This window comes from Tiliqua scincoides, chromosome 4 (assembly GCF_035046505.1).
Source record: "Tiliqua scincoides isolate rTilSci1 chromosome 4, rTilSci1.hap2, whole genome shotgun sequence".
Taxonomy (NCBI): Eukaryota; Metazoa; Chordata; class Lepidosauria; order Squamata; family Scincidae; genus Tiliqua; species Tiliqua scincoides.
The window spans coordinates 130,561,332-130,703,905 of NC_089824.1; the positions used below are offsets into that span (position 1 = coordinate 130,561,332).

The 142,574-nt window shown below is 43.3% G+C and overlaps 3 protein-coding genes across 8 annotated transcripts; 2 read left to right on the plus strand and 1 right to left on the minus strand.

Annotated features, from left to right (window-relative positions):
• Positions 1-31,793: 31,793 nt before the first annotated feature.
• Positions 31,794-64,090, plus strand: DPH5 (diphthamide biosynthesis 5). Of its 5 annotated transcripts, none has more exons than XM_066624024.1 (8): positions 31,794-31,836; positions 37,574-37,767; positions 39,216-39,340; positions 45,918-46,026; positions 54,139-54,259; positions 58,669-58,708; positions 61,034-61,137; positions 63,863-64,090. In XM_066624024.1, exons 2-8 carry the CDS (start codon positions 37,633-37,635, stop codon positions 64,063-64,065), a joined length of 837 nt encoding a protein of 278 aa, XP_066480121.1. In that variant the 5' UTR covers positions 31,794-31,836; positions 37,574-37,632; the 3' UTR covers positions 64,066-64,090. The 5 variants fall into 5 exon arrangements, with proteins under 5 accessions (XP_066480121.1, XP_066480120.1, XP_066480122.1 ...); XM_066624023.1 differs by having other exon boundaries at positions 31,809-31,984; XM_066624025.1 differs by having other exon boundaries at positions 31,809-31,946.
• Positions 64,091-68,602: 4,512 nt separating this feature from the next.
• On the minus strand, positions 68,603-112,567 carry SLC30A7 (solute carrier family 30 member 7). The gene is made up of 11 exons (XM_066624022.1): positions 112,379-112,567; positions 111,430-111,531; positions 105,857-105,970; positions 100,271-100,358; positions 93,315-93,441; positions 91,884-92,039; positions 87,834-87,884; positions 84,901-85,036; positions 72,641-72,731; positions 70,728-70,877; positions 68,603-69,439 (listed from the first exon to the last, which is right to left on the minus strand). Exons 1-11 carry the CDS (start codon positions 112,456-112,458, stop codon positions 69,392-69,394), a joined length of 1,143 nt encoding a protein of 380 aa, XP_066480119.1. The 5' UTR covers positions 112,459-112,567; the 3' UTR covers positions 68,603-69,391.
• A 5,711-nt stretch (positions 112,568-118,278) lies between these two features.
• EXTL2 (exostosin like glycosyltransferase 2) lies at positions 118,279-129,316 on the plus strand. Of its 2 annotated transcripts, none has more exons than XM_066624271.1 (5): positions 118,279-118,453; positions 119,855-119,918; positions 123,594-124,021; positions 125,131-125,201; positions 126,770-129,316. In XM_066624271.1, exons 2-5 carry the CDS (start codon positions 119,914-119,916, stop codon positions 127,259-127,261), a joined length of 996 nt encoding a protein of 331 aa, XP_066480368.1. In that variant the 5' UTR covers positions 118,279-118,453; positions 119,855-119,913; the 3' UTR covers positions 127,262-129,316. The 2 variants fall into 2 exon arrangements, with proteins under 2 accessions (XP_066480368.1, XP_066480367.1); XM_066624270.1 differs by having other exon boundaries at positions 118,279-118,445.
• Positions 129,317-142,574: the final 13,258 nt, after the last annotated feature.

Sequence of the window (142,574 nt, forward strand, 5' to 3'; positions counted from 1 at the left end):
GCGCTGACTGGCACTGGGTCAACACTGGTGCTCCCTCTTCTCCAGGTATCATGGACATGCCTTATGGCACAATTGCAACACCCAGCGCCAACATTGGAGCTCTGCGTCAGCACTCAGAGCCCATAGGATTGGTCTCTAAGTCTCCTTTTTAGAACAGGACCGGTGGGATATAAATAAATAAATAAATAAAGCTAGCAAGCAAGTAATCAGAATTCCCCTCCACACAGTTTTCATTTTTCAGTAGGGCCCTTATGCCAAAACATTTGACCTGCTCTAAGTACATGAGGGTGAGCTACTGAAAAAAGGTATTGTGACTACCCTGACATTCACTAGATGTTTAACCCAAGTACAATACATACGGCAAGAGGAGAGGAAGTGGTAGGGCCGGAAAAGCAATTAGCAGGAGGAATGCAAGATTTTTTTTTTTAAGTGTTTGTGTGTGTATGAAGGGGGGCTGCTTTTATCTTACACTTTTCTGTAGCTGCTTTTTCCTGCCAGCAACCCATTTGTCTACCCACACAAGGGCTCAGCTCTTTGTACTGTGGACCCTTTTCCTGGCAGATACATCACTCATATGTCTGGTTTAGGGACATGCCCTTTCATCTCTTAACCTTGACTTAGAGAGACACTGCATTTCCAAGGTCAACTATTGGCTATACAAAAACCAGTTCTCTTCGCCTTAACAGTGGCGCTTCAGGAGCCTGTATGTGCTAAAGCCGAGGTATACATTTCTGAATTTCTATGTGCAATCACGGTTATGTGCATTAAAATTAAGAAAACTACCACCCACATGGCTGACAAAGATTGTGAGCTAACAACCACCGGTGCGATTGCTCTTACACTCTTTGCAACAGCTGCAATCTTGCCTTTGGCTGTCAGCTCACAATGTGAACCACCCAGCTTGTACAACTCTTCCTCCCTACAGCCATGTACCGCATACACAATCACAATGGAGATATTTTCTGCAGCGTGACCCGCCCCGCGAGATGCTCATTTGTGTAGACTTGTTTTTTCCCAGCATTAACCTAACGCTACTGAATGTCATTCTGTTACCCCAGTTCCTTAGATTGTTCACATACAGTCTGCAGTTTCCTGATCTGTCCATGAATTAACAATACCTCCTGGCCTGGTGTCATCTGCAGTTTTCATCTACTTTTCTCCTACAGACCACAAAATAAAACACTGGAAGGGGGGGAAAGAGCCCTGAGATTGACCTATGCTGGTTACTGGTCTTCAGCTAGAACATTTATCTTTCTGTAAATCCATTTGTCTTTGTTCCAGCACTGTCTTCCTCATCTTAGAACACATGCAGCAAAATGCATTTTTTAGCTTAATTATTACATGGTTCTGCCTCAAGTGTTTTCCTAAAGGCCAAACAAATTTTGACACACCCTACTGCCTTTGTCAAGAACAGGCATCTCTAAACTATGGCCCGGGGGCCACATCTGCCCCCCCCACAAGATTTTATCTGGCCCACAGCAACTTAAAATATTTCATTGCTCATTTTGTTTTTGCTAACATTGACATTTTTACGCATTGTTTCTTGCAATTGTCGCATTTATCTTTTGTTCAGAATCATATCATGCTGATTACAAAAAAGATCCAAGTAAAATGTATCCATTCATTTAAATTTCATTCATTCATTTATAAAACTTTTTTTTTTTTTGTCCACAAAAATGTGTAAAATATACTATGTGGCCCTCATATTGAAAATTTGGGGACCCCTGGTCTAGAAAGTGTGCTTCACCAAGAAGAGCACCAGATCAGTCAGGCAGGACTGATCTTTACCAGACCCTTTCTGTTTAGCATCACACATGCTGTCTTCTTCCATATCTTTAAGGATTATTTCTGCTAGGGTGATGCCTGCTAAATCATGCTAACAGGACTATAGGTAGAGGTGGGCAAAAATGGTGATAAAATAAAAGCACATACCACCATAATGTACTCATTTCTGGGGGGGGGAACCAAAATTGAGAAAAAATAAAAACATTTTATTTAGTTTTTATTTATTATTTTATGGGAGCGCATGTGGGACTGTATCTGCATCTGTTTGACAATATACCAACTATATCACCTACCTAGTACACTTTTAAAGCGATTTATAATTATAATCTAAATTTTGAACACATAACATAGTTCACATAGCACTTCATGACATAGCACTTCTAACTTTGGAAAACCCTGAAATCCACAAAAAATAAAACTGTTTTTCCCACCTCTAACTATAGGTTATAGGGTAGCTTTTATTACTTTCTTGAAACTAGTTACAATTACAAATATTTCTTATTCACCAGTCATCATCAGCTCCTTACTTCCCAGAACCTGGTGCTAATTGCTATACAGTACTAGCATTATCATTAGCAGGCCTGCTATACAATCGTGGGACCAACTGTTTTATTATTTCAGGCTAGGGCCAATGATCTACTGTCACAATTCTTGATCTGATTAGATAAGCAAATTTAGGTTGCTTCTCCACATCATTTCTAGTACCCCACACCACTCCCACTGCTCTCAGCAGTCTCCTGCTTTATTAGATCACCTGCTTTACTAGAACTCAGCCAAAGACACTGGTATACACAGGCCATCTAAACTCCTTCCCAGTCTTAGGGTGCAATCCTAACCCCTTATGTCAGTGCTTTCCAGCACTGACATAAGGGCAATGTAGCTCTGAGGCAAGGGAACAAACATTCCCTTCCTTTGAGGAGGCCTCCTAAAGCCTCCCTTTGAGTGACACCCAACTACAGGATGCAGCACATGTCCCATTGGCACCGCTATGCCAGTGCTGGAAAGCACTGACATAAGGGGTTAAGGACTGCACTCTTAATGTTGGATCAAAGACTGTCTTGCACTCATGGAAAGGTTATTCTACAGCTCACACTACAGCACTGTATGAGAAAAGTGAAAATATCCAAAGGAGTTCTTGCCCTTTGCCCAAGGGGAAGCATGAAGCTATGGAATCTGTTACAGTATGGCACACTTCATGCTTGCGTTTGCTGAATGGTCTTGCCACTATGTTCCTTACACTCACGGTTATTCAGATTCAACTATAGACATCAAGTGTGCCCACTTGATGTCTTCATGTCCACTTTGGTAACTCTAATCTTTTTAGTTGGCCTTTGCCCTCTGTACAAGATTGAGTTAAAGCTACTTTTTAAGCACTCTTTGCTCTTCTCCTATATTCTCTGAGGCCCAGTTCAAACATAAAGCCACCAACATAGATGGCTGCTTGCACAACGAGTGCATGAAGCAGCTCCCCATGAAATCTTGGCAATTTGCATCATCCTATTAGGCATTCTCAGAGGCCACCTGCGTGGAGGGCCTGCATGTATGAATTGAACTTAACCTCTTACACAGATTATCTTGATAGTCACACCCCTTTCTTTGCTTATACAGGTGTTTTCCCCAAATACCCTGCATGACTCATTCAGGGAAGTCTGGAGCTTTTGATAGTGAGATTTCTACCTTGCTTGGTATTCATCAAAATGATGATATAAACCATGCATCACTGATTAAAAGAATCCCCAAGTATCTTCTACATTCTGTAGCAGCGCAAGACTCTTAGTTCAAGCAATCAAGTCACTCTTTGCCTCTTTAGCTTTTTAAAAAAATTGTCCTTCCGTATCTATTTGGCACCTACACTATTTGTACAGTATAAGTACTGCACCTGCAGTCACAGCTCCAGCAGTCATCAATTTAATTACAGAGGGCTAATCAACTATGGTTAACATGCATGCGCCTATGGTTGCCACCTAGTGGCCATTTGTTCATTAAGACAGAGCATGCTCAGTCTTCTGTGTGTTTGTAAACCATAGTTCCAAGATGGACATCAGGCTCAGGTCTGTATAATTAAATAGAATAAACTACTTTTACCATTATTTTAGCTTTCATATGTTACAGCTACTTCTCAATCTCAGGTTTATCTTATCTGTACAACTACCCAGCACTAAATCCAAGCTAACATTTCTTCTTAATGATTAAGCAATCAGCTTGATGAAGAAATACATGCTCTAGACCAGTGGTTCCCAAACTTTTTAGAGACCCTAGAGCAGCTGCCAATGGTCCCCAGGTGTGCAGCAGGAGTTTGGTGGAGGTTCATTTATTAATAGGACCACTGGGGATATGAGCCCCCCACCAACAGCAAGGTGTGCCTTGTCAATTGTCCAGAAACTAATGGTGTGCCTTAACAATTTTACACACACACAATTGACATTTATTAGGCATAAAACTTTACAGTTGCCTGAGCAGCTTACACAAGAAGTTGCATTCAAGCAGGTCACCATAACAGAAATAAACGTAGATTATATAGCATTTCCCTCCATTTTACATTTGGTTAAAATCTCATAAAAAATCTGCCATTGGTTTTACCATTTTTCCATTTGTAAGTAGTATCTGTAGTTTCAATTCATCATGACAGTCGGAGTGATTGGCAAAAAACAGGTCCAAATGCATAGATCTAGACTTCTTGTAAAGCAGGCAATGGAGCACTCTGTGGGTCAGAGATTCCCTCTATCCAAGCTCACAGGGACATGTCAATTGCTGTTGCATGGTTTTATTAAATTTCAGATCCAGTTCCTGAGAAGGGAACACATTGCATCTGGCGAGCGTGAAAACACGACGGAGTAAAGGATTATCTAAAGTACATAAAAATCTAGAACACTGGCCAGGAGAGGGAAAAATCTGAAAAAACAAAAGGTGAGTGGGTTTTGTTTGCCTTAGCAAGGAGCCCCTGGTATTCAATAATCTAGAAATAATGGTCTTTCAAGGAATCATTACCCACCAGGTCCACCGTTATACCAATCGATCGTAGCTTACTAAAAAGGCGAATATAGCCCAAGTAAGTTCAAGAATCAGAAAGCAAGTCCTGAATCAGTGAGTTATTCCCCCTGTTAAAACAGACACTTAACCAAAAACTAAATGAATCTGCACCAGGCTATACATTCAAGTCTTTGTAATCCTACTTCTAAGCAAAGTGCGGTGTAAGGGACACAATGGGGTAAACCAAAAATCTTATAAAGAAAAATTGAGAGTACTCTTTCCATTTCCTTATTAAAAGCGGCAATCCAGATTGGCATCCCATAATTGGGCCAAGACTTTGTTTTTGAAGATACGCAGGGCTGCAGGAATATAGGAATCTTGACAATTTTAGTATCTTGTCAGTGTGCCAGGAGATGAAAAAGGTTGAAAATCACTGCCCTCGAGACTGCTGCCCGATTTATAAATGCCAAAGCATGTGGCTATAATAGTGATTGGGCAGTAGTGCTCCCCCTCCCACAAGTATCACCTTGTTTAACCTTGATGCACATAGCCTAATTTGTCCTCTCAGTTTCATGAACTGGACCACCAAAAATTGGGTCATGACCCACTGGTGGGTCCCAGACCCAGGGTTTGGGAACCACTGCTGTAGAACACCCAGAAATAGCTATTCTTCACTGGCGTATGAAACATTTATTTTCCACCTTGTTTTCCCTTAAAGTCTCCCATAATTATGCACTTCTTGTTGCCATCACTGTTTCTAATTGTGTTAGAAATATTCTCTTCCCCCCCCCCCTTATTTCAAGGTCTTAGCATAAAGTTCTACTTTCCTACCATCCATCCTAAAATGAGTCTCGGCCACTGATTTTCATTACCTCATTCTTTTGTCCATCTTTTGTGACTGAATGCTTGGTGTATCATGTAGTTCCGCCCACCTTTGCCATGAATTCTGCCTTCTTTATACAGCACCTAACCAGTGATGCAAGCACTTCCTTCACAGTTACTATTTTCTGCAAATGGATGGGGGAAGCCTAACCAACTATGAAACCCAGTCAATAGTAAAATGCTGAAAAGGAGATGTGAATAGAAAACACAGTCACAAATCAAACACTGGAAATGTAGGCTAGTCACAAAAAAAAAGTACAAGGAAGATCAGTAATACTGGCTGTTCCACACCATCTAGCAGTAAGGTTAAATTCAAGAATCTAATCCCTCTGGTCAATCAATTATCTTTTGTATTCAACAAGGCTATTGGTTTTAATTCTCAAGTGCTACTTTTTGGAAGTAGGATCATGGCAAAAAAGTGTTGAGATAAAGAAAACTGCTCATCCACACTGTTTCTTCTGCCTTAAAAAAAAAATTTGTGAAACAGTTTCAAGTATAATACGCTGACTGATAAATGATATAACTGCATGCAGCAGAGAAACATCAAAGGAAGCCTTGATTCCTGGAGCAACCACGTAATCAGGCTTTTCTCCTGCCTACTCCATAACTTCAATGGCCACATAGTGCCACTCTCAACACTGGTTAATGCAGCGGTTCTCAAAGTTACCAAGCCGCAACCCAGCTTGGTGTCCGACGCTGCCATTGCTATTCACCACGGGCCTCAGAAACTACTCCAGTGCAACTGGGAAGTCACTTCCAGAGGTGTTCCAAGGCCCAGTGTGATGTAGGAGAGGCATCTGGAGATGGGTAGCAACCCAGAAGTGTTCTCCAATTGCATCCATTTGGCGCCGAACAGAGACAAGGGCAGGAAGGCCCAACTCATGATCCACCTGGCTTGGGCCATGACCCACAGTTTGAGAAGCTCTGAGTTAATAGAAAAGTCCTCATAAGAGCAAGAGCTCTCTGACTGGCAGCCCAATCCTCACCTGTGCTGGCCCAGCCAGGCTGCATGGCCTGCACTGTATCCAGTGCTGGTTAGGAGGAAGCTGGAGGGCAAGGGGATTCTTTCCTCTTACCCCAAGTAATGGCGCAGCCAGGCCTACGGGACTACTTGGATCTCTGCCATCTATATAGCTGGTGGAAGTCTAAGCAGCTCAGTGAAACACCAGCAGGCTAATGAGGGGGGTTAGTATATGGCTAAAGAGGCCTCTGCCAATTCCACCTCCTACTGGGTCAAATCCACCTTGTGTTCCAGTGTTCCACCCAGAAATGCCCCCTCCCCACCTCCAAAACACCATCCTGCCACCCTATCCCAGCCCACCTCTGGCAGCCAGAGGTGTATTACTATATGCCCTTGCTATCCCAACACTAAATATTTGAGCTAGCATAACTTCCTGTAATGCCAACATCACTGTCGTAAGTCCTTGTTTAAGTTTTTAAGCCCCAACTGAGATATTTCACCTGAGTAATTATATAGCTTTACAAGAATGTGTATGTTTGGGTCTATAGTAGTAATAAAGGTTTTATTACATTCACAATAATCTAACAAAGTGTGCCTTTATGTCATTCATTGTACAAGCTAAACATGCAAGGAAGCTGGTTAACTGAATTTTTAAAAGAAATGCAAGTTTCATATTAAAATACACATAATATCTATTTGCTATATGTTACAAAAGTCTCATATCAATGTTGTTTAAGATGTCTGAAAGAATTCAGACTCAAGCAACACACTACAGGCCTATGACAAAACAAATGTGCTTATATAATTAGACCAAAGAGATATTAAAGGAATGCTGAATTATATAACCACTAGGGGAAAGTTACTACATTTTTTCATAACAAACTCCTTTTAATAAGCTGGTGTGGGCGCCAAGGAAATTAGGTTGTAACTGTTGTGTGTTTGTGACTGAATGACCATTTCCAAGCACAGAATGAATGGAGTTCATTCAGAGGTCTTGCAAATGGGCTCAGACCCTTTTTATGCACAATAGATTCCAGCAAGAACATTTAGGACATACAGAACTTCTGCTTTGAAAAAAAGCCAACTTCTTTATGCAAAGGAACCTGGACCATTTGTTAGTTACTCTTGCCCTTTTAGCATGCAATGTATGAGCAAACACAATGGCTAGCAAGTCCAAGATCAAATTTAAAGTTAGTCATGCTGCAGTAAATTTAATGAAGCGGGCATGCAAAACTGTGTCAGACAATGTGAGTTACACCTAACAAAAATTATGAACCCCATAATTGTACTTTATGTTACAATGTTCTTCGCCATGCCTACAAAGTCAATAATTCCACGGGGTCAGTTGTTCCATTCAGTCATGTTGTCAAGCACATCTGGGTGGAACAGGTGCTGAATGCACCCTTCAGAGAAGGTAAAGTACCAGCTGCTTTAAAGAAGTCTGTAATATAGCTTTTACCCCCTGGCCCCTCCATCCTGAAAGTTACATACTAACCTCTTCTTGAGCAAGGTAACTATGTATTGATGACTCAGCTTTCAAGGAATTTGGATGAAACTGGTTTTCTTGACTTGCTTGATTTCTGGAAAGATGTTAACTTCCCCCCCCCCCCCGGTTTATGATCTATTGCTGGGATCTGAACAGGGGACATATGATCCTGTTGGTTCTGCTTGACTTCTCAGCAGTGTTTGATATTATTTGCCCTGATATCCTTCTGGACTGCCTGACCCAATGTTTCCTTGGTGCCTACAGTGCAGGATGTGGCCAGGAGTGCCTATTGGCAGCTTTGGTTGATTCCCCAGCTGCAATTTCTTTGGAGAGAAAGCAGATCAGACCACTATCACTCATTCCTCGGTCACATCTTGGCTTGATTACTGCCATGTGCTTTATGTGGGATTGCCCTTGAAAAGCATTCATGAACCTTAACTGCTATAAAATGCAACAGTCAAACTTTTACATGGAACACATTGCTCTCAGCCTGATGTGTCTGAACTGGCTTCCAGTTTGATTCCGACTGTAGTTCTGAGGTGCTGGTTGTTACCTCTGAAGTCCTAAACGGCCTAGGGCATATTAAGGACTGCTTGCCCACATATGAATATCAACCCAGTAACAACCTCAGGAGAGGCAGTACTTTGCTTGCTGACTGTCCCATCTCTCTTAAATGGAACTGCTGACTGACATGTTGAACTGCTTCATCAGCCAGGCACTTGGAGTTGAGAGTTCTTAGACTGATCTCTGCATTTCTGTTGACAGCTAATATTTTTATTGCTTCTATGCTTGTTATCCGGCGTACTGCACTTTGAGACTTCATGAAAAGCAGTGAAATAAATCAAAATAAATGAAGTCAGAGGGATAAGAAGGATAAATCCTGGTCTATAGCAACAGCACATCATACAGTAAAACTGTACCACTTTTGCAGTTTGTACTTCCCATTTGGCCACATATTATACCTAACAGTAACATACAAGTTCTTAATGCTTTCTCTGAAATCGTTGAGCAATACAGGATGCTTGTCTAGTTACCAAATAAGCACAGGCTTGATTTTCCCTACCCAGATTTACAATTAATATCCCAGCCACCAAAATTACACAAATTGTACAGTACATATGTACCGATTTCTGTATGCGGACATGTGTTGTGTGAATTACTGCATATCTATCCTTTAAAAAAATTAATATGGGAACTGGACCCTTCAAAAACGAAGTAAAGATCATGTGTACTCTGTATGCATGCTAGATTATGTGTACAGATTAATTGTGGATTACATGTACAGATTAATTATGTGTACAGTGTACACATATTATATGTGGGTTGCATGTTGTCACCACCATACTCATTGTAAAGTGATAGCAACAGCAGAATAACATGGCCACAGCATTCTTGTACTCTCAGCATCTGACTTTTGAGAGTTGAATTCTGCCTGTAAGCTACCAATCTCCAGTCCCCAGTCAAGACTGAACTTGAGGTTACAATACAGCTTTAATTCTGACGTCCTTTGCGTTTCATGTTTTCTGATAGCTTGGTACACAGGTAGCCAGCCTCTCAACTTTAGAGCTCCTGGACCTTTAACAATTGTGTAGTGGAGGGAATTTTAGCAGGTGCAGCTTGTCATCTAAAAACCTGCACCTGCTGAAATTCCCTCTTCTATACAATGGTTAAAGGTCCAGGAGTCCTACAGTTGGAAAGTTGGCCACCTCTGGCTTAATACATACATTTTAAAGTTCTCTGTGAGCAAAAATTTGTTTTTAAGAGTTATGCAAATAACTGCTAATATGCATACATATTGTTGGATCAGAGCTTAACTTTTTCCTTTTTCAAACAATTATAAAACTAAATATAATAATGGCAGTTTGAGAAGATAGCTGTTCTCCTACCTCTTACCTTTTCTTCAAAATGTGGTTATACAATGTTTTGTCTTGTGGGAGTGAATAGCACTGGATGGAAACCAGACCTGTTGGGGGGGGGGGGGGAAGACATGGTAAAGTACTTTGAATGTTGAACAAGTGATATAGAGTTGATAAACAATAAAGTCATAGGCTATCAGGTCTTATAGCTGGTTGTACACTAATCTTATCATCATAGTGTATAAACCAAACTGGCTTTCCGTTCAGCTTTTCAGAGTTCCATAAATCTAATTCATGCACTTGGCCTTTGCTGTGAATATCCTATTACGGTATTTTTCAGTTGTCAGAATTAATTTCCTGCCTAAATAGCTTAGAATGTTCAACTCTTGAGTTTTGTACAGTGAATTCAGAATCACAGCACAAGTATTTACAAGCTTTATCTATATCCTCCACAATTTCTTTGCTTCTATAAAAACAGGATGTATGCTAAGGAAGCCCATGGCTAGTTATCCGGGATTCATTAACCTTGAGCAAAACTATGTGATCTTGAGCATGTAGCATTAATTGAAAACTAAGAGAAGTCTTTGCAGGACCGAACCCTAAAGCCAAAAACAAAGTTGCAATGGCAGACACATACTAATGTATTTGAGACAGTCTCATTTCTATTGACTTAATCCTTGGACTACATCACAAACATTTTTAAAAATTAAACATGGACAGGACTTCCATTAATTTGCACCAAAAGGACAAAAAAAAGTTATTTCTAAAGCAACAGCATAACATGAAAAAGAATCAGTTTCATGTTAATGTTTTGATAACACAATTAAAGCACAATGATTTATGCTGTGCAACTTGCATCTCAATAACATAGTAATTTAACCACAACAAAAATTGCATTTGGCATTCCACTATGAAATGTTCATTGTGTCTTTTCTGCTTTGAAACAGTACACAGGCTCTCTCTATAGCAAACCAAAATAAAGGAAGTGGGTTTGTTTGGAAATTGTAACAGTGATTTTTTTTTAATAGCATCTAGAAATTAATTATAGTTCAGAGTGATACCATTCACAGTCATATAATGTTCTCCTGAGTTATACTCTACAGTCAGTCCTCATCACTCACACACTCTATTCCCACAGATTTGCTTATCCGCAGAGAACAACATTCCTTGCACTATCCACTGCCTGTTCTCAGCTCTGCACAACATCTGCAGCCACCTTGCAGCTCTTAATGGTGGCCATCATGAATCTGTGGCAGCCCTTTTGAATCTAACCCAGTCAGCCATTCTGAAGCTATTTGCACCATTCTGAAGCTATCCACTGATGATCCCATACTATCAACGATTCCAGGCCAAATCCTATCCAATTTTCCAGTGCCAGTGCAGCTGTGCCAATGGGGAATGCACTGCATCCTGTGGTGGGGAGGCAGTCCCAGAAGCCTTCTTAAGGTATGGAAACATTTGTTCCCTTACCTTGGGGCTGCATTGCTGCTGCACCAGTGCTGGAAAACTGGATAGGATTGGGCCCTCAGTATCCAGATTCAGTACCTGCAAGGGTTTCCAGGAACCTAACTCCAGCAGATAATGAGAATTGATTGTTCATTGTTTGAATATTAACTCACCAAAGGACAAAGCTCATCTCTACATGTGCAATTAGTCCTCAAAATATTTGCCTTAAACACTCAGGCTGCAATCAACACCTACCACACCTATCCACACCTACCAGAGAGTAAGCCCCATTGACTATAATGGGGCTTACTTCTGAGTAGACATGCACAGGATTGGGCCCTCAATCAACACACCCCACACAAACAAGCCTAGTACGATGAATTATACTACAGTGGTTACAGTTTTGCTTATATTTTTGGGAAAGTGCTGCCCATAGCAGTGCTTTGTGATAAGTGTTTCAGACCACGATCTGGCAATCCTGGGGTTCCTTTGAAGCTCAATGGCAAGAATATCACAATTCCCCGAAAGACAATTTGCTCATTGCTACTCATCCTCCTTGATGATGCACAGACTCAAGACAGCATACAGTCTGTCCTAAGAGTTGGTAAGCATTCAGCATGACCATAAGCCTGCTCTGCACCCACAGCAAGACAGATCAGTCCTGTTGAACACTGCAGTTCTGAGTTGTCTAGCCATAGATCTGGAACCATCAATAGCTATGCAAGATCAGGGTGAACCAATAAGGAATTTGCAGGGTGGCGCCAGGGAGGACAAACATCTACTTTGCAAATACAGGCCCAGCCTTGTTATATACTGATTTGATTCAACACAAATGGCCCCTGCAAATGAGAAGGAATGTGCTGATCCCTGGAGAAGGGGAAAAATGCACCCCTTTAAAATTACAGTTTAAAAAACTGCTTTTTACTGTTGCAGAGAGACAGTCATGCAAGTGATTACAGGTATAACCTAATTATCCACAGATTTTTCCATCTCAAAGCTGATGAGAAGGGCCCTTTAAATTAAAGGAAAACAGTCAATAATGCCAGAGAGGGCAGCCAGCTGACAATCCATCAATCATTCTCTCTGCAGGTTTCACTCCTCCTTTCCCCCTGAGCACATGAGAAAAGACTAAATGGCAGCAATCATCACCTTCTCCAGTCTTTCCCCCTCACTGCTGCTTCTGGTGAAGGGAGGGATTGCTGCCTCCTAGTGAAGCCTAAGCTCCTGGAGAAAGACAGAATGCCTCTGTGTGCATTTCAAAAGGTCAGCAAGGCTGTTTTTAAATCACCGGAGGAAACAGACTGTTTTTAAAATTGATTTGCTTTAGTGTATTTTTTGCCATCCACTGAGTTCTTGGAACAGAACCCTGGCGAATAATGAGACTCAACCTGTAGTTCATTTCAAAAGGCTACTATGAGCAGACAAGCAGGCTCATGATTTGAACACCTGACTGATCTTGACTGATAGCACAGAGCTTCCTTAGTTAAACTATTAACTGTCCAGCAGGAGAGCGACATTTTGCAGCAGTATCATAGAATAGCTTCTTTACACTGACAATTTTCAAGTCTCAGATACTACATGTTTATAAAGCATTGCTATCTCGCTGTAGCTTGCTGTTCCTTTAAAAGTGTTACTCTGCTGGAAGAGAAGAAGTAGTGAAATCAGAGCATAGACCTCTGAAAGGCAGGTGATGAGGGCCCACTCCATGCCGAAATTTCATACGCTGTGCTGCAGCACACTTTTATTTCAATGTCTTTATGGAGAAACTGCCAAACCTCAGAGCCTTTTCTTTCACTCAACACTTTCCCACCATTGTGAGAACTATTTCTCATTAACAACCAAATTGTTTTCAGATGCTCTGCTATAAGATGTTTCCTTAGAAACCATTTGGTAAAAGACTGTGGCTTTCTTCCATAGAAAATCTCAAGCAGTGAAAAGGCAGATTTTCTGGCATAAATCAAATCCAATTTCTAGGGTTCACTAAACCTTTTCTCCTCAGAATAATGTTTTGTGACTAGATCTGAACAGTTAATAGTGCACGAAGAATTGCTGGTGTGAACCAGTTTTAAATGATTTCCACTCTACCCCTTTTGTTACAGCCAATTGAAATCACTTCCAGTACTTATTATACCTGGATGGATCCTTAACTTCCCTAGCTTCCCTTTTATTCCTTACATGAGATAGAGAGAAACCTGTCAAGACCATTGTGGTGCCTATAATCTTTGTGTGAGGCTCCTTTTGCAAATGAGAGGGATCAAAAGAATGTACTGATTTATAATTGTCAACACAAGACTACATTCTTTCCCTTTCAAGAGGCTAATAACACAGGCTGCAGTCCTATAGACCAGGGGTGTCCAAAGTTTTTGGCAGGAGGGCCACATCATCTCTCTGACACTGTGTCGGGGGCCGGGAAAAAAAGAATTAATTCACATTTAAAATTTGCACAAATTTACATCATTTTACATAAATGAATATATTAGAGATGAAGTGATATGAATCTATGAAGGTCTTGCAATAGCTCAAGGACAATAAAAGGCCTTGCACAAAGCAAGGCTGGCCTTTCTTTTGCTGCCGCTGCTGCATCACAGACATGAAACAGCAAGCAGTGGGGGAAGCCCTCATCCCACAGCTCATGTGAGAGGTCAAACAGGGCCCCAGGGCCGGGGTTTGGGCACCCCTGCTATAGACACTTACCTGGGAGTTAGTTCCATTGAACTCAATGGGACTTACATTTGAGTAGATATGCTTAGGCTTGCACTGTCTGTGTTTTACTTTTGCGGTCCGCTTAGAACATATACAATTTTAACACGTACCATTATCACCTCAGTTGTAGAGTTTGGGGTAGCTTTTTTAAACCTATAGCAATGACATTACACCCCTCCAACATCAACGTAGTGGGTTGTAATTCTGCACACTGAAAACTAGAGATTTCAAATAGGATTCTCAGTACCCAAGCAAGCCACAGCATATCACTCACACTCACAGAGAGAGAGAGACATGGTGAATCTGATCTTGGACCCCTATGGATACCAAAAACCAAAGACAAGCAAATTCGCTATTTTAGCTCTTTAAACCCTCCCAAGGCAACTTGAGAGCTTTCCCTCAGGAAACTGGAAGTGACATTTTTATGCTTTTTAAGGCATTGCAAGATCCAAGGAGGCTGGAAGTAGCTTTTTTGTTGTTGGTTTTTTTCCCCTCCATAATGGCCATTCTGAAGCCAAAAGAGGAGACAGGGCAGGCACGGGTGGCTTCTGTGGGCTTCAGAAAGCCCTCTGAGGTGACCGGAGCTCAGCTCTGGTTGTCTTTGGAGGGTTCAGATTGGGTCAAGCAGGGCCTCTGAGAGGAATTTTATCAGGGGGACAAAGTTTCTTTTGGGCCCCTTTGCAAATGGGGAGGGGTGAAACAGAGCAGGGGAGGGTGATGACAGGCAAGCAGAATGGGCGGGGGGGGGTGAAACAGGATGGTAGGAGGATGAAGACAGCTGGAAATGTCTTGGGAGCCCATCTGTTCCCCCCCCCCATGTGGCATTGGCAGTTAGATATAGTAATACAGAAAACCAAACACACTCCTCTCTAAAATCTTTTAAATATGAAAATCATTGCAGAAAATTAGCATCATATTTAGGCTCACACTAGAATGGAAAGTGTCCTGTGAGTACCAAAACTTGCTTCTGCAGCAGCTGCAGTCCCACAGCTGTGTCCCTGAGCTCCTATACAGTCCTTCACGGTAAGCAGATCCACAAGCCAAAGAGCTACTGTAGCAGGCCAGTTTCCTCCCAGATTTGACACTGTGTAAAGGAGGGCAATGTATGCATTCCTCAGCCGAGCATACACGGCTTGCCAGTAGCTGCAGCCACATGCTCATGGTAGTGTTCTCAGGACCCCATGCGGGCAGCAAGTCTGAATAGATAGGAAAACATAAGAGTCCAGATAATTTCTGGGCCCTCTCCTTTGGCTCCTGGGCTCCCTTTTTGACCCTGGGCCCACATAACCTTCTCTCCCAGGCTCTGGGGCCAAGTCTGGCTCAACGCGGGTCCAGGGGACCCGCGTTGAGCCAGATCTACAGATAGATAACCCACAGATACCGAGGCCCCAGTGGTACAATATTTTCACCTGATATTCATTTCTATACTTTTGGTTACTGGTAAAAAAGCTTTGATAAGTTTGCATTTTGAATTTTATTACTGTCGGTTTTGAATTTTCTGTTTAGCTTAATTGTAATTGATTGTTTCTTGGACTGCTATTTTTTCTGTGGTCTTAATTATTTTAAATCTTATGTGTTTCCACCAGCTTCTGTGTTGCTTTTAGTTGTCTTACAATGCAAACCTAGGCACACTCACTCAGAATTAAGTCCCATCATATTCAATGGGGCTTATTCCCAGAAATAAGGAATGGGGATAAGAATAGGCCCTCAGTTTGGCTGTACTTGTCGTAAGAGGCGACTAAACAGCCACCGGGTAGATGGGACTCGTCAGCCTAGGAAGGCAGCTCATCTAAGAGAAGGAAACTCTGACCTCAAACCTCCACTGCCTTGTGGCTACATCCAGTTCTGGAAAAGGCTTCAGGAGTCAACCTCGAGGCAAAATCAGGAGCCGGAGTCCCTTAGGCAGTTCATGGCTGAACACAGTCACGTTCTGGCAACTCCTGCGACGCCGCTGGAACCAACCGTATTGGCTTCTGCCTTTCCATTGAACCATTCCAGCGACGTGGAGAGGGGGGATTTGCTGCATGGGTAACAGCCTATCCTCCATACCTTCTTTACCCAGGCTTCGTGCACTGGAGAGGACACTCCAACTTCGCCATACGGCGTCGGCACAACACGGGAAGCAGCAGTTTACCGGTTATAAGTCTTTGCTCAATTGGCGTAGAGCATGACGCCAGGGGCTGCTTCCGACGGTGGGAGAGATCATTGCATCTCATTGGGCAGCTACCGCCCGCCTTAAGCTGGGCAGTCCCCAGCCAGTAAGGTGTTGCCTCGCCACGGTCCGTTAACCTCATGGGGTGCGTGGGGTTTAGGGTGAAAACCGACAAGCGGATCGACAACTCTGCACCATGCAACAGAAAACAGAAAACTACTGCCCTAAAGCTGGGCACCTGGAACGTTAGGACAATGACACCTGGCTTCTCTGATGACCTGCAAGAAATAGACGACGCACGCAAAACAGCTGTCATCGACATGGAGCTGAGCAGACTGCAGATGGACATCGTCGCCCTTCAAGAGACTAGGCTGCCAGATTCCGGATCTGTCAAGGAGAGAAATTTCTCATTTTTCTGGCAGGGAAAACCACCAAACGAAACCAGGGAACATGGCGTTGGCTTTGCGGTCAGAAATACCCTGCTGAAATCCATCATCCCACCTACTGTGGGAAGTGAAAGAATTTTGTCCCTGCAGCTCCAGTCATCAGCAGGACCTATCACTCTCATCAGTGCTTATGCACCGACTCTGTCGTCTCCAGCAGAAGCCAAAGACAAATTCTATGATGACCTGGCCACCACTGTCAAGAAAATCCCTGTAAAAGAGCCATTGTTCATCCTCGGCGATTTCAATGCTAGAGTTGGTGCTGATAACAGTTCATGGCCCACTTGCTTAGGTCAGTTTGGCACTGGGAGGATGAACGAAAATGGCCAACGCCTGCTAGAGTTTTGCTGTCATCACGGTCTCTGTGTCAGCAACACGTTTTTCAACACAAAGCCCCAACATAGAGTCTCTTGGAGACATCCAAGATCAAAGCACTGGCACCAGCTCGACCTGATCCTCACCAGACGCTCCAGCCTTCCCAGCATCAAGATCACACGCAGTTATCATGGTGCTGCCTGCGACACTGACCACTCCCTGGTGTGCAGCAGAGTGAAACTGCAAACAAAGCGACTGTATCACACGAAAAAGGAAGGAAGACCTCGCATTGATACCAGCAAGACCCGGGATCAGAGAAAAGTGGAGGAATTTGCACAAGCGCTTGAGGAATCTCTTCCAGGCCCGGCTGACGCAAACGCATCCAACAGATGGGAACATTTCAAGAATACCGTTTACAACACCGCCTTGTCCATATTCGGCAAAAAGACCAACAAGGCGGCAGACTGGTTTGAAGCCCACTCTGAGGAGCTGACACCAGTCATTGAGGAAAAGAGGAGAGCTCAAGCAGCATACAAGGCCTGTCCCAGTGAGCGCAACCTGCAGGTCCTCCGAATTGCTCGCAGCAAAGTCCAACAGACTGCCAGGAGATGTGCTAACGACTACTGGCTCCAGCTCTGTTCCGAGATACAGATAGCAGCTGACACGAGCAACATCAAGGGGATGTATGATGGTATCAAGCAGGCCCTAGGTCCAACACAGAAGAAAATTGCCCCTCTGAAGTCTGCCACAGGCGAGGTCATCCAGGATCGGGCGCAGCAGATGGAACGCTGGGTGCAGCACTACTCTGAGCTATATTCCAGAGAAAATGTAGTCACCGAAGAAGCACTGAACAACATTGAGTGCCTGCCTGTGCTGGAAGAGCTTGACAGTGAACCAACCCTAGAAGAACTTCACGTGGCCCTGGACTCCCTTGCCTTTGGCAAGGCACCTGGAAAAGACAGCATCTCTGCTGAAGTCCTAAAATGCTGCAAAGAGATCATCGTCACTGAGCTGCATGAAATCCTCTGTCTCTGCTGGAGAGAAGGTGGAGTACCTCAAGACATGAGGGATGCAAACATCATCACGCTGTACAAGAACAAAGGTGACAGGGGTGACTGCAACAACTACCGCGGCATCTCTCTCCTTAGCGTTGTAGGAAAGCTGTTTGCCCGAGTTGTACTAAAGAGGCTCCAGGTACTTGCAGAGAGCGTCTATCCAGAATCGCAGTGTGGATTCCGAGCCAACAGGTCCACCACTGATATGGTATTCTCCCTTAGACAACTGCAGGAGAAATGCAGGGAACAACGACAGCCACTCTTTATAGCCTTCATAGATCTCACAAAGGCTTTCGACCTGGTCAGCAGAGACGGCCTCTTCAAGATTCTCCCCAAGATTGGATGTCCACCCAGGCTCCTCAGCATCATCAGATCTTTCCACAAGGACATGAAGGGCACTGTTGTCTTCGATGGCTCCACATCAGACCCTTTTGACATCCGAAGCGGAGTGAAGCAGGGCTGTGTTCTTGCACCAACCTTGTTTGGGATTTTCTTCGCTGTCCTGCTGAAGCAGGCCTTTGGAACTGCAACAGAAGGCATCTATCTCCGGACCAGATCAGACGGAAAGCTCTTCAACCTCTCCAGACTGAGAGCAAAATCCAAAGTCCAGCTGAAATGTCTGCGTGACTTCCTCTTTGCCGACGATGCAGCTGTCACTACCCACTCTGCCAAAGATCTCCAGCAGCTCATGGATCGTTTTAGCAAGGCCTGCCAAGATTTTGGACTGACAATCAGCCTGAAGAAAACACAGGTCATGGTTCAGGATGTGGACTCACCTCCCTGCATTACAATCTCTGAGCATGAACTGGAGGTTGTCCATGACTTTGTGTACCTTGGCTCAACGATCTCCGACACTCATTCTCTCGATACCGAGCTAAACAAGCGCATCGGTAAAGCAGCTACCACGTTTTCCAGACTCACAAAGAGAGTCTGGTCCAACAAGAAGCTGACGGAACATACCAAGATCCAGGTCTACAGAGCTTGCGTCCTGAGTACACTTCTGTACTGCAGCGAGTCATGGACTCTTCGCTCACAACAGGAGAGAAAACTGAGCGCTTTCCACATGCGCTGCCTCCGACGCATCCTCGGCATCACCTGGCAGGACAAAGTTCCAAACAACACAGTCCTGGAACGTGCTGGAATCCCTAGCATCTATTCACTGCTGAAACAGAGACGCCTGCGTTGGCTTGGTCATGTCGTGAGAATGGATGATGGCCGGATCCCAAAGGATCTCCTCTATGGAGAACTTGTGCAAGGAAAGCGCCCTACAGGTAGACCACAGCTGCGATACAAGGACATCTGCAAGAGGGATCTGAAGGCCTTAGGGATGGACCTCAACAAGTGGGAAACCCTGGCCTCTGAGCGGCCCGCTTGGAGGCAGGCTGTGCAGCATGGCCTTTCCCAGTTTGAAGAGACACTTTGCCAACAGTCTGAGGCTAAGAGGCAAAGAAGGAAGGCCCATAGCCAGGGAGACAGACCAGGGACAGACTGCACTTGCTCCCGGTGTGGAAGGGATTGTCACTCCCGGATTGGCCTTTTCAGCCACACTAGACGCTGTGCCAGAACCACCTTTCAGAGCGCGATACCATAGTCTTTCGAGACTGAAGGTTGCCAATACAAAATTCCCAGAAAAGTGTGTGTAAGATTACAGCCTTGGCTATGTCTATTTTATTCACTTATTCGTTCAATGAGTAATTGTTATGCAATCATTGTAAGTGGCCTTGACCTATACAGGAAAGGTGAGATACAAATGGATTAAATAAAAATAAATTACTACTTTACTAATACAGTGTCCATAGTTTGGGCAAGGGCACAGAACAAGTACAAAATCAGAGGAATCCACAGGGATTCAAACTTACACAAATATGTAGAGCTTCTCACACTTACACATGGGGTCCCATTCAACAATGGGCAGGTTTTACCCAGCATCAGAACAACCTCTCCAAATGCAGTGGTAGTGTAGCTAGGAGGGCAGAGGGGTACATTGCCCTGGGTAACATACATTAAGAGGGTGCCAACCTGCACTCCCAACAGCAGATCCCAAGCTAGAGTCGGCCCATCTACCACATCTCTCTGCCCATGGCATGGGGGATACAGGAGAAGATACTGTGGCAGTGAAGACAACTCCTCACTACCACAGTCCCTTCTCCTGCACCCCTACCTTGTGTGCTTGGAGCAGTTGCAAGTTGCTCTGGGCAGCCAATGGCTTTTTTAGCTTTTTCTTCCAGCAAGAAAAGTGCAAAAGAGCAACCACTTCAAGTATGATGTAAACCCAGAAGTAATTGGCAGGCATTACAGCAATTACTTCTGGGACGGTGTCCCGTCCAAATATTCCAACTCCCTTCTAATGCCCACTTTTGGCTAATTAACAGCCTTCTTTTCCAAGAACAACAGCTGTGGTGTGCAAAGAAATGAGCATAACTCCTTATCAGTTGAGCAACTAACAAGAATTTATTGCTACAAACACAGACACTCCCTGCAAGTCCTCTTGTCCACAGGCTTTCCCTCCCTAAAACTCCACTTAACTCAGTGGCTAAAGGTCTAAAGCCTCCAGTCCAATGTTCCCAGTCCAGTCTTCCTAGTAGCAGTCCACTGCAGCAGAGTCCCTCCTCTGTGTTCTCTCCAGCAGTCCTGGCAGTCCCTTTCTCCCATAGGTATGGATTAGGTAGCTCTTGGTCAGGGTAGCTCTGTCTCCTTCTGAAGCTGCCTTTTATCCTTGGATGTCTCATAATCCAAAATGCAGCTCAGCTGTGAGCTACCTTGTTAGCCCTTGTTAAGTCCAAATTAGGCTCAGGTGAGCCATCTGTTCAGTCCATGTCCATTAAAGTCCCATCAAGGTCAAATGAAGCTCAGGTGTCCATCAGAGTCTCCATTGGCCTTGATTGATTACAGCTGTGGAGCCAGCCCTGCCCTTCCCAGAGCTGTCAAACAGCTGTCAAAACATGGAATTGCTGTCAACACCACATCATGCACCTGATGATCTTCTGATCTTCCGTTACAGATGGGTACTTCCAGGGGATTATGTCCAATGGTACAGCCCCAGGTTCCAAAAGCTATGCCACTTTTTTGCCCCTCAGAGAAGTGAATGGCAGCTATTAGCTTAAATGGGAAAGGGCTACATAGCAATTACAGCCACTGCCAAGATGGGAATTAAACCGGCTTCTGGTAACTCAGTGTGTGACAGGGAACAGCATCTTGCCCTCACCTTCTCAGTCTTCAACTTGACTTCAACCACTTACTTCGAGCTATAGAACTTAATGGAAACAACTGAGAATCAAATCTTTCCTGTTAAATTTGTGAAGCCAAGTTAGAATTGGGGGTGAATTGAAGCATCACCTTCAGCTAGGGGGGGTGATGATAGTAGGGAAATACAGTTGAGGCTCAAGCTCCTCACAGCCCAGTTCACCATTTCTGATTTCATATTTATGTAGATAAAGAACAAAGTAACATATGAAAAAACAAAGAATTTGCTGTGGTATATTAAACTCAAGAAAGCATGAAGAATGATTGCATGTTTTATTAATATTCTTGGGACCCAAGAGTGAACTGCAAGGTAAGTTATATTGAGTTATATTTAAAATGTCTAAAAAGCTGCCATCTCATTAACACAAGACACTTGAAAGTAGTTGTGCTTTCTATTTTTTCTTTCTTTTGTCAAACTGACAGGCAAGACCTTGGTTATTCCTCAGTGTTTTTTGGGTTTGTTTGTTTTTTTTGCAGCACAACCTGTGAATGGGTTTTTTTGGGGGGGGGGGGGTGTCTAAACACATGTTATTCACTGGGGGAAGTTTTTCAATCCAGTAACCTAAGTAGCTGCCTCTGCTGAAGGCCTTGATAAAATACACCACACAAACCCAAGGGGAGTGCAAAATCAGCATTCTCCCCGTCTCAACTCAGAGCATAATGGCCACAACCCAAGTTGCAGTCTCACGTGACGCAGCTATTCAATCTCTTCCAGACCTTGCCAGGGGCCTCTGGCTAAGAAAGAAAACTTGGGATTTCAAAGGCAGTGTGCAAAAGGTGAAAAGAAATGTTGCAGGCCACCTTCGTAGTTTTGAGAAGTAGGGGAGGAAGAACCCCACACACAGAAAAATTGATCAAGTTTAAGAACTGTATAATAAATACTGATAAGTAATTCTCTATAGCAGGATAATTTATAAGGAAACCACACACAGTACTGGAATCATTCACCTATTTCAGTTGTTCTTGGGCTATGAATCATGGTCAACCTGTGGCTCAAGCAGTGGGAATTCACAGCACTTCTGGATGAGAGCATGAGCAGCCACAGGCATGGCTATGGCATAGAATCGGCTTGGTACTCTGTCCTGCCTTTCCAAGGCTGCACTGCTGTCTGTTTCCCAGCTCAGAAGACTAGAGGCAATACTGTGGGACACAATTTTTACTTACCTTTTTGAAGTATCTATAATCCATTTCTTAACCACAAGCGTTTACAAAGCCCCCCCCCCAAAAAAAAACAACAACCACAACACCACCTTTAAAACACCAACAAATCAAACAATCAACAAAACCAAATGTAAACATCAAGACATGTTTAAAGCATGAGGAGGAATATTTCCATATTTCTTACAGTCCATTCCTAAGCTGGCAGCCAGCAGTACAATGGCATCAAAATGGCTGCCGCTGTACCCTGTGGGGCCAGGGAAGCTGCCAGAGATCTTTTTAGGGTAAGGAAACATCAGTTCCCTTACCCCATGCAGAGCCCCAATGGGCCTCTTCAGAGCTGCACCAGTAAGCTGGCGCAGAATCAAAAAGACCCACATTAAGTCTCTGCAGCTCAGGAGGGGGGATAGGATTTGGCAACAGCTTTTGCCACCATCCACCCCTTTTGGGCCCAATCTGCCCTCCAGCCCATCCTCCCTCTGCACAGATCCATCCTCTTCCTGCCTTCCCCCCAACCTGGCAGTCTTCCTAGGCATCCTGCCAGCACTGAGGCCCACGCCAACTGGCACCAGCCTCTCCACCAGCACTGGGTATCTTTAGCTGGCAGGAAAGTTGGCACTTTTATGACACCCAGCACTGGCACTGGACAGCATAAGATTGGGCTATTATTCACATCAACTGGTAGGGAAACTGGACACTGAGAGTAGTTGCATTGGGCCAGCATGGGCTCCAGCAAGTCTATGGGGGATCAGAGGCACACTGGGGACTAGGGGCTCCCCACGGGCCAGATTGGGAGTCCTTGAGGGCCACAAATGGCCCCTCGGCCAGGGATTGGGCACCCCATTCTAGAATGAAGAAGAAAGTAGGTTGTTATGCCAGTCCTGGGACATTTCATCCAGCTCTGATGAGCCTACCATCTTAAGATCAGATTTATGTTTTTAAAATTATATTTAAAATTTATTTTTGTATGATTTATGTTAGTAGATCAGTTCTCCTATATGCTGAATAATTAAATACTTGTCATGGAGGTGTGTGGAATCACTCCACCATATGCTATTTTACTGCCCATTGTATCAAAACTTACAGTCATGCTGTTTAATCCCAATCCTGGTCACTCGTTCAGGCTAGAATGACCTGGTTAAAACCTGAAATATTCTTAGAGGTGTGGATGTGGGGTTATCAGAGGTGGTGGCCAAGTATATAAAGCTGATTATAAAGAGATGCAACTCAATGATGGTTTCTGAATGTTGAATTTCTGTTACAATATCTGACTTTAATATATGATGGGGTGGACCAGGATAGCTAATTGTGGAATATATGCTGTGTATTGTATGTAAATTTATTATGCCAATAAAGGTTCTGATGGATGGATGGATGGATGGATGGATGGATGGATGGATGGATGGATTGAAATACTTGTCATATAAGTGAAACAGTTTTCCATTTGAGATCAAAAGTATCTTCCCTCTTATTTTTTGAGTTGACGCAATTTATGTTTGCATCAAACTGGACAGTTACGCAAGCAAAACTTTCACAAAGCAGAAGGAACTTTGTTCTTCCCTCAAGTTCAGACTCCTTTGCATAGGTGTGGGAGGAAAAGGACAGCGGGATGGACAAGATACAAAATGTACAATACTTATACCCAAATTGCTGCCCTTCTTCTCTCCTGTGTCCCACAGAATTGATTTGACAAATTTGACTGAACCATACCTACTAGGAAAATACATTGAAAATTGGAGAGTTAAAAAAATCAACATATCAACTCCAGGGGAGATCATAAAGGCTGAAATATCATAAGAAACAGTTATGCTTTCCAATAATAATGAATTTGTATATGAAACTTTTTGTTAGGAGCTCTGATACGGAAGCTGCAATCCTAACCTCACTTTCTTGGGAGCAAGTCCCATTGAACACAATAGGATTTACTTCTGAGTAGACCTGCTTAGGCTTGTGCCCTAAGTTAATAACAGTTAGGCTTGTGAATGTATATATTTATTTATAAAGGGGTCTTATTTTAATAAAACATATACAGTACATGAGGTATACGGTAAGCTACAGTTGAGCGAATTGCTCAGTTAACCACAAATTCTTGGCTTGAGAAAGCAGCCTGGACAAAATGCTTGGACATCTGTTTCTTATACTGTAAAATCCCCTAAATTTCTTTCTGTCATATCCCCATGTTTTTCACAACTCTATGCTAAGTCCCATCATCTGATCCTCTTCCATCATGGAGAAAAGAACAGTATGACTAAAAGTTATTTCATATTAAATACATATAGGCTGTTTTTCTGCCTGAAAGAACCACCAAAGTGGCATACAAAACACACACACACACACAAAATATAACAAAAGATCAAAACAAAAAACAGTGAATTTTAAAACCATTAACAGCACAATCCTATCTTGCGCTGGAACAGGCAAGCCAGGAGGCCTGTGCTGTATGCAGCACAAGATAGGGCCTCAAAGTGACTCAGCCGGAGTCAAGAGAAAACTCTTCCCCTGACCCACTGCAGTCCCAATGGGTCTCCTTAGACTTGCGCCACCTCTGGAGGTAGCATAAGTCTGAGGAGAGTGGAGAGGCTTGAGGCCACTCCACGCTGCTTGGGAAACGGGGTTGGGATCTGACATAAATGCTGGGTCCCAGCCCCACCTCCTGCTCCCAGCCCACTCCCAGGAACACCCTCTCCCTACCCTCCCTGTGCCCTGGAACACCTCCCTCCCATCTCCTTCCTGCTCACCTCAAAGTCTTGCATCAGCTGAGCTCGGCCAATGCACGGCTCCCTGTCAAAGTCGGTGCGGAGGCTTTTGCGACCGTCCTGGGCCGGCTTAAGGGACTTGTGCTGGCTCCAGGGCGCCATAGGATTGTGCCCTAAATAATAAAATAGAATCTTAAGCAGAAAAAATCATGAGAAAAATCAGTGACACAACTGAGGGAAAAACTTCACTGATACTGAAGCATGTCAAAAGAAAGAAGGTAGGCCATATTTATGTCCCCATCTGCAATACTTAGTAAAGTGATTAAAATACAAGCTTGAATCCCTCACCTCTTTGTTAAAGAGAAGAAGAAAATGCAAAATGCAATGCAATGAACATATCCCTTGAAGACTGAGAGACCCCAATGAGACATGGCACATATCTCTCTGATACAGTTATCTGTTTGAAGGTTGAACAAACAGTTCTTATTTTCTAAAGGGAAGGCAAAATACAAAATGTACTATTGTGCAAAAAATAGGTCTCAGGTACTGAGATATCAGAATGAAAATTTGTGTGGATGTTCAAGGTGCAATTCTACATTTCATGTTTAAACCCAAATCCAATCCCCACATCATCTTCAAGACATCCAGGAGTGAATGAGGCCGCTCAGACGCTGTGTTTCATTCATCAGCTAAATGTGGAAAATAGCTTGATTACCAAAAACAAATAATAAAATGCATTAGAATGGTACATGATCTCTTTATGTTTCAGCCTAGCCTAATTTGATAGTTGTCATTAGGCTTGGTTCCAGCATCACTGAGAAAATACTGAACTGTTTCACTTCTCAGTTGTGGTAAAACTATAATATTTAACTGAATTTAGAACCAACACTTTTGTTTTGTTTGGAATTGTTCGGATGTAGTATTTGGATGTTACAGCTTAGGGTGACATCAAAGAGCCATTTAGAAAAGCCACAAAATAACAGGGGATATGATTAAACAATACAAAGTAGCCCACTTTTCACATAACACTTCTGCAGATGAGTCATCTGCATCTTTACTCAGAATAAATTCCTCTGAGTTCAGTGGGACTTTTGTACCAAGTCAGTGTGCATTAACTGCATCTTTCCAATCGTTGAAGAGTCCTAATTAGGTTTGTACACTTGCCTTCTAGTGCAAGGGTGCCCAAACCCCAGCCCTGGGGCCATTTGCAGCCCTCGGGGGCTCCCAATCAATCTCCAATGAGCCTCCCCCAGTCTCCAATGAGTCTTGCTGGAGCTCATGCGGGCCCGATGCAACTGCTTTCAGCATGAGGGCGCCTGTTTGACCTCATGCATGAGCTGCAGGCCGAGGGCTCCCTCCACTGCTTTCTGTTTCACGTCTGTGAAGCAGCGGCAGTGAAGGAAAAGCCGGCTTGCTTTACACAAGGTCTTTTATAGGCCTTGAGCTATCACGAGTCCTTCATTCCTTCATATAAGTTCCACCTCTAATATAGTCATTTATGTAAATTTATTCAAATTTGAAATGGGAATTATTTTTTCTCCAGCCCCCGACTCAGTGTCAGATAGATGATGTGGCCCTCCTGCCAAAAAGTTTGGACATCCCTGTAATCTAGTGAAAGGAAGAAAAAACTGCAAAAGGCACACTTAAAGCAGTTTATAGAGGTAACGGGTTTTGAGCTAGATTCCTCTTCTTCAGGGACAGCTATCTTCATCAAGTCTAACAAATTCATTTCTCTCTCTTTCAGTTGCCTTGATGAAACTAGTTCTATTGTTCCTGAAGAGCCATCAGAGTTGAAGTATATACTGAGCCTTCACAAGTTCTTTTTTCCTCACCTTACACCCACCTAACAGAGGTCCAGTTTTCCATGTAGAATAGTCAGGGTTTCCTGTATCACAGGCACACATAAAACCACAATTCTGCACAAAGTAACCCAAATTCCTCAACAAGATAAAACCAAATTCTCTGACCTGCATAAATTATGCAACTTAAACAAATGTGCAGGGTTGAACTTATTTTGCATGTGTTCTACTTCTCCTTGGGAGAGGCAGGAGATTACATAGGCAGGAGGTGTGGTCTAGAGTTTGCCTGGAAAAGCTAAGCAGAATTGGTTGCTTGGATGGGAGGCTGAGGGCCTGATCCTGAACCCTTAGCGCTGGCCTTCCAAACGTGCCGTAAGGCATGCCTGCAACACTCAGCACTGGGTCAGCACTGGCATCTGCTCAGTACCAGTTCATGCGGAGCCATTACCAGCTGGAGGTCTGCCACACGCTGACTGGAGCAAGGGCCAAGCTCAGGTAGCAGAGAGGTGAGTCAGGTGGGGGGAGGTGTTCCAGGATGGAGGGAGGGTGCAGGAAGGCGAGATGGGGGAGGAGCAGGATGGAGGAGGGGCGGGAACACTGGAGCTCTGCTCCTCTGGATCCAGAACCCCATGTTGGGCCTCCCAGCCCAAAATGGGGCCTCTCAACTCTGCACTGGCTAAAATGGCTCCCTTACCAGGGATGATGCTCCCATTGCGGGACCTGCTCCCTCACCCGGGATGATGCCCGGCAGATGATGCCCTTACCTGGCAGATGCCCAGGATGCAGCGGTCACCATTTTGGTGCCGTTGCACCTCTTGGCACTGGGCAGCTCGGGATTGGTCTGTGGGGCAGCTGGTGTGCCTGTATGGAGAGGTGAAGTGTAGAGGAGTCAGCTGGCAAAAAAAAAAGGGTTATAATATCCATCTTGAGAAATCTGTCTGGAGCTTGGTTGCAGCTCCCTGTGAGAGCTTGGAAAGTGCAAGAGCCGGTAGCCAGGATGAGCCTGGCTGACGCAAGACTCTAGGATGGATGGGGAGGAGGCAGGAGGGAGGTGTTCTGGGATGGGCAGTCCCAGGGGCAGGCGGGCGGGGAGCGGGAGGTTGGGCTGGGACCCGGCTCTTATGCCAGATCCCAATTCCCATTCCCCAGCAATGTGGAGCAACTTCAAGCCATTCTACTCTCCTCAGACTTGTGCCATCTTCTGAGGCCCATAGGGGCTGCAGTGGCTTACCCAGGGGTAAGGGGAAGAGTTGCCCCTTACCTTCGGTTGAGTCACTTTGGAGCCCTATCTTGCGCTGGATACAGAGTAGGCCTCCTGGCCTGCCTGTTCCAGTGCAAGGTAGGATTGCGCTGTTAGAGTACAACCATCCATTCGCAGAATTATACAAGGGAATTGAACACACCAGTTTCAATACCACTAGGAAACATTCTCACAGGGTTGACACAACATTTTTTGTTGATCTTCTCTGTTCCTGCCACTCTGTATCCCTGATGTTTATCTGCCTTCAGACTCTATTTCTTAATGGCCAAACAAAGAAACATATTATGCATTTAAAGTTTCCTACTTGCCTTAAAGCCTGATGTACTCCGTTTTTTCCACAGCCCTGACTGTACCAAAATCCTCATAATTCCTTCCTACCGGTTCCACGGATTGCTTAGACAACATTGCTTTCTGGGATTTTTTCTTTTAAGAACCTTCACAAGGAGCTTGTTATTATCAGTAGTTTTTCTGCTGACTTCAGTGGACACAGGGCAAGCTCTTATTGCTTGGGCTCCGATGAGCAGTCAACCAAAGTGCCAGTTTTGATGGCTGCATACAGTAGGAGAGAAAAGGTATTAAAACAAAAAAGGAACAGCAAGATCAATTCCAGAGACAACCAAAAGAAGTGCCCTAATCCAAGAAAACACTTTTTCACAATATCAGCTGCAGCTCAGTGAACAAAATAATCCCTTTCTCCAATTCTCAAAGTGCTGCAAAAAGGGAAGGAACATTTATTTGCTCTGCTCTGCTGATAAGAGGCAAAACTTTTCCAAGTTTCATCATGAAAAATCAAATGTCTGAGCATCAAGGGACAGCAGCCTTCTGCTTATTTTATGCTGCTTGCCTATACTGTTGTTGAATTCATGATCCTAGAAAGGTTGCCAAGGGCTGATGTGGTACAGTGGCTAAGGGCTGGTGCAGGCATAACATTTAAGCAGTGTGAACACTTGGCCTTTCTTTCCCTAGGTAAAGGAGGGACAGCATTTGGCATGGTGCATCAGTTGCCAGCAGGACTTGAGCTGGACCTGACCACAACTTTCCCCAGAATTGCGTCTCTCTGTTGAAAATAGGCCTGTCACATCCATGTGAAAAGTCTGCAGACGGTTAGGGCCCACCACCACCTGTTATATTAATAAGGATTACTTATCCCAGATTAAGCGAAGAATTTTGCTTTGTAACATCTTTCATTAGATTTTGTATGTCTTTTTGTTACTATTTGGGAGGAACAAAGAGAGTTTACCAGGGAACGAGGCTGCCTGGCTAGAGGAATATCTTTGCAACTGCAATTTCCAAACTGTGAGCTAACAAAGACACTTTGTGAGTGCCGAAGCATCCATACATAGAAGTGGTATCCACTGTACAGCTGGAGGTGGGGAGAGGGGCTTCTTCCATTCAGCCAATTCTGGGATTGGATCTACTGCATCCCTGCACTAAATGTGATAGGTTCATTCACAGCCCAATCCTATGCTTTCCTAGTGTATAGGGCTGCAGCAGTACTGAATGGTGACCACTGCACTCAGTAGGGCAGGGAAGCAGCACCAGGTCTCCTCAGGGAATGTTTGTTCCCTTACCCGTACAATCCGGCTCGTCCTCTCAGGTCATCAGAGAAGGCCTTTTTACAAGTGCCGCCGCCTAAGGAGGTACGTGGGGCGGCGGCAAGAAATAGGGCCTTCTCAGTAGTGGCACCAACGTTGTGGAACTCCCTTCCCCTTGACTTGAGAATGGCTCCCTCTCTTGAGACCTTTCGGCGAGGCCTGAAGACCTTGTTGTTTAACCAAGCCTTCTGATGTTATGGCCTTTTTAACATCTTTTATATATCTTTTAGTTGCTTTTTTACAGGCCCGATTCCTCTAAGAACTGCTGTTTTATGCTCTTTTATTCCGACTCTTCTGACTACTGTTTTTATGGGTTCTGCTAATGTGTTTTTTAATATGTTTTTATCTGTTTGTGAAATTATGTTTTAATCTGTTTTATATGTTCTTAGCTGCCCTGGGTCCCTTTTTGGGAGAAGGGCGGGATAAAAATAAAGTTTTATTATTATTATTATTATTACCCTGTAGCGGGATAGCGGCCGGGTAACCCCAATGGGTCTCCTCAGTTCTGTGCCCGCTATTGAGCGAGCTTAGAACTGAGACCCATGTTGGGTTTCTAGACTTGGAAGGGGGGTTAGGATTGGATGGCAGAGACTGCCACCGTCTCCACCCCTCCCCTGGGCTTGCTCCTTCCCTCCCCCTGCCCACTTTTGCCCTCCCCTGCCCCAAAAAGGCCTGCTGGCAGCTGGTGGTAGAACTTACCGCTGGGAGTCCTCGTTTTTCATCCTCCAGCACCATGGCCCCGTGCTGACTGATGCTGGACCCAATGCTGGTGGTGCGCCAGCAGTTCTGGTGTGGCACATTTTGCAACATTTGGGCCAGCAGAGCGCCAGCGCCACAGCCTATAGGATTGGCCCTCAGTTTTTTTCCAGGTAGATTTTTTTCCTCCTCTGTTTTGGAGCTGTCACCTGGTTTTTGTACATTGCATGTTCTATGGTTGTTTGCCACTGTGAGCACAGGAAAGCAACTCAAGAATGATTTCAGTGAGTAAATATGAACGCACACATACAGACAGTGCAAATACAGAAGAATTATCTGCCATCAGAGGTGGCTACTCGGAGACTCTCTGCCTGACAGGGCAAGATGCCCAGATCAGTGACTTGTGCAGAAATGCTGAAGGTGTGTGCCTGCAACTTTAATTTGAAAAGAAATAAAATTTGAAAAGAAAAAATAAAACACCTTGTAGCCCAATCCTGTGTGTGTCTATTCAGAAGTAGGTCCCATTGAGTTCAATGGGGCTGACTCCCAGGGAAGTGTGGATAGGATGGCAGCCTCAGTTATCAGTGCGGGGGAAACTCAGCTTTGCACAGCAGGCATCAGTGCAGGAAGAGGGGCCGGAGGGCACTGAAGGAAATGGAAAAAAGAAAAGAAAGGCATGCACTTGGGTGATCATTTCTCAACGTATTTACTACCATGAAAGAGATGATGATGATGATGATGATGATTGCTGGCTTTTACAGTAGTGTCAACCAAGGCGAGCTGCAGCCTCTTGTATGTGCAATTCTTAACAGCCTAATCCTTTCCACACTTTCCTGGGAGTAAGCCCCATTGACTGCAATGGGACTTACTTCTGAGTAGATGTGCATTACGGGATTGGGCTCTAAGCTACTGAAAAAGGGAACCCGCGTGGGCAACCCTGGCGCTTTCTCAGGCTGCAATCCTATGCACCCTTTCCTGGAAGTAAGCCTCACTGAACACAATGGGACTTACTTCTGAGAAGACATGCACAGGCTCATGCTGTCAGGCTCCCAGGTGCTCCTGCGGAGCCTCCTCCAGCCGAGCAACCGAGATTCCAATCCTACCCACACTTTCCTGAGTGTAAGCCCCATTGACTATAATGGGGTTTACTTCTGAGTAGCCATGCAGAGGCACCACTGTGCGCCTGCCTCCCTGATCTCCAGCCCTGCAGCATGAGCAGAGAGCGAAACTCCCTCTCCCCTTGCAGTTTGCAGGCGTAAAAAGTCGCAAAGAGAGAGCCTTGACGCAAGCGCTGAGATCTCCAGGAAGCCGAAGCGAAAGCAGGGACGTGCTGGGTCAGTAGCAGCGGCGGCGCGTGAGTGTGAACGGGAGGCGGCCCGGGTGCCGAAAGCTCGTGCGGCTGCTGGCGCCGATTGGCATGTGCCCGGGACGCGCGGCTTCATCGGTGGGCATGAATGAATGAACGGAGAGGGGAGAACGCCAGTAAGGCTGCAATCCTCTCCAGACTTACGTGGGAGTAAACCTCATTGACTCTAACGGGGCTTCCTTCTGAGTAGACATGCACAGGCTTGGGCGCTCAGGCTGCAGCCCTAGCCACACTTACCTGGAAGTAAGCCCCACTGACTCTAATGGGATTTACTTCTGAGTAGACATGCATGGGAGTGGGCTCCAAGGCTACGGTCCTGGGTGGGTGGAAGGAGCTCTGCCGAACTCATTTTCGAGTCTAAAGGTGTGATGAGTATCATGGCATCATCTTGCCCAAGGAGTACCAATGTCTGTGCGGGGGTTCCCTCTCCCCTTTTAGCTCCCCAGCAATCTTGTAAGGGAGGTGACCATGAGAGGTGCTTTTGGGCTGAGTGGCAGGGCTGGCTTCAAAGCTGTTCCTGCCCAACGTTGCATATATGCAACAGGGACCAAATGTGTACACCTGTGGACCCAGCAAATATCCCTGGTGCTTGAGGTGGTGTGCCAAATATTACCCCACCTTACCTGATTATGTGCCAGCTTCTGCTCTTCCTGTCCCTGGATTAGAAAAGAAAGATGCTCTAGTCTAGTCCAGCCTTTCTCAATCCCCTTCCTTTTTTTGCTGTGACCCCTTAGGAGCTTATTTCAGGTTCCAGGGCCCCTTGTCAAGCAAAGAAACAACAGCTAAACATAAAATCAGATAAACTCCCCTTCTCACACTTTTCAGTCTGGTCCCCTTCAAATCTGCCAGGGCTCCCCAAGGGGCAAAGTGACCAGGCGCCCTCTTTTTCTAGGACATGTCCTCTTTTTAGTCTCTTGTCCCTGGAAAAGAACTTAAATGTCCTCCTGTTCTCTGTGAGTCTGCCCCTGGTTGCAGCCACATAGCCTTCTTAAAATTAATAATTATATGTAATAAATTTTATGTAATATAGTTTTAAATTTAATGTCATATAGTGTTTAAATTAAGCACATGAAATAAATATATGAGTGTTTTTAGCTTTTATTTTGTCATGTCCTACATTTTTCTTGAATGACCTACATTTTGGGGTGCCTTTGCATTATGACATGGTGGTCAACCTGCCAAGGGAACCCTATGGCTCCTGCTGAGAGTGGCTGCTCCACTCTTTTCTTGCACCCTTCCTCTTCTACCTTGTGCCCCTTTTCCTTTTCAAATCCAAAGAGGAACAGTAGCTGTAGTGGTAGCAGAGGTGAGTGGGCAGACAGGTGGGGCACCTCCTGCCAGTCTTCTGCCTGAGGTAATTACTTAAGTAAGTATCATAGATGGGCCAGCCCTGCCAAGGGGGAAGTAGAGTTGTAAACAGTTGTATAGCTAACATCTTTTGGTGCTTCCTTGCACCAAAGCAACCAAGTGAATTTACTCTCAAGTAAGTGTAGTTATACTTGCAGTCTTACTTGGAAAAGCATTCTATTGAAATAAGTGGGACTGACTTCTAAGAAAGCATAGGGAGGACCAGGCTGCAATTTCATGCATACTAGTTTGGGACTATGCTGCTTTGGACTAGGATGGACTTACTTCTAAGGGAATATCCTTCATTCAGCCTGGAGGAGTATGTGCTAGAGCAATGGTTCTCAAACTTTTTGGTACTGGGACCCACATTTTTAGAATGAAAATCTGTTGGGACCCACTGGAAGTGATCCCATTAACCTGGAAGTGATGACCTAGATGGAAGTGACATTATCAAGCAGGAGTATTTTTAACACCCCCACCATATGACCAAATGAAATCAATTAAGTAAATTAAAAGTTTTAATAAGTAGAAATTAAAAATAAAGAAGAACCCTCCTAACCTTCCCAAGCAGTTGCTGATCTGTTTAAAAAAAAAATTCCCCAAACATCCCAAAGGCTGCAATCCTATCCACACTTACCTGGGAGTAAGTCCCATTAACTATCATTGTTAAAAGCATATACATAGAGCCTGTTAAAAGAACAAATCTGTAATATTTTCCCAAATGAAGTCACATATCATAGTAGCATCAAGTCTAATGTATTAAAAATAAAATACACATTGAAATGAATGGGGACCCACCTGAAATTGACTTGTGACCCACCTAGTGGATCGTGACCCACAGTTAGAGAAATACTGTGCTAGAGGGAAAACCAAGTTGGGGTTTGGAGTGTTGAAGAGAGAGGAACACATGGTCTAGACGAGCCTACAATTTTTTTGCTGTTCTTTTCCTCTATCATGTTTGCCAGGCTTTTAATGGCTGTTATGGCAGAAATTCAACATTTTCCCCATCACTGTACCTTGGGGTAAAAGAGTTGTACCTGTTAATAATCATGCGGAGGAAAAATGGGATTTCATCAAATGAAGCTTTTCTTGTAGGTTTAAGAAAAAATGCACTTGTTGAAATCCCTTTTTCTGCATAATTACCAAGGAAAAGCTCTGGTTTCTTTTGCGTCTCATCAACTGACTGTATGTTCTGGAAAGAGCTGCCTTGGGGAAATTCAATAACTATTTAAAAGGTACACACACTCTGCCAGAAAAAGAGTACCTCAGACTTGGATGAACTTGGGAGAGAAGGACAGAGGATACAAGATCTAGTATGATGTGAGTGGTGAGACTAGGGATACATTTGTGCTTCTAGTGCAGGGGTTGGCAACCTACGGCCCAGTCTGCCACCCAAAATCATCCATTCCAGGGGTCCCATTCATGGATGTGGGTAGAGGCAGGGAAGGGGTGAGAGTTGGGCTGCTGCACTGTGTGGGGTGCAAGTTGGGAACCGCCAGCATTTGGCCTTGCTCAGCGGTCAAAGGTTGTCTCTGACAACCCAGCCTCATAAGCTCCACTCTGGAGAGTTTTGGTCTCCTGTATGTGTGTGTGTGTTGGGGGGGGGGGGGAGAACAATGGGCTTATTGGAGAGGAGGAAGAAGTGGACTGAGCAGGATGTACAGGGACTGGACCCTGCAGTGCAGGACACTCACCCATCAGGGTATTGAGTAGCTGACACCTGTCTCATGCCCAGCTGGCAGGGGCAGCAGAGAGGGAGATGGAGGAACCCCCACTTAAGCCAGTACTCTGCTTAGAGTCTTGCCACTATTGTGAGGGAAAAACAGGAAATAAGAAGCAGCGACACTTCTGCCTATTGGGCCGCCCTTCTTTCTCCTCCTCCACCTCATTGCTGCTTTGAGCTCTGTCTCCCTCCCTCTTGGGAGTGGCTCAGGTGACAAAGGCCCAGTGTCCTGGGTGGCTGCAACAGTGGGACTGCTGCTGCTTTGGTTGCACCATCATCCCCACATCCTGGCTCCTGCTTCTCTTTTTTTGCCCCAAAGCCTCACCTCCTTCCCCGCTGACACCTCCTCATTGGTGCTGCCTGTGAGGAAGGTGGGGAGGGAGGGGACTTGGCCTTGGGGCCCAGGGCCCAGCTGATGCCACTTGGAGCATGCCCTGGCACTTCCTTGGCTTCCCCACCACTGGTGAGAACAAAATTATATCATTACCTCAGACACAAACCCTGAAAAAGAGTAACACAGACATGAACATGCACACAGAAGGACGTCAGAGTCACTCACAAAAGAAAGCACCTCAAACATACACAGAAAGAGAAACCCCCGCCCCCCCCACAAGCATCTCACTAACAGGCACGTATGCAAAGAAGCAACACACACACAGAAAGGGATGTATTTCCTGCACATACAGAAGCAAACAGCCTTGACACAGCTGCTCGGCTAGCACATTGATACCAGTACTGCACTCAAGGTGGAGGCCAGGTCTACCCATGGCTTTGGTAGCCCTGGCCTCCATTGGGGGATCTCAAGGTGAAGACCAGATCTACCCATGGCTTTGGGCAGTCCACCCTGGATGTCAATTGTCCTAGGTATGCCACTGACACACTGCAGTTTCTCTGAAAACAGGTCATATCACACTTTTCACATTACCATGGTGGTCACGCTGTTGTGAAATGAATGTAGTTACCATGAGATGAATGTAGCTATAGAGATGCTCCATTCACTCAGACATGGCCTCTGGCCCTTACGCAGAGGACGGTTATCTACCCCTGATTGAGTGATTAATTTCTCAAAAATAAGATGCCTGGTATCAAGTTTCTCTGGAAGTCTTGCTCCTTACCTTGCAAACCAGGCTTCAAAGACACAACCAAGCCCAGGTTGTTGCTGGGAAAATGGCATTCATCTACTGTTTTAACAAGGGGTTGCCGCTGTTGCTTTAAGAACTGCTTGTTGTGCACTTCCTACTAGGTAACGTTTGTTTCTGTGCTGTGGAAAGCTTCACTTGCTGAGTTCTGCGCATCAAGCGTCCTACTCAGATGTTCTGTAAATATGGGAACCTGTCATGTTTACAGAATGCTTGGAGCATACCAACGATTCCCACTGCTTATGGGCTCTGAAGCTCCACCCTCTTCCCATGGCTAGTGTTTGTCTGCACATGCAAACGTTGTCTGTGGGGAAAGATCCCTGCAGTGATTGTGAACACTGAATCATAGGCATTCCCTATGGATAGCATTATGGATAGCTATCCCTATGGATAGCATTGTACTTGTCGTAAGAGGCAACTAAACAGCCACCGGGTAGATGGGACTCGTCAGCCTGGGAAGGCAGCTCATCTGAGAGAAGGAAAATTCTGATCCCAAAACTCCACTGCCTTGTGGCTACATCCAGTTATGGAAAAGGCTTCAGGAGTCAACCTCGAGGCAAAATCCGGAGCCGGAGTCCCTGAGGCAGTTCATGGCTGAACACAGTCACGTTCTGGCAACTCCTGCGATGCCGCTGGAACCAACCGTATTGGCCTCTGCCTTTCCATTGGACAATTTCAGCGACGTGGAGAGGGGGGATTTGCTGCATGGGTAACAGTCTATCCTCCATACCTACTTTACCCAGGCTTCGCGCACTGGAGTGGACACTCTGTTCCAGAACCACCATTCAGAGTGCGACACCATAGTCTTCCGAGACTGAAGGATTCCAACATGAAGCATTTGCTGAGGGGGGAGGTGGGGCTACAGGGAAAGGGCTTGCTGGAGAGGAAACCTATGAATAGGGTTAAGCTGTTGTTAGGCACAGGAGCAGTCAGCGTGTGCCCTGTGATTGTGTAGACCTTATGATACTTATTGAACAGTGCCTGTGAAATGTCAGTAATGGATCATGTAGCTTCCTTTTCTGTGTTAAGAATTTTTTAAAATTTTAAAATATTTGACTTTCTGAGATTATAGAAATAAACAGAAAAGGGGCTGCATTATTCATGATGTTAGAATTTTGGAACATGAGATATAAGTGAATAAAAGTCTGCTTCTTTATTTTTGAATTACCTCTGGTAACTCCCCCTCCTCCCATCCTAACCCATCACATGAAGTCACATCCAGTGCTGGTTTGAAAGACGAGTTTAAAGCAGTCTACACTCTGCACTGCCAAGCAAATTTCAAGACTACAGGAACTCTTTGAGCAAGGATCTTACAATATGTGTGTGGTTTTGGTTTTTTTTATTGTTTTTTTGTGTTTTGTTTTGTTTTTGCATGTAGAAAACTAGTATTGGAGGAACTATTTTCTGTAGGGGGAACTGTTGCATGCAATATTCTGTTGTCTAGGGAAAAATTCCATGATGTATTGATTTTCTCCCCCCCCCCCCCAATTTTTTAGGTTTCAAAATCCCCAGTCTAGAGCTCAAATTTATTCCACTTCTTGAATATTTAAGAAAGATGCTTTATCTAGTTGGACTTGGACTTGGAGATGCCAAAGATATTACTGTAAAAGGACTGGAAGTGGTAAAACAGTGCAGCCGTGTATACTTGGAGGCCTACACATCAATCCTCACTGTTGGGAAGGAAGCACTGGTACGTGGTCTTGGGCTGTCTTTGGAGAAATGTGTCTTTGTATAGTCCCCACATTATTAAAACAGCAGAATAGCATGAGCTCATGCTGCAAATCTGTAGAAAGTGTGTACACATGGTACACTTTTTTTTGTTGGTAGATCTAAAATCAGCTGGAAAATGGGCACACCAAATAAACCGATAAACCAAGTAAGAAGCAGGTGGAGTATTTAGCATGCACTGAAGATGTGAGCAGCCAACTTCATGCATGTTATTAAAATAGTAATAAGGACTCGTAGGAATGACAATTGCGAGTGTTGCATTTGAGCATACTTATTAGCCAGATTGTCAACTGGGGATGGACTGGAACGATCTGAGCCTTGTGCTCTTTAAGATATTTGAATAATCCCATTTAAATTTCAAGATTGCGTCTCTGATGCGTTGCTTAAGAGAGTATGAAAAATTATACCCTGGATATATTTCCATGTTAATGCTGTGCAGAATTAGAGGCCCTGCTAAAATGCAAAAGAAAGAAGCACCAGGCTCTCTCACCCCCTCCCACCCAGCATAGTAATTAAGAATGATTTTGAAATGATGATTAAGCATGGTGTTAAGAGCAGCTTACTGTTTAGCTGCTGTAGAGACCATCAACACAATTTGCACACCTGCCATTGATTTACTTGGATTTTAAATTAAGATAGTCCTTGAACCCCAGTACTCTGGTGTAGGTTGGTTGATTGGGCTGTGATTGTGGTAGAAGATGAATGATGAAAAAAGGAAGTAATTATGTAGTGTCATGGATGGACTTGGCCTGGAAGGTAGAAAGCTGCTTTATACCGAGTCCAGGGCTGGCCAATACATACGGCTGATAGAGGTGATTCCCTCAAGGAGTGCATTGGAGGGAGGAGGCACCTGCTTAGATCTGTTCTCTGGGTTGGAAAACGACACATGAAATGTAGCAGAAGAGGAAGTGTGGAGGAAAGGAGACTGGTGGGCTAGAGTATCTCTGGTACTCCAGCGCTCCACTCTATCCCACCTTTCCTTTGAATCCAGGGGATGTGAAGAAGAGGAGTAGTGACAGCAGCTTGCAGGCCACTAAGTAACAAAAGCAGCCTTTGGCATCCTACATCAGGTGCCTGGAGACCTGGGACTAGCCCTGACTGAATCAGACCGTTGCTCCATCTAGCGCAGTATTGCAGCAGCTCATCATGGTTTCAGACAGGAATATTTCTGTTTCCTATCTAGAGGTGCCAGGAATTGAACCTGGGACCTACATACAAAGCGTGTAGTATAGTCCTCCCCAAATTCAGATGCTTGCTCAGCTTTTAAACTTGTTGAATGATCTTCGGTCTCTCAGTCTAACCTACCTCACAAGGTTGTTTTGAGAATATTAACATAAGAAAAAAAAAACCTGAAGGAAGGTTGGGATGTAGATCTGTAGTTAATAACATTATCCTTTTCTTTTTTCCTAGGAGGAGTTCTATGGCAAAGAACTTATTCTTGCTGACAGAGAAACTGTAGAACAAGAAGCAGATACCATTTTGAAGGATGCCCATCTCTGTGACGTGGCTTTCCTTGTAGTTGGAGATCCTTTTGGGTAACAAGAGGCAACCCTTCTAAATAGTATAGTACTGTCATTGGTGCACTTAAACCACAATCTCAAGTTTGATTATATGGAAAGGATTGATTTCTCAGTTGCAATATTTTTGTTGCGAGTGTCCAAGATGTTGAAGATGTGGTTGTCTACACAGGGTTGAAACTCTGTGCTTGTTTAAATTCCTCACCATTGCCCTGTGCAGACCCAGCAATCTTGATCAAGGCTTCTACAGAGTAGTGCTCCTTGCTCCCCATTTCCTGTGCAAGTTCCTCTCTCTTCTCCCCAGTTTGCTTTAACCATGCTGTAATTGGGTTTCCATTGATGCTAACAAACAATTCATTAATGCTAATCAGAATTCTCCTCTTAACCTGAGACTGAAACCAGGGTTTGAAGTGGGTTTTCAACCTCTTGTTATAAGAGAATCTGGTTAGCCTTAATTGTAGTTAGTGTTAACACAGATATACAATTGCACCATTTTTAAAGCACATCACAGTGGAAGAGGGAATAGGGAAGATGGAGAGAATATGAACATGCTAGCTGCAGAATGTACCCAATCTCCTGCTATGGTTAGGCGATGCAGACTGTTCACTCAGGAGGGATTAAGCTGGCTCATCAACAGTCAACTGAGCACTCAAATAAATTCTCATTGTCAAAACTATGGGGGGGGGGAGAGAATGTGTTTTTTATTCCTACATGGCATTTCTTATTTGCAGCCTCTGACTCTTGATTACACTTCTTCAAAGACCATTCTGTTACATCAGTGATTCTCAAACTTTTTGGGAGCTTTACTTCCAAAGGAAGGCTTTGAGGGGGAGGACAGTAACGCAATCCCCAGGATTGCTTCACTAAGGGGCTAAAGAGGGGTGCTTTTACTTCCTGTGTGTTAGGGCAAGCAGCAGGAGGTGCGGGGAGCTCTGTGAGGCTTGGAATCTTTAAAAATAGCAAGCACAAGCCACTTCATAAGTGGCTTGTGGTTTGTGAATACAGCCAGGAGGTGAATTGCGCTTGCTATTTCTGAAGATTCCAAGCCTTCGGCCTTGGAGAGCCCTGTGCAGAGCTGTGTGGTGCTCCAAGCACCTCCTGCTGTTTGCCCTGCACACAGTAAGTAAAAGTACCCCCTTGCCCCCCTTAGCGACGTGATCCTGGGGATCATGTTGCTGCCTACCCCTTCCCCCGCCCCTTAAAGGAACGGGGGACGCGTTGCACAAACTAGTGGGTCACAACCCACCCATTTGAGAACCACTGTTACATTTTGTATCTGTAAGCTGTGTGATGGATGTGCATTAGTTGTAAGCTTCCTGTAGGCTTCATGGTTTCTGGTCTTCTGAGGACATCTGGGGTCATTACAAATGTCTTATCAATTTGATTAAGCCTCTTAGTTTCATTTTCTATTCCCGCTGGAAGTCGCAGCCCTTTCTTTCGCCAGAAGGCCATCCTTCTGCCCTAGCTAGTCAAGCATCATCAATCTGTAATGTCAAGCTGCAGAGAAAGAGAGCTTTTGTCTCCAGCTGGTGATTCAAAATTAATATTGCAGTGCAGGGGGGTGCTAGGAAAGTGTAATCACCAAGCATAACATGCAAAAGGTTCTTCCTTATAAAGGAAAGTATGTATATATAAAAAAGAGTAATTTATGTAAATATACCTCCTAGGAAACATTAAGCGACCATTTCCTTTCTCTTTTAACTAGAACTTAATGACAGATGATGCCAGCCTTTGAGGATTAAAGTTATTACACCGTTCATGCATGTGATAATGTTGTTCGAACCTGGGTGAAAGATGTCTTCCTTTCCACCCTCCATTCTTTCTGGGATGACGAGAATCGATTGTTGCCCATAGACCATTTATCTTCCCTTCGAAGATCATTCCCCAAAATTCTGTGGAGTTATCGCTTAATTTAAAAATGCTAGTAAATAATTCTAATGAGCAAGAATTTATATACCACCACTCTCTTTGTCAGCCAGTAGATATTTTGAATAGTGTAGCCTGCTGGCAAGTCATGTTGCTACCTCTCTTGCCTCTGTGGGAGAATGAATGGGCCAAGCACTACCCTTCAGGAGACCAGATTTCCACCCTGATCTGTAATTTGCCCCAACTTTTCCTTTTGAACTTTGAACTTTCCTTGGCCACTTTGAGGACAGAGAACTTTCTTTTTAGGATATCTGAGATTCAGAAGGCTGAATTCTTGTTAGTCACCACAAGGCACATCAAGCCAGGGAAGAGAGCATCAAGCATGGTCCCACCAGTCAGCTGGGCAGCAGAGCGATGGCCATTGACATCATCAGCTGCCGCATTCCCAGCTGTTCGCTGGCTGGCCGGATGAACAGCAGCTGAGTGTAGGAAGGTGGGGCTAAGTCTGGCCCACCGAAGGGATCTCCCAGCAGCAGAAGAGTGAAGAAGAAAGTGAGAGAAGAGAGAAAGGGAGGAAGTGATATGCCTGGAGAGACCTAGGAGGACATGAGAGGAGAGAACGTGGGAGAAAGATACAAGAAATGAGGAAGAGGATAAGAGGAGGAAGCAGGATTTCCAGAGGGAGCCCGATGCAGTGTGGAGGAGTTGCGACTTCCTGAGCCCAAGGAGGGGAGGAAGAGAAAGTTGTGTGGAAAAACCTAGAGGTGGAGGTGGCCTGACCATAGGCGTCTGGCCAGAGGCTTACCAGAGGAGCATATCCAGCTTGGCTTGGCCTGCATCCATCCTGGAGGAGGACCAAAGTAGTCTGCCGAGTTAGTCAGAAATCATCCCAAGGAGAGACTAGACCAAGTTAGTAACTCAGCAGGTGCCATAGGGTGTAAGATGCCTGTGGTTAGGCTACCCAGGGTTACATTATAGAATGAAAGCCTCCACATGGACATTCAGGCAAGCCATGCTAAAGAGGAAGGGGTGAAGTTAACCCAGTTGGGGAGAGCAATCCTTCCCTTTTTTCTGCTCTTTTCTTGTTGGGCCCCAAAAAGAAACTACCTGTGCAGTGAGTGTCCAGACAGGTATGTCGGTGAGTTTCACTAGCCCCTGGAAGTGGCACCCTTACCGGGCCGTACTGGGCCACATCATCAGTGGACCTGCCATGCTTTTGGCTCGCATTGTTTTCCAAATATAAATTGCCTCAACCCGAGATAGCACAAACCCAATGGGAGAAATTCCCCTTCCTAATGACACAAAGGAGATCAAATGCCCAGGTCAGATTCAGAACCCCCCTCCCCAGCTGCATTGGGACAAGCTTCAGGAGATCCTTTGTTTTGTTCATTCGTTCAAACATGTAGTTTGGCTCTTAAACACCCTATTTGAACTCCAAAATAAGGCTGCATGTCATCTGTATGTTTTTTGTCATAGTATGTATTTTGCTGTCCCTTGTCATATGATTTTTGGGATGAGAAAAGTTTTCCTACTCTTCTGAGCTTAGTTACGGTTTATGCAGACCTTTTCCCCTGCTGCTATTTGAAAACTATAGGTTTATTCCTAACCATGTTCCTTATTCTAGTTTTATTTTCTCCCTGCTAGTTTCTGTCTGTCCTCACTTACAAAAGCGGGCTACAAATAAGTTGAGTATTCAGATGTTTTTAGTACAAGCGGAGCCTTGGTATCTGTAGGGGATCCGTTCTCAGACCTCTCGCATATACCAAAAATAGTGACTAATCAAATCCGCAATCTTTGGCCCCCTTAAACCCTCCGAAGGGGACCGGAACTCTGGAGGACCCAGGTGTGGCCAGGTCTGGCTCAACACAGGTCTGGGGGAACCCGCATTGAACCAGATCCACTGATAGGCAATCCCTGGATATATAGGCCCTACAATTTGCAGTTAGTGCTTTTCTAAAGAGTGCCTGAACTTTCAAGTGACAGTGAAGGAACAATGTCTAGCTAGAGAGAGAGGGGAAACTATGGAAACTGAGTTTCAGTGCCAAAACAGGGCTGTTTAATCACCCTCCCCAGCCAGATGCTGCTCCTGTTCCCTGCTCACCTTCATGGAGTGAGCAGCATTGAGCTAAGGCACCCTGGGGAAAAGAGGGCAGCTGAAGCCATTTGTGTTTCTTATTTCAGTCATTTTCCATACTTGTCAACATAATGCAGTTGGTATAATGGCTGTATGCATGAATAGCAATCTATACCAAAACCCCAGATCAATCATTATAGCTTCAAGAGCACAGACTCTTCCGTGATGCTTGTCTTTGAAACTGTGTGTTTTTTAAATTCTTGGATCCCTCATATTACTTGCAAAAAAACCCCACAATATTGTGTAAATCGCAGGCCATGTGCATTTAGATGAGCCAAAGCTAGCTCTTCAAACAATTTTAAGGAGGACGGTGCCTCCTTAACTCAAACATCTGAGTCTTAATTTGCATGCTTGTTGTACTCCCTAGTCATTCCCTTGACTTCTTACAGGCTTTTGTTTCAAAAGTCCCTCAGAAGACAATTTTTTTTTAAAAAGCTGAATGTTTGGTACACGCAATGGAGCTCTAATGCTGGTGAGAGATAGGGAGCACCTTCTCTGAAATCCTGAATAACACATCTTGAATGTAACCAAAAGCAACCCTTTTGCCTACTGGTACAAATGGAGTTCCTGCATGTAAAGTTTCTCATTTACAATTGCATGAAGGCTTGTTTGTGGAGTAATTAAGGGGAGGGTTGGAGGTGTGCCAAGATTGCTCTGTGCCCTAAGCAAGGCTAATGTTTGCCAGTCAGTGGATGTTCTGCAGTCTTCCAGAAGAGACAAAGAAGCCTCTTGGTTGGAATGCAAAATACTGTATTACTTTTGTGAAAGTTACAATGCAAACTGCTGTGGTTTGGGGGTTGTAGTTTTGGGGTTTAAAGCAGCCAAGGAATAGCGGTGCACTTGTTATCTTGTGTTCAGATTTAGCTGGTTAAATATAGAAACCGTTTGGGAGGTTTATGTACCATATGCTTAAAACTGGCAACCACATCATAATTTTACATCTTTCGGGGCCCAGTTTGTACAATTGTCTGAATGAAGTCACAAAATGTTCCTGGCCTGTGCCCCTTCGCGCTGTGGGTGGCGGTGACAATGGAGGTGCAGTCCGTCCGCCCCCAGGAATAAAAAGCACAAAGAAAACCAGCATGTCAGGAAGAAGGGTTCTGTTGCCTCGTGCAATAGCCAACACAACAGGGTGAGAGTCTAAGACACGTTTATTGCTTTAAAACACAGCTGCAAGTGAGAGAGTTTGGAAGCTGCAAGGCAGTCAAGCTCTGCCTTCCAAAATGGCAGGGTACAACTTTTTAACAGCAAGTTGCTTATCTCAGGATCAAGGCAGAATTCTACCAGAGAAGGCTGTTTTCATCCTGGTAACGAGTGTTTCAACTTGAGTTTCTGTCGTGGTTCCACCTGAACCAGTTCTTATCAGTTTTATAACAGCCAGAATTTCCCTCTTTGGCTACCTTTCAGCTACAGAGATCATTTTGGCTAGTTATTCTACATCAGCACAACAATAAAAACAGTAAAACTGTTTGTTCTTACTACTTGGTAGATTTTCTTTCTTTTCTTGCTACTACTTCTAGATGGGCCTTTGGTTTTCAAGCAATGGACATAGTTGCTGGCTTGTTCAGGGGAAAAAAGGATAACAGCTTAATTGAGTAACAGGCACAAGTTGCATAGAAATCTTTGAGTCTAAGTACTTCATTTCTTGACTTGTGCGTACAATATTTAAGTTTCTCTGGATGACTACACTAACTCCATTTGTTCTCCAGTGCATGTATGGAGAACAGCCTGCTGGCTGGCTGTCTGTCTGTTCCTGTCTCCCATTTATTTAAAAGGAGGCAGCCCCTTTGGGTGTGCACTGCCATCACTTGCACTGAAGCAGAGGAGAGAGAATTCAGAGTATACTTATAAACGCAGGCATAAAGAATTGTAAGAATCTTCCATGGGTTGTGGTGATACTATTACCACCACAATCACATCTGCAGGGATAATGACAGAACCCAGTCCAGTCCAGCAGTTGTAATGCTGCATATCTGTTCTGGGGAAGTAGCACAGAATTGCAACCTACATACAAGGAGTGTTGTAGGACAAACTGGTGCATTTTTACATGGCATATGTTATTGCAGTGGGTGCACCAGTAGTACATTGGTGGTCCTCATATCAAATGTGGATGGCATCTCTCTTAAACACCCATGTATGTTTACAAGCCGTGATGGGAATGTGCAACCTCCTGATTATAGAAGTAGGCTACCTCAGAATGCCAAATGCAAAGGGCACCAGGATGCAGGTCTCTTGTTGTCTTGTGTGCTCCGTGAGGCATTTGGTGGGCCACTGTGAGTTACAGGAAGCTGGACTAGATAGGCCTATGACCTGATCCAGCAGGGCTTTCCTTATGTTCTTGTATGTTTGCAGTGGGGAAACACTGGGGAACACCAATGTACTCACAGCAGTTTTTTTTTATTCACACAAAGCCTGTGGCCACCCTCGGAGTGCTGTCTTTACAGCAGAAACATTTGATGTGTGTTATTTGCGTTGCTATATATCAATTGTTATCTGTTTTGCATCTGGAAGCTAAATGGGGTAGAAATATTCTAAATAAAATGATTTGAAATGCAAGCTCTGAGTGTCTCATAACCCATTGCATCATCCCCACAGGGCAACTACACACAGCGATCTTGTTCTCCGTGCAGTGAAGCTGGGAATTCCCTACAGAGTGATACACAATGCCTCCATCCTGAATGCCGTTGGCTGCTGTGGTTTACAGGTATTGTTGTTTTGGACATAATGGCATTTCAGAAACACTCCCGAAGCAGGTTGCCTATCTTTCTTACGTATGTGTGGTGCTCTGCCAGCAAGAATCTGCTGGGGAGAAGCTGCACTCGGTTTCCTTCCCTCACAAAGTTTCTGCAGAATGCAGGCAATGACCGCGTTATTGGAAGGAAACAGCTGTGACAGTTGTGCACTTTCTGACAGAACTTTCAGCATCTGGTTGATGCTTCCTTTTTCTTTTCCTCACAGAAAATTAATTATGGTGATGTAACTGCAAAGTCGAAGCTTTCTCTTTCTGCCAATTAATGTGTAAACTAGGAATGAGCAACATTGTCCTTTATCCTCCAGTAATGAAACTTGTAACCTAAGAGGCATTCCCCATCAGTGGGTGGGGACTGACGCAGAGATGAGATTCAATCCTTGGCTCAGCCCAGCCATGAACTTGCTTGTTTATCTTAAGAAGCCATGATATCTCTGCCTTGGCCAACTGCAGTGTTCATTATTAATACTGACTTGTCTTCTAGGGCTGTTGTAAGGACTGTATGCAAAGACTGAGGGCCCAATCTTGTCCTAGTTTCCAGCACCAATTCAGCAGCAATGCAGCTCCGAGGTAAGGGAACAAATATTCCCTTACTTTGAGGAGGCCTCTGTGGCTGCCCCCCACCCCGGATGCTATGCGCACCCCATTGGCACGGCTGTATCAGTGCTGGAAGTTTGGACAGGATTGGGCCCTCAATCCAATTGAAACAAATCAAACTTACAGCACATTCCTGTGCATGTCTGCTTACATTCCTGTGCATGCCTGCTTACTTACTCTCAGGTAAGTGTGCTTAGGATTGAAGTTAGTCACAACTGACTTGCTTTATTGATTTCAGTGGTGTGTCGTCCAGTAACGGACCTGGCCATATGTCACCCCGGGGCCAGGTGCACATTGCGCCGCCCCTCCCCCCCAGGGATGCTCACCAAACCGCATGGAGCCTTGTGTGAAGCTTATAGACTTGAGACACCTTCTGCGGTTTATCGCATGCTCTTAATGAGTTCTTCCAGTTTCCCAGTGAAACCAGAAGTACTCTTTAGGGGCGCACTAGAAGCTTCAGAAAGTTTTTTGTGCACTTCGGAACTTAACAAGGGGCTTTGCCTGCCTGTGGAATGGCTCTGACGGGGAGGCGAAAGCAGCAAAGAAGAAGCAGTGGTGGGGGCACAGCAGGGGCATGGTACCTGGGACTTTTGTCCCCCTGCCCCCCTCTAGGTTCACCACTGGTATCGTCACAATATTTTTTTAATAGGGCCCATTGTGTGTGAAATTCTGTGAACACCCAAAGAGCATTATATAAATCTTAATATTGTGAGCTTTGCTCATGTGCAGGGTCTCAATGTGTTTTGGGTTGGGCAGCAGCTTTCCTTGCTCTTGGACTTGGAGATAATCCTGAGCCTTCTTCCCACCCTGTCCTCTTTAAGCTTATCCAGGTCAAGTATGGAGAGAAAAGATCTGTTAGGTCAGTGCGAAGCTTGGCATTTGACATCAAGAGCACAAGCCTATGCAGGTTTACTCAGACATAAGTTACATCATACTTACCCTCAGGACCGCAGCCTGAGTCTCAAATACATGTGGGCTTTGAACAGAGGGGTTTTAGCTACATTTAGCTACGCTCACTGACATTGATGGGCAATAGGGCCAGGTCAAAGAAAAGTAGATATTTCTTCAATGCCTTTTAACTTATGGAAACTGCTGCCACAAGACGCAACAACATACATCAACTCTGAATAGTTTTGTGAAAAGGATTAGGTAAATTCGTGGAGGATAAACGTATCATCAGCCATTAAAACTGATGTGTTTGAAAACAGTGTTGCTTATTTTATTCAGAAAACTTGTGTATTCAATTAGACTTGGGCTGCAATCCTACCTTACTCACTGGAAGCAAACACCTCTACTGATAACTAAATGGAACATCCATGATTGGAGGCAAGTGTTGAATGCGGATGACAAACAGGAAGTGCCTGTTTCTTTTGTAATTGGACTTGTATTCCAAACAAAAATCAGGGTTCTCTCTTGAATGGAATGGATTCCTTTTCTATCCAGTTCACCAAAGAAAGGGGGGTGACCCTCTTTTCTTGCGCGTGCTTTTAAAAGAGAGACAGAGAAATATCTTGATACACAGCTTCATACTGGTAGCGAAAAACAGGAAACACCTTTGTAGATTTTTTAGAAAACATACATAGGGCAGGCTGAAGCGAGTGGTTTACTTCTGTCTGGAAAGACAGCAGCTGGGTGTCTCTCCTCTGCTTATCATGATAATTTTTATCACAGTCTGGCCAGGGTAAATAATAGCAGTAGTGGGACACAGCAGAAGCCGTCTCTGGTCTTGAGCTGCTTTCATAGAGACTGGAGGTGAAAATAAAACTCGTGATGCCTATACATTTTCGAGTGGCAATAATTAGATACAGCGTGGGAGATGAATGTTCTGGGATGACAAGTTTTATACACAGTGTGTATTGTGAACTGGAGTTGTTTTCTGTGTCTGTTTAAATCTGCAATTGAAGAACACGTTGGTGCTGCACTGCTTAGGTTGGTGAACCCACCTTGTTCACTGATCCAGATGAGGCCATCTGCAGCTTTAGTGCTAATGAGGAGGCACGTTAGAAGTTTTTACTGAATAAATAGTAAAGGAATAAATATGTAAATAAATTTCCACCTTGCACGTATCACTGGCTGGACTGGGAACACAGTTGGAATTGATCTGCATGTTATGCAGAATGAACATAAATAAGAACATAAGACCCCTCTAGATCAGGCCAAAGACCCACCTGCATCTTGGTGCCCTCCCTTGCACCTGTCAATGAGATGGTAGGCTGCAAACGGTGGGACATGTTCACAGCAGCTATATGAATTAAAAACAATACAACTAGATCTTCAAAAATAAAAAAACTCTGTAAACAGACTAGACAAAAAAGCAATAGCATAGAATTAAACAGTGCCAACTAAAATCATAAAACCTCAGTAAATACAACTGCCAAAATAAAAAATGACGCAGAGTAAAAATGTTTTTAGGGCCCATATAAAAACAGTTGCTGGGAAGTAGAGCCTGACAGACTTTCTCAGATCGTGTATTCTGTAAACTGTAGCGCCACAACACACCTGCTCTCTGTGCGGGAGAGCAGGGCCTGAGAAGGGTTTGCTTAGGGCTTGGGTAGGTTCATATAGGTGCAAGTGATCTTTGAGTTACACTAGCATTATCAGCAAAAATGTACATGAGATAAGAGCTGAAGCACTTGCAACAGTTTTTTTCCTCTGGTTAGAGTGCTTCCTTTTTAATCTCTTCTGATCAGATATGGAGAAGGGAAGACTTTAGTGTGTGTTGAAAGCCAAATGAATGATTCAGTCTGGTTACAAAAGTCTTTGTTGAAAGTTCTGTGGGTTCTGCTCTTGCCCGTTTCTATGAATGCTGGAGGAAGTAATGGACATCCATTGCATTATTGCACATCCAAGGAAGGGATAGCTGCGGACGCTGTACTGTGGCAAACTCAGATTAAGTCTGTGCTTCTGCATTATTGCTCTTGTATCTGCTTGGTCTTGCTTTAGGCATGAGATTGTCTTATTACTGTTTCTCTCTTCAGTCTGTAGTTCTACATATGTATTGACCTTTGACACCGGAGCCAGGAGAGGCAGTGGAAGTGCTGAACTGGTTGCCTAGAATCATTAATTGGCTGGATATGGGAAGAACATAAGAGCAGCCCCACTGGATCAGGCCATAGGCCCATCTAGTGCAGCTTCCTGTATCTCACAGCGGCCCACCAAATGCCCCAGGGAGCACACCTGATAACAAGAGACCTGCATCCAGGTGCCCTCCCTTGCACCTGGCATTCTGACATAGCCCATTTCTAAAATCAGGAGGTTGCACATACACATCATGGCTTGTAAGCTTTACTGAAGCTTTACTGAAAGTTGAAATTAGAGGTGTTGCTCAACCCATATTTGATGTGGCTGCATTCCAGGCCTTACTCTTGATGCCCAAGTGGCATCTGTGGCACTAAGCACCTTCTGTCAGCTCAGGCTCCTCCTGGACAGGTGTCCTGACCACTGTCACCCATTTTTGGTTGCATCCAGGTAGGCGGCCGCAATGTGCTGTATGTGGGGCTGCCTTTAAAGAGAACTCAAAATTCAAATGCTTTTGAATGCAATGCCTCGGATAGTTAACTAGACTTGCCAGTTTGAACATATCTCAATAGTATTTAAAAAATCTGCGCTATCGACTGATTCAGAGTGCTGGTTTTGATCTTCAAAGCTTTAAACAGTTGGGACTTGGAGGACTGCCTTCCCCCATATGCAACTTAATGAAGGTGTTTGACTTGAGATTCTGGGGCAGCAGTGAACTAGTTCATTATGCGCTGAACTAGTGAACTAGTGGGGCAGCAGTGAACTAGTGAAGCGCTGTTTGCAGTGGCACAGCAGAAACCATTTGTGGGCTTCATCCTGCATGAGCCGGAGGCCATATTCCAGGTGGATGACTTAGCATAGCTGCAATGTACTGACGGAACTAGTGTTATGTACAATGTGGAGCTGACATGGAGTGTACCCCCTCCTGCTCTGTAATTTGTAACTGGTTTTCTGGCATCTTCAAATTGTGCATTTCCCCAAACCACTTTCCCATCAGCAAGCGATCAACGGCAGCCTCACAAAGTATATGATTCGGTTTCTACCTTTGGATCATTGTATTACTGTGGTGGTTTGGTGAGCAGTGGTCACCAAAAACTGTTTTCCCTGCCCTATTGTCATGAGTGACCTCTACATTACATGGTGTTTCCCAAATATGTAATTTTCACAATTTTATACCACCCTTCCTCCTAGGAACTCAGGATGGTATACGTAGTTCCTTTTGTCCTCACAACAACCCTGTGAGGCAGGTGAGACTGAGAGAGAATGACTGGCCCAATGTCACCCAGGGAGCTTCATGGTTGAGCGGGGATTTGAATCTGGGTCTTTCAGATCTAAGTCCAATTCCTGAACTACTACACCATCCTGGCCTTCGGCCACAATCCTAACCAACTTTCCAGCACTGACTTAAGGGCAATGCAACTCCGAGGTAAGGAAACAAACATTGCCTTACTTTGAGGAGGCCTCCATGACTGCCCCCCAAGTGCAGGATGAAGTAGTGCCCGAGTGGTACAGCTATGCCAGTGCTGGAAAGTTGGTTAGGATTGTGCCCTTAATCACATAGTCTCTGCCTGTGCCAGTTCCTCCCAGCCATTGAGGCTGGGGACACTGGATCATCCTGGTATTGCATGTTCACAGAAACTGAAACACAGGGAACTGGCTGGTGGCAGCTACCATTCTGCCTCAATGATATGTTTCCAATTTTTCTAAGGTATTCAGGGTAGCATACATAGGATTCTCATCTTTTTTGTCACCACACCCATGTACGATGGGCTGTACTTTCGCCTCACCTAAGATCAGATAGTGATCTGAAAGACTTGGACCTGTGCTCAGATCACTGCTCAGTCAAACACTGCAATGCTATGCATGTCTACTCAGAAGTCAACCCCACTTAGTTCAGTCAGACTTTTAGTCCCATGTAAATGTATTCAGGATTGCGGCCTAAGGCTTATAATTATGGCACCACTCTGGCTCTCAGTTCCACAATGATATATTCAGTGGTCTCCAGGCCAAACGCAGTTATGATGGCAGCCCTATATGCACAATTGCGTTTGCCTGAAAAGCAGAGGAAAAATGAAGGGGTCATTTTAGTATGCAGTATTGGCAGGAGCAGAGAGTGGTATTATCCTCCCACCAGCCTCCCCCATCCAACTGCATTTTTTAAGGTTTTTTCCTCCCTGTGGGGCTCTGAGGCTGTAAGTAATCCCAGCTGCAAGAAAACTTTTTTTTTTTTTAAGTCGTTATTGGATGGAAAGTTATGGGCAGAGCCCCCCTTCTCTCCTTCTGATTCCATGCTTTCAGTTTCCAGGTGGTTCACAGGCAATTGGCAGGAGCTGGGTTGAGGTGGTTGCAGCCACCATCCTGTCTGGTTGCACACTTAGTCATGCCTGTAGTCCATATTCTGCATCATGATGGTGTTTTGATAACAGGACTACACCAGTGTATTCCTTAAGACAGGACCCAAACACCTATCAAGGTATTGAACTAAATTCCCACCACTTTCCACAAACCAGAGGCAGATAATAATGTCTGTAAAGGGGAGAAGTGCAATTCTGATCAAATCGGAGCATTAAAACCCCACTGCCCCAACCTCAACCACAGAAAAGCAAAACCATGTGCAAATGCCATAAAGTGTTCTGAGAGATACTCCAGTTTAGGTAAGCTTCAAGCGGAAGAAAGTTCCACATGGGTAGCCAGCAAGAACGACTTTTTGTGGGTTGATTCTCAGATAACATTTGACACAGTAAAGAGACCACAAGGGCTTCACTTTTTTTTATTTGCTCGCCTGAATGAGTTGTTCAAACGTGTCCCACGCATGGTGTTACATGCACCAAACACATAGCCTGTGGCTATTATCCAATCATGTTCACACATCTCTAAACAACAGCTTGCATGTCCAGGAAACCTGATGAGACCAGTGGGCCCAAATACATATACATGGGTTGCGTCCAAAAGCTTTCTTCCTCCAGAGGCCATTTCACATGTTACGCAGCAGCAAGTCAAGAGGGAGCTGAATGTCATTCTGGTTCCTCAATGAGCATACTTGTATGTAAACCCGTTGGTGCTGGTCTGAGTTTGGCTGCAGGTCTACATCCCGTGTGCACTCTGTAGCAAACCCGGGTTTGCTGTTGTGCGATACATGAAACATCCCTGAGAAAAGCTTGGAAATGATAGGCCTCCTCCTGCCGAATTAGTCATGTATCACCCCAAAACAAAGAGTGTTTTCATGCTTTTATAAATATGGCTTGGGTTCTTTTTCACATGGTCAGGTATCATTTTCTAGACTGTGCCTACAGAGGTCATTTGGGCCACACTTTCTTACAAGTCACTCTGCAGAAAGGACACTCTGCATCCATTATTGTTTTCAATTTCTAACATTTCTCTTTGCACTGTACTAGTTTGGTACTGTCTTTCTGAGCAGTTCTAGTTTGCTGATTTTATTTGGTCTTTTTAATGCATTTGGTTTGGGCTGTGTCTATCTTTACTGGATTGTGCTTTTTATTATTTGAACATGATGAATTTTTGCAACAAAAATGGCTAAGCAGGATGCTCTTGGTGCAGGCTGAAAAACGGTGAGCAAACAACTTAAAAGGAACTTCAAAGCCATAGGTGGAGTCAGCCCCAAATATATAGATTTTGTGCTGTGGAGAGCTGCAATTTTACTACCCATATATATTATATGGAAATGTTCTTCCTTTAACATCACATGTTCTGCTTTTGTTTTTCATAAAAAAGAGATCAGGGTTACTGCAGGACAGTGAAGTTCCACCCTCTAACCACTGAAAATTTTACTCATAGAGCCTCCCCCTCCCTCGGCCTTTGTGATATCATAATTATCATCAGGCATGGCTTGCGCACTTTCAATCTTGTCTTTGAAGTCACAAGGGCTATGAAGTTTGGGTTGTTGTTTTTTTTTAAAGAAAAGTACTTCTGAGAGATTCTGCAAGGGTGTTGGATCCTATGCACAAGATAAAGTATTATGCATTTTGTGTTGTACTGTACATAAGACACTCATGTGTGTGGACAGACAAGAATTTTGGCTCACAACCCCCGTAATTTCCTAAGTATGCACTTTTGTTTGAAAGATGAAGCGCTGATAGCAACCCTCTTCTTCCACTGAACAGGAAAACATGGGCTTTTCAACTGTGGTTTTAAAATACTTGGTAAAGGAGATGAGACTGGATTCAGGCATTTCTGGCAATAATGGAAGACCAGCATTCAAAAAACTTGAGTATAGGCTGGAAACTGTCAAAGAGAGTATTAGTTTATCGAGATGTTGTCTTGGATTGTGCAGAAATAAATTGTCTTGGATTGTGCAGTTCAGTACTTTGGGCTTCATCTCAAAATAAGTCAATGCGCTTTGTTTTATAAAACAGATTTTTGTATTGCTTTGACTGCTATGTTCTCATGTTGATTTCAAACCTTCCTTTGCATTTTGTCCCCCCTTCTTGGCAGCTCTACAACTTTGGAGAAACCGTTTCTATAGTTTTCTGGGCAGACACATGGAAGCCGGAGAGTTTTTTTGATAAAATCGCAAAAAACAGAAAAAATGGGATGCACACCCTCTGTTTACTTGGTAAGGAGCCTCTGTGTATGTGCTCAGCTATTACCCAACTAGTGTTATCTAGAATACCAGGTGCTGTGTTGGGGGAGGGGGAGGATCTGGATCTATGGTCTATGGATCTATGACTGGTCTGTAGTCTGTGACTGTGGTGACTGGATAAGTATGGGCTGCAGCTCCATCCTTCAGTCAGAAGCACTATGGCCATGTTGGAGGGAAGAGCTGAGGAATCAAGTGACCTTGGCCTCCTGATCTGCCTTTTGTTATTTTGAAATGAGTTTCAATTGAGCAGGCACTGACCTTCTGTGTTGCTGTTGGTATCAGTTTGTGTTTCTCAACATTTGTCCCCCACTGTACCATTTTGCATGGTTCTCCTATTGGAAGTACCACTGGAAGTAACTGGTGATTTTGTCATCGTCAGTTACTTCTGGACTGGGAGGCCAGACGTGACAAACGCCAGTAAAAGGCTCTAGGTAGATGGAGGGCTTTTTCGAGTGTGTGAAAAGTGTATGCTGAAGCTCTGCCTGTTGAGCTTCTACTGCTGCTTGTCATGTTGCACTGCTGGTCTTGCTGCAAGGCAAAAGAGGTCCACGAGTACCACCGGACAACACCACCTCAAGCACCACTTGTGGTACAAATACCACTGGTTGAGTAACACTGGTTTAGACCAGTGGTGTCAAACATAAGACCCATGGGCTGTATCCGGCTCATGGAAACTCTGTATCCAGCCCATGTGATAATTGAGTTATCCCAGCATTGCCCTTCCAGCAGTGTCACTTCTGGAAGAGAGAGAAGGAGGCCTCAGAAGGCAAAGAACACTACAGGAGAAGGGACAGACCAAGGGAGTGAGAATAGGGAGGTGCTGGGAGAGCCCAATTATCACATGGGCCATGCTTTCAGCAGCACTGCTTCTGCCAAGGTGTCACTCCGCAGACCACCTCTCAGCTGCTGAGTTGCTAAGTGATGCCTTGGCAGAAGGATTGGGCTCTCCCATATCAAGAAAATATGATCAAGATTTGCAAATCTTCTCTCATTAGCAGCTAATGAGTTCCTACTTGAGAACAAAGTGTGTATTTCTAGCCATTGTTGGCATCCTTCAGTCTTGGAAGACTATGGTGTCACTCTCTGAATGGTGGTTCTGGAACAGAGTGTCCTCTCCAGTGCGCAAAGCCTGGGTAAAGCAGGTATGGAGGATAGGCTGTTACCCATGCAGCAAATCCCCCCTAGCCATCTTCTAGTTAATTATATCACTTCTGGCCCTCAGTCTGTACCATGAATGCTGTTCAGTCCATTGTATGAAATGTGTTTGACTCCCCTGGTTTAGATGCTCAACAAAATTGTGGCAACATTTTCCGAAACTAGTTTACTTCAAGCTGCAAGTGGGAGGGTTGAAGATGGAATACTCCATCATCTCAAAGCCCCCTGCACAAAGCAAAATATAGATCAGAGTTCAGCATATCCTTCTTGTTTTTTTGTATATGTAGTGAGTTTTTTTTTGTTTTGCAAGGGGTTTTTTTGCATGCATGCATGCATTCAAGCATGCAACCTCCTCCACCTCCACAGTAGCACAGTTTAGGACAGGGGTGCTCAAACTTTCAACTTTAGGGATGCTGGACCTTTAACAAGTGTATAGAAGAGAGGATTTCAGCAGGTGCAGCTTGTCATCTGTGGGATGACAAGTTGCACCTGCTGCAATTCTTGCTTCTATACACTTGTTAAAGGTCCAGCATCCCTAAAGTTGAAAGTTTGAGCACCCCTGGTTTAGGAGATGCTGCCTCACTTGAATCTGTGAAACTTATAGCCTGACCCTTGGTCCATAGTTGGCATGTGAAATTGCAACTGCCTCTTAACTCTGGGGGGGGGGGGGAGAGAACTGAGCTCTATTGGGCCAGAGAAGGTTCAATCCACTGAACCTTCCTACCACTTCCGACCACTGAAAGTCTAAGGGCACAATCCTAAGCAGGTCTACTCAGAAGTAAGTCCTATTGTGTTCAATGGGACTTACTCTCAGGAAAGTGAGGTTAGGATTGTAGTCTTAAGTTGTGGTTAAGAGAGCAACAATTGTGATACTTACAGAATGAAGAATGAATCAGCCTATGGCTGAAAAGACTCACGTTTCAGCTGGTTCATTCCTCGGCTAGGATTGCCAACTCTTTTTTTTTTTAGACCCTGCTCCTGTGCTTTTAAAAGCAGTTTGGCACACAGAAATTAAGCAGAAGCATTTCCTGGTGGTGGGGAAAGCCTTGTCTGCTGAATGTTTGGTTCAGGTTGCTCTTAAGAGCATCAAAGTTGACTCATAGAAAAAACCGGCTCTTTTCAGAATTCATCTTAAGTGTACAGATCTCTTCAGACAAAAACCCAGCTTGGATGAAATCCTCTAGTGAGCATGGACACATACATTTCTTATCATGATGGAAAAGAAGCAAGCTACTGGTTCACTCAGTACTGCTGAGACCATGAGGCATAGCATAGCAAGTCATTGGTTCACTCAGTACTGTTAAAACCATGAGGTTGATCTGTGCAAATGAGTTTGTTCTGATTGGCAAAATGCTTGATTGCAGACTAAATGGATTTATTTTCCTAAAACGAAGTAGGATTAAATCCTGTGCACTCATAGGAAGCCTAAAGTGCAAGCATTTGGAGCCCTCTAAATTTCTTGGATTACTTGCCAGAAGTTTTAGGATTGTGCCCCAAAACCTCTTAAGTCAAAAGACAATTTCCTTGTGTGTTTTGGAAATGGCTGCATTTTTCCAGCAGATTGTAAATGTATGTCAGTCAGAACAAGCTCGCATAATTGCTGTAGGAATTGAAGTCTGGAAGCAATTTATCCATCAAGACTTTACTGCAGATATTCTCCCAACTATTCGAGTTGAAAAGCAATACCGCTCTTGAAACTGCTGGATTTTTGGAGTGAGTGCTAGAGAGACAGGGATTTAAAAACACATTAAATGCTTCCTGCCATCAGTTGTGCAATGTCATTCTACCTTCTCCATGCAGCTTAATCCTTTCATTTTGCCATTTGCAAGATGTGTTTTATAAGAACTACAGGAAGGAAAGCACAATTTTTCCTTGAGTTTTTGAAAATAGTTGTTGAATGTTTCAGATAAATGGCTCAAAACAAAAATTGGGGAACATGAAAGTATAGGCTTTCCGTAGTAGGAACCATTGGTTAAAAATGTAACACATATTTCCCAAATAGAGGACTGAAGATGTATTTGCTAGGTGCAGGCAATAATTAGGCCAAAACCTTGATCCGCTAAGTAAAATTAAATTTCAACGGTATATAAATTGGCATTGAAAAGATGAATGATGTGGGTTCAATTGCTACAGAGATAAAGGATGAACTATGTCTAAAGTTCTGTTGATATTAGCAGTTTTAAATTGGTCATGTGCTTTCCAACTGGGTAGCACCCAGAGTAGCACTTCTGCAAATCTTAGCACAAGCTATCCCTCCTCCACACTGTAGGCCAGGTCTTTTCAAACTGGGGCATCGTGACTGTGGTTTTTTCAAACTGTGGGCCCTGGCCTCTGCCCCCTTAAGGGGCAGGGGCAGCCTGGAGGCAGGGAGGAGGCAGCAGCGTGATCCCCAGGGCTCCCTGCAGCAGTGAAAGTGAAGGCGGAGCAATCTAGCTCCACTTCTGCTTTAGTATTCCACTCGCCCCCACTCTCTGCCCCTGCAAGCACTTACAGTGGCTCAAACTCTCCATGAGAGTTTGAAAACCACTGCTGTAGGCCTATGAGCCCCTTGAAAAGTCATGCCTGAGGATTGGAAGACTCCCAGCAGTGTAGTGGGATGCAGCACAGGAGGCTGCAAGGGGAGATGGAAACACCTGGAAACCAAAATCTGAATGCAGTTGGGCCCCCATATCTGTGGATCCCATATCTGCGGATTGGATCCACGGGCCCCCCTTACACACGCCTCCTCTGGAGGCAAGATGAGCAGAGCTTTAGAGCTCAAAACACGTGACTTCCAGAGGGCTTCCCCAGGCCCCCCAATAAGGCATTAAAAACCTTGCATCGGTTTCTCTGTGAAACTGGATGTTACGTGTTTTGAGCTCCAAAGCTCAGTCTGAGCTCAACAGAGGCCATGGGTGGACGTCCACAGCCTCTGCTGAGCACAGAAAGCCCTCTGGAGGTCCAGGCTCCTGTTGTCTCCAGAGGGTCCAGACTGCGGAGACTGGCATTTGCCCATATCCACGGTGTGTTCCGAAACAGAACCCCCATGAATAAGGGAGCAGACCTGTACTTTATGAAATGAGAAGCATGTGCACATGCATGTATGAGAAAAAGGGAGACACAGATGCCATTCCCGTATTAGATGGAGCTAGTGGTCTAGAAAAAAAAAATTCAAAAAAATGTTTATACTTGTGCAAATGTTTATTCCGATAAATTTCAAATATATACCAAATTCTGGTTTCCTGCAGATATTAAAGTAAAGGAGCAGTCTTTGGAGAACCTCATGAGGTGAGTTGTCTCTTAAGAAATGTACGTTTTCAGCTAGTGGCAATGAATATTGTCTGCACATAATGCATAGATTAGTGCTTTCATATAACTAAAGTTCACACTTTAAAAAGTCTTAGACCAGTGGTTCACAAACTTTTTAGCCACTTTTTAGAATGACAATCTGTCAGGACCCACTGGAAGTGATGTCTTGGCTGGAAGTGACATCATCAAGCAGGAAAATTTTTAAGAATCCAAGGCTGCAATCCTATCCACACTTACCCAGGAGTAAGCCCAATTGACTCTCATTGCTAAAAACATATACATAGTAGCCAGTTAAAAGTACAGATCTGTCACATTTCCCCAAATGCAGTTGCATACTATGGTAGCATTAAGTCTAATATATTAAAAAATAAAATATTGAAATGAATGGGGACCCACCTGAAATTGGCTTGCAACCCACCTAGTGGGTCCCGACTCACAGTTTGAGAAACACTGTCTTAGACCATGGTTCAGAAATGGGGAATGGGCTGCAGCATCCTGTACAAAGTTATGCTGGGCTTGCGGGCAATACATTCTTCCCATATTTTTGGTTAATGGATGGATTTGCTGTGCTGTTAACTATCTTAAGGCCTATCAGGTTCTCATCTGTCCCAAGGTTTGGATTTGGTTCAGCATTCTGATTCAGTGGGAAAGCTGTATAATGATGGTTACACAGGCCAACACACATTTTGCTTCCTTAAATGTTACACAAATTCCTGGATATATTTGGGGTGCTGATTCCAAAAATGGCATCCGTTTTGCCCTATCACATCTAGTTGAGACACGGCATAGCCTCTTTAGTGAATGGTTCAAGCAGCTTCCTCATGAGGAAGCCTACACCATGGCTTCCTCATGAGGAAGCTGCTTGAACCATTCACTAAAGAGGCAATACTATATCTCCAAAACTAGGCGTGAGAGGGCAAAACGGATGCCATTTTTGGAATCAGCACCCCAAATTCATATCAAACCACCATAAAGTTTGGGAAAAACTTTTCTGACCCTTAATTTTGTAGACCTGTTTGATCAGTGCCATCGTAACTACTAGCCACGGTTAAGGTAGTAGGAGAGAGTCCATAATCCATCTGTGGTCCATTTCTAATATCTTAACTGTAGTTAAGATGTTACCGTTATTTCTGCAGCCAATTTAGAATCTTCCCCCTGGAGTCTTCCATTTTTAATGGAATCCAGTTTGGTGGTGTTGCCTACATATATCTTTGCACCTTTTCTTTTAGATACTTTCTTCCATCAGCAGGGATAAGCGAGTCAAATGAGAAGTCTATGTATACATAATCTGTTGCTATTAAAACATGGATGCAGTATGGCTAGCTTTGACTACAGATCATTTCATCTGAGGCTTTTTTCTCCTTTCTATTGCTCAGTATTGCTTATCCAAGAGACATCAATTAAATCCATTTCCATTGCCTTCTCCACCGACCCATCTCTACTGCATCAACTGGTTGTTTTTGGACACGTCTTCACTTTGGTTTAGAGTCACATTCATACAGTCTGACGACCTCTGATGGAAATTTATTTTGGAACTTCTTCATAAGTTTTTACATGACCAAATCCAGAGTTGGCAAACATTGCAGAAAGCAACTGAGAACTGGCTTTGGGGACTATAATTATGTAACTATACAGTGTAAGATAGAAAAATACAGGTTTCCATTCCAGTTTGGCACAACTCAGGCTCACTCTAATGTAGTCATAGGCTACAATCCTGACCACACTTTCCTGAGAGTAAGCCCCATTGAAAAAAATAAGACTTACTTCTGAGTAGACCTGGTTAGGATTGTGCCCATAGTTTCAGTACATTAATGGGAGTCTAGAAATGTGTGTGACTGTGCTGTGACAGTGGTGCAATATGTGGCCCCTCTTATAGAAGTGCATTTTCAGTTGTGGAAATATAGTTTACATGACTAGGTTGTAAGCTAGGGCACGCACCAATGACTTGAACATCACTGGGTTCATTGTTGTGAACAGTTTTTTTTTTTTTAAATAAACATGTAGACTGGTGCACCAGTGGAGTGAACAGGGGAAAAAACTATGCACTGTGCATATTTAATCTCTTATGAACATATCATGGGCCAAGATTAGTTTATTTGAAACTGAAAAGGATTTGTTTTATGTTAGTCAGTGCTGGAGGTGCCATGGGTGACCTTGGTCTGATCCAAGAAGGCAATGTGTGTGTTGAAACTTTGATTTTTACAACTGGTATTGCAATCATTTTGCCTTTACTGCAACTGCTACCTGACGGGGGCCATGCCACAAAGATCCAATGACTGCTGTCACTTTTCTGTCTCCCATCAGGGGCAAGAAGATTTATGAACCACCACGGTACATGACTGTGAATGAAGCAGCCGAGCAACTTCTTACTGTTGTTCAAAATAGGCGGCTAAAAGGGGAAGAACCAGGTTTGCCTCTCAGTTCTTGCTGCTAGCTTGAGGGAAGGCCATCTTGTCCAGACTGCTCTGGAGTCAGCAAACTCTCCCTTTGTGATGGACATGAGCCTCCCCAAAACTGGCAGGAGACTGCATGCAGCAGTGAGGGCCAGCTTTTTCAGCCGTTCATCATTCACAGCAAAGTGAACTCCAGTGGGGCCAGACGCATATAGCTGAAGCCACAGAATCCTGGCTTCTTCACAAACCAGCCGGCCTTTATTTTCTTTAGCCATAGCGCCATATGGACATTTTTTTAGCATGAATCACTTTGATCTTCCTCAGCTTCCCACATTCTTGGGAAATACTTGTCTATCTGTCCGTCCATCCCCATTTCTTTCTAAAGTTAGAGAAACAGCTGTTCCTAGATACATCAGTGATGGGAAGGCATTTCCTAATGTGCAGATTTGGGGATTTAATTTTTCATTGGTGTTGTGACTTAGGAACTCTTGTTTGTTTGAGACTGAAGGAGACATTTGTTTTTCATATTCCATAGTGTGGCATAATGCTAAATGACTGGGGTGTGTGTGTGTGAAAGTACAGCTAATAGCTGAGGCACTAGTTTTCTGAACCAAAATTGAAGGCATGCTTCACTCTTGAGAGAGTCAAAATTAGCTGTATTCTGAAAAGACCATTCCTTAGGTATCTGAATGAGTCACTGCCATTCATGCCAGCTGGTTGGAAGGAGGTACACCCAAAGCTGCAATTCATGCAAATATACAGAGCAGCAATTTAATTACACCCAATACAACACTGCCAGTTATCTCTCTCTCTCCCCGCAGCTGATTTGGAGATGAGGCTAGAACAGTGAGTTGTGCAGAGAAGCAAGGGACAGTCTACTTTGTGGAAGGGGGCTTTATAGCCCAGTCCTAATGAAATTCCCTATGCTGATGCAGCAGTGCCAGCATGGCTTGTACTGCTTCCTACAGGGGAATTTTGCAGGCTGGAGGTCTCCTCAGGCTAAGGGGATATTTGTCTCCTTGCCCTGGGGAAAGCCACAGAATCTACTTGGACTTGCATCTGCTAAATCGCTGGTGCAAGTCTGAGTGGACCTGTATTGACAGGTCTTGCCCAGAAAGGGGTATAGGATATAGTGTGCACCGGTGTTGCCGATCTCACCCAGGCCTGATCCACCCTTCCCTCCTGCCCTGTTACACCTTCTGCCCCTCTGCTACCAGGCCCACAGCTTACCAGCTCTGCCACACATGGAGGCCTGAATTGGCACCAGTAGGATGGCACAGGCCTTCCAGCCAGTGCATCTACCTTTGGTGCCTTTATGGCACATTTGCAACAGTGCACACTGGCAGAGCATAAGGTGAGTATAGAATTGCACTGTTACTCTCTCAGGAGCCTTCTTCCATTCCTTACAACACCGAGTTTGGGGAATTACAGTTTGTTTTCTGAAGAGAGTTCTCTGCAACTACTTCACTATCTTTTCTCATGTACAGTGTTCATGCTAGTAATACCTGATTTACTTGGCAAAATGCTTTCTTCAGGGTGTTCTTCACATCTACAGCTTTTTTCCCCACAATGTAGCCCTTTCTTAGCTTTGATAAGTCTTCTTTGAACTTGAATTTTCAGCAAGTTCTCAATTTGCAGACTAGGAGAGCAAAACTCACTTTTTCACTGAATGATCATAAGCGTACCTCATTGATCATAATACCTGCAATTCAGACACCTTATAGCAGAAGTTCCCAAACTGTGTGTCACAAGTCCCCAGGGGTGGTGCAGGCAGTGCAAATGCAACAGATCAGAGCAGAGTCTCTGCTCAGTTAGCTGAGGGGTACGCCCAATTTGGGGGGGGCCCCACCACCCTTCCTCACTGTTTCTGTTGATTTTCAAGCCTTTTTTCAGACAGAACCTGGAAGTACCAATGATGTCATTGCATTGCACATCATTGGCACTTCAAGGTTCCATGACAGGCACCTTTGGAGGAAGGGCATCGCATCACAGTTAAGTTGGGGAACCGCTGCCTTATAGCAGGGGTCCCCAAACCCCGGTTCTGGGGCCACTTGCGGCCCTTGAAGGCTCCCAGTCCAGCCCGCAGGGAGCCCCTAGTCTCCAATGAACCTTTGTCCCTCCGGCGACTTGATAGAGCCCATGCTGGCCCAACAGAGCTGCTTTCAGTATGAGGGCAGCTGTTCGACTTCTTGTGTGAGCTGTAGGACAAGGGTTCCCTCCACTGCTTGCTGTTTCGTATCTGTGATGCAGCAGCGGCAGCAAAGGAAAGGTCAGCCTTGCTTTGTGCAAGGCCTTTTGTAGGCCTTGAACTACTGCAAGACCTTCATTCATCTAAGTTCTAACTCTAATAAATTCATTTATGTAAATTTATTCAAACTTGAAATGTAAATTAATGTTTTTCCTGGTCCGCGACACAGTGTCAGAGAGCCTTCCTTCCAAAATCTTTGGACACCCCTGCCTTATAGGATAGCAACCACCAACCTCCTGGGTTGGAGCTGTACCATGTTCACTGCTTCCTAGTGCTATCTGTCAGCATTTGAGCAATACATTTCTGGGATTTACAAACACAACGGCATAAGGCTCTCTACTTAATACTGTGAGGTAAGAGTGCAATGGTGGTTTTAGAATGGCTTTGCAACTCTTTTAGAGAAGTGACAGCAACTATAAGTGAGCTAAGGACACTTTCTTTTTTCAAGTATGCTTCCTTAACATTTGTTCTCTCCATTCTTTGCTTTAACAGATATTACAGAAAACACAATATGTGTAGGTTTAGCAAGAGTAGGTGCACTGGATCAGGCAATTGCTACTGGTACACTACAGGAGATGCCTACAGTGGAACTCGGTGGCCCTCTCCACTCTCTGATCATCGCTGGAAGTCTGCATCCCCTGGAAATGGACATGCTTAAACTCTTTACTATAGATAACTCTGTTTTGGGGCACTGATGAATAAAATTCTCTACCAAACTAATCTGGTTTACCCTGATCAATAACGAGCTCTAGGGGTATTAAAGTAGATGGCAATGGGCCAGTAAGCCAAAAGGACTATACTTTTGGTATTCTTTCTGGAGTTACAAACTCAGGCCATTTTTTAGCCTATCCCCAAACATTTTTATTTGGCTTTTTGTCCATGTGCTGAACAATTGTGAAGCCAGGATTAGCTACTACTGGGGATTCCCATTAAAACAATTAATCCACCAGTTTTGCAGCAACAATTTTTCACAGTGCAAACCTTGCTAGGCTTTGATAACCCTTCCTTAGGAGGCATCTGGATCTACTGATTCTCACATCTTGAATCATTTATACACATTACATGAGCCTATGAGACTGCTTGCTCAGGGAAACTTTGGGACTTGTAGTACTGTTGAAATTGGTCTCGGGAACTAGATGTACAACATTTGGGCTTTTAAAAAAGAAAGTTTATTGATAGGAAAATTGATCCCAAATATCTCAAACATAGTAGCTGTTTAAGTTTTAAGAGACTTCAAGTAGGAAAAAATGCATTAAAATGTCCAATATTGCACTTTCGGCAAGTCAGACTGGCTACTTAGCATTTGCAAACCAATTATAGTATACGGTCATTCTGTTCTGAACTTTTGAATTTACTAAATTGAAATTCAAACCCTGTTTGAATTTACTGAAACAGTGAAGTTCTGAAACTAGAACCAAATATCATGCATTTAGAAATAGCTGATGGGCTGGAAGGCCTTGTCCTATATATACACAACTTAGGGAATGGATTCAGAACCTTTTTCTTGCTCAGGATTTCATAGGAAAGCCAATCCAATCTAACACTACTAGTTTAAATTTTGGCAATAAAGTCACCATATATACTCCCTCCCTCACAGTTAACCTCTGGGATATGAAATATGCAAACTCTGTTAAGCATTTCACTAGAACTCATCCCAGACCCAAAAACCCCACAACATACTTGTTGACATGATGGTAGCTGAAAATGAGTAAATATTTCATATTTGTAAAGCCATTTTCAGCTGCCATTTTCAACAATCACCAATGACCACCATGTGATCTATGCCTTTTCACAAAGGTCTTTGGCAATTTAGTCAAAAAAAGATAATGGAACACAACTTGTAGAGGATTAAAAGCAATTGTTTGAACACTAAAATGATTATGGGTAGCATCTGAGCTTTTCAAAGAATGGGGTTCAGACATCAGAAACTCCCTCCATGCTCAGAATACTACTATTGATCACAGAGAGTGTTTCTGATAACAGCCAGCTCCATAAAAGGCTCGGAGTTCCCCAATGTTATTAAGAGCAGAAAACCATGAATAGAAGAGGAAAAATATTGCAGGTATACTTAAATAAATTGGATGTTCAATAAATCAGTTTTTTTGCAGCAAAAGGGAACCAAACAGCTAATTAGAGAAAGTAGGATAAGGTTAGCTATGTAAAATAACTTGAGCTGAACTAGGCAGGACCTATCGAACACTTCAGGCTTCATCCAAGGCCATGTTTGAAAATATGAATGTGACATTTTGGTACGAAGTAGTGCCACTGTTTCTCTTCAGAACTTTAATCAGTCATTTCAGTGGTACCGCAGCTCAACTCCAGGATAAACAGCTACCAACAGCTCAACTGCCAATCTCAATTTTCTCAGGTATTCCAGCACCATTTACTCGGTAAAGTGCAGTCAGTATCAATTCTTCAGTTGAATCAGTCGGACTATTCTAAAACCTAGACCATACAACTGCACCACTTTTCATTGCATCAAACACCACTCAATATCAAACTTTCATTTTTAGGAACATTCCATCCTGATCTTACCATCTGTTGGCAATGTCTGCCCGACATGTTGGCATACATTATACACAGCACAACATTTAGTCAAATGATTAGGTCAAGACTAAGGACTGTAGTACAAAAGACATTTCTTCATATCATACATTAAGGGCCTGGTTGACAATATGCTCAAGTTAAAAAAAAAATCACAGAGAACTATTCACAGTTTTTTTCCCCTCATCAGATATCAGAAGTGCATTAAGGGAACTGAAACAGGCCTTAATATTCACGTGCTAAGTGATTCAGTTGTCTACATGCCAGTAGTTTCAGCTCCATCATTAACTGGATGGAGCCTCCACAGAAGAAAAGCCCCACAGCCACTAATAGATTTCTTAGGAATCCTTCATTTGTCTTCCTTCAGCAAGCTGACTGAAAAGTCTTTTCAACAAGCGTATCTTCAACCATTTGCTTTATAACAAACATAATCATGTTGCTGAATGACAGACAGGGCAGTTGCTTTTTCTTTTAAACTTACACCCCCATAATAATAAACCTCAACACTCTTAATTGAAGACCTTGCATTGTGATTAGAAACAAATGTGCACATTTGTTTATCGGGAGCAACTCTACTGCATTCGAATTTAAGGTTGTGCAAAAGCAATGCGTTCATTTAAGCTCTGTCTTATGCCATCGTAAGGACAAATTTCAAAGCCATGTGCTGATGATTTAAGAATGTTTTGTATTGGTCATATGACCAAGAGAGGTCAGCAGCAAAGAGAGGGAGGGAGGGATTTCCTTCCTTGTAGAAAAGTTTTGAGCAAATTAACACTGTTGAAAGATTAAGCAATTTCCAGACTCTAGCAGGAAGCTTCATCTCACAGCATTAACAGAGCTCTGAGGTGGACACACAGATGATTCACAGGAAAAAGGAGCCAATTCTTCCTTACTTGTTTTTAGTCTCTACATTAAAAGTCAAAGATTTTGTGCCAAAACACCCCAATTAATCTCCATGGAAGAAAAACCTTAGTTTACTATAGTGTATTAAGTATGGCACAACCATTTAGCACAGTATGAACATCAACCGGGCAGTTAGACTGTTCTTGACATATTATGGGAGTCTCCATATAGGACAAACAGTACTGTGGGGAGCAGCACTTAATGTGTTCTGTGGAAAGAAAGACAGCCCACCTATGTAACTGTACAAAGGCATGGCCCAAAATTTATCTTCTGGTCTTGAATTGCCTTCATGACAAATACTGGTTGGTTAATTTAGAAACTCAAGCAAGTACTGTAGAGCACAGACTAGCAATTTACCAGCCAGTCAGGGATTATCTAAGATCCAAATGGCTTAAAAACAGATCTACAAAGGTGCTTATTCCCGTAAAAACAGAAACTGCCACACAAGACGACTTTTCCGTAATGTAGTACTATTTCAGACATTTCAATGGCCTAACAAGACTCCATTCAAGCAATGAATAGATTTCTCTCAAAATTAAACCAACTGTGTATTTGGGGGAACTTATTTCTGTTAGTTAGCAACAAATTTTATCTTTCTAAGAAGACTTGTCTTGATTATGCTGAACAACTGTTGGTGTAAGCTCCCTTAAGAAAAAATGGGGGAGGGTGTTCTGATCATTTCATGAATACATTATCATTTCTGATTAGTTATTGCAACTAACTTCAGCTTCAACTCTAGAAGCAAAGCGATGCCATTTATGGGATCTTTACTTATTCTGTATGAGTTGTCTTTTAAGAACTGTTCCGCTAGCAGCGAAGTGCTTACTCTGTGGAAAAGACCTAAAAAATGAGCTGTATGTGACCTTAAAGATTACACTAACACAGTTGGATACACCCAGAACAGGTTCCCAGAGTGCTCCTGTGCAGTTTAAAAGGAACTTAAATTAAGATAAAGAAGATGATGCTTTTGAATCACAGCTGAAAGACTTGTCCTGGTACTGTGTTATTCGATTTTCCTGAAAAACCTATGGCTCATTTTAAAGGCACTAATGCACCATTAAACTTCACATTATGGAGTGACGCAACAAAACCAATGATAATCTATGACAATGCGAACATCAAAATGGACCATACTGCAGGTACTAACTAGTTGGACTGGTGGAATTTGTAGATTATTCTAGCTTATTCATAGGCTCTTCTTAATTTTGAAGGCTTGCAAATATTAGTTATGAACAAGAATTCTGAAATGAAAGCTCAGAATCATCCATTCGCTACCAAATATAATACCTTCATTCTTCTAAAAATTGGTAAGCCAGATATAAAGTCTCCTCCCTCAGTGGACAAAACCAGAAAGTGGCAATACATGCAAGCATCCTTCCAGTCAAGTACTTCATTTAAAAAAGCAGAGTACAGGGGGGGCCTGATTCATTTGTTCGCAGGCCGATTCACTTGTTCATGAGCTCCCCCGCACGCACCTCCTCCAGAGGCAAGGGAAGTTCTGCTTCTCTTACCTTTGGAGAGTCCTCTGAGCCCAAGAGAGGCCATGCACATCTGTCCATGCCTCCGCAGACTGAACCTTACAGTAAAATAAAGTCAATTCTGGGTGTTTGTTTTTTTTTTGTAAAACTGGAAGTAACGTTTTTAATGCTTCAGTTAACTGTGGGGGGTTCCAGAATGGAACCCCACAGATACCAAGGCATGCCTGTATTCACTACTGATCTTTACTGCAATGCTTGTGCACAAGTCAGCATATGGAAGAGGAAAAACAGCACGGGACTGCTGCAGTTTTTCTTGAGCAAGATGGTCACACCCTTTAATTTCTCATTACTGTGAGTGCTGAGGCACTGTTGTCTACATGTACTTCACGGTAGTCAAGCATTTCGTAAACAAGCTTCCTGTAATTATTTCAACCTTTGTATTATAAAATTGAAGAATTGTCTCAGTGGAAGTTTAAAATGTAACAGTAAGAGGGAGACTAATATCTACTATTATGCAATTACACATAAATCACACCAATCACAAGCAAGAACCCTATGGGTACAAATAGTAGCCATAAAAATTAATAAAAATCCCCGATGTTCCGTATCTGTGCTGGCAGATATTTTGATAGAAAGGCACTCTGAAAACCCAATATGGTTTGGTTCATTAAGTTTGCAAAAGTACAAACAGTCTTACATAGACTTATGTTGTAGAATGTCAACCACTGTGACATTATGAACACAATAAATTTCCTTTTTAGCCACCCTCCCCGCAGTAACACTGGCTGTGCGGGAATGAGTAGCAGCTTCACAAAAAGCATAACCAATGATTGCAATACCACATTATTGGAACAATACTTGCTGCTGGAACCAAATCAGCAAGTAATCCACAAAAGTTTGGGGCTCATGGACATCAAACCCCAAGTAGTCCAGGACCATGCCCTTTAATTCTCTCTTATGTAGCCAACATGCAGCAGCAGTCTTCCGTTTTGGACAACTGTAGAGAAGAGGGGCCTCTGTTCCAAAGGAAGTACAATGTCTTATGTTGTGACATTACTAGAAAGCTTTGGTCCAAGAAGAACATTTGAGATATTTGCTACATGGTGGCAAAGTTGATCTGTACGTATAGCTGTTTCACTCCAGCCTGCAAATATACAAAAAGAGTCACATTAGAAAAGAGTTATAGGGATGCATGTACCCCGCTTCAATATCAGCAAACTTTAGACAGGGGCAGTTCCTCTGTTGCAGACCTATGGATCAAAGCCATTTAATGTCTACTACATTTAGAGAAGCACAATATATGGATTCTAAGAAAACCACCCTGTGCTATAAAACTATAGACAAGTTGCTCTTCATAATAAAAACAGACCCAATAGCTGCATCCAGTCAAAGTTTGTTAATTCAATTATGTTAAATTGATGCATCCCAGGCCTACTCTTTTTGGGGGCCTCAGGGATGCCGGATAATAATGCTACACACAATGACAGCAGAAGCCACAACTCAAAAAATTTCCCTATCAATACACTCTGATCTAGAACACACTTTCTTTAGCCATCTGTCTCTTGACCAGTCTCCTCCCTCATCGTTCATGACATACAGACCCTCCTCAACCTAAGTATAGTAATATGATGTTCTACACGAATGCTATACAGATCCTGCGATGAGTACTACACATATATTATCAGGCTGTCTAAAAAAATCTGAAGGCAGAAGCCATCAAAGAATTAACAAATCATACGAGTGGTGGTGATGTGCGGTTTTGTCTCTCCCCAAAACAAGACAGTTATGTTCTGTGTACATGAACTTCTCACAACTGTCAGAGAGAAATGTAAAACAAGAATCAGCCTAAGAATACATCAGGTGGCACCAAACACTGGCGCACAGGCGAGATCTGGTGTTTAGAAAATGCCTTCCCTGCAGAACTTCACATTCCATGCCATAGCGTCTTCTCTTTTCAGCCAATCTTCTCACAAACCTGCACCCGGCAGCCACATCCATCTGGAAATTGGGGCACAGAGTCTGCTGGGATGATGGGCAGTGGAAGTGGGTATCCAGCACAAGTTTGTGAGAAGATTGGCTGGAAAAATAAGACACAGTGCAGAACACAAAGCATCACGTATGGAAGGCTTTTCTAAACAGAGCAGTGCCGTGGCTGGGAGACTGTTGGAAAACATAATTGATGTATGGATGAGACTAAGAAACATAGATCTTGGGGACTTCTTTCAAGTCAGCTAGACAGAGGACAGGTAGCATTGTGTTCTAAGGAACGGGTAGTGGTTAAAAATTCAGCAGTTTCCAAAAATATATTCTTTGGAAATTCCAAAACTATATTCTTTGGAAATTCCAAAACAAAAGTAACATCATCTTATAACTTATAACTCTCCCCATACCTATCAGTATTAATAATGAAACAGATCATATACCATTAATACCTGAGTAAAAATGTTGTGAGTCTGACTGAGAATCCACTTTGCATCAGCATCTGGAGCTACAAACAGTTTCAAAGTCCCTATGTAAACATCAGTACAAAGGGTCCAGAAGTGGGGATCATGTAAATTGTAAACTCCTTGCAACTGCTGAACCTAAAATACAGAAGTAGCATTTAGTTTTCTTTTAAAAAATGATCCTGATTTTTTTAAAAAGTTAGCAATACATACCAAGACCCATACAAAATGTATTACATATGCACACCTTCTATAAAAAGAAGTCCATAAATTCACAATAGTAGCATTTCATCAGTGTGCTCCTCAAAGCTCTGAGACTTCCCAATACCACTGTCGGAGTGGAAAGGGTTATAGAGACCAAAAAGTTTGAGAACTGTTGCTCAATAGCAGTGGTCTCCAAAGTACAGAACACTGGAGGAAAGGAAAGGAGTCCCAGGAAAGGAGTCCCAGCACCAACTGAGCTTACAGTTTCACCCAGGGACATTTCCATTATTTCACTCCATTATGCCACAAACCACCCCCTTCGTGGTGGCCAGATGTTTCCAGTCCAGTAGGCTTTGCACCCGATTTACGGGCATGCACGGCTAGTTGCTGCGAAGGTCGGGAGCAATCTGCGGCAGAACGGAAAAGGCCCCAGGCAGAATGGTAAGCTCCATTCACCCAGGGGAAGGATCGCAGCAGGTGCTGGATCTGGCTCACAAGCTGGGGTTTAGCGCCTGCTGCTCTATAGCATCATATCAATGAAAAATGTCACTGTGTACTCCAGGGTGCCCAACTGTGTGGTTTTTCTTGGCCAACACTGTAAACAACAATGCAAGCCTTTTCCTCAGGGAGAAGAGCCAGCTCTTCAACTTCCCTTCCAAAAAATGGACATTTAATCCACATAATACAAATGATCCTTTGTGCCAATGGGGATGTTAGATGTATTCTACTACAATATGACCTTCACGATGTATGTATGCTTGCCATACTTTGTTTTTAAACACTATTTCTGAATGGTGATCTTTATCAGAACTATTTTGGTTAATACAAAGGAAGAAAGATTTAATCTCTTGAAATGGAAAAGATCTTAATGCTCATAGCATGAAAATTAAGAACATAAGTGAATTCTGTACTTATTTCTGAACATAAGAAAATAAGTGAATTCTGTACTTATTAAAATGTATGGAAGTAGTAAGACTGACAAATCAAAAAGCCTCCAAAGAGATATTCTATGGCTATAGTATTCTGTTCCAACACTTTAATTAGCTATTTTGGTCAACACCAAGATATGAATTTCAGTGTAAGGTCACACAACACTGCATGACTAGCTCTGTGTACCCAAAAATATATACAATAATTCCAACCCCCCACCCCACCACAAAGCAAATCACAAGCTTTTTAACCATGAGGGAAGCTTGAAAAAGCAGCTGGCAATCATTATAACACAATAAGACTTTTTAAACAAACAACAACAAAAAAAGCATGGAAGTCCTTCCACACACTTGAGTGATGGCTTGCTTGCTTGTGGATAAAGCCTACCTAAACTCTCCTTGCAGCAACATGGCTTTTGAGCACTATCTACACAACAGCAATGTGCACAATAAGCACATAAATTGGTTATAGGGAGACTCAGGAACAAAAATACTAGACAACAGAAAATGTAGGCTTGCAATTATGTTTCTAGACTATTCAGCCATAAATACCACAGATTGCAAGCATCAAAATACAACAACCTTTCAGTATAGAACAAAACATTTATATTTTTGTACAATTAGGTAACTCGCTTAGTTCTGGTGTGTTCCATTGGTGACCATTTGTAAAGAAACTTGTGCAGATTTTCTGAAGAACAAGGGTCTTCAAGATGTCCAAATTGTGCTGCTTCATTAAAAGCACAAATGCCTGAAAATTTTGCAGCTTACCCTTTGATAGCACTGAGGCAGAGCACTTTCCAGTGAAGGAGGAGTTCGCTGCATCAAAATCCCAATGGACTCTCTTAAAAGTGGGACCACGCTGGAAGAAATGTTAACAGTCATTAATATGGCTACCATTATTCTTGCACCAACACACACCAACACACACCGAGAGAGAGAGAGAGAGAGAGAGAGAATACAAAATTTATGCAACACATGAAAATTAAACTCCTTTTCATCTTCTGGCCCTCCAGAACAGATGAAAATCTAGATAGGCTTTTTAAAGTCAGCCCAATAAAAGAATATCAGAGGGCAAAATTTCAAGCACATGTGTTGAGCTGCAACTGGGGTTATCAAAGTCTCTCTGCTGACAAGGAAAACAACACAAAACCTTATTGAGAAGGATTTGTTACTTTTGGTTTGATCCACTTTTGTTTCCTGAAGTCATCCAGAGTCATTACTAAGATCAAGAATTCTTTGGTGACGGCGATCACTTTGATGACCTTGCTATAAGATACCCCAAATCCATGGAATAAGATGGGGGATAAAGATATTTTAATGAACAATTAAAATTTTAGGTGATTAATTACTCCAATTCATCAATTAACATTTGTAGCATTGTAATGTTGTCAGGCATGAGACAGCTGCTAAAAATTGAGCAATAACAGATTGAGAGAATCAGTCACAAGTAGAACAAACATACTAGTCTTGTAGTATATCTTAACTTTTCACAGAAAGGATAGAACCAGACATGCACAACATGAAGTGAGCTACAATATATTTATATTAATAAGATTGCTTCTGAAATTATTCACACACGAGGCTGATTCTTCAGAAAGCCATCTGGACAACATGCTCAAAGATGACCTTGTGAGCTAAAACTGGGTATATAGATCAGATCAAGCTCAGCAGACCATCTTTGACTAAGTGTCATGATGAGCCACCATAACAAAATGTTTCCCATGGTTACTCAGGCATGAAAGTAGTGCAAGAGCCAGATCATGGACACAAAGAGCATATTCAAATGACTCTTGGAAAAATTAAGTCAGAAGTTTCAGAGTGTTTTACCAAGACTGCATAAAAGGCCATTTCAACCCAAAATCAATGGATGCTAGGAATTGTATACAAAAGTAAAAGAGGAAAACTTGGTCCCCAAACTGCTTGGACTCTACTTAAGCCATTTCTGCCCAGCCCACAGTTGTACACATTTGATCCCTGTTACATATATGCAACATTGGGCAAAAAAGGCTTAAAGACAATGGCTGAGGACAAGTATGCAACTGAGAAATTCAGGTCAGGGAAATGCATTAACTTGGCTGGTCAAACAGGAAGCTTGGTATAGCAGCAATGTAATCTCTGCTCCTCTTCAGTACCAACCATTCACATTCAAAGCCAGGTAGATGGTGCGCTGGCAAGGCATGGGTGAGCAAAGTCATGCTTTTAAACTTACACAGAGTAATGCATCAGAGTCCAGAGGTGGTTTTACAAACACTCAAGAACATGATAGTAATACTAGGGCTTACTCCTGTAAGATCCTCTAATTATTTAGATGACATCCTAGTCATCTCTCAAACAAAAATGAGCTGTTTCCTAGAACAAGATTATGTCCCAGTGTCATGAATATGTACAGTTTAGGCCTAGGTTAGCATGTGAAGCCTGAACCAAACTAAGTCAGTAACGGAGAAGTGGCTAGCAGTTCTTGTTCAGCCTTTATTTGGCATAAATATTTGGTAAATAAGGTCTCTGAACAGACACCATACCGAGAATAGAGACCTAAGCAATACACAGACACACAGATCAGTCAAATTACAGATAGCCAATTACAGACTTTGCCAGGATGTGATCTGCTCAATGGTTACTTGGGACCAATAGCTTGGCTCGGTTCAAGTTACTCAGGTTTAGAAACTGTGCAACTGAAAGGGTTATATGCTCGTCGTCACACCCCAGAAGGTATTGAATTATAGCATTCTCTGAAAGCCCTGTTTTAGCACTGAGCAAGGGAGAGAAAAATTGATGTCTTAGCGCTTGATATTTAGGACAGCGCAGCATAATGTGTATAGATGATTCTACTTCGCCTAAGAAGCAGTTACACAAACGTTCTCCCCTGGAGGCATTTCTAAATCTGCTGAGTAGATCATTAGAGGGGGTCACATTACAACATGCCAGGGTGAAAGCCCACCTCTCCGGGGGGGGGGGTGTATTAGGAGAGACAGATATTTTGGTTGTTGACCAAATGTAATTTTAAGTTGGAAATTCAGCAGGGAACATTTTTTTTGTGCTGCGCCTAAAATCTCTTGCATCTCTATGTCATGTAGTCTGGTTGTCATAAGCCTGATAATAACCTCAGGAGAGGAAGCCCCTTGTAGCTCAACCTCAAGTCCCATCTGTTTGGCTAGCAGTTCCTAGCTGCAAGAATGTGACTAAACAAACAAAAAGATTGTTGTCTTTCCTTTGCTGGCCAGAAAGGACAGACAACAAGAATTACAACCCATTGGAATGTTTAACACCTCAGTAGACTGAGGGGCTCCTGATCAAGCGGAATGGAATGCAGCTATGGAACTCCAGTGGGGAGGGGTAAGAACTAGGAGGGCCAAGAAGGTTCTGTCCTCAAAAGTTTCTGATTGGACAGTCTAAATAAGTATGAAGTCACCTCATACTTCTTATGCTAATAGTACTAATGAGTGCCCCAAGGGGTGTATCCAGTTCTTCTTGGGCAGAGTTTTTGGGCTGCAACATCTTGCACGCGGTGAGCTCCATTGTCCACCATGGGCATCTGGCCTCACAGGTAGCCAGAACCTAAAAGATCTACAAGAGTAACCGATTTAGGTGAGAGATAGGTATTAATAGAGATAGCCAGCTAGCTTTATTTTATTGCTGATATGTTTCCTAGATGTTTATGCCTCTAGCATTTGCTGCCTTATGTAACCTTATGTACTTAATAAACTAAAATCCCTATTACTAAGTTGTTTCATTACCTGTTGGGGACAAAGGTTCAGAATCCTGCCTAGCCGTTCAGCAAGCTACCAAGTGCTCATTGAGGTCTAGTAACTTGAGGACTGAAGCTTTAATTGGAGAAAGCGCTCAGTGCCTGTAAGGGACAGAGTTAAGCCTAGAGAGTCTCAGTGTCCCTGGACTGAGGCATTGGCACATACAGAGTGGTGGCAGTGCTACTGGACAGGGGGGCCTTGAGGGCTTTAGGGTTTGAGAAACAAGAACTCTGAGCACCCCAAACCCCCCTAAGTTTACGACACCCAGCAAAAAACAAATTTGTATTACACTAACAACCTGTGACTCAGGCATCTAAAGAATAGCTAAAGAAAGATACATTACAGTGACAGAATCTAGAATCGGAGGTTGTGCTCTTCCTGAAATATACAGGGAAGTGATGACACTGATAAAATAATCACTCGTGCTTTAAATCCAAGAACCGTTACAGCAGTAATTACAAGCCATAAAAATGTATAAGAAATGTGAAAAACATTCTTGCTTTTGTGTCTGGCTTGGGAAATGTTTCTCTTATGATCCAAGATAATAAGCGGGGGAGGGGATAATAAAACAAAATTAGTAGGGACTGGTTTAGCCATAATGAAATTACTTGTCTAAAACAGTGAGCTTTGCATATTCTTGAAGTCAGGGGATCCAGGGGTTTTAACAGAGCTGAAGCAGCTAGCATCAGGAAGCAATTAAAGGCTCCCTTCTGGTAACTGTAAAGTGATTACATGAACTGAGCCAGTGGAGATGCAAAGGTTCCCATGATGAAGGGGCTTGGAAAGCAAACAGGCATAATTTCGCTGATTGGAATACTAGGGTTTCTTTGGCTCCTATGCAAGAAATAGAGTACCCAGAATATATAATAGATCCTGACTAACCAATACACTCAGATGCAGGGCAGGGTCATGAATTTTCAGAGAACTGGAGTTATCCATCACGCTATGTTCCTTACATTAGTAGAGGATCAGTTCCTAGGGTCTTCACTTAAGTCAAAATATCTGGTTCTTGCTTGCCCAGCATTAGCATACCTGCTTGAAAGCACACTTGCAAGAACATACATGTACTTCACCTGCACAAAAATGCCAATGCAGCCATCTGCAAAGTCCATACTTGGGGAGGCAGTGTAATTACCAAGTCTTGCCTATAGCCTCGACTCCAAGCAGCTTTTATTTTGTCAATGTCTTCACTGCTGTGTCTACTTCAAAGCTCAGACCAAGCCTGTTCATAAGTCAGATGTTCAAAACTTGCTTTGGAAGCTGGAACAGAAACAAAGGAGCACCCCTGACTGAAGCAACAGGAATATTGCTCCTCATCTTAGTTTACCTACTCTCAGGTTACAGCCAGACCCTATATTATAGCCAAGAGGAAAGAGTAGGCTGGGGTGAAGGGCAGGAAACTTTTGCCTAAGTCACTCCCCAGTCATCTTGTGAATTCACAGCCTCTGAGAACATGAACAATTATGGTGGAAATGCACCCTTCTCTGTAGATCTTCCTCAGATATGTGGCTTATTTACAGTATAATCAAAGAGGGAACCGAGAAGCCAAACTATGCAACTAGCAGACCTGCTCCAAGCAGCTCCAGGTTCTTGGAGCCAGCATAATGATTTAAAAAGAGAGTGTTGCATTCAAACAATGCAATGGCAGGAGTGCAGCAAGACCATGCAATGCACTGCCACTGCTTATTAGGCAAAATCACCAACAATATAAGAACTGGAAGCACAAGAAGACACGTTTTAAAAAAAATTTTAATTGTAATTTTTTACATTTTAATTTTAGTCTTATTTTTCCCCACACACTATTTCATATTTATGGGTTCACCAGCCTAGGTGGTAGCTATTTTACTCTTAATTCTAAGCCTATTTTAAACTTACAAAGAATGATCCACACTAATTGCCTTAAAATCAGTTCCAAGACAGCAATGGGATGAGACAAAGACATTTCTCTCCCCCCCCCCCCCGAAAGGATGTAAGGGCTGGATAAAACAAGGAGTCATCAATTCAAGTAACACAAGAGAACTTAAAGAGTGGCTAAGATGACCTCATAAACACTTTTCCAAAAGTCTGTGGTGAAGTGTCACCATAGGAGAAAACTATGTCAGGCCATCATACTGCTAACATTATCCATATAACATTTTGATAACGTCCCCACTTGAGCCTTAAAAAGAGCTGCTGCAGAGGTTAGACATTAACCATTCAGTATGCATATGAAACAAATGCATATGAAACGGTGCAGAACATGAGCCAAAAGATAGTGAGACAATAGTATTCCAATGCCAAATAAAGGTTTAACACATTTCAGGAAGTTAACTTGCCCTTTCATGAACAGGTGCTTGCTGTCATCTTGTAGCAACCAGGCGTGCAGTTACACAAGACATGCAATGATCTCATGACATAAACATATACATCTATGGTGATCAATCATACTAAATTTGAGAGTCTTTCCTTGCAAGAGCCTCTAAAAATTACATCATTTAAGGGAGCTTTCAATTGTGCCAAGTCTCCTCACTGTGATATCTGATGAATGCAGAAATATAATCAACCCTCAAATAAACCACTGTGTCTACTGCTGTAAAAAATAGGCACACATTTAAACTGTAATCTCTTCTTTCAGATGATGTGCCCTGCAGAATTCACACTGAATCCATTAACAGGACTCCCAAGATAAAAGGGGTACAACTGTTTGATCTGGTCCACTATGTGTGGCAAACAGGAAGTCTGGCCAAAATATATGCTAATTCTTGGTGGCTTTTTTGATTAGTCACACCACTACAGGAAAACTGCAAAGCTGTCTCATGCGACAGCATGGCCAACTTCTCTTTGCTATTATTAGCCTCTGCTCCAGACTGAAGTAAACAGCATCAAGAGAGATGTCCCACTGAAAGATTTCATAAGAATTGCATATGTTGGTTGCAGTGATCCTGTTACATGGGTGACTAGAGAAATTAAATCTGACAGGGCACTGACTGGACAAAAGCAACAAAATTGGACTGCATTCCAGTTCCCTGGCAACTGCACTCTTTTCCCAATTCCACATTGGGGTGGTTCAAACAGAAAGCCAAACCATGGTTTAGCACTGTATGAACAAGCAATCAGATGCTTCAGGTTCATGTACCCCTCCCTCGCAATGAGTATAAGACCAACCAGTTTGCCAGAACTGACAAAGTATCTCCAAATAGAGATCAGAATCAAAACCCACTTTCTAATCTGAGTTTCTAGGATAAGCACAAAACCAATCTGCCAATCTGCTGGTTCTGGGAAAAACTAAAATGGGCCTCAGGTCTAGAGAAGCAGCAGGTAATCACCATATACTGAGAACAGAGAACTCGCATGAGGCTGAGGCTCCCAGCTAATCATTCGTAGATACCAGACTATGGTTTGGCACTGCGCCTAGACCAATTCCCTACAACCAAGCCTTGGATTTCAGACCTGAGCATCAACCAATGACATATTCCAGCTTGACAGCCAGGATTAACTTCCACCCATTTATGCTATTGCTCCTGCAGCTGCACTGACTGCTGGTTCGTTTTCTGATGCAATTCAAGGTGCTGGTTTTGGACTTTAAAGCATTTACAGCTTAGGGCTAGGGTAACTAAGAGACCACCTCCTCATATACAAGACAACCCATCCCCTGAAGTCATCTGGAGTGGCCTCACCTAGCTTCCTATTATAGCTGAAGCTACGATGGTGATGACTGGGGAGAGCTTCTCTCTGTGGTGGTATTACAACTGGTGGTATTATTAACTCCCTCCCACTTGAGCCAAGTCTACATACTCCTTATTAAACTTATTTGCCTGACTTTCTCCCTTTACTTCTGTCACTCAAATTACCCTTGTTTTATCAATTTGCACTGCTATTGTTTTAAATGAATTTTATGCTATTTTTATTTATTGCATTCTTTTTAACTACTACGTTGTTAGTTGCCTTGGGCACCTCAAATGTAAGAGGAAAGGTGGGATTTAAATGTTTTAAAACCAACAAAATTTCTAGACTAAGTAACAGGATGAAGAGAAGACAATGAAGAAAAAAATACCTTTGGAAAGTCTCTCCTAGTAAGGAATAGGAAGCTCTGTAATTGGTAGTTTCACATTGAAATACTGATATGATATTTACAACAGATTATGACATAGAGAAATAGACTTGGGTTTGGCCATGAGGAGTACTAATGTAGCAAGGCAAAAGTTCTGGGGAAGATGTCCAGAGCTCGCTAACATAAATACAAACCTCGATAGATAAAATGGAAACTTGTGGGCAGGAACCACAGTCACTGTATTCAGACCAAAGAGAGGAAATTTAAGACTGTCTGCAATTTATCTCACATAAAGTTTGTTAGAGAAAAACCAACAGTTGATTCTGAATACATAGAACTAACCCAGCTGAATACGGCATCTAAAGTGGGCCCCAGCTTTATTTCAAAATCATTTCCTTTCAGCAGAAACATTCTGCCACCAAACTTATCACACTATTGGGCAACTGCATATCTCTGCAGATGTTTACTTTTTAAAGTTGTTGAGGGAGGAGGGGAATGAGGTTGGTGTAAACTGACACATTGCATTTAAGCTCACAGAATTTGGGGTCAAGTTTTTTCATGCTGTTTATTGCCTTGCTCTTTCTTTGCCAATTCCTTTTCTACACTAGGCACGGGTTTTTCTCAAATAAAAAAATGGGTTGCTTTATAAGTGCTTCTTCCATTAGCAAAGCAAGCTGTTTGCTCTAGGGGTATGTGTCTATTTTTACAAATTTCCCCTTCCCTCTTGCACCCCCAAGTATCTGTTCCTGATGGTTCCCTAATTCTCAGGAACAGATTTTCAAGGGATGCAGAAGGAAGGGGAAATCACAAAAAAAACACACACACACACACCCCCGCACAAACAAAATGTCTTCCACAAACAGAAGCACCATCTTGGAAACAACATATTATGTACTAGCTTGATGGCAGATTTGATGCAACAAATGAACTAGTACTGCAGTTAGCACAAATGTGTGTGGCTCCTACACACTCAAAAAAAACCCCAACAAATCACAGAACTTGATTAGTTAGAACTGGAATAATTCAACATGAGTCCGCACCTGGCTACTACCAATACAACTCAGACAATACAAAACTATCTCAAGAAAGAAACAACTAGATATACAGTGTCAAACAGGAAAGTAGGTTTTCCAAACATCTCATTCAACCACTGTAAAACCCAATGATATGGGAATCTGATATACCTGCCTGTATTACCTCTACACATCCAACTATTATAAGTTTCTGTGCTTGGGAATGGTTTTGCAAATGCTTGCCCAAGGATGGTGAACAGCTACTTTCTGCTCACCTGCTGAGATGGCAAAGTGCCTTCACGAGACCAGGAAGGAAAAATAACTGGATGTTAGTTTGCTTAGGACATAGCAGTTAGCAGAAATGAGAAGGCTAGTTACAGACAACTCCAGGACCTAGGTCCTAAATGAGCGCAGATATCAGCCCTATTCCAACATCCATCTAGACCAGTGTTTATCAAACTGTGGGTCAGGACCCACCAGGTGGGTTGCGAGCCAATTTCAGGTAAGTTTCCATATTCATTTCAATGTGTAGTTTATTTTTAAAAGACTTGATACTACCATGGCATGTGACTGCATTTGAGGAAATGTTACAGATCTGTACTTTTTTAACAGGCTACGATGTCTAGGCTTTTAACAATGATAGTCAATGGGGCTTACTTCCAAGTAAATGTACAGAATTGCGGCCTGTGGGATGTTTGGGAATTTTTTTTAAACAGATCAGCAACTGCTTGGGAGAGCAATGAGGTTTTTTTTTTAAAAAAAAAATTTTAAATATAATTTTAAACTTATTGTAAACTTTTAATTTACTTTGATTTGATTTTGTCAGATGGGGACTGTTAAAAATGTTTTCGGCTTGATGACGTCACTTCCAGCCTAATGACATTTTGATGGGTTCTGATAGATTGTCATTCTAAAAAGTGGGTCACAGTGCTAAAAAGTTTGAAAACCACTGCCCTAGACAACATTAGTACTGCATATGACCTAGCAACCTTATCCAGACTACTGGAACTCATTCACCTGTTCATCTTCCAACTTGATACATGACAAAACTTGACAACAATGTTTTCCTTCTTGTTAGATAGAACAAACCGGTCAACCAATATTGCAAAATAATACGTGGGTGAACATTTCAATCTCCCAGGTCATTCCACTGCTGATAAAAAAAGTCACTATATTTTAATACCAAGGCTTCAAAGGGCGGCTCTGGCATAAAGTCACCAAACTAGAATTCATCTGTTCAATCTGAATTTAATTGGGACTCTGGTTTCCCTTCCCATCACAGCTATTAAATAAGTACTGTTTTAGGTAGAACAATACTATTAACACAGTAACTGCTGTTGCTAACAGATCACTGTTATTTTGTATACATTTGGACTTTGCATGCCAATTTCACAGATCTAAAGCTACCTCTTGCACTTCATGGCCACCTGGCTCCACTGTTTGATAGAATAGTCTATATACACCCGTATATCCGTCAAATGAGGACCATGCACATGAAGAAATGGGTACTAGTCCAAAAAAAAAAAGCATAAGCCACAGAATTCTTTGTTGCTGTCATTTAAAAAAAATTTTTAAAGGAGTTAACCAGTTGTGAATTTGAAGATTAGATTGAAAGGAATAGAGATTATTAATCTGAAATAATAATCTCAAATGGAATAAGAAGATAAAAGAGGTTTTTGAAAATTTAACATATATCGCGGTGGAAATTTAGGATATTAAGATATAAAGCTGTAAGTAGTTAGAATATTTGACTTCACCCATGCTACATTAGAGGCATTTTTTTTGCTTTTTTATGTTTCTTTATTATCTGTTTTGTTTAATTTTTTCTTTTTTCCTCTTCTTTTAGTGTGATTTTCCTGTACTTTCTCTGTTATTATAAAATCAGGACCGCTCAAACCCTGGCCCAGGGGCCGGATCCAGGGTTCAGGCAGATCCGTCTGTGTGGTGAGCAGACCTTTCCATTCCACCCAGACACTGCGCGAAATCCTCCTCTTTTGTGGGACAAGGATGCTTTGGGCAGTCACATCTGCCCAGATGTCCTGTCACGCGGTCTGCACCAGACAGCAGACATGACCGTCCAGAAAGTCCCTGTCTCCTGAATGAGAAGGACTTTGCATAGCGCCCGGATGTAAATGGTCAGCTGTGGTCCAGATTGGGACCGCATTCCAAATGCACAGCGGTCAGAAGTCTGGGTGCCGCTGTTATAATGAAGAATAATTTTTTTTGTTAGGCGCAATTCCAATCTGTCAAGAAATGTTTTAAGAACTTCATAGTAATTTGCATCAACACTATACACATATCATGATATGGACATTGTCAAACCTCAATGCAGCAAGGCCACATTGCCTCATATATGGCATGACTGAACTGGGCCTCAAAACAAGACAATGACACAGCACTAAAAAAACAGAACTTAGTTATGCTGACTCTTCCTATACTAACCAACAAGTCAACATAAGCAACTCAGGCTTCTCTGCCCCAAACTTTATTTCCAAGTGTAAAGAGATGGATTACTTTGTAAGTCACAACAATGACCTACAGTGTCAATGGAATTTTTTCCCCCATTGGAACAAATACAAATAATATTCCTTCTCAGTCTTCTGCACCAACTTCCACCATGACACTTGCTTTCAGGGGCCAGAAAAGTTGTTCTGTAGCCAGCTTTTTTGCACCTTCTACCTGTCTCAGAAGCCTGCCTGAGACAGAAACTGACCTGGCAGCTGAGGCGGAGCTTCGCAAGCAGGATCAGCTTCCTGTACACATTCAAATCCATAAGAATGTACAAATCCATAAGAATTTGGACAGCAGCTGAGGTACCGCCAGTACAAGTACCACTAGCTGGCAGATGTGATTTATTGTAGACTCCTGCCCATTTCAACAGATGCCATCATGATTGAATTGAAAAAGTACATGAATTCCGTATCAAATGATACACAAGTATACTGCTTTGACCTGCTGAAATAGTTGTTTAATTCAGTGAAATAAATTTTACTAAACAAGAAGCTTTCAATTTTACAATGGGAAGAAAACTAATTATTTCTGTGTTAATATGGTCTTATCAAATGCTTACCAAGAAAGTGCCACTTGGAACAGTAGGATTAAGGAGCAAAAGCATTTGAAGAGCAGATTATGCCACAGAACTGCTTACAAAAACTGATACCTGTGCCAATTCATCTGAACAACATTCAGAGGATCATTAAAACCTACCTTTATTCTGCAATAACCAGCATATACAATTCAGTATAAAAACTTACAAAGACTTGTACAGAATGTTGTCCCACACTAAATGTTCCGAACATTCTACTATATTTTTCTTTGGTTTTCTTATCTGATTTATGAAAGATCTATGGGTGCTAGGGGTAGACTTGGCTAACTAGTAATTTTTATATTTACTAAGGGAATAATTCAATTTCTCTGATGCCTCAACATGCCTCTGTATAAATAAGCTATCTTCGCAGATTGTAAAGTACTAATCTAAGGGAGTTTTCAAGAGCTGTCTTCATTTCCGTCTTAAGACTGAAAAAAAAATGCAGACCAGGATTACTGTCATATCCCTATTCAGAAACACCTTTTACATTTGCTCCTTAACAAATGTTCCTTCCTTAATGTAGACTGATGAAGAGTTATGTGTAGCTGAAAAGCTTGCATACTGCATTGTCAATTTCTATTTATAATTATCTCTAAAAGTAGCAAATATAAAACAAGAATACAAAAACTTGTCTGGCTCAAGAATTTGTCTGACTCAAGTATCTATTATTGTGAGAAATACACTCTAAATAAACTGAAGTTACACTGAAAAAACAAAGACATTTCAGCAGATGCATACAGACATCAAGCAGGTTTCTATGAGAAGTTTGGCAGCTCAGTTTGGTAGACAGGCTACATTGTGAGCCAGCAGGCTGGACTCCACTGAATTTGAGGCCATTCTGCTCCACTTAGTAGTACAGTACATTGGTTTATATAAACACACACAACAGAGAGAAGATGTTTCAGAATGTGGGTCAGAAGGGCCATTTTACAAATCTAAAATACACAAAATGGCATGCACAAGAAAGACTGGCTGGTGAAAGAAGAAAGTGTTTATAGGTATGAAAATGTAATAAAAGAAAAGGGCAGGATGGAAAAAAATACCAAAGAAACGATGTTACAAGGTTTGTTGATGAAACATATAACACGTTAGGATTCCAAACCTAAAGGGTTGTGACTGAAAAGCTTCTGAGCACTTATAGTGGCACTTACCTTACCCCTATAAGCAGGGCTATCAGCATTGAACAGATAGGGTCAGCTATCATTAAACCATAGTTCTGCATCAGTACTGCAGATATGATTACACCAATACTTCCAAGCGTGTCAGCAACTATGTGTAAAAACACACCTACAAGAAAGGAAGTTTAAGGTCAAAAGAGGTAGCTAAAATGTTTTTCAACATGAAATTTCAGCAGGACCAGAATACATGGGGGAAAAATGGCACTTAAGGCAGCAAGAGACGATATTTACTTGCAGGATCTACTTTCGCACACCTCCTTCTCAAGCTGAAAAGATTGTTTCAGAAGTCCCAGATCTTGTGAGGGAAGCCCATGCTATGGCTACTTCCTTATTAGTGTTGCCAAAACTTCCAGGAAAAGCTGCCACACAGGCATCTTCTAAGCAAATGGAAGCTTTACATTAGACCAGCAATATGAGTAGGTGGCACATGCAGAAGCTCCCATGCCAAACATATTATGAGAACAGGCCCTACCGTGTCTCCCAGATGGTGAAGAGCAGTACTAAGGGCATGGTAAAATTTGTCACATCAGAGACCATCAGCTTCCCATATGGTTAATTGTATATATTTTTTTAAAAATATTTTTTAAAATATTTTTATATATTTTATATATTTAAATATTTATTTTTAACAATACATACACTACTCTTTCAACAATGTTACCAGAGCAATTTACAAGTTACATGTTCACCACTGTGTGAAAACTCAAAGTAAATGGTCGTCTTTTGTCACCTATTGTCATTTAAGTGCGCAAAGGATTCAACACTCTTTTGAGAGTCTAGGGTTTTTGTGGGATGATTATTTTTCCAATTAAGCCAGGGGCTGTAAAAAACATACTTGGTGACAGAAAAAATATCTTTATCTATAAACCACAAAAGACAAAAACTGGGCTGTGACCCAGAGTTAACAAAGAGAAAGCTTTACCAAAAAGAAACTGAGCAATATTACTTGTTTGAGATTCTGCAGATATCATTCACAATTTACTAAATAAACTACTTAAAACTCCTATGTAAGTTATACAAATCTGGGAAAATGACAACCCACTATAGTACAGGTGAATGTTTTTGTAGTTATCCAAAAACTAAACCTATGGGTCCCTCTGCTGGTAGTTGGGGGGTATAGCAACCAGCCATGTATTAACAGATATGGGGAAGGGGGAGAGGACTTGAAAAATACATTGGCAGTATTCTATACAATTCTTTGCATTCTTTTGCATGACACTTATCAGAAAAAGGGGGAGGTTACAGGACCATCAAAAAGCATTTACTCTTGCATGAATAAGCCACTGGTCTGTAACTAATAAATCTAGCATCTGCATTACACAATGTATAAATGTACAGAACAAGTATGTGGCACACTCTGCAGGCAGATAATGGAAAAGCAAGTTAAATAAGCTCTCCTACAAAGAGATAAAATATCAACTCTATATGTTCATGACTTGCGCACTGCTTTATACTTCTATTTGTCAAACTCTCCTCTTGACACTGTTTATGAAGCTACAAATACAAGTAATTTAACACACTGATAAATGAATAAATTTTACTAATAACCATTTTCTCTCAAAAGTCCAGACTTTTTCAGTGTGGAAATCCAGGGATTTTAAGAAAGAAGTTGGCAAGCTCAGGAAAACACTGGAAATGAAGCTTTGCTGATCCTTGTGCACCTGCCCTCTTCCAGCATTGCAAGCAAATCTTCTTGAAAACAGTGTCATGTGATCACCCAATGAAACCAACTGGTGGCAGATTTAAGATGGGCAAAAGGAGGTGCTTCTTCACACAGTACAAAATTATTCTGTGGAATGTGTTGCCACAAGATTCGGTAATGGCCACTTGCTTGCATGGCTATGCACTTCCTTCTAGTCAGAATGGTAATGCACTTCCTCCAGGTTCAGCAACAGTATGCATCTGGACAAGAGCAATGACGGAAGAGTAGTATCCTTTTCTTTCTGACTTATGGGCTTAGGCAAGACTAGATGAGCCTTTGGTTTCATCCAGCAGGAATGTACTTAAGTGTCAATTACTTTAGAAATGCTGCATTTTAATCCTTCATATTGCAACAAATAAAAAAGATAGTTTCAGAAAATTCATGAAAGTTCAAGAGTAACAGAATCTGCTACATGCTAAGACTAAAAGTTGCATTTTCCTGTTTCCATTTTGAAAACTGTACATGAGCTCAACTCACTCCCCAGTAAATAAGTAAAATTTAACACAATCTTTATGAGCTTTCAGTTACCTTGCTGCTTTATGTTCTTCCCAGTTGTCTAGAGGGCTCTAGAGCAGCCATTTTCAACCACTGTGCCGTGGCACACTGGTGTGCCATGGATGGTCTGCAGGTGTGCCACAAGAGTTTGGGGAAGGTCATTTGTTACTAAGTCCACTGGAGAATGCAAGCCCCTGCTGTCAATGGGCGTCAATTGTCCAAAAACTGATGGTGTACCTTGACAATTTTAGTGCCTTGTCATTGTGCCATGAGATGAAAAAGGTTGAAAATTGCTGTTCTAGAGGATTATGACATGACCTGAGAATTCTCCAGACTGCCCTAAACCTTTGCAGCCATTATGCAAATACCAAACCTAAGGAAGAGTCTCTCATCATTCCCAAAGTTCTATCTAGTAGCTCATAAGAAATGCACACTAGTTTATTTCTCTTATACTTTGAAAACTTTTAGTTATGCAAGGCTATCACACTGAGTGCTACAGTTACTAAGTTCAAAGCTTCAGACTTGCAGGTTAAACAGAATATATACTTGTATACCAGTACAATTAATAACTCATTACAATATCAAGTAGATGTTTGCTAAATGAAACAGGAAGAAAGTGGTTTGCTCTTATTCGTGAACTTCACATAAAACTTTTTTCCCTCCAAGGGTCAACATTATGCTCATTTAACACACTAAGTTCATGTCATACCTTCTAAAATCTGTTTGCTGGATCCTGCAGCCATTTCAATGGGATGGTCATCTGTAGAGACAGTAAAAAACTTAAGGTTTTTTTGTAACATTTATAGAGTTGTGTTCAGTTCTGACGTTCTTTTTAAGGACTCCTTTTACAAAATGTAGCTTCCTCTCAGTCAAATGCAACTGGGGAGACTTTACCCACAGTTGCATTTGAAACCACAGAACAGTTGTTTTTACTTTCAATCGCAAAGAAACTACAGGGGAAAGGGGTGTGGGGAAAACACATAAATTAGCAATTCCTCCAAAAACACAGAAAGATTTAAAGGCAAGAAGGGGAAAGATTTGGAAGGAACAACTTAACAATGAAGCCATAGGAAAAGCCTCCTTGTCTGCCAACTCAGCACACAATGTCAGGATTTCTAAACAATGGATGGTATCTAAGTGCAGTCTGCAACTAGGCTGAGAATCCTAGGAGCAAGTTAAACAAAGCCAGAACATGTAAAGCACTGAAACCCAATAGTGAGAATTTAGATTGGAATTATCTTAATAATATTACTAGAGTCCAAACCAGCTATAACACAGATATTTCAATTACTTTCCCTAAAAACAGGTTTTAAAATAGGTGTAAACCACAGAGGAAGAAGGGCTTGACTAAGTCCAGGAGGTTGCCAGCATTGCTAACGAGCAAAGAGAGAGAGACAAAGTTAGAGCAAAGGACAAGGAATCTTCCTTCCATAAATGGAAGTCTTGCCCTAATGAGGAGAATAAAAAGGAACACAAACTGTGGCAAAAGAAATTCAAGAAGGTGATACGGGAGGCCAAGAAAAACTTTGCGGAGTGTATGGCCAGCAACATTAAGGGAAATAATAAAAGCTTCTTCAAATAGAAGTAGGAAACCTTTCAGAAAAGCAGTTGGCCCTCAGAGTGTTGAGGGAGGAAAAGAGGAAATAAAAGAAGACTTGGAGATACCAGAGAAATTAAATAAGTTATTTGCATCTGTCCTAAGTTTTTGGGCAGGTACCACTGCCTGAACAGCCCCTCCTGACTAAGGCATTAAATCACATAGAGGTTAAAAGAGAAGATGTTTCAGACCTAATTGACAAATTAAAGATCAATAAATCACCACAACCAGAAAGCGCCGATCCAAGAGTTATTAAAGAACTGAAGAACTAATCCGCTGATCTCCTGACTAAAATATGCAACTTGTCCCTTAAAATGCCCACAGTGCCAGAGGATTGGAGGATAGCAAATGTCACACCAAACTTTAAAAGACAAGGGAGAGGGGACTTGGGTAAGATAGTGGAATGCCTCATCAAAGATAGAATCTTAAAACACATAGACAAACAAGCCTTGCTGAAGGAGAAACAGCATGGCTTCTGTAAGGGCAAGTTGTGCCTCACAAACCTTTTAGAATTCTTTGAAAAGGTCAAGAGGTATGTAGATGCAAGAGAACCTGCGGATATTATATACCTGGATTTTCAGAAGGCATTTGACAGTCCTTCATCAAAGGCTGCTGAGGAAACTCCAAAGTCAGGGAATTAGAGGGCAGGTCATGGATTAGGAACTGGTTGAGGACCAGGAAACAGAGTGTGTGTGTCAATGGGCAATTTTCACAGTGGAGAGAGGTAAAAAGCAGAGTGCCTCAAGTATCTGTCCTGGGATTGGTGCTTTTCAACCAGTTCATAAATGATCGAGGGACAGGGTTAAGCAGCGAGGTGGCCAAGTATGCGGATGACACAAAACTTTATCAAGTGGTAAAGACCAGAAGTGATTGTGAAGAGCTCCAGAAAGATCTCTCCAAACAGGGAGAATGGGCCGCAAAATGGCAAATGCGTTTCAATATAAGTAAGTGTAAAGTAATGCACATTGAGGTAAAAAACCAAAACTTCACATATAGGCTAGTGCAGTGTTTCTCAAACTGTGGGTTGGGACCCACTAGGTGGGTCGTAAGACAATTTCAGATGGGTCCCCATTCATTTCAATATTTTATTTTTAATTTATTAGACTTGATGCTACCATGATATGTGACTGCATTTGGGGAAATGTTATAGACCTACACTTTTAACAAATATACTATGTATATTCTTTTAACAATGATGGTAAAGGAAACTTACTCCTGGGTAAGTGTGGGTAGGATTGCAGCTTAGGACAGTAAAAAATTTTCCTGCTTGATGATGTCACTTCTGGTCAGGACATCACTTCCGGTGGGCCCCAACAGATTCTCATTCTGTCCCGGTGGGTCCCGGTGCTAAATGTGTGAGAACCAGCCTCACCAGTGGTTAGTAGGTTCTTAACTGTCTGTGACAGATCAGATCTTGGGGTGCTGGTCGACAGCTCGATGAGCGTGTTGACCCAATGTGCAGGGCAATGAAGAAGACTAATTCCATTCTAGGGATCATTAGAAAAGGTATTGAGAATAAAACCGCTAAATATTATAATGCCATTGTACAAATCGATGGTAAGGCCACACCTAGAGTATTGCATCCCAGATGCACCCAGAGTATTGTACTGGTTGCCACATTTTCAAAAAGGATATAGTGGAAATGGAAAAGGTGCAGAAGAGAATGACCAAAATGATTACTGGGCTACGGCACCCCCTTATGAGGACAGGATACAGGATTTGGGGCTCTTCAGTCTAGAAAAAGATGCATATGGGGGGACATGACTGAGATACAAAATTATGCAGCAGGTGGATAAAGTGAATAGGGGGATATTCTTTCCCCTCTCACACAACACCAGAACCAGGGGACATCCACTAAAACTGAGATTTGGGAGAGTTAGGACAGAAAAAAGAAAATATTTCTTTACCCAGTGTTTAATTAGTCTGTGGAACACCTTGCCACAGGATGTGGTAATTGGATGCCTTCAAAAGAGGACTGGACAAATTTCTGGAGGGAAAGACCATCACAAGTTACAAGACATGATGGGAATGTGCAACCTCCTGATTTTATAAGTAGGCTACCTCAGAATGCCAGATGCAAGGGAGGGCACCAGGATGTAGGTCTCTTGTTGTCTTGTGTGCTCCCTGAGGCATCTGGTGAGCTACTGTGAGCTACAGGAGGCTAGACTAGATGGGCTTTTCTTATGTTCTTAATAGGAGGCTCCATACCAGACAATAATTGTTATGGATTTATAAGGTAAGATTTTTTTTCTTGAAAAAGGAAGACTCTTTGCATAAATCAGGCTGATCAACACTCTTCCTTTCATAATAGAGGCATTAAGAATACCAGTCAATAGAGGTATTTATAACATCTTTATCCCACCTTTCCTCCAGGAAGCTTAGAGGTCGAATACATGGTTAGCCATTCCCGCCCATTTTATCTTCACATTCTGCGTAGTAAAGTTAGGTAAGCAATGATGCCATGGTCACTGTCATGGAGGTGATGCCCCCCCCCCCCACATCCTCTCAGTGGAGTGAGTGGGAAAATGTGGGAAGAAGAATGCTGGGGGATGCTACGCTTTGAAGATGCTCTTTCTGTAAGATCAGGGTTAAAATCCTGATTGGTTGGAAGTGTTGAAATTGTTTGAAGTAGATGGAGAACTGCAAAGCCAGAGGAATAAAACTGACAACTTAGATGCCAGTATGGAGAGTTACTGCTCTGGGAACCAAAGAGGAGTAACCTGCAAAGAGGCCTGTTATCTGATGAGCACAGGGGCTACATGACTAGGTGCTGTCAATTTGGAGCTATGCCAGGTACCTGAAAATTAGATGCTATGTGGGGTCACAACAGAGGAGCAGATTTTTTGGACAGGACCAAAAAGGGCAGTAGCTATATACATGAGAGAAGTGAACCTATAGTGGTGTGGTTCGTGGATTAAGCGCAGTGGGACTCTGTTTGAACATCCATTCCAGCCTGACTGTATGGTGGGATTCTGAGAATTTAGCCATTGTAGCACTTAGCACTTTGCTGTTTTCTGCTGCCTTTTATGTATTTCACTGCCTGGAAATTGTAATCTGCCTTGATGACCCTTTAAATGGGGTGGAATGACAGCATATAAATATTTTAATTAATAAGCAAACATATACAAGCATAACTTTGAGACTCCTACTTCACATACTTACCATGACAGTAATCCTGGCTCTTTGAGTGCCCATGGCTGTGATCATGAGAATGGCCGTGTTCATGCCCATGCTTGGAATCATGACTGTGGCCATGTCCTCCATGACTATGGCCATGGCTTAGAGCACCATTAAACAATGAATGACTGTGCTCATGTCCTGTAAACAGAGAATATTTTTAATCATGAGTGCCAACTACTCTAGGTCAATTTTTCCACTGGCATAGATAAAACAGGGAGAAGAAGGCACAGATTACCGAAGACAGAAAAACCCAGAAAACATTGTCCTACCACCATGGCAGCTGAAATAGATGGACCATTTGAAGACTTTAAATAGTACTCCTAAATCTACTACTGAGGCAGGCTACCCCCTTGAACAAAACAACTCCATACTAGAGTTGTAATCTGAAGAACAAAAAATTACTTGATTCACCATACAAATCAAGCAATTAAAATTAAAACTGAATGTGCAAACTAAAATATTTATTTTTGAAGAAAAAAGCACGCTCTTCATTTTAGATGATACACAAGGCGTACATAGGGGGAAAATGTCACAACGAGGAAGCGCTGTGTGCTCGCATTTTTAACATGTTCTAAGCATCGGGGAGCCCTGTGGAGGATTGCACTCACCTGTAAGCAAAAGCACCCCCCTTCCATTCCTGTTAGTGATGGAATCCTGGGGATCGTGTCGCTGCCCTCTCCCCTCCCCTGCAAAGACTTACCCCAGGAATAAAGCTCCTGGGAAGTTTGAGAACCACTGATGTATGCTATATGAACTATACTTTGAACAACAGCATGTCTGAATTGTCAGCACTTTAGTTCCATTACACATAAGGCATTTTCCATATAGTAGTTTGTATGTTTACTGCAGTTTAAACAGTGTTATTTACCTGCCACACATTAAAAAGTAATTTCACACACTGAATTTAGAAAGCAGCAAAAAGCCAACACAGGTGTCAAAAATGCTCACAGCTGTAGTAACACACTTTACGGGACTTAATTGGTTGCCAGTAAAAGCAAGAAAGGGGACTTTAGCTCTTACAACAGAGCAGAAGTTCAAAACCCATGCTGCTTCACCAGCAGTATTCTGCACTATACAGCTCTCCAATTGCTTCTTACTGTAGCATTTGGCTGATGCCACGGGGACAAGGCCCAAGTGGCCCTAGGATGTGGGGGGGAAAAACTCCTTTTCCCTTTAAAATTATTTCGGGGAGCAGAGGAATTCCAAGAAGTTCATCAGGTTGGTTAAACAGGACCAATGGTTGCCACCACAAAAGAGAGGAAAGATGCAGCACCACAATGAGAGCATGAAAAATCACACTGGGGCAAAACACTGAATCCTATAGTTTGCTGCATAATAGAACACAATATAGGGTCCTCTACTGGAACTGAGACAAAGGAATCAATAAGAAGAATAATTATTTGAGCATCTTACCAGAACCATGGGAGTGGCCATGTCCACCATGTTGAAACACAAAAATTCCTATAAGGTTTACAAGGAACCCAAGTATGGAAACAGGAAGAAGTCTTTCATGATGCACATCCGGAGGCTCAAGTGCTCTCTGCAACAGTGAAGCAGAAAGTTTCAGAACAAAACATTTCAGAGCAAGTCATTTACGAACACCATCTATTCTCAGCTTCCCTTAAATATCAATTCTGTGTAATCCACATTCATTTTAATATGGAAACTACTTTTTTGAAGGCTCACTAGTATGAAAACTTCTGACAAGAATTCTATGCAATCAAAATGCTTATGATAAAATTAATACTTAGCATTTGTATAGTACTTTGAGTGTAAGAAGTGCTTCACATCCTTTTGCACTCTTTACAATAACCAAGACCAGTAATTAGAAGTATCCCTGTATTGCATCTGAGGAACTGACAGTGAGGAGTGGCTTTACCTAAGACCACCTGGTGAGATCACAGTAGAGGAGAGATTCAAACCAAAGAAGTAACAATTCACAACTCAGTCTCTTTGCAATTCATATCCCTATACAGTCATATTCATGTACAGTCAACTCATATCCCTATAGTAGTCATATCCATCTCACCTAGATGTATCAAAGCTTATTTCCCCACTACTTTCATGGCAAGTAAAGCATTATGCGTAGTAATAACAGGGTTAGAGAGGGGATTTAACTCTTTGTCAGAGACTTCCGGTAAGCCGCGGAACGGATAGCAGCGTTTTTACTTCTCTCCCTGCGTCCAACTGAAATATAACAGATTATGCCTCCAATTAGGGGGAAGAAAAGGATAAGAATTAACCTCCCAGATGATAAGTATTCAAGGGAGGCGAAGAAAAAAAAGAAGGGCTGCGAAAAGAAACTTAAAATACATCACCAGTCTCAAATAGTTTCTTATCTCTCTTCTGCAAAGGAGCAGCCGGTTGAACAGGATTCAAGGGCCGTGAGTAATAACTCCTCTTTGCCGCCCTTGTTATCCTTCTTGGGTGACACTGCCTGCCCCTCTCCGGACTTTGTGACCAGGAAGCAACAAGGGAGGGAAAGGAGGAGAAAGAACTCTTCCCCTGAGGGGGAGTATGATCGGAAGGGTGAACAAACTTTGGGAGCTGGCTTGCCGCCGGAGATTCTTGTACAGCAGCTGAGTGATGCTTGTTTGATGTCTGCGCATACGTTATTGTTAATTTTGGAGCGGCTGGGTGGAATTGGAGAACAGGTTAACTCTGCGTCTCAGAACATCTCACAGCTTGCTGCCTGGTGTAAAAGGAATGGAGCTAGTGAACCAGAAACTAGCCTCACCCCACCCCCCTTTCTTCACCACCAGCAGAAATGATTAAGAGCAATCATCGGTCAGTGGGGCCTGCTTGTAAAACCCAGCTGTTATTGCATTCTACAGACATCGTTTTACACATTCCACGATATGATGCATTTCTTTGGACTAACAAGCCAAGAATTTTGAACTCCCTATCGCAGCTGCTGAATCATGAACTTCATTCTGAGGAGTTATTGGATTTTTTTTTCTTCCCACCCGCCTGAATTTTAAGCGACTTTTTTTATCTTTTAGTTCTGTCCACACTTCTAACAAGTTGCTCAACATCAGATCTCATTTGAGAGCTTGCAATATTATTATCCAGAGAGTATTTAAACAAGCTGGACCTAGGTTGAAATTTACAAGGAAAGTTACAAAGACTCCAAAGCCACCTTCCCACTCTTCTCTCTCTTCCAGCTGTAATATAGATAAGGAACAACAAACTAGTTTGAATAGAATCCATTCTCCCAATGTTTTCTGTGCTACAGAAATAGATGGAAAAATTACAGAATCAACTCAGAAAACAATATCTAGAGTTTCACCTACAGAGCCAGAGATGGATTGTTCCATTTCTAGCTTGGATGGTCTATTCACGGCTCCAGCTCACTCCTTTTCAACTTCTAATGACGTCAGCATTGACAGCTCTGCTCAGCATCTTTCCTCTTCATCTGTGCGATTTTCTTCTGCCACCTACGTCTCTCCCACTTCTTGTGATGTAGTGAGAGCCGTCTCGGACCCTGATTTTATCAAGCATGTTGTTGTTCCGGAGAAGCTTAACGATCATTCAATTACCACCTTAATTTCAGATGTTCCAGCACGGGCGGAAATGACAGATGAACTTAAAGAAAACTCAAGGGCTGTTGCAAATTCTTTCAATACTGATGATTATGTCCTCTGCATGCCCAGGCCAGCACAGCCATCCGCAAATTGCTTGTTAGCTCCTGATAAGGGGCCTCTATCTCAGAGTGCATTATATCAGGATCATGGTTTTCTCCTGCCTGTTAATGAAATCCCTGACCCCTGTCCAGGTGCCATTTTTTTAAATGACCCTCATTTCGATAATTTTACTAGTTTTTTTCTATCTAACAAATCCAAACCCTCGATTGCTGCTGTAGGTTCCGAGACTTCTTCCTATAGCAGCCTGGATCTTACTCAAAGGGGTCTCCTCTCTGTTAAGTCTCCTATGGGCTCTCCTTCTTCCCTGCAGGGACAACCTTCCATGTCTCCAGTCCCTTCCTCTGTTTTGACTAATGATGCCCTTGTTTTATATGATGTCCCTGCCCCCCTTGATGGACAGGAGGAGACTTGTAGGAGCAATAGTGTGGTGGATTCCTCGCCCTCTTCTGATCCTCTCCTTCTCTACCTTTCCCCACTAAAGTCCTCTTGTCCCTCCCCATCCCCTTCAGTCTCAGTAGTAGATTCCACCAGTTCACTCACTCATTGACTACAGCTCTCTTTTCCTGTCTCTTCATCCCCCCCCTCCTTTAACTATTATAACCTGGAACATTTCAGGCTGGTCTTCCAAGCGTTCTGACAAAGATTTTATCAGATTTCTTTCCCAGTTTGACCTTATCCTGCTGCAGGAAACTTGGTCTACGTCCCCAGTGTCTTTAACAGGTTATACTTCTTTCTCTACTCCTGCTTTTAAGAGGAATGTTTTTTGAAGACCTTGTGTGGGTCTTTGTTGTTTCGCCAGGTCTGGATCCCCTTATAGTATTACACAGCTTCATACTAATTTACTTTATTTCCAAATTTTTCTTCTTCAGTTTAAAACAGTTCAAATTCTTCTTTTTAATGTGTATATCCCCCCAACAAATTTGGCCCCACCAGATATATGGTCAGATCTTGGTGAGATTGTGTCTGTTTCTTCCAAATCTCATCCCCAGGCTTCCCTGATTATTTCTGGAGATTTTAATTCTAGAATTGGTTCTTCCAATTCAGTTTTAGCTCAATTTATGAATTGGCATTTTGTAGACCAAATTCCCCCCTGGTTCTCAAAGTCAAGACATTCCAAAGATTCTTCAATAAATAGTTTTGCTCCATCCTTTTTAAATTTGTGTATTTTAGCAAATGTATTTATTTTAAATGGTGCCAGGGGTCGGGACATCCCTGGAGAGTATACTCATTTTTCTCCTAGAGGAGCTAGCGTGATTGATTATGTTTTAATTTCCTCAGACCTTGATCCCCTCCTCACTGATTTTTATGTTAGTCCCCATTCAGAAAGTGATCACTCACCCATTTGCCTTTCCCTTCAAATCCCTTCTGGGGCTCCTTCCTTTTCCTTGCCTTCCCCAAATCCAACCCGGCCCTACAGATGGACTCCTGCAGCAGAGCAAGGCTTAGCTTGTTGGACTCAGGCTCCTATGACTATTTCTCTTTTACAAGATTTATCCTCTTCTAAGACCTGTCCTGACGCAATTAAAGTTTTTAATTCTTTAACTGCTTCTTTGGTTGGTCATCTGAGTGATCTTAGTCCGAATCTACCTTCTTCCCACGCCAGCAACACATGGTTTGATGCAGAATGTTGGAGGCTTAAAAAGCTAGTTCGCTCTTTGTTTTATTCTATCCGTAGTTGTCCTTCCTGTCATAATCTAAGGAATTATTTTCGTTTTCGAAGTGAATGTCGTAAAAAGTTTCAGGATAAACAGCAACACTATGCCCTTAAAAAGTGGTCCTCTCTACATCAAGCCATTTTGTCCAAAAACCACAAGGCCTTTTGGTCTGCAGTTACAAGTGCGTGTCGTCCCCCTTACGTTATACACCCTCCAATTCCAGAGGCTACTTGGGTTGATTACTTTTCCAAAACCTTTTATTCTCATCCTTCCCCTCCTCTCCTAAATGATGCCCTTCAGAATCTCCCCGAATGGTAACCGGTTTCCCCGACCGAGATTCAAGATCTAATTATCTCTCTTAAACCTGCCAAAGCTCCAGGCCCTGACCTCATAATTAATGAGGTCCTATTAAGCAATCCTGGTTGGTGGGCAAACCCTCTAGCTTCACTTTTCACCCTGATTAACACCTCGGGTTGTTTTCCTGATGCATGGCGGCATTCGTTTCTTTTTCCAATTTTTAAGAAAGATAACCCAGCTCTTTCGTCCAATTACCAACCAATAAGTCTTTTGTCCAGCATTGGGAAGATTTATGCCAAATTCCTCCTTTCTAAATTATCGTCCTGGGCGCGCTCAAATAACCTTCCAGGGACTGAACAATCTGGTTTTCGCCCAGGACTCTCCACTCTTGACCATGCTTTCCTTTTATCATTTTTAGCAGAGAAATATTCTATTTTTAACAGATCTAGTTTATTTGTTGCTTTTATCGACCTTCAAAGTGCGTTTGATTCTATAAATAGAGATCTTTTATGGAATAAGCTCAATAATTGAGGAATTGATTCCCGTTTATTATTTTTACTTCGTCAACTTCATTCTCATAATTGTTGTCAAGTAAGGATTTCCTTTTCTAATGTTCTTTCTTCTAGCTTTCCAATTAATAAGGGTGTGAGGCAAGGATGTATCCTTGCCCCCCTACTATTTAATTTATTTTTGGCAGATCTCCCTTCTCATTTAGCAACAAATTCTTTTTCTCTTCCAGTAATTAATAATCTTCCGGTTCCTATATTGCTCTATGCAGATGATGCTGTTCTCTTGGCTTTAACTAAATCTGGGCTAAGGGAACTTATAACTAAGTTTCAATCATACTGTAAGAAGAATGACCTCATCATTAATTCTAAAAAGACACAAATTATGGTTTTTTCCCGACACTGGTCCCCTTCCATTTGGTCAATCAATTCTCATTTGTACCTTCAAGTCAAATCTTTTAAATATCTAGGTCTTCTGTTTCACTATAAACTATCATGGTCTCTTCACAAAAAGGCAATTATTTCTTCCACTAACACCCACCTTTCAGCTATTGTAAATTTTCATTTTAATTCCGGAAATCAATTCATTCCTGCTGCAATTCGAATTTTTAAATCTAAGATTATTTCCCATTTATTTTATGGAGTACCATTATGGATACAAGTAGTTACCAAGGATATTGATCGGTTAGCTGCTTCCTTCTTTCGGAAGATTCTTGGAATTCCTAACCTTATTCGTCTTTCTTCTATATTAATAGAGCCAGGTCTTCATCTTCCCTCCACCTATGCCTAGCTGTTAACATTTAAATTTTGGCTCAAAATTCACTTAACTTGGTCCTCTGATTCTCTTATTTCGGTTCTATTAAAGGATTCCTATGTCTCCTCTTGGCTTCGTTCAGTGGAAGCAAAACTCTCTTCCATTAATTTTTCTATCGAAGCATTAGCAGATTTAAGCTTACAACAAGCTTACAGTATTATTAGGGAGAATCTTTTCTTGGCTGAATTTAATTTTCTCAAAAGTACCCTCAATCCCATTTGTTCTCTTTTCTTTGGTCTATCTCCTCAACATGCTTTGACTTCTAATTACTTTTTCACTCTCACTAATCCACAGCTGAAAAGAGCCTTTTTGCTAGCCCGTTTTAACATATTTCCTTCCGCAGTACATTATGGTCGTTTTTTGTGTATCCCTCAAGACAAACGTCTTTGTTTATTTTGTAAGGAAGTTCCAGACACTCTGTCTCATATATTATTTTTCTGTCCTCATCATTCTTCTATACGAAAATTACATTTAGCCACCTGGTTTTCCTATTATCCTCCCTCATGTGAATTTTCTCTTTCAAGGTTTATGGAAGATGCTATTGGATCCTTGACATTTGCTGTTGCCAGATACCTGGCTCTTGTTCTTTCAAAAACTCCTGCTTTTAGATAAGTTAATTTGTCATTGTAAAATGTGTGACCTGTTTTTTTTCACTTGCTTTGGGAATCCCAGAACACTTTATAGTTGATCCTAAGCCATGATTCCTGAGTCATAGTACTGGTTGGTTGAGCAGTTTACTTTTTGTGGATAGATTTTTTCTGATGCGTAACGCTTGTGTTGTACGCTTTTTGGTGTTATTGTTTGTAGAATTTGCTATAGATGTTTTTATGCCATTAAAGGTCTACTAACTACTAAAAATAACAGGGTTACTTGGATATGCATTTCTTTAAAATCTTGTTTTTCCAAAACAAGAGAAAGTCTAGTTTTATTGCCATGGAGAACAGAGAATGCGAACTATTGCTTGGAAAATTAGCTGCCTGTAAGTTATTAGGTTCTGAAGAATGTTCAATTAGCCACCTATCCCATAATCCCATCCTATTGTTACCATTTATTTGTTTTGGAAGGGGTGGCTTGTTCTTTTCCCCTTCTACATCTCTCATTTCCCTTTTTTAGATGTCTTTTGCTGTGACTTCAAACCCTCTTTAATAAAAGAGAAAGCAAAATCTACAAGCATGAAAATCTAAAAGCATCTACATGCTGGTTCCAAAAAAAGCAGAGATATAGTGCCATTTTCAACTTCCTTACAAGGATAAACTACTGAAGCAATGATATATTGTGCAAAAAAACAACACACAAATATTTGACTGCTCTGTTCTACAGCACTTTCCATTTTATTTTTTTCTTCCATTACACTAATTCTGAGCTTTTGTCTTCTGCAACTTGGTTAATACATCCTGCCCAAAATACACATCTGTCTATTCATCAAGAATAATTATCCATATTCATAACATACCTCAACACCTTCTGAAAAAATGAAGAAAGCTGTGAAGATTAGAAACAGACCATTTACAAAACCAGCTAGTACTTCTGCTCGAACATACCTAGGAGGACCAAGAAAAGCAAGCGTCAGTAATACACTATATTAGCCCCAAACCTTCACCTATTTCTTGCTTTTTTCAATGACGCACACAATGGCAGCAGGTACTGAGCAATCTCCCCCAAAGTATTAAAAAAGCAATATGTACTTATTAACAAAAAGGCTCACGAAGTAGAACATACCGCAAAATATAAACAAATTGTTGTCTATCCCAAAACCTGGAAAATGCGAGCACTAAAAATTGGAAGACCCTGCTACCAGCATGAAGACAAAGCTCTGCAGAGAGATCCCATCTTTGGAAGCCTCACTCCCACAGAGGGAGAACTCCTCAATATCCAGACTGCAGTGGACAGCCAAGGTCACAGGAGGACTGGGACAAGGCACTTGATGAAATCGACCAGCAATGAACAGGTGAACAGTTAGAACACAAGAATAGTTCATTAACACACAAGAAAGGGTGGGTAACACAAAGGAGAAGGAATGTAAAGAGCAGACCTGGAAAAATGGCCTGGGTGATGGAAATATCTCTTAAATAAAAGCAGACACTTACATGCAAACCTAAAACCAAAACATAGTTCCCTAACACAAATACTTTTTATGCTGTGACCCTATGCACAGTTTTTTGGGAGTAGATGTACATAGCTTTGCTGTGTTAGCTCACTGGTGCCTAATAGTACTTACACAAGAGCTTTCCAGAGCCAGATCAGAACTCAGGCAGCTATCTTTGGGCTTGACCTGAAGTAACCTTTAAGGTTAAATAGAAACTTAAGTTTAACAAGATCATAGGTCAGTCTCATTTTATAGTTTACAACCACCTGAGCATTCCCACCTGCACTACAACTTGGCCAGTTAGAATGCTCAACTGGTTCGTATATGCCAATCCCAGCAGGTGGGCTGACTAGGAGCTACTGTTCTTGGGGGGCTCAGGTGATGAAGACAAGCAGTCCAAAGCTATATGTCTGCTTGACTATGTAGTCCTTCTGCAACGGTCCTAATTCCAAAGCACTTCAAGCTTCTTTCCATTAACCCAGTGGTATTCAAACTGGGGTGTTGTGATGCCCCAGCCTGTGGGTCCTGGCCTCCACCCCCTTAAGAGGCGGGGGCAGCCAGGAGACAGGGAGAAGGCAGTGGCGTGATCCGCAGGATTGCGCCACTCAAGGGAGCTGCAGGGGCTTGGGTGCACTTGCCCTAGCCTCCTGCAGCCTGCCTGGGGTGCAGGGAGCCCTGCGCAACCTTCAGCAGGGCTCCCCAGGTCAGGAAAAGTGAAAGCGGAGCTATCGCGCCCCGCTCCGCAAAACCGGAAGCTGAGCACGATCGCTCTGCTTTCCCTTCTGACCGGGCTGCAGGGACTGGGGTGCACCCTCCAGTCCCTGCAGCAGCAGTCCCTGGGTGCGGGGAGCCCTGCGTGAGCACCTGCAGGGCTCCCCAGGTCAGGAAAAGGGAGAGTGGGGCGATCGCGCTCCACTTCCACTTTTGCGGAGGCAGAGCAGATCGCTCCACTCTCCCTTTCCCTGACCTCCTGGGGATCCTGCAGCCCTGCCCTCCTGGGGATCACGTCGCTGCCTTCCCCCTGCCCCTGCTGCCTCCACCCCCGCCCCCACAAAGACTTACTGCGGGTTTCAAACTCCCAGAGAATTTGAAAACCGCAGCATTAACCCTTATGCTGAGGCTTCCCTTAGGAGTACAAGCAAGCAAGAGAAACTCTATCATGTCATTTCTATAAACTGTTATCTAAAACTTTTAGCCAACATGAAGTATAAAACATTTTCAGTCTAGCATGCTATTATTGTATTTTGTCAGAACACTTCACACCTTAACCTCTCAATAAGAATACAGGTTGAGCCTCATTATTCACATGTTCCATGCACCCACTGGATGGCAAAAAACTACAGGTGCAGCCTATTTATCCACAGATTTTTTTTATCTGCAGATTTGTCTCAACGAGAATGGAAAGTCACACACACGTTTGCCCTGTGCTGGTGTCTCGCTCCATTTCCAGGCAGCCCAAAACACTGCAAAAAGGCTCCGCCTCGCCCAAGCAGGGAATAGCCCTGGAGCCATGGAAGTGGTTCCACTTGCAAAGGAATAGCAACGCTCCTGAAGCACCTTCAGCCAGCAAAGAGGCTGAAGGGGGGGGGGCAAAAATCTCCGTAGCCAGAACATGTGCAGCAAGGTGGAGCAAGCAAGGGGCAGGTATGGTAGCAACAAAGAGGATTGCTTTAAAAAACCCAGAGTGTTTCCCAAATTCCCCCCCCCCCCTGAGATGGTGCAGGCAATCACCAACACAAGCCAGCCTTCCCACCAAGCAAAGCATGAGATTTAGCCTACAACCCTTTCCACACTTTCCTGGGAGCAAGCCCTATTGACTACAATGGGGCTTACTTCTGAATAGAAACACATAGGGTTGCACTCTTAAAAGATCAGCATCCCATGTAAAAGAAGCCTGGCAGCTGGCAACAGGGAGGGCTGAGTACAGAGGGGAGGGAATTGATAACAGCTGCCTTAATTTCCTTCCATCAGGAAGTGTCAGGCTGCAGTGTATTTGCGTAACTCTATGGAATTTAGCACAACACATTTTTTGTTAAACCTGCCGAGTCACAGAATGGAACTAACCTAACGGATAAATAGGCTCCACCTGTATAGCAAATCAATTTAAAAAACAAAGTTTCTTTGCTCTGGTGATTTAAAAACAGCCTTGTTGACCTTTGCTATGTAAGAGTCATTAAGAAGACAATCCATCAATCAGTCCTCCTCTAAGCCTTAGAAAGTCGCTTCACTTAATCCCTCCCTTCACCAATGCAAAGCGATCACCTTTCTTTCACTCAGGGGAGTGCTCAGGGGGAAGGAAGAGGTCCGCTGGAGAGAGAGAAGGATTGATGGATTGTCAGCCAGCTGCACTCTCTCTCTCTCTCATTAATGAGGTTATTGTTAAAGAACTGTAAAGGGGTGCATTTTTCCCCTTCTCCAGGGATCAGCACATTCCTTCTCATTTGCAGGGGCCATTCGTGTTGAATCAAATTTGTGTATAAGAAATTTGTGTATAAATAGGCTGGACCTGTATTCTCATAATTCTCTATTGCAGTGGTTCCCAAAGTCCTCTGTGGGAGCAGGGAACCACTTGAGTCTTTGCAGGAGTGGTGTTGCAGCAGTGAGGCAATCCCCAGATTGAGCCGCTGCTGTGACAGAAGGGGGGGGAGTTGATCTATCAGCAGGTTGCACTGGACTTCAGAGGGTACGTGAAGCCCCAAAGAACCTTCCATGGGGCTCCCCAAGCCTCCGATTCACTAAAAATAGAAATTGGAAGCCACTTCCAGTTTTGCGATTGAAAACCAGAAGTGGCTTCTGATTGCTATTTTTAGTGCCAAGTTTGGAGACTTGGCAAGTCCTGCAGAGGGTTCTGTGGGGCTCCCTGCACCACCTGGTGGCCAGCATGACCTGCTGGTAGGTTAAAAAAACACTTCTACCCCAGCAGCAGCAGAATACTGGGGATCACGTCACTGCCTTCCCCCCTCCCTGCCCCTTAAAAGAGCATAGGCCAGTGCTTCCAGACTGGATCTTCGCAACCCACCAGTTTGGGAACTACTGCTCTATAGTAAATTAATATTAAAATCTATTTGCAGCAATTCCCAAAACACAGAACCAGTATTTCTGCTACTGAAAAAGTACACATGAAAGTTACTTCCTGTACCAGGCTAGGAATATTTAAGAGCACCAACCAAAATTGCACTAAATTAGGCAACCACTATTTTGAAAATCACTAAAGCATATTATTACACAACACAGACCCCACCACCAAACTGAACAGCAGTCACAAATGGAGCCTGTAGCCCCACTTAAGAACTAAACTGTGATATACTATATCTCTACCACACACATTGAAGGAAGAAGAAAACAAAACATTCTGACACCATACACCATACTGTTATTCATACCAAGCAGCAAGAAGTTGTTGAGCATCTTAGAGCCAAACCAAAGGTGCAGAAACCCACAGGGCAAAGGACAATTTCCACAAAATTAGCACACATTAGGAAGCAACACCCATATGGGTTTCCTTCTCCATCTCTCCCACTTGCTCGTGGAGAGTATGAGAGATAGCAGTAACAGAGGTTTTTGCTTGATCTTTTGCTCTATCAGCTTGGGAAAACAAGGGGGAAGCCGACACTGCTTGGATCCTCTTCCTGGGGGTGGGGGGGGTGGGGGGGGAGGTGCCATCTGTTTACATCACCCTGTCAATGCCTACTCAGATGTAAACCCTAACGTGTTCAATGGCACTTACTTCCAGGAAAAGGTATATAGTATAGTAGCTGCAAGGAAGGAAGCTTGTAATTTGTCTCATAAGCTACCACTTCTCTACTTGCATCGATATTCTTGAGGAAAATGCCTGCATTAAGGGCAGCACAGACAGGAGGGCCCCCTGGAACAATCTCAGGGTGGGCCAGAATATATGGAAGAAGGCAATCCCTCAAATTTCCTGATTCCAATCTATAAAGGGCTTTAAAGGTCAAAAATAACACTCCGAATTGTGCTCAGAAACGATCTGACAGCTAAGGCAGCGGTTTAATAGAGTCAAACCACTCAGCCCCAGAACCACCCAAACCATCTCATTCTCCTCTAGTTGCAGGTTCCAGTCAGCCTTCAAGAGCAACCCTATGTAGAATGCTTTGCAGAAATCTAGCCCTCATACCACCAAGGCATGGATCACCATGGCCAAGTTTGAACAACTCAGAGACAGTTACATATGGAGCACCAGACAAAGCTGGGCAAAATCTCCCCTGGCCACAGCTGCCACCTGACAATCCAGGAGCAGCTGTGAATCTCTCAAGCTGCAAACCTGCTCCTGCAGAGTGTGCAGTCCCATTCAGAACAGGCTGAAAGTACCTGCATCGTGGATTTCCAAACCAAGAGAACTTCTGTTTTGTCCAGATTTAATTTCGGTTTGTTGGCCCAGATCCAGTTGCCAACCGCCTCCAGGCAACAATGCAGGACCTAAACATCCCTAGTATCCAACTAAAAGGAGAGATAGCGTTGGGTATCATCTCCACACTGGTGACACCCAACTCTAAATCCCTGGATGACCTTTCCCAATAGTTTTCCGTACATGCTAAATGGCATGGGGCAACATGGGGCAACAATGGCAACACAATAGAATGCTGCAGTACCCAAACCTCAAAGGCCAGGGCACTGAGCAGGCACCCACCCAGCACCACCTTCTAGAAGCTGTCACCCAAGGGGGAGCAGAACCAAAACGGCAAAACGGTGCCCCCAAGCCCCAACTCGGACAACCAACCAAAAAGGACATCATGGTCAAAGCTGCTGAGAGATCCAGCAGATAAATTTACATTAACAGAAATTACATTAGAAGTATTTATAGCCCAACGCCATCAATACACCTAACAGAGCAAGCTAATAAAGCTGCAGATTTTTTGTTCAAGATCAACAGGTAAATAATGCAACAAACAGGTTTCTTAGAACATCTACAGTGCACCAGCTGCAATTACTTACCCATAGGAGAAAGCATCATTTGATCTCCACTTAGAAATAACTGATGCTGCCAGACCAGCTAACAGAGCAGTACAGTCGAAAAACATATGAAAAGAATCCGATATTAGACCTAAACTGGGAAAGTAAAGACAAAAGTTCAGTTAGATCTGGAACATACAGCACAATCAGACATCAAAGAAATTTAAAACTTTTAGTAGTTCCACTGTATACAGGTTCATTCAAATAACAGTGTGTGTTTCGCTGAATGAAGGACCTTTTCCCACCTTAAAAAAGTCTATGAACATACTAGATGCTGTATCGGACCACAAAACTGCAAGTTTCGTCAAGATAGCTCTAATTCAGGTACATAGGCTAACAAAGCAGTAAGCAGCAAGCTTATTTATCAAGACTTATCAAGTCTCCTGGTTACCTACACAAAGCACTAGGAACATTCATAGATGCTAAAATATTTAATTCCTTCATTAACCGTGCAACCCCAGCCAAAAATAAATAAAACTTGGCAGTTGTTCTAGGTAGACAGTTGGAAATCCAACATTTCAGAAAAAGAAAACCTAGGATAGCATCCTCACTCCAATGGAAAAGCCCTTTCTCTGACAGAAGGGAAACTGGATGGTATTCCTTGTCTACACATGAAACAGAATAAGGCAGCCATTTTCAACCACTGTGAAGTGGCACACTGGTGTGCCATGACTGGTCTGCAGGTGTGCTGCAGACGTTTGGGGGACGGTTATATATTAGTAGAGCCAACGGCGATGTGAGCTTTGCACCAGCAGCATGGTGTGCCTTGTCAATTGTCAAAAAATTGAAAAATTGATAGTGTGCCTTGAAAATTTTAGTGCCTTGTCAGTGTGCCATGAGATGAAAAAGATTGAAAATGGCTGGAATAAGGTGACAGAATCCTGAAGAGGTAGAGCGGACTGCATTGCTTCAAGCATTGGGTAGGCAGATCACACTTTTTTAAATGTTTCAACCACATAAAAATTCACTGCAAATTTTAAAAAGTGGCCACCAGGGAAAAAGATTTAACCTAATCTTCAGGGCTTCTCCCATCATGAAGCAGAATAAGGTAGATACTGCAGACTTCAAGGAGTGGGTCAGGGAGAACAGCAGAGTGATAGGGGTGTCCCCACCATGTCCTCAAGTTGGCATGAAAGCCTCAGCCCAGCTCCCTGAACGGGAAGGGGAAGCTGGTTGCAACATGCTTTATGCACATGGGACAAAATAAGTCATGTGAGGAGGGGCAAGAGAGGGTTTCCTGCTGAACCTGTGAAAGGACCATCCTGCTTCTTGTTGTGCTAAGTCTTCTATATGCAGTGAGTTTCTCCATACAGAAAAGCATTCAAAAACAGCATCATCCACCTGCAGTATGTATGTAGTAAGTTATGTAGCCCTTCCTGCTACCTCATTCTGCTGAATGTGCAGACTTGGTCAACATAACATATCAAAACAATTCTCACAAAGGAGGAAAGGCAACCACCTTACTCTACCATTCATAATTACCTGGTTCTCACCCAACCTGAGAACTGGAAACTTATGGGTGTGCCAAGTCATGACAAATTATTTCCTGAACAAGCCCATCTAATGACACAGATTCAGCTGGTGGTAAAAGGACCACATTGCAGTATTTTGAACATGCACATCTATGAGCATTTCACTTACAACTAATATTACAACTCTGCTGAGAAGCTATTACACTGCCTACGCCTATTGAAAAAGATACAATATTATTATATTTCATATGTCTACAAGCAAAAGGTGCTCATAGTGGCCTACAACAAGTCAAACACAGCGAACAGGTAAAAATTCATTATTGAAACCATTAAGAGCTACTCTGAATCTTATTGTAAGAGAGCTAATTCACACAGTCCAACATATCACAAGGAGGCGTATCCCATTCCTAGTGATATGGTTACACAGTTTTTATTGTGTGACCTCTTCCAATAAAGTTTTTTGGGGCCATCATCCACAACTGACAGCAGCTTGGAAATGTTTCATCTAGGGTTATCTAATTAAATTGTTTTTAGTGAACCGATCTGTCTTAAGGCACAAGAACCAAGCAATCAATAAAAGCATGCACGTTCAAAACTTTCAATCTCATTAATTCAATACTTATTGACTGTGGGTCAAATCCTATCCAATTTTCCACTGCCGCTGCAGCTGTATGCACTGCATCCTGTGGTGGGGAGGCAGTCACAGATGCCTCCTCAAGGTATGGCAACATTTGTTCCCTTACCTCAGGGCTGCATTGCAGTTGGGCCAGTGCTGGAAAGTTGGATGGGATTGTGCCCTGAGTGGCACAATCCAGCAATTTAACTGATTATTCTGCCACTTAAGCGATCCTATCAAGGTAAGGTTTAAAAGGAAAACCCAAAAAATCAGTTTAAAAGGAAAAACCCAAAATATGCTAACCCATTAAAAAGTGTTACTAACCCATCAATGCACCTCACACAGCAGGCTGAGCATTCTGACCTACCCAGTAGGAACCCATATTCACCCCAGGTGAATAACCATATGGTTACCTCCATACCATATTTACTATAATCTGAAAGCATGGCTGTTAATATTGGCCTGTCTGGGACATAGTGTTTTATCAAGACATGTAAATGAATAGTGAAACTTACAGTTTGATTTAAAAAAATTAAGACCAGAGGTAATTTATATTAATCAGAAGTTCTAAAACACCAATAGAAAGCATTCTTCTCAAGTGACCCTTTAAACATCTTAGTTTTGAATTCTGTATTTCTATTTATAGTCTAATTCATCTTTCACAGTCACATAGTCAAATCATTTAGATTTTTCATTTATGGTTCAGCCTGCAGAACTCACAGTACTGCAAAAATTCACAGGAGGAGCCAGCAACAGCATGAGGACTATAGCAGGCCAACTGCTTTTTAGAAATATGGGCACTGCTTTAAATGCAGATAGAATAAACAGGAGATATGGAAAAGATGAAGCACCAGACCATATGTACAGAACAATAGCATGCCCCAACCAAAGATGCGATAACACACAGAAAGTGAAGCAACAATAGCAGAAGACATGGTGGCAAGGGGAGGGGTGGCATTTAGCTAATATGAGGGGTAAAATTTATGGAAATGGGCTGCTAAGGGATATGCAAGCAAAAAAAAGGTTGGGAACCACTGCAGGAGAACCATGAATCAAATCCTTCTTTAAGGTGCCTGGTGTGTTAAGCGAGAGGTTCAACATATAACATACAACTTATAACATAACTGGGAGTGTGCAATCCCATTCTCAGTAGAGAGACAAGCAACAAGGAATTACTGTAAGTGAAGTTGCACATAGTTGCAACCCTATTTACTCAGAAGCAGACCCACTGCTTTCCATGGGTGTTATTCTTAAGTAATAGTGCACTGAATTGTAGCCTGGGATTTTGTTTCAAGTGGAAACAAGGATTAGAACCTGATGTTTAAAAATCATACCTCTGCAAAGTGCAAGCATTCACAAAACAGGCTTCAGCAGGCTCTGTAAACTTAGGGAAGGAGGCTGGCTTCAATTCAATGGAAGTCTCAGGGGCAGTGAAAAGGTTAACTTTGGCTGCAGCTTTCCGGCCCTCTAATTATCTCTGCACTGGTGCTGCTTGTAAAGCCACTTCTCTGGAGTTGAAAACCTTTGCCTCCTGAGTGACCTCGGAGATAAGGTGAGGTGATTATCTAAGCTTGATTTATTGGCAAAAAGTTCTTGCCCTGTAGGCTAGTAACTACAGTAGGGCTGGAAGCAGCCTTGTATGTGGATGCACAGTTATTAACCATCATCTGCTGTGCTTTAGCCAAGCTTAGGCTGTGCACCAGCTGCGTCTTTTCCTGGGTCAAGCAAACCTAACTATAGTGGTCCATTCATTGATCATATCCTAACTACTGTTACCTTGCTCTATGTGGGACTGTCCCTGAAGACTATTTGGAAATTTTGGCTTGCACAGCAACATATTGCAAAAGTTGAAAACTGCTGACTGGCACCAAACAAACAGAACTGTTCCACCTGCACTGGTTACTGGTATGCTTCCAGGTGCAATTCAGGGTACTGGTTTTAACTTTTACAGGTCAAAATGACCTGGGATCAGAGTATCTGATGGACTACCTTCTCCCACATGATACTACCTGTCCCTGGAGTCCTTTAGGTTGGGCACTTTTATGCAGTCCAACAAATACGAAGTGGTGGCAACACATGAAACAGTACTCTCTTTGGTGGTACCCAGATTATGGAAATCCTTCTTACAAGAGGTAAACTCATACTACTTCAATTTCAGCACCAGTTAAAAATCTGTTTCAGTTGGTCTTTCTCTCTGAATTTTGGTTAGTGTTTTTATTTGCTGCTCTCCGATCTGTCTTGGTTTGCTTTGAATTGTATTTTTGGCAATTTTATTATTCGTATCTTTGTACTGTTAGCTGACTTGAGCACCTCCCTAATGGGAGAAGCATGGGATACAATTTTTTAAAATTAATAAACTAGCAAGCATAGGAAGCGGCTTTATACTGAATTATACCACTGGTCCATCAATGTCAGTATCATCTACAGTGACTGGCAGCAACTCTCCAGAGTTTCAGACAGCCTTTCTCTACCCTACTTATAGAAACTGGGATTAAACATCCTGCCTTGGAGTAATTTCTAATCTGCAGGACCTCAGTAAAGTTTTCCTTCATAGCACTGTATATCTTATCTCACTATTTCAACAGGGCTACAAGGATCCTGCAATATAGTAACACCTCTCTTAACGTGGCGATATGTTAACAGAAATTCTAAAACTGTGTGAAACAGGGTTACAGGAGACATGGTCATTATGAAGCAGGAAACTGGCCCCAATTATCCAGGCATAAATGACTGCTATTGTAGCCCACACAAGCAGTACATTCTGGGTGGCACTGGGAAAAATGAGCACTGCAACACTAAAGTAATGGGAATTATGGAATGTATTGCTGTTTTAACAATTCTCAGGAGCACTAAGGGCCCAATCCTATCCAACTTTCCAGGACTAATGCAGTCGCAATTCTGCCCTGAGTTAAGGGAACAAATATTTCCTTAAGTAGGCCTCCATGACCACTCCACCACCACAGGATGCAGTATGTACCTCACTGGCACAGCTAAATCAGTGCTAGAAATTTGGATAGGATCAAATCCATCAACTTTTATATGCAAATAAAGTTATTCAAACTCTTCAAGTCAATCAGAAAGGATGAAAATCTGCGGAAACTTTCCTATATGCTTAGTGCAGTTTCTCCTATCAAAACCGTGCCATTTCTTCTTCCTAAAGCTTGAAATCTATTCTTACCAGACTTCTCTTAATCTAAAAACGAGCACCTGAAAGTTTCCCTTAAAAAAACCCCCACATAACAGATATTTCAGCCAGCTCTCCAAGGAGATGCCTGTGATAAGCCAATTCTTTTCTGCACCCTCATTTCCAGAGCTACTACTTCTCAGTCAAAATCACTGAACTGAGTGCCGGAGCTTCCTCCTCAAGAGAGGCGGGAAGGAGACGTGGCAGCACCAGCCACAGCCTTGGTGTTTAGCTAGGAAGCACCACCCCCTCTCCACTCCCCTCCCCTTCCTTTCCCCAGTACCTGTTGCTCCAGATGCCATACAGCAGCTCCACGAAGGCAAAGGAGAGATTGAGGCAAAGGAAAAAGAAGAGGTTTCGTGATGTCTTGTCTGATAGGATGGACCTAGAGAGAGAAGTCAGGGTAGGAAAGAGAGAATCAAAGAAAGAAGGTGGAAGAATTGTCAGCTGGTCAAGTTCCTCTGCAGAACAGAGAAAAGGGGGAGGAGGAAAGTCATCATATGCATTGGCTCCCTGCACACACACAGAGTGTGCCTGCAGTACCCTATTCACACTAGGGCTGCCTCCCCAGTGTTGCTGGCAGATCATGCACAGCAACACATATGCTGGCACCTGAGGGGGGGTCTGGCCATATAAAAGGGCCACATCCTCAGCAGGGAGGCCTGAACTGGCCAAAGCAACGTCAGGCATGCACTACAGGGTCCCCTTCCTGTTGGGCGTGCACAGGTTGTGACAACATCCTTTTGCTATGAACAATCTTTGCTCGCCCACCTGCCCCATTTCACACCTGTCAGCGTGGGCCAAGCAGCCCCCTCCCCAGCACCACACGTGAGAGCCCAATCCTATGCATGTCTACTCAGAAGTAAGTCCCATTAAAGTCCATGGGGCTTACTCCCAGGAAAGTGTGGACAGGATTGTGGCCTAAGTCCAATAGCAGTTACTGCCATTTCCCCCCCACAGGCCCCACCAGAGACTTTGGGCACAACTGCCCCTCTTGCCTTTTACACAGACACAGACCCCCCTCCCCACCCACCTAGGTGGGGCACCCCCCACGCCACTAGGGGCCACTTCTGTCTCACACACTCTCACTCAGACACACTCTCACACTCAGATACACATACTCACTCGCTCACTCACACTCAGGGCTGCGCCGGCCACAGCTGCTCCCCTAAGGCGACCCAGCAGGCAGCAGCTGCCCCACTCCTCCCGCGGGCCTCTCCAGCCGGGCTCACCTGAACCAGCCCGACACCTTGCGGAGCAGGTTGAACTTGGGCGGCTTGTACTCATCGTCCTTGATTGACAAAGGCAGCATCTTCCGGGGGGGGGGGCAGCCGCAGCCTAGACCGGGCGTGAGGGGGCGTCACAGCAGCCGGCGCCTCTCGCTCTGTGCTGGGCAGCGCTGCCAGCCGAGGAACCGGCCCTCTCCGCCAGCAGCCACTTCCGGCACAACCAGGCCGGTGCGCATGCGCGGCCCGAAGGCAAGGGGCGGGGGAGCCTGGGCTCGGTGCCCAGGCAGGAGGGACGGCTGGCGCGCGCTCACCGCCTGCGACAGTGATTGACAAGTCTCTGTGCAGAGAGCAGCGCCTCTCCTCTGTTCGCATAAGGACAGCCCTGCTGGATCAGGCCAAGGCCCGCCCAGTCCAGCCTCCTGTATCACGCAGTAGCCCAGCAGATGCCTCAAGGGCACTCAAGACCAGCAGAGAGTGCACCTGCTGCCCCCCTGCGCCTGGCACTCTGAGGCGGCCCCCTCTAAAGCCAGGAGGCGGCACAGCCTGTCACTGCTCCAGAAATCTGTCCAGTCCCCTCTGAAAGGCATCCAGGCCAGGCGCCAGCACCACATCCTGTGGCAGGGAGTTCCACAGACTCATTAAAACAGGAGACCTGCACCTGCTGCCCCCCTGTGCCTGGCACTCTGAAGCGGCCCCCTCTAAAGCCAGGAGGCGGCACAGCCCATCACTTCTTGTGGCCTGTGATGGCTTTTCCTCCAGAAGTCTGTCCACTCCTCTTTAAAAAGGCTTCTAGACAGATGCCATCACCACATCATGTGGCAGAGAGTTCCACAGATTAAAAGAGAAAGTGTCTTTAATAAATGTCATGTTTTAAAATAAAACAAATGGACTCTTTTATGACAGAAAGCATTTTGTGAATCTACCCAGATCTTTCGCAGGCCTTACAAAGGATGTCCCCATCTAAGGCAGTGTTTCTCAACGTTCGTCCTCCACCGAACCACTTCACATGGTCCACCCATTCAAAGTACTACCGGAAGTAACTGGTGATTACATCATCACCAGTTACTCTGGGTTGGGAGGCCAGAATGTGACATGACAAACACCATTAAGAGGCTCAGGGTGGACAAGAGGGCTTTCTCAAGTGTGGAAAAGCATGCTTTGGAACCTCCTACCGTTTGTTGTGTCGCGTTCCTGGTCTCACTGCCAGGCGGCAGCTGTCCAGGGGTCCCACATGTACCACCAGACACCACCTTAAGTACCACTGGTGATACTTGTACCACTGGTTGAAAAACACTGATCTAAGAGAAAGCTGACAAATTATCCAGCACTTGTATACTGATTCCAAGTAAGCATGCTTTCAGTATGAACTTAAGCATGTTGACTTTTTTTCCTGTTTTCTTTATTCATACAAAAAGGAAAAAAAATGGAAATAAATCCCACTGAGTTCAATGGTTTTGTTCGAAAGTAAACCTGCATAGGACTGAAGCTTTGGCAGGGCCAAGAAAGGAGTACAACAATACACTTGCACTTCCATCTGCTTAGGGACCACAGCATGGATGAAAGTCAAAAATGGATGTATATCAAAGCATATCCTCATTTAGGTTGCAATCCTAAACATACTTTACTAAGCCCAATTGAACAAGATAGGACTTACTTCTGAGTAGACCTGGTTAGGATTGTGCCCTGAGTTTGTGAATTTATTTTGGTCATTGAAAAACATAAATAACTATCGTATATAGCACATGAGAATGCTTGTGAAACCTAAATAAACAGAAATAAAATAAAAATAAACAAGAACATTGATGAACATCGTGGAGGGTGGATGAAATCAGATGAGGGGGAAAACAAGTGAACAAAACTTGAAATGTGGTTATAATTGAAAATGGCTGAAAGAGCAAAGTGATGAAAGTCAAGTGGGTGAAAGTGGTCACTGGGGGGGCGGGCTAGGAATCTGTGGTAAAGGAACTGCTTTATATGTAGAAGAGCCTGGGTTCAATCTCTCAGTAGGGCTGAGACAACCCTAGTCTGAAACCTTGGCCTGCAGTCACTGTCAGACAGCCATAGACTATAATAAGCTAGATGAACAAATTACCACATGGGGTAGAAAATAGCTTCCTGCATATCTCTTACTGCTACACATACTGTACCCCTGTCAGCATGTACCTTGCCCCACAACTCCCCCAATAACATGACACAGGCAACATATTCTAAGATCATAAGAAAACAGTGGTAGAGGAAGCTGTTACCAGGTGTGCTCTAAGGTACATGTCACATGTGCACAAGGGGGAAATCTATGGCGTGTGTAAGGACCAAGTGCAGTGGCTCATGGCACAACTCAATGGAATGGCATGAAATGGGGAGGGCAGCAATGTTAAAGGTGCAACAACTGATAGCTTCTATTGTGGGGATAGGAATACAGTATAACTGGAAAGGGGAATCAAGAAGAAAATGCAATGCAATGTAGACAACGGATCACTCACACACAACTAGTCTCTAATGTAAAGAGAAAGAGGAAACCTTTACAACGAGAAGAGGGCCCATAATGGTGCAGACAGAGGAAGGGTAGCAGAAGTTAGCATCAAGGGGATTACCCAGAGGGAATGGACTGAAGAACCAGTGGTCCCCCAAGGGAATGCCAGATGCATTTTTAAAACGTTAAATTTATTGTTACAAATGCATAAACAGATTAACAATGATTCAATGAAAAATTCTTATAAACATGAATTTCTAAATCATACCTCATAATGACTCAAGAAAAGCACTGCAGAATCAACCCAAAGACCAACCTAATTCAGTATTCTGTTTTGCACACTGATGCCATAATGAGAAGTTCACAACTGGGAGGTGAGGAGCTCAATCCTATGCATTTTTCTTCAGAAGTCCCATTTTAGTTAATGAGGTTTACCCCAGGCAAGTGTGGATAGGCTTGTAGCCAAAGGCATGCTTCTCTCCCAGGACTGCTCCCCTTGCACCTCTGTACTCAGAAGCATGCTGCCACTGAACACAGGCATAAGCACATAGCCATAGTGACTAGTAGTCATTGGAAGATCTTTCTCCATTATAGTACTTTGTCTAATCCAGTGTTTCTCAATGTTTGTCCTCTGCTGTATCATTTCACATGGTCCACCTATTTGAAGTACCATTGGAAGTAACTGGCGATGATGTCATTGCCAGTTACTTCTGATTGGGAGGCCGGATGTGACATGAAAAACACAGGTAAGAGGCTCCAGGTGAACGGGAGGGCTTTTTCAAGGGCAGAAAAGCATGCTTTGGAGCCTCCTACTGCTGTTGTGTTGCTTTCCTGACCTCGCTGCCTGGCGGAAGGGGTCCAGGGGTTCTCTGAGTACCACCAGACATTGCCTCAAGTACCACTGCTGGTACCCATACCATTGGTTGAGAAACACTGGTCTAATCTCCTTTTAAATCTATCCAAGCTACTGGACATCACCACATCTTGTAGCAATGAATTCCACAGGCCAATTAGGTGCTTTGTGAAGAAGCACCACCTATTGTAAATCCAAAATCTCTTACTAATCAGTTTCATTGGTTGACCCCTGATTAGGATACTGTGAGGGAGAAAAACCTCTGTCTACTCTCTCTGGAATTTTCTTTCTTCACCGCTGATGCACACTGAGTTAATACTTTCCATCACAGCCCCAAAATTAAATTAAGCTTTCCATCACAGCCCCAAAATATCTTTCCTGGTTCACCACAGCTCAGACTCCATCAGTGTTCATGTGAAGCTGGAGTTTTTGCTTCCATGTGCATCACCTCACGGACAACTAACTTTGAACTGCATTGGCGATTGAGGCTGCAATCCTATCCACACTCACCTGGGAGTCAGCCCTGTGGACTATAATAGGATTTACTTCTGAATAGACATGCATAGAATTTGGCTCTTAGTTATCTTTTCACCCAGTTTGGAGAAGTCCTTTTGGACCACTTCTGAATTCGCTTTGGTTCTTACCACCCTGAATAGTTTGGTGTCATCTGCAAACTTGGCCACCTCACTGTTTACCCCACCTCACCTTAACATAATTAATAAAAGGGGAATAAACATGTCTAATTATTACTACCCTCCATATTCAGTTAATGTTGTCATTTTAATAAGTTTTCAGAATTTCTCTAGCCATCTTTTCAATGAGGGAACATTTAGGTAACTCCATTTAACCCATTTCTGAATTCTGTTTGGAAAGAGCTTCTTTGGCCCTGTTCCCTGGTGCAGGGGTGAAGGTGATCATGTTGGGTGTTTTAGGGCACAATCCTATGCATATCTACTCAGAAGTCCTTTTGAGTTCAGTGGGGCTCACTCCCAGGAAAGTGTGGATAGGATTGCAGCCTTATCTGCTGCTTTGAAAACTCCAACAGCCCAATCCTATGCATGACTACTTGGAATGAAGCCCCATTGTATTCAGTGGGGCTTACCCCAGGAAAGTGTGGATAGGACTGCAGCCTTATCTGCTGCTTTGAAAACTCCAACAGCCCAATCCTATGCATGACTACTTGGAATGAAGCCCCATTGTATTCAGTGGGGCTTACCCCAGGAAAGTGTGGATAGGACTGCAGCCTTATCTGCTGCTTTGAAAACTCCAACAGCCCAATCCTATGCATGACTACTTGGAATGAAGCCCCATTGTATTCAGTGGGGCTTACCCCAGGAAAGTGTGGATAGGACTGCAGCCTTATCTGCTGCTTTGAAAACTCCAACAGCCCAATCCTATGCATGACTACTTGGAATGAAGCCCCATTGTATTCAGTGGGGCTTACCCCAGGAAAGTGTGGATAGGACTGCAGCCTTATCTGCTGCTTTGAAAACTCCAACAGCCCAATCCTATGCATGACTACTTGGAATGAAGCCCCATTGTATTCAGTGGGGCTTACCCCAGGAAAGTGTGGATAGGACTGCAGCCTTATCTGCTGCTTTGAAAACTCCAACAGCCCAATCCTATGCATGACTACTTGGAATGAAGCCCCATTGTATTCAGTGGGGCTTACCCCAGGAAAGTGTGGATAGGACTGCAGCCTTATCTGCTGCTTTGAAAACTCCAACAGCCCAATCCTATGCATGACTACTTGGAATGAAGCCCCATTGTATTCAGTGGGGCTTACCCCAGGAAAGTGTGGGTAGGATTGCAGCCTTATCTGCTGCTTTGAAAACTCCAACAGCCCAATCCTATGCATGACTACTTGGAATGAAGCCCCATTGTATTCAGTGGGGCTTACCCCAGGAAAGTGTGGATAGGATTGCAGCCTTATCTGCTGCTTTGAAAACTCCAACAGCCCAATCCTATGCATGACTACTTGGAATGAAGCCCCATTGTATTCAGTGGGGCTTACCCCAGGAAAGTGTGGATAGGACTGCAGCCTTATCTGCTGCTTTGAAAACTCCAACAGCCCAATCCTATGCATGACTACTTGGAATGAAGCCCCATTGTATTCAGTGGGGCTTACCCCAGGAAAGTGTGGATAGGATTGCAGCCTTATCTGCTGCTTTGAAAACTCCAACAGCCCAATCCTATGCATGACTACTTGGAATGAAGCCCCATTGTATTCAGTGGGGCTTACCCCAGGAAAGTGTGGATAGGACTGCAGCCTTATCTGCTGCTTTGAAAACTCCAACAGCCCAATCCTATGCATGACTACTTGGAATGAAGCCCCATTGTATTCAGTGGGGCTTACCCCAGGAAAGTGTGGATAGGATTGCAGCTTAAATTCTCCAGTGAGCAATGCAAGCTGGCATCTTCAGTACTTGAAAAGATGGCTCAGGACAGAAAATTCCAAAGGGAGGCATCCAGCAAGCCCAGATCACGCCAGCTGACTCCCTAAACCGAGGAGGAGGGGCTCTGCCTTGCAACAGGAAGCAGAAGGCAGCAAAAGGGGAAAGGGATTGCGGCTCTGGTACAGCCCCCTTTGCGTTCCTCTCACGTTGCAAGGGCTGCTTTCCTTCGCCTTGGAAGGCAACGGTGCAGAGATCACTGCGCTGGCAGCAGGTCCCTGGAAGCCCTTTGCGAGATCTCCGCCGTGGATTGATGCTGACGATGTGAAATCGTGCCTGGATCATTCATTGCAGGTAAGCAGGTAATCAAGACACTGACATGCAATGTTGCACTGAAGCAGTGGCGCAACGGGGGGGGGGTGAATGGGATGCTCACCCACCTCTCCAGCAGTCAGGGCTGGAAGCTGTCTGGGTTTATTGAGAAGGGGGGTGCAAGCAAGCCAGACTGCAGATTCAGATGATATCCCTACCTTAAAAATGATGCGGACACACAAACCCTATAAAAAGAACAATTTTTATATTGTTAAGTCATGGGCTGCATATTAGGCTTTCGCACTGATGTGAGTTGAACCCTCCAACCCCACCATGGGCTTAGCAGTCGCAGGAGCATCCATGGGTACTGCCATGATGTCAGCGTGTCCCCTCCCTTAGGATGCTTGTGAGTGACCCAGGTCAAGATATCTGGACAACAACCTCTGCAGCCGATTGAGATCTCCTGTGTTCACACAGGAGAGAGTAGTGGCAGTGGCAGCAGTGGATCATCTTCTCCCCCCTTCCCCCCCCCGTGCCATTTTACAAATCCTAACTATCATCCCATTAAGTCAGGAGGAGACTTATCAGGATGTGTTGGGGAGCAAATGGTATAAGTGGACATGAATTTCCCTTTGTGCTGCCACCCATAGCTATAGCAGTGGAGAACTGTCAACTTTTCACCACCTGGTTTCCGGGCACTGTGGGAGATTGCTTGGTACACAATGCTGTCCAAAGCATAGGGGGAACATGTCATTGGAGGGGCCCTCACAGTGCTTTTGCCCCAGAGCCTCCCAAAAACTGCAGTCACAGCACAATCCTATGCTTGTCTACTCAGAAGTAAGTCCCATTATATTCAATACGACTTATTCCCAGGTACAGGACTGTACAGGTTTGCAGCCTGAGCCTACTGCCTAAATAATGATTTGGGGTGGGTGGGTGGATGCCTGCCATTCCTATCAAGCTACCCTTGATAGGAACAAATCTAGATCCCCTGATCTACCCTTGATAGGAACAAATCTAGATTCCCTGATCTCTAAGTGTACTTCAAGTAAATTTTAAAATAAAAGCTTCTATAAACATGACAAAAGAAGCAATTGAGAAAGATGCATGACTGGGGTGGGAGGGAATGGTTGTTCCTAAATTGTTGATAGCATAGGATGTGCTATTTGTTTCACACAGCATTGTTGTGATGGAGCTAGTAGTCCAATGCACACTGGACTACCCAGACACAGGGGGTGACTTAACCACATATAAATCATGGCAGGATTGCATACATTTGTGGGAACCCTTCATACAAAAGGGTGTTATAAAATTCACAGCAGTGATGATCAGCACTGTATATATAGTAGCAAATTTGCCTGGTGAAATTTTCCCCTACATATTTTCATAGAAGATGATCTGATACTGCCTGTGAGAATGCATAATCCTGAATTATGTCCATGTTTCAACAGGCCTAAAGGTTATTCAAAACTGAGTTCCCCGGCACACTAATAAAGCTCTCAGTGCAGGAATGAGGTGAGTTCTTGTACAAAACGTATTCCTTAAGTTTAGGACATACTTATTGCAGGCTAAATTGCTGCCAGTGTCTCTAACTCCTGATGAATAAGACATTCTGATAAACATTAATTTATTGGGAATTGTTGCTACTATTTAGTTTGTGATATAAACACATTTGAGTTGTGTTGCTGAACTATTCTTTGCCTGGTATAGGGCATCTTTCACTCATGCTCTTGCAGGTGGTACATATCCATCCTAGGAAAGGAAACCAGATTCTTAAACATAATTCTACATTGTGGTCAATAGTTTCATTTATATGTTGTTATAATGGACTACTGTGAGTCTAATGTCCCAGTTCTGTAAATGGTTACAGTGAGGAAACAGATGAAGGCTTTACCTGGGAGTAAGGTAACATTGAACATGGAGGGACTGATTTCTCAGTAAACACACATAAGATTGAGCTGTAAATAGCCACAATCCCACTGTGAATATGTCAAGGGTGTGTACTGTGAATGAATGTCATGCAGGAGGACTGCTTCATTCAGAACTAGCATAGGGCTGGAAAAACAGTGGCATCAGTTAATTCTGAGGGAATACTGTGAGTAGTAGGTCAATACTGGCAGTATTGCATAAGGTTTTCTAAAGCTTTTTTGTTTTTCCTTGCAATGGTTCATGTTTCTGCCATAGTCTCCTTTGTGTCATCTGTAGCTCTTTTCATGTGAAGCCTTCCTTTGCTTATCTCAACATTGCTGGTCTGGCTGAAAAGAGGGATTATGGCAATATTGACATCTAGTAGTTTGCCTCTAGAAGAGGCACTTTCAGTGAGTGCTCATGATGGGAGCTCTGCCTGTGTTTTTTTCTTTCTTCCCACTTCACATGCTCCTATCCAAGGCCCTACTTTAGCTTCTTGCCCACTGGGTGTGCATTCCCTGCATAGTTAATTTGGGAGCTCACCTATTTGGACACCAGTTATTGTTAGTAAATGTTTGATCTGCTTCTGGTTCCCTGGTTGTGCTCCTGCAAGTAATAAGTTTAATTGGCCATATCAGTGGGAGGATTACTTGATGTCTATGGCGGAGACATGTGGTTGAAGGCAGAACTGCCCCACTGGAGTCCTTCAAAAAACACTTCTGCCACTGCCACCATGTGAACTGCACAAGCACTCACAACCCACTTGCTCTAACAGCAGCTGGAGCATGTGGGCTGTGAGTGCTTGTGCACTTTTCAAAGAGCTCAGGTGAAATGGTTCTGCCTCACCTGTTACCCTCACACCCCCAGTCTATAGGTTGGTATATACATAGGTAGATATATGTATGGTTTCTAATCTGTAGATTGCTTCTGATGAAGTGGACTGCAGCTCTTGCTGCAAGACATGGATTAGCCTTTAAGGTGCTACGAGACTCCTAGTTGTGCTTGCTGAAACACACTAAGGGCCCAGTTCTATAGGGCCTGGTGCTGGTGCTTCGCCATCACCACTGGCCGAACTGTCGCAAAAGGGGGTGTAAGGCACTTTCATGCCAGAAGTACATGTGCACCTCCAGGGCTGTGCCCAGTGGCAGTTGGCACGGGGCTCTGCTCCAGGCAGTAAGTTTTACTGCTGGTCAGTGGCAGGGCATTTCTGGGCTGGGGAGGGGGCGGAGATGGCAGCAGGCTCTGCTCCCATATCCTCACTCCCCCAGGCCAGGAAATGTGACATAAGTCTCTGATTCTGGGCCTGCTAAATCCGAGGACACCCTATGGGGCTGCCTGGCCACTACACAGGGTAAAAAAACTTGCGTTCTCTTACACCGAAGAGACCTGGCAGTGCATCCCTGCCCCATTGGATACAGCGGTCACCATTTTGGTGCCGCTGCAGCCTTGGGCGCTAAGAAAGCTTGGAACTGGGCTGTAACACAGCTATCCCTCTGGACGTTGATACAGCTGCAGGTGTCAGTGTTCCCATGTCTTTTCTAGGTGCTGTTGGGAGCTTGCCCCTGATTTTAGGGTGGCTATTTATATGGCCCCTTGTTAGGCCCAGTGCATATAGAACTGTATTCTTACTCATAAATCCTCATTTTTCATACCTGCATTCAGTGTATTGTCCTTCATCTGTTTTTGGAGCTGCAAAGCTGGTGGTTCTGACATGTATTTTTATCTGGTGACCCAAGATGGGATGCTTGAGAATATGTATGAAGAACACTGCCTGCCATACTTTTCTGTGGATTTAGCAGAGTTGTGTCTGAACTGTGGCACTTCGGACTGCTGGGGGAAGGGGGAACAGGCATATGATTTAATGCTCCTCTGTTTAAAACAATCCCTGCACATATGATATCAGATGGTGGGGGAGGGGAGTCTAGTGTAAACTTCTCACTGACTTCTTTCAGTATGGAGGGAATTTGATTTTGTATGGAAGATGATACACTCTGAACTGACAAAACTCAGACCCACCTCTGTTGCTTTCATGAGATCTAAGACACTTTGTGCTCCCCCATTTTTCCCAAATTACCATATTTCATTTTCTTTTCATCTTATGTATTTGCAGTTCCATTGATGTGGGGAGGCAGAGAAATGTGTTACAGAAATGAAAGCTGGCCAGCACTACTTGATGTGGGGTGCACCCTAGTGCACCCAGGGTGGATCCTGGGGGGCCATGGGTGCGTGACCCCTCCCCCAAATTGTCCTGCCAGCAGGGAAATGCGCCTGCCAGGAGGGGGAGCAAAATCAGGCACCAGGGAATGCCCACTGGGTGGGCACCAAGGAGATTGGCTGGAATGGGAGCTCATGTCTACCCACCTGGCAAATAGCCATGGAAGCTATAAGTTGAACCAGGAGTCCAGGTCTACCCGGCAGGTAGATCTGGGCTCCAAGTCCAGGTAGGTAGGCAGTGTGCCTGTACTTCTGAAGGTAGTGCTCATGGCCTTCTCCCCAAATACAGGCACTGGATCTGCCCCTGAGTGCACCCAATATGTGCCTGGTGATTGTCTACAGAGCTGGGTATTTCCTCCAGCCTGCAGGTTCCCAGGCATTCTTGATCAGCGAGGTTGCTCACTTTGTTTAGTAGTATGTTCTTAGTTGATAGACACTCCATGCTTTTGAAATGCAACTTTCCTCCTTTAAGGGTGGATCAGGGGGCACTTAATCTCCATTTGCTTGCCTCTTCTGCCTGTTTGTAAACTGCACAAGACCTTGAGAGCCCAATCCTATCCAACTTTCCAACGCCAATGCAGCTGTGCCATTGCATGTGCACTCTATACTGCAGTGGCGGTGGGGAAAGTCAAGGATGTCTTCTCAAGGTAAGGGAATGTTTGTTCATTATCTTGGGGGTGCTTTGAATTGGTGCTGGAAAGTTGGATAGGATTGGGCCCTAAGTGGCATAGCTGGGCTGGTCCTACTCCCTGGGTCTGTCATGTAGAAGGTACAAACTGTACTTTTGCTGTGCTATCCCACTGTTGGTCCAGTGCATGGATAGTTCAGCTACCCAACTATGGGTAGTTGGGCAATCCTTTTCACTTCCTGGTTTTTCTTGCCTGTACAGTCAAGACATCCAGGATGTCAATATGCCAGTTAAGAGGGTTACATGATTCTCAACAGCTCCACCAACTCAGCAAAATTGCGTTTGACCTCAACAAATCTTATAGATCTGGTGTTCATTATATTTTGCAATGTACAACCATGGACTCATAGCTTTCCCTTTCTTTCTCTTTTCAAAACAAGGTTTTATCATACCTGCAAACTACCTGGAAGAATTATGGGGATCCGGCTTCTTCACTTCTCTTCTGTAGTGATCCTTTTGTTGCTTCTAATGGCAGGTGCACTAACTGCTTTACTGCCTAATATAAAGGAAGACAAAATGCTCAATTTGCGTAGGGAAAGAAAATCCCAGGGCCAGTCTGCTCTGGATTCATTTACGCTCATTATGCAGACATACAATAGGACTGATTTGCTCCTGAAGCTTTTAAATCATTATCAAGCTATCCCGCAGTTGCACAAAGTGATCGTTGTGTGGAATAACATTGGGGAGAAAGCACCTGAAGACACCTGGAATTCACTGGGGCCTCATCCTGTCCCAGTTATTTTCAAAGTGCAAACTGTGAATCGCATGAGGAACAGACTTCAGGTTTTTCCTGAGCTGGAAACAAAAGGTAAGGATTCTGTTTCTCCCCCTCCCCTCCCCAAGTTTGTAATCCTATATACATTTACTTCACAGTAATTCCATTGAACATAGTAGGACTTACTACTAAGTAAAATGTACATAGGATTGCAACAAATAAGCTGTCTGATAGTATGCATGTTTGATAATATGCATGCAATGATTGCAGCATTGTGTGATGACATGCATGAGTAAATGAGTCATTACAGATCAAACACCACATACAGAACCAGGGATGAGCACTCAACTTAGGATCACTGGACTCACACAGAACACTGTTTTTGACAACTTGAGTTGACTCGATTCATGGACGTCACAAACCTTGAGTTGAATCACGACTTGGGCCCAGTGACTAAAAAAATCTAAAAGAGTAATTTTGAGTCCTGACTCTTTTTTTTTTTTAGTGTATGTGTTCTCTTGCTTGCTTTTTTTTGCCACTTCTGCACTGTGTCGAAGACCTTGTGGGCCTTCTGAAGGATAGCAGCAGATACAGTGGGAGGATAGGTTTCGGGAGGCAGGAGCTGGGAGGATTGAGGGGAGGAGGAAGGTTTAAGGTTTTGTTTTGTTGCTGTGCTTCTTAACTTGACTCGTTTCTCAAAATGACTTGTGACTCGATTCAAAATGACTACATTTCTCACAGGTTGCGACGGCCATATGCTATGACTCGTGAGTCATGTTGCAGGGTTTTTGACTCGAGACTCCCATTGTAACTCGGGCTCCATGCCTTGAGCACGTCCCTGCACAGGACATGCATATCACTTTAATAATACAGTTGTGCCCCAGTATCCACTATGGTTCTGTTCCAGATTCCCCTGTGGACACCTGAAACAGTGGATACTGGAGACACCTTTAAAAAGATAGGGAAAAGTTTAAAAAAAGTTGGTAAAAGTTAAACTAAGTGTATTTAACAGGGCTGGCTTTGTCTTTCGCCCAATGGTTGTTCATGTCTTGTCCCAAAAAGCAATTGGAACCTTTAGATGTTTCCCAGCAAAAGTAAACGGAGAAACTATTTTTCCAATTTGTCAGTATGTCTTTTGCTCAGTGTTGCTTTTTTTTTTCTTCAATATGTGCTCTCATCAAAATATTTTTTCCTCTGTTCAGCTGTTTTGATGATGGATGACGACACCCTAGTTAGTGCCTATGACCTAGTTTTTGCTTTCTCCATTTGGCAGGTAAAGTTTGCATTCTGCTTTGCCAATCTTATTTCATTAGCTACAAAATGTACAAAAATGTATTAGAGTTATTTGCTTTTCCTCTTAACCTACAGTCCTCTGTACTCTTTCCTGGACATAAGCCCCATTGAATAGAGTGGGACTGCTGCTTCTGAATAAATACACATAAGGCTATGCTTTATGTGTCCAAAAATACAGTGATTCCTAGGGGTGGATCAAGACCTGCTAGAGGGAGGTGCAGGGTGTAATTGATGAATTGTAACACTGCAACCTATACAAGTTTGAAGTAAGTCCCGCTGTGTTAAATATTACTATGCATAGGCGGCAACCTAAACCTTAGGCTGCAATCCTATGCACACTTATCTGAGAGTAAGCTCCATTGGACATAGAAAGACTTCTCAATTGACATGTATAGAATTACACTGCTGTATGGAGGCAAAATGGATTTTAAGTTGAATTGAGGCCTGCATTCAAACCTGCTTTGTCAGCTTAACTAGTATAATATCCAGGTATATAAAATTAAACCGTGTGTTCAAAGCATGAGCCTAGATGTAACATTATTTTGTGTGTGTGTGTGTGTGTGTGTGAGAGAGAGAGAGAGAGAATATAGTTATAAAATCTAACAGCTTAAGAGACAATTTCATGCATCTGATTCAATGGGCTATGGCTCATGGCAATGTATGCCACAATAAATCTGTCAGTCTTCAAGATGGCTCTCTTTGTTGTCGGTGTTAATTTCATGCACATACAATCTGTACAGTTATTCACAAGTTGTATTTAGTATCTGTATGTATGGGCAAGCTGTACTCTACCTTTTTGAGGGGTCCAGTTCCTGAGTATCTGAAGTGAGGACATTTGATGCCAAGCAGCTCAATCCTATCCAACTTTCAAGTGCCAATGCAGCTGCAATGCATTCCCTTACCTTGAGGAGGCCTTCACGACTGCCCATCCACAGCAAGATGCGGTGAATACTCCATTGACACAGCTGCATCAGCACTAGAAAGTTGGATAGGAAACCAAGATGGTGACTCCTTAATCACTGGTGATAAGGTCATACTGTAAAGAAGTATCTGCATTCTCCTTAAACCAACTGCCAATCCATCATATTATACTGTTAATAATAATAATAATTATCATCATTTGTGATTTAGCAGCAGGGCCTTCTCAGATTGGTATCTAGCCAATTCATACTTTGTAGATGCTTAAGACTGCATAGGGCTTCCTGAATACAAAACACCCTATCACCAAGTTAGGAATACATCAGGCAGTGCTGTATTGCTGTACTGCAATGCAAGCAACCTGGTTAGGACTGTGTTGGTAGTAGGTGTAAAAAAATATTCTAGATGGAATTTGAAACTAGTTTTTGTGGGTATGACATGTGATTTCACATGTGATTTCAGAATCCTTTCTGTCCTATTTAAATATATTATTGTGAGTTGTAACCTTTGGTGGATGCTTGTCAAATCCTTTTTTCATAACTTATTGTAAAATTGCCTGTATAATAGTTAGTTTCCTAATTTTCCCAAGTTCTCAAGATGTAAGACTTGTAATGTTTGTTTTTCATACAGCAATTTCCAGATCAGATTGTGGGATTTGTTCCAAGAAAGCATATCCCCAGCTCTTCAGGAATCCACAGCTATGGAAGCTTTGAACTGCAGAGTCCTGGTGTTGGAAATGGAGACCGGTACTCAATGGTTCTAATAGGAGCAGCCTTCTTCAACAGCGAATACCTAGAACTCTTTCAAAAACAGCCTGAAGCTGTACATGCAATGATAGATGAGACTCAAAATTGTGATGATATTGCCATGAATTTCTTGGTGGCCAAACATACTGGAAAGCCTTCAGGCATGTTTGTGAAACCGGTGGACATCCGTAATTTAGAAAAAGAGAGTAACAGCGGCTATTCCGGAATGTGGCACCGGGCAGAACACTTGCTCCAGAGGTCTTACTGCCTGAATAAATTGGTTAGCATCTATGGCAACATGCCCTTAAAATACTCTAACATTATGATTTCTCAATTTGGTTTCCCTCACTATGCTAATCACAAGAATAAAATGTAAGAATGTGCTGTGAAGAAATGCTTTGAGATGCTTCCCAACGGGTTACAATGACAAGCTAAATAGAGATGTCTATAAGGGATTTGTAGGTTGCCCATTACCTGGAGCTTGTTTCTGCCAAGGATTTTCAGAGATGTGAGGTCTGGGTGACGTGTTCCATCTTTGCGCTCAGCATGCAAAAGCTTTTTCAGTTGGCTTTGTTATTCCTTCCATTGCAATAGCCAGTTGCCACTTGCATGAGACAAGAGTATTCCACAGGTACATACACATCATCTCTGTTGCTAATACATCTACTACTACTACTGCAATTGCAAGCCCACACAAATCTTCTACTGGCCCACCTGTCCACGTATAGCTATGTTAAACATCTGTGATCTAAACGAAGAGAAGAACTAACTTTTGTAAACTTTTCTTGACTGGTTGCTTGGAGGCAGGTCTTAGACACAGACAACCAGGCATGTAGTTCCTTACAAGCCTGCTCATAACACTTAATTTCCAAACTGTAACTCCATAGAAGTATGGATTGAATTTTTTTTCCTAAGGAATATCTGCCTGTTGAGTATTCATTTGCAAGAAAAGTCATTCTCTACCACCACCCTCAGAATAATAAAGACATAGTTAAACTAAACAACCAGGGCCAAATATTCAAGGTACACACTGCACACAGAGTTTGGTTTGTGCACATGTGAGGAATTTGCTCTCCACTACCTTGAATATATTTGTTTTAGCAACATTTATTTATATTTTTGAGATTTAGTACATTTCTCAGGCCAAGGGCTACAGTGAATTGTTTGCCAAGTTTTTTAAAAAAAAAATCTGGCATACTATAAAACATCTCCAAGTTTATATAACTTGTACTTTAGTTGCTTTTCTTCAGTCTCAAATGTTCCTGAGTCTCCAGTTAAAATGAGAGACCAGGACTGAAACACAGTTTCAGCCTCCATCCCATTCCAAAAGCCTATGAAGCATGTCGTGCCAGTCTGATTAGGGATATTTACATGGAAATGGTAAAGCAAGACATGGAGAAGGCAGCTTCGCTAGGCTAGGCACAGTGGAAGCAGGAGGGAAAATCTTTCATAGCATTCTGGATCATGGTTTCTTCATTGAAATCTCATCTAGATTTTCTCTCATCTCACACACTTTCCATGTGTGTGCAGCCATGGATCTTTGCTTGCTTTTGACAGCCTCCCTGCCTCCACAAATGGGCAAGCCACATCTTGATCTTGTGTTTGAATGCTATTCAACAGGGATCTGTGGGAACAAGAATGTAAATGGAGACCTCCAGCTGTGCACATGTGAATCACTTGACCTGACCAGCAGAATTAAGCATGCATAACAGTTGGACGGTAGGCCCCCATCTACAGTGGTGATATATTGCAGTTCAAAATGCTGAATGTTCCAGTATTGTAGACCAGACTATGTAGACCAGACTTGCATAATATGCATCCCAAGGCAATATTGGTCATGTGGGCTTCAAAAACAGACTTGTATCAAACATCTGGCAGGCTACATTCATCTTGGAGTTCAACTGTACTTCTTTATTTGGCATCACAAGTGTGCATTTGTTCTGCAGTGTTAAGATATCTGAAATCCATGGCTGATTGCTGCCTTCAAAAAAATATTATTATTTAGTGCTTGGCTCTAGAATTGGAGCTGTGCTACTGTGTGTATTAAGGTGCCATGTTTCCAGCTAGTATTCTTTTGACCTGGCTTCATTCTGAATTTTGTATTTCTATTTCTGAAGTCTGTTTTGAGAAATGAGTCCAAAACACACTTATACGTGAAAAATATTTTTTATTGTAGGGTACAATGGCAGCTACAGATGTCCACCTAATTTAGTTGTACTTGATTCTAATTTAGTTGTACTTGATTCAGAGTGTACTTTTCCCCTCCCCAAATCTTGTATGGTTGTTTTGTTTTGTTTTGTTTTATCAATATGTTGTTGCTTCTGGTTTTGTTTTTCATCCTTATTTTCAAATAGAAAAGCTAATAAAGGTATATCATGATGACAACTAAATGTTATGTAGTTATCCAATAATGGAAACTGTATTAAACTGAAAGCAGTTAAACTCCTTATCCTTTGTATGTTTGTTCTGAAATCAGTTGCACTGAGTGGGAAAGTACTTGCTTTAAATGTGCATGGGAGTGGAACTATGCCACCTGATCCACATTTGGTGAGAAATGAATGAACTTCATCTTTGAAAATAGCAATGCAGTTCAATTCTGTGCATGGTTACTTGAAAGTGGCAGATGTGGACAACTACATGAGGGTGGGGGTGACCTTACCCTATCTGCAGGATATGGCGTGCTCCCTAGGCAGAAACCAGTCGTGTCAGTCAGGGCTTAGCACCAAACTTGTGACATGAGATGCCACAAGTATTCTTGATAAACAATCTTTAATTCCCTGCTAGTATGTTTTTCAGATATTGTTTCAAACTGGTTCCCACCCAGGAATGTAACATATCCTCCAGTTAGCTTTATGTGGCTGTCACTTTTGCATCTATTAAAAACTGTGTAATAAACTCCCATGCATCATTTCAGCTACAATCTACCCTCATAGTTGTTTCAGAAGCCAGCTTCGGATGTTCGAGCCTGCCATGCTATGCATTAGTTGGGACTTCACTTGCAAGCTATTTTGAGAAGAAAATGCCTCTATGTGTGTAAGAAATGTACTTCCTTCAGCACTGCTCCAGTGCACGATGGATGTCTGCAAACTAGACTGAAACCCCTGCTTTGCCCTGAAACTTGTTGACTAGGTTTAGTTATGTTGCTATCTTAGCCTGAGCTGCCTCACTAAGCTATTCTGAGGTGACACCCTGCTTTAAGCAATCCAGAGGAAAGGCAAGATACTAATTCAAGCAGTAAATATTAATTGTGGCGGTTCCCCTTGTCGTGGCTTGAGGAGCAGAGTCTGTTTATCAGATAAGGATGAGACTTCCTTGGAAGCCTGAGCTTCAGCACCAATCTTTCATAATAATTAAATGCTACATAGTGGGTTAAGCTGGTAAGACTTGACATGTCTTGAGATCAGTGAATGCCGTAGACATAAGAAGGAGAATCCTAGATAGCCCCTTTCACTCCTAAATCCAGATAAAATGTTTTCCTGTGTAATCCTGGATCCAGTTGACCCATATTTAGGTAAAAAATATAATGAATGGAGATAAGACTCCATTCCTGATTTATTTCCTGACTCCTGCTACTTAGACAGCTGCCACTATTTTTATTTCCTGGTAGAAAAACAAGTTTTCATCCTATATTGCTGCCCATTACTGAATTTTTCTTAATTTGACCAGCAGGTGTCACTCTTAATGAGTCCCTTCATACCCCCCTGTCAGTACCACAAAGAAAGAGGCACTTGAACTATATGCAGTTATTTATAGTTTTGTATTAGGAATAAATGTTGCATTGTAGCTTTGTGCTACAAAATATATATGTTTTATCTAGTATAATTAACAGTAGTACTTTAGATTTGTTTGTTTCTATTTAAGCATAGGATACAGGTACAATATTTTGCCAACTCAGATTAATCATGAACAACAGTTAGCCTAGTCTATTCCCTGACCATGTCCCATAGGATGTGGATGTGCTTTCTCTTCAGATCCTGTAAGGGCATATCTAAAAGAAGGGTAAAATTTTGGATAGACATCTGGCAACCTGGGCATAAGGCAGCAATCCTTTACACACTGTCCTGGAAGTAAGCCCAATTGGGCACAATGGAACATTTCTGAGTAGACATGCATACAATTGTGCTGTAAATTATACAGGTGACATTTAACAGATAGGAGTTTAATAAGGTGTTATGAATTTTCTCCATCCTCTGTCACCAGCAGTGTTGCCGCAAAAGGGGTGTGCACCACTTGGTATCCAAGTCCTTCTTAGTCCCAGGGAAGGAGGAGCAGAACCTAAAAGGTTCTGCCCAAAAACCAGAATGCCCTCATCAGGCCTCAGTGTTCAACAGTGGAGAAGGAGTTGCTCCAGCTCCTCACCACTACAGAACAGCTCTCAGGTAGCCTATCCTCTCTCATCACTGGCCCTGAGTGCTTATGAAGCCTTGGAACCCCCCCCCCCACCTTCCTGGGCTATTTCCCATCCCCACACGCATTCAGCTCCACCGGTTCCAGCCTTGAGATTAAGAGGCCAGCATTGCACCAGAGTAGGGAGACTTTCATCCTGCAAGGAGCTGCCAACCTTGTGTTTTGGTGGCCTGGGGGAGGACAGTGGGAGGACCAGACATACAGCCACGTGTTGGCTGTGCATTGTTGACAGCTGTTCCCCAGTGCCATGGTTGTGATGGGACTGTTAAAGTCCCTAAGATGGTGGGGCAAGTCCAGAAGCAGACAGGATACATCAGAAAATAGGAACATTCAGCAGAATAAAAGTTAAGTGTGCCCCTCCCTTCTCACAGAGAGCCACCAACTGCCTCTGTGGTGAGGAGGAGAAACAGAGGAAGGAACTGATCTTAACAAAATGTGAGCTGCCTTGAGGGTGTCTTATGAAGTGAATGGATGACACACAAACGCCTGAATAAATGATAAATACATAAAGGAAAATTGAGGGGTTTTTGAAATGCATTTAAGGGAGGGAGGTCTAATGCAGCTGAACAGGAAAGCAGCATCTGTAATGTGCAAGAAATTTTTTAAAAATTATTGGGAAGATGGTCCTCAGAGCAGTCCCTGGCAAGCTGGCCTTTTGCTGCCCAACGTAAGGCCTGCCGCCTGGAAGTTTTTTTTCCGGCCCTCAGGTTCTCCCAGCAGCGCCATCAGCTGCTGAACTGCGTTGAGGTGTCACTGCTGAAAGGGCAGCCCACATGATATAAGAAAACTTTATTGGCATATTTAAAATCCAAGCAGTATAAAACAAAGGATTGGATGGAGGGATACACGAATCAGACAGTTCACCTCCAACCATGACCAATCAGGCCTTGCTGCCACGTATCAACCATTTGAGACCATCATAGAAATACATCTCTTAATTATATTTATATATTTGGCCACCACCCAGAAAGCTCTTCATGTACCCCACTAACCATGTATACAATTTTATTCTGGTCATTCTAATCCCAGAAAGCAGCCAAGATCGGCAATAAGTAACTTATACGAAGATCCTGATGTATAGGACAATATAATAATATATGACAGAGTGTTTCTATGTTACCCAGCCTGCATGGGCAAACTCTGTCTGCAGCTGGAATACCTCTACGTCTTCCAAACAGCTGCTCAGATGGAATGACATTACATCTCGCTAAGGTGAACGCCCTTCTGTCTTGGGGGCATTCCAAGAAGTCAAAATACATAGGCCTCCTTCCAGGTAGAATAGAAAGATAAAGATCTAGTGGAGAGCAGATTTTTGAGGCATTGCTATAAAGGTCCTGCTGCTCGATGTCAAGGAGCCTTTGTTTCAAGGCCCTATAGGCCTGTGCTGAGGGTAATGTGCCTAACAAGTCTGAGGACAGCCCATAGAGCAGATTTTTTTACTCAATAAAGTTAAGCCTGGGAAAAGTGGGAAATCCGGTAAGAGACCCCGTATCAGACTATCTTGATCTGTCTGGTGATACACTCTAAGCCAAGGGCAAAGACATAATTTGGCTCTTCTTCTTGGAAGTATGGTCAAGATTTGCATATTTTCTCTCGATTTGCAGCTAATGAGTTGCTAGATGAGAAAAATTGCTTACTTCTGGTCATGACCTGATAAATGACATCAGTTTCTCCTAAATGACATCACTTCTGGCCCTCAGCAGGCATCATGAATGCTATATGGCCCACTATATGAGATGAGTTTGACACCCCAAGCTAGAATCTTATTCACTGTCAACAAGGTCATTTTCTGGTATCTTCCGTCACCTGATAAGTTGGAATGGCTTTTCACCTGAGCCAGTTACAGATGACCAATCAGATGCAGCAGAAGCCAAGTGGTTGCATACAACAAGCTGTCCTTAGCCAGGGGAGGTGATCATAGGAAAAAAGTTGGTTCTTCTCAGCCATAACTGCTATTTTGGATACAGGTCTTAGCAGGGATAGGAACTCGAGTCAGGTGACTCGAGTCGCAAAAGTGTGCGTTTTTGCTGACTCGGGCACACTCGATTCACACACATAGAAGACTTGGCAAAATACTCGAGTCAAGAGCCCCTTGACTCAGCACTCATCCCCATGCATCCAAACTCGAGTCTGTCTGTGTCTGGGTGTGCATACTCACTGTTTTTGTGGCATGAAAACCTCATGGGGCCATCATTCAGACCAGACAAGTAGCAGGGAAGTTCCAACCAGGAGGCAGGGGAGAGTTAATGTTTTGCTTTTGCATGGAGTGGAAGGGGGGAGGCAGGAGTAGGCTGTCTTGCCCATCTCTGAAATAACCAGTGATCATTGGATGAAGAATGGGCGGTCTGATATTTTCTTTGGCTGAGATAGGGCAGGAGGTGGAGTCCAAGGGGGTTCCTACCTTAGGACTGACTGGAGAACCCCATGGAAAAATGAGGCCTTGTACAGCATGGGAGTATTTAAAGAGAACTCCAACACACACACACACACACACACACACACACACACACACACACACACACACCCTGGCAGCAGCTCTGTTTTTTTTCCATGGCAGGTTTTTTAAAGGGAACGACTCAAGACTCTAGTCTTTTCAAGTTACGAAAACATTCCAGGAGACTCAGAAAGTGCACTCATTATGACTCCTTTGGAACGGAGTCACAGGGGCAGAGGCTTGGAGCTTGACTTGAGTCAAGCTGTGCTGGATTTGCCCATCTTTGGGTCTTAGATATTTAAAGAGGAAAAATGAGATCTGACATTTCCTTACCATTTAAATTCTTAATCTGGCAGTTTTGCCAAATGTTCACCTGGGAATGATGTTCACCTGGGAATGAACACTCCAAGTCTCAGTGTTTCCTACATTATAGATTGGGATTTTTTTCCAGCATCTTATTTGTTATTTTATTTTGACCTTCAGAAAATGTTAGTTATACATCTTATTTTTTCAGTACCAGATGCTAAGAGGAGAAAAACGCAGGAAGAACTAGTGATGGAGTACATTCACAAAACCATTCAAAAGAGAAGAATAAAGCCAAAAGAGCAAACCAGTTTTTGAGGGGTTCATACGATTGATCTGCATGTGCAAATTCTAGTACTGTACTAGAAGTACTGTAGTATTGGAAATTCTGTGACAATTTGACCTTTTACATGACTATCACATACAAGCATACTATTTTAAAAACACTTTCTTTTTAATTTTTTTAAATTTTATTTTAAACCAACAAAAATGACAAATACAAACTCAGAAAGCTAGAAATAAAAGTAAACATGAAAGTAGACAGTGAAAGTTGTGTAGCAAGTGTGAAATTCTAAATCTACATTTCTTTGATTGTATATGACAGTGCTTCTCAAACTGTGGGTCAGGATCCACCAGGAGGTTCGCTAGCCAATTTTAGGTGAGTCCCCATTCATTTCAATGTGCATTTTATATATATATTTGACTTGATGCTACCATGATAAGTGACTTCATTTGGGGAAATGTTACAGATCTGTACTTTTAACAGACTACTACATATGTGCTTTTAACAATGATAGTCAATGGGACATATTCCTGGGTAAGTGTGGGTAGAATTGCAGACTAGGATTGTTAAAAACGTTCCTGCTTGATGATGCCACTTCCAGTCGTGACATCACTTCCGGTGGGTCTTGATAGATTCTCATTCTAAAAAGTGGGTCCCAGTGCTACCCACTGGTCCACAAAATCATATAACATGCATATTGTGTATATGCAACATTGGGCAGAAATGGCTTTTAAACCCCTGGCACTGCATATGTTCTTGAAAGCAATTCCTTGCATCTTAACACTTTCTGATTTTTTTTCTTTTCTTTCCATGTATGAGAAAGTGTGTGAAATATCCTTCTCCAACTTTAATGGGATTGTATAAGACTCTTTCACATGAAATAATAATGAGGAAAAAAAGCTAGAGGAGCACTGCAGCCTGTCATAGCTTGCATGTGGATCAATGCAGAAAATAGAATTCTTCTGTTGCATTGCATTACTATATTGGACTGGACACCCTTATTTTTCTTAAAGGAATGTGTTTACTCTTCTTCATGAGTGTAATGAACCTCATATGCTGAGATAACTTCTTCTTCAGTCTTAATTAAACCAAAAATGCAGAGCAATTCTATCACATGTTTAAAATATTAAATGTGATTTAGGATTGCACTTTCGGGTTGCACTGGTATGTACAGATAATCGGGAGTGAGTCTCATTGAACAAGGTGTGATTTACTATTAGTACAGTATGTTTTGCCTAGGTTCTCTTAACAAATTGGGCTACAATTCTATGCTACTTAGGTGTATGTGGTAGCAGAGATGGCATCAGGGTTTATCAGGTTGGGCAGAGGCCTTAGGACCCCTGCCACTGAAGGGCACACCCAGCTGACCCATAAAGCCTTTGTAGCAGTGTTTCTCAAATTGTGGGTCAGGACCCACTAGGCAGGTCACGAGTCAATTTCAGGTGGTCTCCATTTATTTCTGTATTTTATTCTTAATATATTAAACAATGCTACCATTGGGGAAATGTTATAGATCTGTACTTTTAACAGACTATGTATGTTCTTTTAACAATAATGGTAAATGGGACTTATTCCTGGGTAAGTGTGGGTAGGATTGCAGCCTAGGATTGTTAAAAATTTTCTTGCCGGATGACATCACTTCCAGTGGGTCATGACTGATTCTCATTCTAAAAAGTGGGTCCTGGTGCTAAAAGTGTGAGAACCATCGCCTTGGAGCAATAGCATCTGCTTGTTGTGTCCTAGATCACCAGACAATGGTGGGGAGCTGTAACAGACACCCCTTTCAGTAGTAGTGCCATTTTAAATGTTCTATGCCCTGCCCCACACACTGGGCCTTCAATGCTCAGCCCAGGGCCTGGGAAAGTTCAAAGAGGAGAGGGGCTGAGGATACTCTTTCAGAACAAGAGTGTTTGGGCCCAATTCTATCCAACTTTCCAGTGCTGATGCAGCTACAATGCAGCCCAGAGGTAAGGGAACAAATGTTCCCTTATCTTGAGAAGGCCTCTGTGACTGCCTCCCCACCACAGGATGCAGCACGTGCCCCATTGGCACGGCTGCACAGGCACTGGAAAATTGGATAGGATTGGGCCCTGTGTCTGCTATTGTTTTACCTTTCCCAGAAATCTGGGGGCCAAGTGCACAGTGTGCAGACTCAGGACAAGCCTTTGCTCAGAATCCTCAGGTACTTGGTGCTGGAGGGAAGCAGAGCTCATTGAACACAGCGGGACAGACTTCTGAAGAAATGTGCTCAGAATTGTGCTATACTGTAAATTCTCCATTTCACCCCCCCTTTTTTTTTAAATGTAGGACATACAGACAAACATAGTTTCTTTAGGGCCCCTTTTGTGGGTACAGAGCTTCTTTGGGGCCACTTCCCTTCTCCAGTGGATAATTTTATATACAACCTAACTTTATTTTATACAACTTGTTTTATACGATGTATCAAATTTCTACAAATTACGATATATAAAACTATGTAGGCAAAATGTGAGTGCTAATCTTCACACAATCTATGCAAACATTTTCTGAGATATCAGGAAATTTCCTGCTCTTCTCCTGTGGTTCCTGGGGGACCCTTTTTTGACCCTGAGTCCAGGTACAATGTACTCTTTGCACCCCTGTCTCATGGACCTTGGAGAGATCAGAAAAGGTAAGATCCCAGGAAATTTTCAGGCCCCCTCCTTTGACCCTGAGTCATAAGAACATAAGAACATAAGAACAGCCCCACTGGATCAGGCCATAGGCCCATCTAGTCCAGCTTCCTGTATCTCACAGCAGCCCACCAAATGCCCCAGGGAGCACACCAGATAACAAGAGACCTCATCCTGGTGCCCTCCCCTACATCTGGCATTCTGACTTAACCCATTCCTAAAATCAGGAGGTTGCACATACACATCATGGCTTGTACCCCATAATGGATTTTTCCTCCAGAAACTCGTCCAATCCCCTTTTAAAGGCGTCTAGGCTAGACGCCAGCACCACATCCTGTGGCAAGGAGTTCCACAGACCGACCACACGCTGAGTAAAGAAATATTTTCTTTTGTCTGTCCTAACCCGCCCAACACTCAATTTTAGTGGATGTCCCCTGGTTCTGGTATTATGTGAGAGTGTAAAGAGCATCTCCCTATCCACTCTGTCCATCCACTGCATAATTTTGTATGTCTCAATCATGTCCCCCCTCAAGCGTCTCGTTTCTAGGCTGAAGAGGCCCAAACGCCGTAGCCTTTCCTCATAAGGAAGGTGCCCCAGCCCCGTAATCATCTTAGTCGCTCTCTTTTGCACCTTTTCCATTTCCACTATGTCTTTTTTGAGATGCGGCGACCAGAACTGGACACAATACTCCAGGTGTGGCCTTACCATCGATTTGTACAACGGCATTATAATACTAGCCGTTTTGTTCTCAATACCCTTCCTAATGATCCCAAGCATAGAATTGGCCTTCTTCACTGCCGCCGCACATTGGGTCGACACTTTCATCAACCTGTCCACCACTACCCCAAGATCTCTCTCCTGATCTGTCACAGACAGCTCAGAACCCATCAGCCTATATCTAAAGTTTTGATTTTTTGCCCCAATGTGCATGACTTTACACTTACTGACATTGAAGCGCATCTGCCATTTTGCTGCCCATTCTGCCAGTCTGGAGAGATCCTTCTGGAGCTCCTCACAATCACTTCTGGTCTATACCACTCGGAAAAGTTTGGTGTCGTCTGCAAACTTAGCCACTTCACTGCTCAACCCTGTCTCCAGGTCATTTATGAAGAGGTTGAAAAGCACCGGTCCCAGGACGGATCCTTGGGGCACACCGCTTTTTACCTCTCTCCATTGTGAAAATTGGCCATTGACACCCACTCTCTGCTTCCTGGCCTCCAACCAGTTCTCAATCCACGAGAGGACCTGTCCTCTAATTCCCTGATTGTGGAGTTTTTTCAGTAGCCTTTGGTGAGGGACCGTGTCAAACGCCTTCTGAAAGTCCAGATATATAATGTCCACGGGTTGTCCCGCATCCACATGCCTGTTGATCTTTTCAAAGAATTCTATAAGGTTCGTGAGGCAAGACTTACCCTTACAGAAGCCATGCTGACTCTCCCTCATCAAGGCCTGTTCGTCTATGTGTTTTGAGATCCTATCTTTGATGAGGCATTCCACCATCTTACCCGGTATGGATGTTAGGCTGACCGGCCTATAGTTTCCCGGGTCCCCCCTCTTTCCCTTTTTAAAAATAGGCGTGACATTTGCTATCCTCCAATCTTCTGGCACTATGGCCGTTTTGAGGGACAAGTTGCATACCTTAGTCAAGAGATCTGCAACATCATTCTTCAATTCCTTAATAACCCTTGGGTGTATGCCATCAGGGCCCGGTGACTTATTGATCTTTAATTTATCAATGAGATCTGAAACATCTTCTCTTTTAACCTCTATCTGACTTAACTCCTCGGTCAGGAGGGGCCGTTTGGGCAGCGGTATCTGCCTGAGGTCTTCTGCCGTGAAGACAGATGCAAAGAACTCATTTAATTTCTCTGCCATCTCTGTCTCCTTTTATCTTCCCTTTCCCTCCCTCACCATCCAGAGGGCCAATCGCTTCTCTGGCGGGTTTCCTGCTTCTAACATATTTGAAGAAGCTTTTATTATTCCCCTTAATGTTGCTGGCCATGTGTTCCTCATAGTCTCGCTTGGCCTCCCGTATCACCTTCTTACATTTCTTTTGCCACAGTTTATGTTCCTTTTTATTCTCCTCATTAGGGCAAGACTTCCATTTATGGAAGGAAGCTTCCTTGCCCTTCACAGCCTCTCTAACTTGGCTGGTTAGCCATGCGGGCATCCTCCTGGATTTAGTGGAACCCTTCTTTCTTTGTGGTATACACCTCTGCTGGGCCTCTATTACTGTTGTTTTAAGCAGCCTCCATGCACTCTGGAGAGATTGGACTCTTTTTACCCTCCCTTTCAACCTCCTTCTAACCAGCTTCCTCATTTGAGGGAAGTCCGCCCGTCGGAAGTCAAGGGTTTTTGTTAGAGATTTGCCTGGTATTCTTCCCCCAACGTGCACATCAAAACGGATCGCAGCATGATCACTGTTCCCCAATGGCTCAGTAACATTGACATCTCTAACCAGGTCCTGCATACCGCACAATATTTAATCCAGAGTCACCTGTCCTCTGGTGGGCTCCGTGACTAGCTGCTCTAAGCCACAGTCATTTAGCACGTCAAGAAATCCGGTTTCCTTATCGTGACCAGAACACAAATTGACCCAGTCAATATGAGGATAATTGAAGTCCCCCATGATTACAACCCTGTCCCTCCTTGTCACCTTCCTGATCTGTTTCCTCATTTCAAGGTCCCCATCAGATTTCTGGTCTGGAGGACGATAGCACGCCCCCAGTACTACATCGCTGCACAAGCCTGGTAATTTAACCCATTCTACGGTGGAGTCGGACCCACCTTCAATCTCTACTTTGCTGGATTCTATCGCTTCCTTAACATAAAGTGCCACCCCACCTCCAACACGCCCCTGCCTGTCCCTCCTGTAGAGTTTATAGCCCGGGATTGCGGTATCCCACTGATTCTCCGCATTCCACCAGGTTTCCGTTATGCCCACTATGTCAATATTTTCCCTTGTCACCAGACATTCCAGTTCTCCCACCTTTGCTCGTAGACTTTGGGCATTCGCATAAAAGCATTTATACACGGAATGCCCCAGGATGGGCTGCTTATTCGCTCCTTTGTCCCCGCATCCTCTCATTGTGCCAAACCGTCTATCACATCCCATCACCCTACCTTTCCCAATTTCTTCTCCTACCCTGCCTTTGTCTTGTTGTTCTCTAACCTCCCCATCCTCATCCCTATGGGATGAGGAGTCCCGAACTGGATGCCCCTCGGCTCCTGTCGGCCTTCCCCCAGGGATCAGTTTAAAAGCTGCTCTGCCACCTTTTTAATGTTATGCGCCAACAGTCTGGTTCCATTCTGGTTCAAATGGAGCCCGTCCCTCTTGTACAGGCCCCGCTTGTCCCAAAACATTCCCCAGTGCCTAACGAATCTAAACCCCTCCTCCCTACACCACCGTCTCATCCATGCATTGAGACCCCTGATCTCCGCCTGCCTAGCTGGCCCTGCGCGTGGAACAGGTAGCACTTCAGAGAACGCTACCTTTGAGGTCCTGGCTTTCAGCTTCCTGCCTAAAAGCCTAAATTTGGCCTCCAGGACCTCCCAGCTACACTTGCCCACGTCGTTGGTGCCGACATGCACCACAGCCGCTACCTCTCCCCCAGCACTGTCTACTAGCCTTTCTAAACGAGAAGTGATGTCCGCAACCTTCGCACCAGGCAGGCAAGTCACCATGCGGTCCTCACATCCGTCGCAAACCCCCCTTTCTGGGCCTGGGAAACAATTTACCCCCTGCTCCCCCCCAATGGAACCTGCCTGGGAGAGTGGATCTGTGCACACTCAGTCTACAATCCTATCCACACTTTCCTGGGAGTATGCCCCATTGTCTATAATGGGATTTACTTCTGAGTGGACATGCATAGGATTGGACTCTCACTTGGGAGGAAACCCCACTGAACACAGTGGTATTTACTACTGAAAAGAAGACATGACTGGGAGAGGGCAGCACAGAGCTCCTTGGTTGATTGCCTCAAGCCATGAACTCATTCGCTGAGCTTAAGGAAGCCATGATTGTGCATTACTACTAGAAGCAAGTTGCATCGAGTAGTTCCATGATGCCTAGTGAGAAAACCTCCCAAGTCGCTCTGTGTTGGTTACTTTGGAAGTCAGTGGCACTGAGACTAATGGCACAATGCATGTCTACTCAGAAGTAAGTACCATTATGTCCAGTGGGCCTTACTCCCAGGTTAGAGTAAGTAAAGTAAGTAAAGTAAGTAAAGACCAGAAGTGATTGTGAGGAGCTCCAGAAGGATCTCTCCAGACTGGCAGAATGGGCAGCAAAATGGCAGATGCGCTTCAATGTCAGTAAGTGTAAAGTCATGCACATTGGGGCAAAAAATCAAAACTTTAGATATAGGCTGATGGGTTCTGAGCTGTCTGTGACAGATCAGGAGAGAGATCTTGGGGTGGTGGTGGACAGGTCGATGAAAGTGTCGACCCAATGTGGGGCGGCGGTGAAGAAGGCCAATTCTATGCTTGGGATCATTAGGAAGGGTATTGAGAACAAAACGGTTAGTATTATAATGCCGTTGTACAAATCGATGGTAAGGCCAGACCTGGAGTATTGTGTCCAGTTCTGGTCGCCGCATCTCAAAAAAGACATAGTGGAAATGGAAAAGGTGCAAAAGAGAGCGACTAAGATGATTACGGGGCTGGGGCACCTTCCTTATGAGGAAAGGCTACGGCGTTTGGGCCTCTTCAGCCTAGAAAAGAGACGCTTGAGGGGGGACATGATTGAGACATACAAAATTATGCAGGGGATGGACAGAGTGGATAGGGAGATGCTCTTTACACTCTCACATAATACCAGAACCAGGGGACATCCACTAAAATTGAGTGTTGGGCGGGTTAGGACAGACAAAAGAAAATATTTCTTTACTCAGCGTGTGGTCGGTCTGTGGAACTCCTTGCCACAGGATGTGGTGCTGGCGTCTAGCCTAGACGCCTTTAAAAGGGGATTGGACGAGTTTCTGGAGGAAAAATCCATTATGGGGTACAAGCCATGATGTGTATGCGCAACCTCCTGATTTTAGGAATGGGTTAAGTCAGAATGCCAGATGTAGGGGAGAGCACCAGGATGAGGTCTCTTGTTATCTGGTGTGCTCCCTGGGGCATTTGGTGGGCCGCTGTGAGATACAGGAAGCTGAACTAGATGGGCCTATGGCCTGATCCAGTGGGGCTGTTCTTATGTAAGTGTGGATAGGGTTGCAGCAACCTGACTCCCTCCTAAGTGCACACAAGACCCCCCCATTAAAAGTCCTATGTGAGTGAACTCGGTGGCACCCATGTACAAGGAAACATGCACAGTATTCTTCCATTCCAAGCCTATGCATCTATACTCAGAAGTAAGCCCCATTCGGTTATATGGTACCTACTCCCAGGAAAGTATGCATAGAATTGCAGCCTTCAAGCACAGAAGTGACTTACTTACTCAGTAGTAAGTCTCATTATAGTCAATGGGGCTTACCCCCAGGTAAATAGTATGCACAGGATTTCAGTCTTGGAGCCCAATCTAGGCATGTCTACTCAGAAGTTAAGTTCCGTTAGAGTCAATGGGGCTTCCTCCCAGGAAAGTGTGGATAGGATTGCAGCCGGAGAGCC

Bases quoted from the DNA above. Each gene is read 5' to 3' on its own strand.
- DPH5 (XM_066624023.1), top strand. From the start codon at position 31,957: ATGAATGAACGGAGAGGGGAGAACGCCA. The intron at 39,341-45,917 runs GTAACAAGAGGC...TCATCCCCACAG, and splicing joins GTAGTTGGAGATCCTTTTGG to GGCAACTACACACAGCGATC. The intron at 54,260-58,668 runs GTAAGGAGCCTC...GGTTTCCTGCAG, and splicing joins GCACACCCTCTGTTTACTTG to ATATTAAAGTAAAGGAGCAG.
- SLC30A7 (XM_066624022.1), bottom strand. From the start codon at position 112,458: ATGCTGCCTTTGTCAATCAAGGACGATGAGTACAAGCCGCCCAAGTTC. The intron at 111,532-112,378 runs GTGAGCCCGGCT...TTCTCTCTCTAG, and splicing joins AAGGTGTCGGGCTGGTTCAG to GTCCATCCTATCAGACAAGA. The intron at 69,440-70,727 runs GTATTAATGGTA...GTATATTTGCAG, and splicing joins CTCACAACATTTTTACTCAG to GCTGGAGTGAAACAGCTATA.
- EXTL2 (XM_066624271.1), top strand. The intron at 124,022-125,130 runs GTAAGGATTCTG...TCCTCTGTTCAG, and splicing joins TCCTGAGCTGGAAACAAAAG to CTGTTTTGATGATGGATGAC. The intron at 125,202-126,769 runs GTAAAGTTTGCA...TTTTTCATACAG, and splicing joins TTGCTTTCTCCATTTGGCAG to CAATTTCCAGATCAGATTGT.